Below are 125702 nucleotides of genomic sequence, written 5' to 3'. Positions count from 1 at the left end.
ACTGTGCACTGTATTATACAGGAGAAGTAGTACTGTGCACTGTATATATACAGGAGAAGTAGTACTGTGCACTGTATATATACAGGAGAAGTAGTACTGTGCACTGTATATATATACAGGAGAAGTAGTACTGTGCACTGTATATATACAGGAGAAGTATACTGTGCACTGTATATATACAGGAGAAGTAGTACTGTCCACTGTATATATACAGGAGAAGTAGTACTGTGCACTGTATATATACAGGAGAAGTAGTACTGTGCACTGTATAGATGCAGGAGAGGTAGTACTGTGCACTGTATTATATACAGGAGAAGTAGTACTGTGCACTGTATATATACAGGAGAAGTAGTACTGTGCACTGTATATATACAGGAGAAGTAGTACTGTGCACTGTATATATACAGGAGAAGTAGTACTGTGCACTGTATATATACAGGAGAAGTAGTACTGTGCACTGTATATATGCAGGAGAAGTAGTACTGTGCACTGTATATATATACAGGAGAAGTAGTACTGTGCACTGTATATATACAGGAGAAGTAGTACTGTGCACTGTATATATATACAGGAGAAGTAGTACTGTGCACTGTATAGATACCGGGAAAGGTAGTACTGTGCACTGTATATACAGGAGAAGTAGTACTGTGCACTGTATATATACAGGAGAAGTAGTACTGTGCACTGTATATATATACAGGAGAAGTAGTACTGTGCACTGTATATATACAGGAGAAGTAGTACTGTGCACTGTATATATATACAGGAGAAGTAGTACTGTGCACTGTATATATATACAGGAGAAGTAGTACTGTGCACTGTATATATATACAGGAGAAGTAGTACTGTGCACTGTATATATACAGGAGAAGTAGTACTGTGCACTGTATATATACAGGAGAAGTAGTACTGTGCACTGTATATATACAGGAGAAGTAGTACTGTGCACTGTATATATACAGGAGAAGTAGTACTGTGCACTGTATATATACAGGAGAAGTAGTACTGTGCACTGTATATATATACAGGAGAAGTAGTACTGTGCACTGTATATATATATACAGGAGAAGTAGTACTGTGCACTGTATATATATACAGGAGAAGTAGTACTGTGCACTGTATATATATACAGGAGAAGTAGTACTGTGCACTGTATATATATACAGGAGAAGTAGTACTGTGCACTGTATATATACAGGAGAAGTAGTACTGTGCACTGTATATATACAGGAGAAGTAGTACTGTGCACTGTATATATATACAGGAGAAGTAGTACTGTGCACTGTATATATATACAGGAGAAGTAGTACTGTGCACTGTATATATATACAGGAGAAGTAGTACTGTGCACTGTATATATATACAGGAGAAGTAGTACTGTGCACTGTATATATATACACAGGAGAAGTAGTACTGTGCATTGTATATATACAGGAGAAGTAGTACTGTGCACTGTATATATATATACAGGAGAAGTAGTACTGTGCACTGTATATATATACAGGAGAAGTAGTGCTGTGCACTGTATATATATACAGGAGAAGTAGTACTGTGCACTGTATATATATACAGGAGAAGTAGTACTGTGCACTGTATATATACAGGAGAAGTAGTACTGTGCACTGTATATATACACAGGAGAAGTAGTACTGTGCACTGTATATATATACAGGAGAAGTAGTACTGTGCACTGTATATATATACAGGAGAAGTAGTACTGTGCACTGTATATATATACAGGAGAAGTAGTACTGTGCACTGTATATATATACAGGAGAAGTAGTACTGTGCACTGTATATATATACAGGAGAAGTAGTACTGTGCACTGTATATATATACAGGAGAAGTAGTACTGTGCACTGTATATATATACAGGAGAAGTAGTACTGTGCACTGTATATATACAGGAGAAGTAGTACTGTGCACTGTATATATATACAGGAGAAGTAGTACTGTGCACTGTATATATATACAGGAGAAGTAGTACTGTGCACTGTATATATATACAGGAGAAGTAGTACTGTGCACTGTATATATACAGGAGAAGTAGTACTGTGCACTGTATATATATACAGGAGAAGTAGTACTGTGCACTGTATATATATACAGGAGAAGTAGTACTGTGCACTGTATATATATACAGGAGAAGTAGTACTGTGCACTGTATATATATACAGGAGAAGTAGTACTGTGCACTGTATATATATACAGGAGAAGTAGTACTGTGCACTGTTATATATATACAGGAGAAGTAGTACTGTGCACTGTATATATACAGGAGAAGTAGTACTGTGCACTGTATATATATACAGGAGAAGTAGTACTGTGCACTGTATATATATACAGGAGAAGTAGTACTGTGCACTGTATATATATACAGGAGAAGTAGTACTGTGCACTGTATATATATATACAGGAGAAGTAGTACTGTGCACTGTATATATATACAGGAGAAGTAGTACTGTGCACTGTATATATATACAGGAGAAGTAGTACTGTGCACTGTATATATATACAGGAGAAGTAGTACTGTGCACTGTATATATATACAGGAGAAGTAGTACTGTGCACTGTATATATACAGGAGAAGTAGTACTGTGCACTGTATATATACACAGGAGAAGTAGTACTGTGCACTGTATATATATACAGGAGAAGTAGTACTGTGCACTGTATATATATACAGGAGAAGTAGTACTGTGCACTGTATATATATACAGGAGAAGTAGTACTGTGCACTGTATATATACAGGAGAAGTAGTACTGTGCACTGTATATATACAGGAGAAGTAGTACTGTGCACTGTATATATACAGGAGAAGTAGTACTGTGCACTGTATATATATACAGGAGAAGTAGTACTGTGCACTGTATATATATATATACAGGAGAAGTAGTACTGTGCACTGTATATATATATACAGGAGAAGTAGTACTGTGCACTGTATATATATACAGGAGAAGTAGTACTGTGCACTGTATATATATACAGGAGAAGTAGTACTGTGCACTGTATATATATACAGGAGAAGTAGTACTGTGCACTGTATATATATATACAGGAGAAGTAGTACTGTGCACTGTATATATATACAGGAGAAGTAGTACTGTGCACTGTATATATACAGGAGAAGTAGTACTGTGCACTGTATATTATATATATATATACAGGAGAAGTAGTACTGTGCACTGTATATATATATATATAGGAGAAGTAGTACTGTGCACTGTATATATATATACAGGAGAAGTAGTACTGTGCACTGTATATATATACAGGAGAAGTAGTACTGTGCACTGTATATATATATACAGGAGAAGTAGTACTGTGCACTGTATATATATACAGGAGAAGTAGTACTGTGCACTGTATATATACAGGAGAAGTAGTACTGTGCACTGTATATATATATACACAGGAGAAGTAGTACTGTGCACTGTATATATATACAGGAGAAGTAGTACTGTGCACTGTATATATATATACAGGAGAAGTAGTACTGTGCACTGTATATATACAGGAGAAGTAGTACTGTGCACTGTATATATACAGGAGAAGTAGTACTGTGCACTGTATATATACAGGAGAAGTAGTACTGTGCACTGTATATATACAGGAGAAGTAGTACTGTGCACTGTATATATAAACAGGAGAAGTAGTACTGTGCACTGTATATATATACAGGAGAAGTAGTACTGTGCACTGTATATATACAGGAGAAGTAGTACTGTGCACTGTATATATACACAGGAGAAGTAGTACTGTGCACTGTATATATATACAGGAGAAGTAGTACTGTGCACTGTATATATATACAGGAGAAGTAGTACTGTGCACTGTATAGATGCAGGAGAGGTAGTACTGTGCACTGTATATATACAGGAGAAGTAGTACTGTGCACTGTATATATACAGGAGAAGTAGTACTGTACACTGCCCATATATACAGGAGAAGTAGTACTGTGCACTGTATAGATGCAGGAGAAGTAGTACTGTGCACTGTATATATACAGGAGAAGTAGTACTGTGCACTGTATATATACAGGAGAAGTAGTACTGTGCACTGTATATATATACAGGAGAAGTAGTACTGTGCACTGTATATATATATACAGGAGAAGTAGTACTGTGCACTGTATATATACAGGAGAAGTAGTACTGTGTACTGTATATATACAGGAGAAGTAGTACTGTGCACTGTATATATACAGGAGAAGTAGTACTGTGCACTGTATATATACAGGAGAAGTAGTACTGTGCACTGTATATATATACAGGAGAAGTAGTACTGTGCACTGTATATATATATATATATACAGGAGAAGTAGTACTGTGCACTGTATATATACAGGAGAAGTAGTACTGTGCACTGTATATATATATATATACAGGAGAAGTAGTACTGTGCACTGTATATATATACAGGAGAAGTAGTGCTGTGCACTGTATATATACAGGAGAAGTAGTACTGTGCACTGTATATACAGGAGAAGTAGTACTGTGCACTGTATATATATATACAGGAGAAGTAGTACTGTGCACTGTATATATATATACAGGAGAAGTAGTACTGTGCACTGTATATATATACAGGAGAAGTAGTACTGTGCACTGTATATATATACAGGAGAAGTAGTACTGTGCACTGTATATATATACAGGAGAAGTAGTACTGTGCACTGTATATATACAGGAGAAGTAGTACTGTGTACTGTATATATACAGGAGAAGTAGTACTGTGCACTGTATATATACAGGAGAAGTAGTACTGTGCACTGTATATATACAGGAGAAGTAGTACTGTGCACTGTATATATATACAGGAGAAGTAGTACTGTGCACTGTATATATATATATACAGGAGAAGTAGTACTGTGCACTGTATATATATATATACAGGAGAAGTAGTACTGTGCACTGTATATATACAGGAGAAGTAGTACTGTGCACTGTATATATATATATACACAGGAGAAGTAGTACTGTGCACTGTATATATATACAGGAGAAGTAGTGCTGTGCACTGTATATATATACAGGAGAAGTAGTGCTGTGCACTGTATATATATACAGGAGAAGTAGTACTGTGCACTGTATATATACAGGAGAAGTAGTACTGTGCACTGTATATATACAGGAGAAGTAGTGCTGTGCACTGTATATATATACAGGAGAAGTAGTACTGTGCACTGTATATATATATACAGGAGAAGTAGTACTGTGCACTGTATATATACAGGAGAAGTAGTACTGTGCACTGTATATATACAGGAGAAGTAGTACTGTGCACTGTATATATACACAGGAGAAGTAGTACTGTGCACTGTATATATATACAGGAGAAGTAGTACTGTGCTCTGTATATATATACAGGAGAAGTAGTACTGTGCACTGTATATATATACAGGAGAAGTAGTACTGTGCACTGTATATATATACAGGAGAAGTAGTACTGTGCACTGTATATATATACAGGAGAAGTAGTACTGTGCACTGTATATATATACAGGAGAAGTAGTACTGTGCACTGTATATATATACAGGAGAAGTAGTACTGTGCACTGTATATATACACAGGAGAAGTAGTACTGTGCAATGTATATATATACAGGAGAAGTAGTACTGTGCACTGTATATATACAGGAGAAGTAGTACTGTGCACTGTATATATATACAGGAGAAGTAGTACTGTGCATGTATATATATACAGGAGAAGTAGTACTGTGCACTGTATATATATATACAGGAGAAGTAGTACTGTGCACTGTATATATATACAGGAGAAGTAGTACTGTGCACTGTATATATACAGGAGAAGTAGTACTGTGCACTGTATATATACACAGGAGAAGTAGTACTGTGCACTGTATATATACACAGGAGAAGTAGTACTGTGCACTGTATATATATACAGGAGAAGTAGTACTGTGCTCTGTATATATATACAGGAGAAGTAGTACTGTGCACTGTATATATATACAGGAGAAGTAGTACTGTGCACTGTATATATATACAGGAGAAGTAGTACTGTGCACTGTATATATATACAGGAGAAGTAGTACTGTGCACTGTATATATATACAGGAGAAGTAGTACTGTGCACTGTATATATACAGGAGAAGTAGTACTGTGCACTGTATATATACAGGAGAAGTTGTACTGTGCACTGTATATATATACAGGAGAAGTAGTACTGTGCACTGTATATATATACAGGAGAAGTAGTACTGTGCACTGTATATATATACAGGAGAAGTAGTACTGTGCACTGTATATATACAGGAGAAGTAGTACTGTGCATATATACAGGAGAAGTAGTACTGTGCACTGTATATACACAGGAGAAGTAGTACTGTGCAATGTATATATATACAGGAGAAGTAGTACTGTGCACTGTATATATATACACAGGAGAAGTAGTACTGTGCACTGTATATATACAGGAGAAGTAGTACTGTGCACTGTATATATATACAGGAGAAGTAGTACTGTGCACTGTATATACACAGGAGAAGTAGTACTGTGCACTGTATATATACAGGAGAAGTAGTACTGTGCACTGTATATATATACAGGAGAAGTAGTACTGTGCACTGTATATATATACAGGAGAAGTAGTACTGTGCACTGTATATATATACAGGAGAAGTAGTACTGTGCACTGTATATATACACAGGAGAAGTAGTACTGTGCACTGTATATATATACAGGAGAAGTAGTACTGTGCACTGTATATATATACAGGAGAAGTAGTACTGTGCACTGTATATATACAGGAGAAGTAGTACTGTGCACTGTATATATATACAGGAGAAGTAGTACTGTGCACTGTATATATACACAGGAGAAGTAGTACTGTATACTGCCCATATATACAGGAGAAGTAGTACTGTGCACTGTATATATATACAGGAGAAGTAGTACTGTGCACTGTATATATATATATATACAGGAGAAGTAGTACTGTGCACTGTATATATATACAGGAGAAGTAGTACTGTGCACTGTATATATATACAGGAGAAGTAGTACTGTGCACTGTATATATATACAGGAGAAGTAGTACTGTGCACTGTATATATATATACAGGAGAAGTAGTACTGTGCACTGTATATATATACAGGAGAAGTAGTACTGTGCACTGTATATATACAGGAGAAGTAGTACTGTGCACTGTATATATACAGGAGAAGTAGTACTGTGCACTGTATATATATATACAGGAGAAGTAGTACTGTGCACTGTATATATACAGGAGAAGTAGTACTGTGCACTGCCCATATATACAGGAGAAGTAGTGCTGTGCACTGTATATATATACAGGAGAAGTAGTGCTGTGCACTGTATATATATACAGGAGAAGTAGTACTGTGCACTGTATATATATATACACAGGAGAAGTAGTACTGTGCATTGTATATATACAGGAGAAGTAGTACTGTGCACTGTATATATATATACAGGAGAAGTAGTACTGTGCACTGTATATATACAGGAGAAGTAGTGCTGTGCACTGTATATACATACAGGAGAAGTAGTACTGTGCACTGTATATATATACAGGAGAAGTAGTACTGTGCATATATACAGGAGAAGTAGTACTGTGCACTGTATATATACAGGAGAAGTAGTACTGTGCACTGTATATATATACAGGAGAAGTAGTACTGTGCACTGTATATATATACAGGAGAAGTAGTACTGTGCACTGTATATATACAGGAGAAGTAGTACTGTGCACTGTATATATACACAGGAGAAGTAGTACTGTGCACTGTATATATATACAGGAGAAGTAGTACTGTGCACTGTATATATATACAGGAGAAGTAGTACTGTGCACTGTATATATATACAGGAGAAGTAGTACTGTGCACTGTATATATACACAGGAGAAGTAGTACTGTGCAATGTATATATATACAGGAGAAGTAGTACTGTGCACTGTATATATATACAGGAGAAGTAGTACTGTGCACTGTATATATATACAGGAGAAGTAGTACTGTGCACTGTATATATATACAGGAGAAGTAGTACTGTGCACTGTATATATATACAGGAGAAGTAGTACTGTGCACTGTATATATACACAGGAGAAGTAGTACTGTGCAATGTATATATATACAGGAGAAGTAGTACTGTGCACTGTATATATATACAGGAGAAGTAGTACTGTGCACTGTATATATACAGGAGAAGTAGTACTGTGCACTGTATATATATACAGGAGAAGTAGTACTGTGCACTGTATATATACACAGGAGAAGTAGTACTGTGCACTGTATATATATACAGGAGAAGTAGTACTGTGCACTGTATATATATACAGGAGAAGTAGTACTGTGCACTGTATATATATACAGGAGAAGTAGTACTGTGCACTGTATATATATACAGGAGAAGTAGTACTGTGCTCTGTATATATATACAGGAGAAGTAGTACTGTGCACTGTATATATATACAGGAGAAGTAGTACTGTGCACTGTATATATATATACAGGAGAAGTAGTACTGTGCACTGTATATATACAGGAGAAGTAGTACTGTGCACTGTATATATACAGGAGAAGTAGTACTGTGCACTGTATATATATACAGGAGAAGTAGTACTGTGCACTGTATATATATACAGGAGAAGTAGTACTGTGCACTGTATATATATACAGGAGAAGTAGTACTGTGCACTGTATATATACACAGGAGAAGTAGTACTGTGCACTGTATATATACACAGGAGAAGTAGTACTGTGCAATGTATATATATACAGGAGAAGTAGTACTGTGCACTGTATATATATACAGGAGAAGTAGTACTGTGCACTGTATATATATACAGGAGTAGTAGTACTTTGCACTGTATATATACACAGGAGAAGTAGTACTGTGCACTGTATATATGCAGGAGAGGTAGTACTGTGCACTGTATATATATACAGGAGAAGTAGTACTGTGCACTGTATATATATACAGGAGAAGTAGTACTGTGCACTGTATATATATACAGGAGAAGTAGTACTGTGCACTGTATATATATACAGGAGAAGTAGTACTGTGCACTGTATATATATACAGGAGAAGTAGTACTGTGCACTGTATATATATACAGGAGAAGTAGTACTGTGCACTGTATATATATATATATACAGGAGAAGTAGTACTGTGCACTGTATATATATACAGGAGAAGTAGTACTGTGCACTGTATATATATATACAGGAGAAGTAGTACTGTGCACTGTATATATATACAGGAGAAGTAGTACTGTGCACTGTATATATATACAGGAGAAGTAGTACTGTGCACTGTATATATATACAGGAGAAGTAGTACTGTGCACTGTATATATATACAGGAGAAGTAGTACTGTGCACTGTATATATATATAAAGGAGAAGTAGTACTGTGCACTGTATATATACAGGAGAAGTAGTACTGTGCACTGTATATATACAGGAGAAGTAGTACTGTGCACTGTATATATACAGGAGAAGTAGTACTGTGCACTGTATATATATACAGGAGAAGTAGTACTGTGCACTGTATATATATACAGGAGAAGTAGTACTGTGCACTGTATATATACAGGAGAAGTAGTACTGTGCACTGTATATATACAGGAGAAGTAGTACTGTGCACTGTATATATACAGGAGAAGTAGTACTGTGCACTGTATATATATACAGGAGAAGTAGTACTGTGCACTGTATAGATGCAGGAGAGGTAGTACTGTGCACTGTATATATACAGGAGAAGTAGTACTGTGCACTGTATATATACAGGAGAAGTAGTACTGTACACTGCCCATATATACAGGAGAAGTAGTACTGTGCACTGTATATATATACAGGAGAAGTAGTACTGTGCACTGTATAGATGCAGGAGAGGTAGTACTGTGCACTGTATATATATACAGGAGAAGTAGTACTGTGCACTGTATATATATATACAGGAGAAGTTGTACTGTGCACTGTATATATATACAGGAGAAGTAGTACTGTGCACTGTATATATATACAGGAGAAGTAGTACTGTGCACTGTATATATATACAGGAGAAGTAGTACTGTGCACTGTATATATATACAGGAGAAGTAGTACTGTGCACTGTATATATACAGGAGAAGTAGTACTGTGCACTGTATATATATACAGGAGAAGTAGTACTGTGCACTGTATATATATACAGGAGAAGTAGTACTGTGCACTGTATATATATACAGGAGAAGTTGTACTGTGCACTGTATATATATACAGGAGAAGTAGTACTGTGCACTGTATATATATACAGGAGAAGTAGTACTGTGCACTGTATATATATACAGGAGAAGTAGTACTGTGCACTGTATATATACAGGAGAAGTAGTACTGTGCACTGTATATATACAGGAGAAGTAGTACTGTGCACTGTATATATATATACAGGAGAAGTAGTACTGTGCACTGTATATATACAGGAGAAGTAGTACTGTGCACTGTATATACACAGGAGAAGTAGTACTGTGCACTGTATATATATATACAGGAGAAGTAGTACTGTGCACTGTATATATATACAGGAGAAGTAGTGCTGTGCACTGTATATATATACAGGAGAAGTAGTACTGTGCACTGTATATATATACAGGAGAAGTAGTACTGTGCACTGTATATATATATACACAGGAGAAGTAGTACTGTGCATTGTATATATACAGGAGAAGTAGTACTGTGCACTGTATATATACAGGAGAAGTAGTACTGTGCACTGTATATATATACAGGAGAAGTAGTACTGTGCACTGTATATATATACAGGAGAAGTAGCACTGTGCACTGTATATATATATATACAGGAGAAGTAGCACTGTGCACTGTATATATATATACAGGAGAAGTAGCACTGTGCACTGTATATATATACAGGAGAAGTAGTACTGTGCACTGTATATATATACAGGAGAAGTAGTACTGTGCACTGTATATATATACAGGAGAAGTAGTACTGTGCACTGTATATATATATACAGGAGAAGTAGTACTGTGCACTGTATATATATATACAGGAGAAGTAGTACTGTGCACTGTATATATACAGGAGAAGTAGTACTGTGCACTGTATATACACAGGAGAAGTAGTACTGTGCACTGTATATACACAGGAGAAGTAGTACTGTGCACTGTATATATATATACAGGAGAAGTAGTACTGTGCACTGTATATATATACAGGAGAAGTAGTGCTGTGCACTGTATATATATACAGGAGAAGTAGTACTGTGCACTGTATATATATACAGGAGAAGTAGTACTGTGCACTGTATATATATATACACAGGAGAAGTAGTACTGTGCATTGTATATATACAGGAGAAGTAGTACTGTGCACTGTATATATATACAGGAGAAGTAGTGCTGTGCACTGTATATACATACAGGAGAAGTAGTACTGTGCACTGTATATATATACAGGAGAAGTAGTACTGTGCACTGTATATATACACAGGAGAAGTAGTACTGTGCACTGTATATATACACAGGAGAAGTAGTACTGTGCTCTGTATATATATACAGGAGAAGTAGTACTGTGCACTGTATATATATACAGGAGAAGTAGTACTGTGCACTGTATATATATACAGGAGAAGTAGCACTGTGCACTGTATATATATACAGGAGAAGTAGTACTGTGCACTGTATATATATACAGGAGAAGTAGTACTGTGCACTGTATATATATACAGGAGAAGTAGTACTGTGCACTGTATATATACACAGGAGAAGTAGTACTGTGCACTGTATATATATACAGGAGAAGTAGTACTGTGCACTGTATATATATACAGGAGAAGTAGTACTGTGCAATGTATATATATACAGGAGAAGTAGTACTGTGCACTGTATATATATACAGGAGAAGTAGTACTGTGCACTGTATATATATACAGGAGAAGTAGTACTGTGCACTGTATATATATACAGGAGAAGTAGTACTGTGCACTGTATATATACACAGGAGAAGTAGTACTGTGCACTGTATATATATATACAGGAGAAGTAGTACTGTGCACTGTATATATATACAGGAGAAGTAGTACTGTGCACTGTATATATATACAGGAGAAGTAGTACTGTGCACTGTATATATATACAGGAGAAGTAGTACTGTGCACTGTATATATATACAGGAGAAGTAGTACTGTGCACTGTATATATATACAGGAGAAGTAGTACTGTGCACTGTATATATATACAGGAGAAGTAGTACTGTGCACTGTATATATATACAGGAGAAGTAGTACTGTGCACTGTATATATATACAGGAGAAGTAGTACTGTGCACTGTATATATATACAGGAGAAGTAGTACTGTGCACTGTATATATATACAGGAGAAGTAGTACTGTGCACTGTATATATATACAGGAGAAGTAGTACTGTGCACTGTATATATATACAGGAGAAGTAGTACTGTGCACTGTATATATACACAGGAGAAGTAGTACTGTGCAATGTATATATATACAGGAGAAGTAGTACTGTGCACTGTATATATATACAGGAGAAGTAGTACTGTGCACTGTATATATATACAGGAGAAGTAGTACTGTGCACTGTATATATATACAGGAGAAGTAGTACTGTGCACTGTATATATATACAGGAGAAGTAGTACTGTGCACTGTATATATATACAGGAGAAGTAGTACTGTGCACTGTATATATATACAGGAGTAGTAGTACTGTGCACTGTATATATACACAGGAGAAGTAGTACTGTACACTGCCCATATATACAGGAGAAGTAGTACTGTGCACTGTATATATACACAGGAGAAGTAGTACTGTGCAATGTATATATATACAGGAGAAGTAGTACTGTGCACTGTATATATATACAGGAGAAGTAGTACTGTGCACTGTATATATATACAGGAGTAGTAGTACTGTGCACTGTATATATACACAGGAGAAGTAGTACTGTACACTGCCCATATATACAGGAGAAGTAGTACTGTGCACTGTATATATGCAGGAGAGGTAGTACTGTGCACTGTATATATATACAGGAGAAGTAGTACTGTGCACTGTATATATATACAGGAGAAGTAGTACTGTGCACTGTATATATATACAGGAGAAGTAGTACTGTGCACTGTATATATATACAGGAGAAGTAGTACTGTGCACTGTATATATACAGGAGAAGTAGTACTGTGCACTGTATATATATACAGGAGAAGTAGTACTGTGCACTGTATTATATATATATACAGGAGAAGTAGTACTGTGCACTGTATATATATATATATACAGGAGAAGTAGTACTGTGCACTGTATATATATATACAGGAGAAGTAGTACTGTGCACTGTATATATATATACAGGAGAAGTAGTACTGTGCACTGTATATATATACAGGAGAAGTAGTACTGTGCACTGTATATATATACAGGAGAAGTAGTACTGTGCACTGTATATATATATAAAGGAGAAGTAGTACTGTGCACTGTATATATACAGGAGAAGTAGTACTGTGCACTGTATATATACAGGAGAAGTAGTACTGTGCACTGTATATATACAGGAGAAGTAGTACTGTGCACTGTATATATATACAGGAGAAGTAGTACTGTGCACTGTATATATACAGGAGAAGTAGTACTGTGCACTGTATATATACAGGAGAAGTAGTACTGTGCACTGTATATATACAGGAGAAGTAGTACTGTGCACTGTATATATATACAGGAGAAGTAGTACTGTGCACTGTATAGATGCAGGAGAGGTAGTACTGTGCACTGTATATATACAGGAGAAGTAGTACTGTGCACTGCCCATATATACAGGAGAAGTAGTACTGTGCACTGTATATATATACAGGAGAAGTAGTACTGTGCACTGTATAGATGCAGGAGAGGTAGTACTGTGCACTGTATATATATACAGGAGAAGTAGTACTGTGCACTGTATATATATATACAGGAGAAGTTGTACTGTGCACTGTATATATATACAGGAGAAGTAGTACTGTGCACTGTATAGATGCAGGAGAGGTAGTACTGTGCACTGTATATATATACAGGAGAAGTAGTACTGTGCACTGTATATATACAGGAGAAGTAGTACTGTGCACTGTATATACAGGAGAAGTAGTACTGTGCACTGTATATATACAGGAGAAGTAGTACTGTGCACTGTATATATATACAGGAGAAGTAGTACTGTGCACTGTATATATATATACAGGAGAAGTAGTACTGTGCACTGTATATATATATACAGGAGAAGTAGCACTGTGCACTGTATATATATACAGGAGAAGTAGTACTGTGCACTGTATATATATACAGGAGAAGTAGTACTGTGCACTGTATATATATACAGGAGAAGTAGTACTGTGCACTGTATATATACAGGAGAAGTAGTACTGTGCACTGTATATATATACAGGAGAAGTAGTACTGTGCACTGTATATATATATACAGGAGAAGTAGTACTGTGCACTGTATATATACAGGAGAAGTAGTACTGTGCACTGTATATATATATACACAGGAGAAGTAGTACTGTGCACTGTATATATATATACAGGAGAAGTAGTACTGTGCACTGTATATATATACAGGAGAAGTAGTGCTGTGCACTGTATATATATACAGGAGAAGTAGTACTGTGCACTGTATATATACAGGAGAAGTAGTACTGTGCACTGTATATATACAGGAGAAGTAGTACTGTGCACTGTATATATATACAGGAGAAGTAGTACTGTGCACTGTATATATATATACACAGGAGAAGTAGTACTGTGCACTGTATATATATACAGGAGAAGTAGTACTGTGCACTGTATATATATACAGGAGAAGTAGTACTGTGCACTGTATATATATATACACAGGAGAAGTAGTACTGTGCATTGTATATATACAGGAGAAGTAGTACTGTGCACTGTATATATATATACAGGAGAAGTAGTACTGTGCACTGTATATATATACAGGAGAAGTAGTGCTGTGCACTGTATATACATACAGGAGAAGTAGTACTGTGCACTGTATATATATACAGGAGAAGTAGTACTGTGCACTGTATATATACAGGAGAAGTAGTACTGTGCACTGTATATATACACAGGAGAAGTAGTACTGTGCACTGTATATATATACAGGAGAAGTAGTACTGTGCTCTGTATATATATACAGGAGAAGTAGTACTGTGCACTGTATATATATACAGGAGAAGTAGTACTGTGCACTGTATATATATACAGGAGAAGTAGTACTGTGCACTGTATATATATACAGGAGAAGTAGTACTGTGCACTGTATATATATACAGGAGAAGTAGTACTGTGCACTGTATATATATACAGGAGAAGTAGTACTGTGCACTGTATATATACACAGGAGAAGTAGTACTGTGCACTGTATATATATACAGGAGAAGTAGTACTGTGCACTGTATATATATACAGGAGAAGTAGTACTGTGCACTGTATATATACAGGAGAAGTAGTACTGTGCAATGTATATATATACAGGAGAAGTAGTACTGTGCACTGTATATATATACAGGAGAAGTAGTACTGTGCACTGTATATATATACAGGAGAAGTAGTACTGTGCACTGTATATATATACAGGAGAAGTAGTACTGTGCACTGTATATATATACAGGAGAAGTAGTACTGTGCACTGTATATATATATACAGGAGAAGTAGTACTGTGCACTGTATATATACAGGAGAAGTAGTACTGTGCACTGTATATATACAGGAGAAGTAGTACTGTGCACTGTATATATATACAGGAGAAGTAGTACTGTGCACTGTATATATATACAGGAGAAGTAGTACTGTGCACTGTATATATACAGGAGAAGTAGTACTGTGCACTGTATATATACACAGGAGAAGTAGTACTGTGCACTGTATATATATACAGGAGAAGTAGTACTGTGCACTGTATATATATACAGGAGAAGTAGTACTGTGCACTGTATATATATACAGGAGAAGTAGTACTGTGCACTGTATATATACACAGGAGAAGTAGTACTGTGCAATGTATATATATACAGGAGAAGTAGTACTGTGCACTGTATATATATACAGGAGAAGTAGTACTGTGCACTGTATATATATACAGGAGAAGTAGTACTGTGCACTGTATATATATACAGGAGAAGTAGTACTGTGCACTGTATATATATACAGGAGAAGTAGTACTGTGCACTGTATATATACACAGGAGAAGTAGTACTGTGCAATGTATATATATACAGGAGAAGTAGTACTGTGCACTGTATATATATACAGGAGAAGTAGTACTGTGCACTGTATATATACAGGAGAAGTAGTACTGTGCACTGTATATATATACAGGAGAAGTAGTACTGTGCACTGTATATATATACAGGAGAAGTAGTACTGTGCACTGTATATATACAGGAGAAGTAGTACTGTGCACTGCCCATATATACAGGAGAAGTAGTACTGTGCACTGTATATACACAGGAGAAGTAGTACTGTGCACTGTATATATACAGGAGAAGTAGTACTGTGCACTGTATATATATACAGGAGAAGTAGTACTGTGCACTGTATATATACACAGGAGAAGTAGTACTGTATACTGCCCATATATACAGGAGAAGTAGTACTGTGCACTGTATATATATATACAGGAGAAGTAGTACTGTGCACTGTATATATATACAGGAGAAGTAGTACTGTGCACTGTATATATATACAGGAGAAGTAGTACTGTGCACTGTATATATATACAGGAGAAGTAGTGCTGTGCACTGTATATATATACAGGAGAAGTAGTGCTGTGCACTGTATATATATACAGGAGAAGTAGTGCTGTGCACTGTATATATATATACACAGGAGAAGTAGTACTGTGCATTGTATATATACAGGAGAAGTAGTACTGTGCACTGTATATATATATACAGGAGAAGTAGTACTGTGCACTGTATATATACAGGAGAAGTAGTGCTGTGCACTGTATATACATACAGGAGAAGTAGTACTGTGCACTGTATATATATACAGGAGAAGTAGTACTGTGCACTGTATATATATACAGGAGAAGTAGTACTGTGCACTGTATATATACAGGAGAAGTAGTACTGTGCACTGTATATATACAGGAGAAGTAGTACTGTGCACTGTATATATACACAGGAGAAGTAGTACTGTGCACTGTATATATATACAGGAGAAGTAGTACTGTGCTCTGTATATATATACAGGAGAAGTAGTACTGTGCACTGTATATATATACAGGAGAAGTAGTACTGTGCACTGTATATATATATACAGGAGAAGTAGTACTGTGCACTGTATATATACAGGAGAAGTAGTACTGTGCACTGTATATATACAGGAGAAGTAGTACTGTGCACTGTATATATATACAGGAGAAGTAGTACTGTGCACTGTATATATATACAGGAGAAGTAGTACTGTGCACTGTATATATACAGGAGAAGTAGTACTGTGCACTGTATATATACACAGGAGAAGTAGTACTGTGCACTGTATATATATACAGGAGAAGTAGTACTGTGCACTGTATATATATACAGGAGAAGTAGTACTGTGCACTGTATATATATATACAGGAGAAGTAGTACTGTGCACTGTATATATACACAGGAGAAGTAGTACTGTGCACTGTATATATATACAGGAGAAGTAGTACTGTGCACTGTATATATATACAGGAGAAGTAGTACTGTGCACTGTATATATATACAGGAGAAGTAGTACTGTGCACTGTATATATATACAGGAGAAGTAGTACTGTGCACTGTATATATATACAGGAGAAGTAGTACTGTGCACTGTATATATACACAGGAGAAGTAGTACTGTGCAATGTATATATATACAGGAGAAGTAGTACTGTGCACTGTATATATATACAGGAGAAGTAGTACTGTGCACTGTATATATATACAGGAGTAGTAGTACTGTGCACTGTATATATACACAGGAGAAGTAGTACTGTACACTGCCCATATATACAGGAGAAGTAGTACTGTGCACTGTATATATGCAGGAGAGGTAGTACTGTGCACTGTATATATATACAGGAGAAGTAGTACTGTGCACTGTATATATATACAGGAGAAGTAGTACTGTGCACTGTATATATATACAGGAGAAGTAGTACTGTGCACTGTATATATATACAGGAGAAGTAGTACTGTGCACTGTATATATATACAGGAGAAGTAGTACTGTGCACTGTATATATGCAGGAGAGGTAGTACTGTGCACTGTATATATATACAGGAGAAGTAGTACTGTGCACTGTATATATATACAGGAGAAGTAGTACTGTGCACTGTATATATATACAGGAGAAGTAGTACTGTGCACTGTATATATACAGGAGAAGTAGTACTGTGCACTGTATATATATACAGGAGAAGTAGTACTGTGCACTGTATATATATACAGGAGAAGTAGTACTGTGCACTGTATATATATATACAGGAGAAGTAGCACTGTGCACTGTATATATATACAGGAGAAGTAGCACTGTGCACTGTATATATATACAGGAGAAGTAGTACTGTGCACTGTATATATATACAGGAGAAGTAGTACTGTGCACTGTATATATATACAGGAGAAGTAGTACTGTGCACTGTATATATACAGGAGAAGTAGTACTGTGCACTGTATATATATACAGGAGAAGTAGTACTGTGCACTGTATATATATATACAGGAGAAGTAGTACTGTGCACTGTATATATACAGGAGAAGTAGTACTGTGCACTGTATATATATATACACAGGAGAAGTAGTACTGTGCACTGTATATATATATACAGGAGAAGTAGTACTGTGCACTGTATATATATACAGGAGAAGTAGTGCTGTGCACTGTATATATATACAGGAGAAGTAGTGCTGTGCACTGTATATATACAGGAGAAGTAGTACTGTGCACTGTATATATACAGGAGAAGTAGTACTGTGCACTGTATATATATACAGGAGAAGTAGTACTGTGCACTGTATATATATATACACAGTAGAAGTAGTACTGTGCACTGTATATATATACAGGAGAAGTAGTACTGTGCACTGTATATATATACAGGAGAAGTAGTACTGTGCACTGTATATATATATATACACAGGAGAAGTAGTACTGTGCATTGTATATATACAGGAGAAGTAGTACTGTGCACTGTATATATATATACAGGAGAAGTAGTACTGTGCACTGTATATATATACAGGAGAAGTAGTACTGTGCACTGTATATATACAGGAGAAGTAGTACTGTGCACTGTATATATATATACAGGAGAAGTAGTACTGTGCACTGTATATATATACAGGAGAAGTAGTACTGTGCACTGTATATATATACAGGAGAAGTAGTACTGTGCACTGTATATATATACAGGAGAAGTAGTACTGTGCACTGTATATATATACAGGAGAAGTAGTACTGTGCACTGTATATATACAGGAGAAGTAGTACTGTGCACTGTATATATACAGGAGAAATAGTACTGTGCACTGTATATATACAGGAGAAGTAGTACTGTGCACTGTATATATATATACAGGAGAAGTAGTACTGTGCACTGTATATATATATACAGGAGAAGTAGTACTGTGCACTGTATATATATATACAGGAGAAGTAGTACTGTGCACTGTATATATACAGGAGAAGTAGTACTGTGCACTGTATATATACAGGAGAAGTAGTACTGTGCACTGTATATATATATACAGGAGAAGTAGTACTGTGCACTGTATATATATACAGGAGAAGTAGTACTGTGCACTGTATATATATACAGGAGAAGTAGTACTGTGCACTGTATATATATACAGGAGAAGTAGTACTGTGCACTGTATATATATACAGGAGAAGTAGTACTGTGCACTGTATATATACATGATGACGTTGGGTATCGCTCACACATTTCTGGCATGTTACCCCGGTCTCCGTGAATCAGCCATGACACAGTGTCTGGGCAGCAGGGAGCGGTTGGCACTCCGTCTTTGTGGCAATGATTATTACAGATACCCAAAGACATTTCACATTTATACAGAAGTAACCAATCTGGTCTGATCACCTGGAGATACATGCGCTGAATACAACGGACAATCTCAAGTCATGAATGATATCAGTGAGACTGTCACTACCTTACAGGAGAAAGTGTGACTGTATAGAGTAGTGGTGGCGAACCTATGGCACGGGTGTCAGAGGTGGCACTCAGAGCCCTGTCTATGGGCACCTGCACCATCCCCCCAACACAGAGTTCTCCAGATAGGACTCAAGGTCTCCTGCAGTCCCAGGCAGCACAGAACCTTAGAGGGAAGCTACAGTGATATTCCAAACTTCTTCTCCTTATTTCTACTGTATTGCTGTCCTCAGGTGCCTATACAATTTAAAGATGTAACAGAACAGAGAGTAATAAGTTACTGCTTAAATTTTCGAATCTGCACTTTGCAAAAAATATGTGTTTTTTTTTTGTAGTTTAGGCACTCGGCATCTAAAAGGTTCGCCATCCCTGGTATAGAGCATGTAATACTATATAATACTGCCCCCTATGTACAGGAATATAACTACTATAATACTGCCCCCTATGTACAGGAATATAACTACTATAATACTGCCCCCTATGTACAAGAATATAACTACTATAATACTGCCCCTATGTACAAGAATATAACTACTATAATACTGCCCCCTATGTACAGGAATATAACTACTATAATACTGCCCCCTATGTACAGGAATATAACTACTATAATACTGCCCCCTATGTACAAGAATATAACTACTATAATACTGCCCCCTATGTACAGGAATATAACTACTATAATACTGCCCCTATGTACAGGAATATAACTACTATAATACTGCCCCCTATGTACAGGAATATAACTACTATAATACTGCCCCCTATGTACAAGAATATAACTACTATAATACTGCCCCCTATGTACAGGAATATAACTACTATAATACTGCCCCTATGTACAAGAATATAACTACTATAATACTGCCCCCTATGTACAAGAATATAACTACTATAATACTGCCCCCTATGTACAGGAATATAACTACTATAATACTGCCCTCTATGTACAGGAATATAACTACTATAATACTGCCCCCTATGTACAGGAATATAACTACTATAATACTGCCCCCTATGTACAAGAATATAACTGCTATAATACTGCCCCCTATGTACAGGGATATAACTACTATAATACTGCCCCCTATGTACAGGAATATAACTACTATAATACTGCCCTCTATGTACAGGAATATAACTACTATAATACTGCCCCCTATGTACAAGAATATAACTACTATAATACTACCCCTATGTACAGGAATATAACTACTATAATACTGCCCCTATGTACAAGAATATAACTACTATAATACTGCCCCCTATGTACAGGAATATAACTACTATAATACTGCCCCCTATGTACAAGAATATAACTACTATAATACTGCCCTCTATGTACAGGAATATATCTACTATAATACTGCCTCCTATGTACAAGAATATAACTACTATAATACTGCCCCCTATGTACAGGAATATAACTACTATAATACTGCCTCCTATGTACAAGAATATAACTACTATAATACTGCCCCCTATGTACAGGAATATAACTACTATAATACTGCCCCCTATGTACAGGAATATAACTACTATAATACTGCCTCCTATGTACAAGAATATAACTACTATAATACTGCCCTCTATGTACAGGAATATAACTACTATAATACTGCCCCCTATGTACAGGAATATAACTGCTATAATACTGCCCCCTATGTACAAGAATATAACTGCTATAATACTGCCCCCTATGTACAGGAATATAACTACTATAATACTGCCCCCTATGTACAGGAATATAACTACTATAATACTGCCCCCTATGTACAGGAATATAACAACTATAATACTGCCCCCTATGTACAGGAATATAACTACTATAATACTGCCCCCTATGTACAAGAATATAACTACTATAATACTGCCCCCTATGTACAGGAATATAACTACTATAATACTGCCCCCTATGTACAAGAATATAACTACTATAATACTGCCCTCTATGTACAAGAATATAACTACTATAATACTGCCCCCTATGTACAAGAATATAACTACTATAATACTGCCCCCTATGTACAGGAATATAACTACTATAATACTGCCCTCTATGTACAGGAATATAACTACTATAATACTGCCCCCTATGTACAGGAATATAACTACTATAATACTGCCCCCTATGTACAAGAATATAACTGCTATAATACTGCCCCCTATGTACAGGAATATAACTACTATAATACTGCCCCCTATGTACAGGAATATAACTACTATAATACTGCCCCCTATGTACAGGAATATAACAACTATAATACTGCCCCCTATGTACAGGAATATAACTACTATAATACTGCCCCCTATGTACAAGAATATAACTACTATAATACTGCCCCCTATGTACAGGAATATAACTACTATAATACTGCCCCCTATGTACAAGAATATAACTACTATAATACTGCCCTCTATGTACAAGAATATAACTACTATAATACTGCCCCCTATGTACAAGAATATAACTACTATAATACTGCCCCCTATGTACAGGAATATAACTACTATAATACTGCCCCCTATGTACAGGAATATAACTACTATAATACTGCCCCCTATGTACAAGAATATAACTACTATAATACTGCCCCCTATGTACAAGAATATAACTACTATAATACTGCCCCCTATGTACAAGAATATAACTACTATAATACTGCCCCCTATGTACAGGAATATAACTACTATAATACTGCCCCCTATGTACAGGAATATAACTACTATAACACTGCCCCCTATGTACAAGAATATAACTACTATAATACTGCCCCCTATGTACAAGAATATAACTACTATAACACTGCCCCCTATGTACAAGAATATAACTACTATAATACTGCCCCCTATGTACAGGAATATAACTACTATAATACTGCCCCCCTATGTACAGGAATATAACTACTATAATACTGCCCCCTATGTACAGGAATATAACTACTATAATACTGCCCCCTATGTACAAGAATATAACTACTATAATACTGCCCCCTATGTACAGGAATATAACTACTATAATACTGCCCCCCTATGTACAGGAATATAACTACTATAATACTGCCCCCTATGTACAGGAATATAACTACTATAATACTGCCCCCTATGTACAAGAATATAACTACTATAATACTGCTCCCTATGTACAGGAATATAACTACTATAATACTGCCCCCTATGTACAAGAATATAACTACTATAATACTGCCCCCTATGTACAAGAATATAACTACTATAATACTGCCCCCTATGTACAGGAATATAACTACTATAATACTGCCCCCTATGTACAAGAATATAACTACTATAATACTGCCCCCTATGTACAGGAATATAACTACTATAATACTGCTCCCTATGTACAGGGATATAACTACTATAATACAGCCCCCTATGTACAAGAATATAACTACTATAATACTGCCCCCTATATACAAGAATATAACTACTATAATACTGCCCCCCATGTACAAGAATATAACTACTATAATACCGCCCCCTATGTACAGGAATATAACTACTATAATACTGCCCCCTATGTACAGGAATATAACTACTATAATACTGTCCCCTATGTACAAGAATATAACTACTATAATACTGCCCCCTATGTACAGGAATATAACTACTATAACCAACATGGGGAGAGAAAAAGAACTGGACCGCACATCCACACATCACACAATGATCTAATGCTGCTAGGCTACATTATATAACGAACTCGAGGTTCTTAGTTACATTTTGATCAAATTGTATAAGCCCACCAACCACTTCACGGTGACCTCTTTATGGTGGGTCCCTACGCTATTTTGTGCAGCATCACATGGCGTCCACCCCCGCTGCAGCAAAGCGCCGGCAGGGACCAAGACCCGGTTGCCCCCCAGTACCCATACTGGCGGGCATAGCCCCCATGGCTCCGGGCCCAGGCCCCCACCAGCACCGCACCACAGAAGCGGCGGACGCCATGCAACACCGCACCATGTGAACAGGAAAAAAGGCTCACCAAGTGTGAACAGGTGTTAACTACTCACCGTTCCATGTGGTCTCAGACACTGGCTGAGAGGAAGTAGGCGGCCCCTAAATGCAGTCTCCTGCTAATTTAAAAACACCTGGGTCGAATGGGGCGGAGTGCTGGTACCAGGAAAAACAAAACAAATGAAGGGATAGAATGTACTAAACCAACATGGGGAGAGAAAAAGAACTGGACCGCACATCCACACATCACACAATGATCTAATGCCGCTAGGCTACATTATATAACGAACTCGAGGTTCTTAGTTACATTTTGATCAAATTGTATAAGCCCACCAACCACTTCACGGTGACCTCTTTATGGTGGGTCCCTACGCTATTTTGTGCAGCATCACATGGCGTCCACCCCCGCTGCAGCAAAGCCATGTGATGCTGCACAAAATAGCGTAGGGACCCACCATAAAGAGGTCACCGTGAAGTGGTTGGTGGGCTTATACAATTTGATCAAAATGTAACTAAGAACCTCGAGTTCGTTATATAATGTAGCCTAGCGGCATTAGATCATTGTGTGATGTGTGGATGTGCGGTCCAGTTCTTTTTCTCTCCCCATGTTGGTTTAGTACATTCTATCCCTTCATTTATTTTGTTTTTCCTGGTACCAGCACTCCGCCCCATTCGACCCAGGTGTTTTTAAATTAGCAGGAGACTGCATTTAGGGGCCGCCTACTTCCTCTCAGCCAGTGTCTGAGACCACATGGAACGGTGAGTAGTTAACACCTGTTCACACTTGGTGAGCCTTTTTTCCTGTTCACATGGTGCGGTGTTGCATGGCGTCCGCCGCTTCTGTGGTGCGGTGCTGGTGGGGGCCTGGGCCCGGAGCCATGGGGGCTATGCCCGCCAGTATGGGTACTGGGGGGCAACCGGGTCTTGGTCCCTGCCGGCGCTGTGCTGCAGCGGGGGTGGACGCCATGTGATGCTGCACAAAATAGCGTAGGGACCCACCATAAAGAGGTCACCGTGAAGTGGTTGGTGGGCTTATACAATTTGATCAAAATGTAACTAAGAACCTCGAGTTCGTTATATAATGTAGCCTAGCGGCATTAGATCATTGTGTGATGTGTGGATGTGCGGTCCAGTTCTTTTTCTCTCCCCATGTTGGTATAACTACTATAATACTGCCCCCTATGTACAAGAATATAACTACTATAATACTGCCCCCTATGTACAAGAATATAACTACTATAATACTGCCCCCTATGTACAAGAATATAACTACTATAATACTGCCCCCTATGTACAGGAATATAACTACTATAATACTGCCCCCTATGTACAGGAATATAACTACTATAATACTGCCCCCTATGTACAGGATATAACTGCTATAATACTGCCCCCTATGTACAGGATATAACTGCTATAATACTATGCGGTGCTCAGTCATGCTCCTGTGTTCCCTGTGTGCAGGCTGCAGGTAATCCTGGGGGGCGCGGAGTCCGTTCCGCCATAAACATCAATCATTACGCCACTAAGAAGAGCCTGGCGGAGAGCATGCTGGATGTGGCGCTCTTCATGGCAAACGCTGCGCAGCTGAAGGCCGTCCTGGAGCAGGGGCCCGGCTTCACCTACTACGTCACCCTCATCACCCTGATCAGCCTGTCCCTGGCGCTGCAGGTGGTCATCGGGATCCTGCTGATTGTCATCGGTAAGGCTGTGTGCACTGCCCTGGCTGATAACAGCAAGCACTAGAAGTCGGCCATTATTGATGTGATGGGTGTAGTAGCAGAGGCTGGCAGCAGGGGGCGCTACAGCTATTGCTTCCAGGATTCTTATTACCTTGGATGATTATTAACCTCTCGTGTCCCTTGTATCCACAGCACGCAGGAACTTGAATGATGTATCTAAGCAGCCACGGTTGGACACGATGAACAATGTGGCCACAGCGCTGGTGTTTGTCACCGTCCTCATCAACATCTTCATCACAGCATTTGGCGTCCAGAAAACTGGTCTGTACCCCTCAAGGGGGCCACGAGAAGTGCACTGAGGTACAACCGGGTATCTAACATGTATCTAATCCCATTGTGTGTGCTACAGTCTGAGCTGTGTATCTAATCCCCTTGTTTTGGCTACAGTCCTAGCTGTGTATCTAATCCCCTCATGTGTGGGCTACAGCCTGAGCTGTGTATCTAATCCCCTCATGTGTGGGCTACAGCCTGAGCTGTGTATCTAATCCCCTCATGTGTGGGCTACAGCCTGAGCTGTGTATCTAATCCCCTCATGTGTGGGCTACAGTCTGAGCTGTGTATCTAATCCCCTCATGTGTGGGCTACAGTCTGAGCTGTGTATCTAATCCCCTCATGTGTGCTACAGTCTGAGCTGTGTATCTAATCCCCTCATGTGTGGGCTACAGTCTGAGCTGTGTATCTAATCCCCTTGTTTTGGCTACAGTCCTAGCTGTGTATCTAATCCCCTCATTTGTGCTACAGTCTGAGCTGTGTATCTAATCCTCCTGTGTGGGCTACAGTCTCAGCTGTGTATCTAATCCCCTCATGTGTGGGCTACAGCCTGAGCTGTGTATCTAATCCCCTCATGTGTGGGCTACAGTCTGAGCTGTGTATCTAATCCCCTCATGTGTGGGCTACAGTGTTAAGGAGGTCGCACTGGTTTCGGACGCCATCTTGACTTCTGTCCGCCATCTTAGATACAGCGGCCATGTTCCCTGACCATTGTCAAGTTAATGTCATGATTCAAACTTCATTTTATGTAACCTGTTTACTGGCCTGTCAGCTAATACCCTGTGACATGTAATGAGCAGCCAGTCTGTCCTGGATGCTGGATGATACTAGGATTCTGGAGCCACTTATCATCTCCTTCTCAGCATTAGTATAAACAATATCTGTGTACAAGGTCTCTGAGAACTGAGCACAATTAATTCACTTTTTTCCCAGAATGTGCTGATGTCCAATAGCTTTGCTGTATACTATTCACACCCCTTTGATGACTCTTCTGTCTGATATATATTATGCATTTTGATTATTAAAGGGGAAGATCTTGACTAAGAGAATTGACATGTCTTGGTCTCTATGTTCAATCATGAAAGGGTTAATTAGGACTCACCTTACAAAAGTCAAGAGGGCTGTTGGGGCCCTGCATAAAAATCCCTAACAACAGTCTGAGCCGTGTATCTAATCCCCTCATGTGTGGGCTACAGTCTGAGCGGTGTATCTAATCCCCTCATGTGTGGGCTACAGTCTGAGCTGTGTATCTAATCCCTTCATGTGTGGGCTACAGTCTGAGCTGTGTATCTAATCACCTCATGTGTGGGCTACAGTCTGAGCTGTGTATCTAATCCCCTCATGTGTGGGCTACAGTCTGAGCTGTGTATCTAATCACCTCATGTGTGGGCTACAGTCTGAGCTGTGTATCTAATCCCCTCATGTGTGGGCTACAGTCTGAGCGGTGTATCTAATCCCCTCATGTGTGGGCTACAGTCTGAGCGGTGTATCTAATCCCCTCATGTGTGGGCTACAGTCTGAGCTGTGTATCTAATCCCCTCATGTGTGGGCTACAGTCTGAGCGGTGTATCTAATCCCCTCATGTGTGGGCTACAGTCTGAGCGGTGTATCTAATCCCCTCATGTGTGGGCTACAGTCTGAGCGGTGTATCTAATCCCCTCATGTGTGGGCTACAGTCTGAGCGGTGTATCTAATCCCCTCATGTGTGGGCTACAGTCTGAGCTGTGTATCTAATCCCCTCATGTGTGGGCTACAGTCTGAGCGGTGTATCTAATCCCCTCATGTGTGGGCTACAGTCTGAGACGTGTATCTAATCCCCTCATGTGTGGGCTACAGTATGAGCTGTGTATCTAGTCCCCTCATGTGTGGGCTACAGTCTGAGCTGTGTATCTAATCCCCTCATGTGTGGGCTACAGTCTGAGCCGTGTATCTAATCCCCTCATGTGTGGGCTACAGTATGAGCCGTGTATCTAATCACCTCATGTGTGGGCTACAGTCTGAGCTGTGTATCTAATCCCCTCATGTGTGGGCTACAGTCTGAGCGGTGTATCTAATCCCCTCATGTGTGGGCTACAGTCTGAGCCGTGTATCTAGTCCCCTCATGTGTGGGCTACAGTCTGAGCGGTGTATCTAATCCCCTGTGTGCTACTGTCGGTGTATCTAATCCTGTTCCCTCTTGTATTACAGGTGTACCGCGGTGAGGACGTCTCTATCTTGTGTCTCTGGATTACACCAGCGCTAGGCCTCATAGATGCAGGAACCAATCACAGCACAGCTTTCATTTCTTCCACTGCCCTCGCTGTATGAGAGCTGCTGTGTGATTGGTTGTCAGGGATCAGTGAGGCCTATCTATTATATATACATTTTCCTGAATATTAATCATCTCATCAGTCATTAGAGTCCAGTTTTTGCTTCTTTTTACATTATTTGCACATTATTATAATTTATTTCCTTCTCCTCTAATGTCTGGTCGCCCTTATTTGACATGTAAATACAAATCCTCATTATTACTTGTCCCATGGGGTTTTTTTCAGGGCCGAGTTAATAACAATATGGACACAACACAACTAACACTTACTCATGGCCAGACCACACTAGATAATGTACAGAGCCGCACAGGCGGAGTAACATGTATAGACCAGTCTCTACGGCTCAGACTATAGATACGGTGAGTGATATATCTCCACACCCCGGCAGAGGATCACCACATCACGTCTATAATCCTCCACATGTGACATTATAAACACCTCCACCCCACACACATAAACCCGCTATAATGCACTGGTGCGGGGGAGGGGAATCTGTGCAATAATTTTACATATAGTAAAAACATTTTATTATAAAACTTGTACAATCTTTATCTGACCCTCTGAATCCAATGGAAAGTTATTTTTCGGCATAAAAACCACAAACAACATGGCGGTGGCCGTCCAATAACCCAACCTGACTACTGGTCATATGGGCTGAGGTATATAATCCACGTCTACCCTCCTCTATGTAATATAATTTATTCATATATAATCTTTACACTACGAAGTGAGAAAAACATGGCTGCCCTCCTTTAGAAACAGCGCCCCCCCTTGTCTCTAGGTCACCTCTTGTATTGCAGCTCCTCAGTATTTGAGTGAATGGGATAGATCTACAATACTAGACGCCTATGGACAAGTCTCTTTTCATACAACCCCTTTAAATATCCCACCTGCTGCATCTTCTGTGACATTATTGCTATTTTCCGTCACAGCTTCAGATGCCTGCGTCTAGTCCGGCTCAGTTCACATTACAAACTAGATAAATAAAAGAAAATAAGGAACCACTGCTAACCAGTAGGGGGAGCTAGTTGTTATGTCACTGTAATAGCTGCATTTTTCTACATAATCTGCTATGGTGGGTGGAGTAAGTAACCGATATACAACACACATGAGCTCCTGCTGTTCTATTACCAAACAGAAGGGGGCGCTATTCTAAGGTCAGGGTGAAATAATCCTTGTAAAACTCCATGAATCCGCTAAGGCACTTAATCGGACTCGACAAACCCGTGTGCCGACCTGCTCCACCATATTGTTCTGATCATAGCCCTGTCATCTAGAAGGTTCTTACACCATAAGGTGTATCTGACTGTTACCCCCTAAGGGCAAATGTATGAACAGGTGGGATCCTGCCACCACCATGTTGGGTGCCCGGGTATCCTCCATATTTGCTCTCAGTCACGTTCTGATGTCCTGCGGTGCGTTTGCGGCTGTCCGGCGGTTCCACATGCCGCGCTTGGAGTGAAAATAATGATAAAAGTTTCTAACTGCTAATCGTTCCACCTCCAGGCCGGCATGGAGAATCCTAAAGGAATATAATAAAATTGTCTTGTTATCTGATATAATCTGTAAAGTGAAGAAACATAAGCAAATCTGAGCAATTTCCATTGGTGAGTGAATTGTTTCATTGGGAAAGTTGATTCTTTATCTCTGTGATGCTCCTCTGGGGCGTTAACTTCTTAGTATACGCCCCCCCCCTGGCCCCACCTCTGCCTATCATAATTTAAAGTTCTGATTAACACTCACCTGTCCAGTAATTCCCAGTCTTCTCCTCCCCATCTTTCTCCAAATTCTTCCGTATTCATTCCTCCGATACGATCCAGGTCTGACTTGTAAATTCCCAGCAGGCCGAATCCGTTCACTTCCCAATAACCTGCAGAACATCATCTCTGGATTAGTTTCCCCTTCCATCCTGAATAGAACAGTCCATAGGCGGGGTGACGGACAGAACATGATAAAGCAAGATCTCACCGTCCGGCCAGCGAGGAGACGCTCCACAGTTCAGCCTCATTACTATGGGGGCGAACACCATCTTACCCTCCACCGTGTGGGTCCGCACCGAGTCGATGACTGACGGAGGAAAGTGCATGTGGAGGTCACAGAGGAAGAGGATACTATGAGGGTTCTGGAGAGGACAGTATGGGGTTAATAATGTAGAATAAAGTCCTGATGACATAATTAACAAGGACCATGACTGACCAAGACTTACCTTCACCAGATCTATCCCGGCCTGGAGACCTGCCGAACGCTCAAAGTTTCCTTCCAGTTGAGCAAAATGGTATCTACAGATAGAAAATTCAGTATACAGAAGAGCGCCCCCTTATGGCTACAACCCCATCACATACTTTTATGGCAGTGTTAAAGGTGATGTTACCTGGGTAACCGTGACCGTTTTAGTGCCTCCCGCACATCCAGGTCAGTGCTGCTGAAGTCCACAATGATGACGGTGAAATTGGGGTCTTCTGTGGCCTGGTGCAAGGACTCCATGTCCCAGATGAACTTCTGCACCCAGCGAGCTTGGTTTTTCACTATGAACAGAATTGGAAATGTTCTATCTGATGTCTTGTCCCACTCTTGCCTCTGATACTTCCCACCACTTACCTGGTACGATGAAGTAGACCATAGCCCGGGGGTTCCAAACCACGCCAGTAGGCCAGCACAGATCCACCTGCTTCTCATCCCCCATCAGCCTCCGACGTGGACCCCACATCTTCCTCCTCATGTCCCTCTCCTGATCCCGCACTTCCTCATTCAGTCCAGTCCAACTGGGGGCGAAGACGTAATGTGCAAATCTCACAAGACGGTTGAACTTGTCCCGAAGCTCCAAGTCCAGGAAGTACCGACTCCCCCGCACGTAGTCCAGGTGCTTCTCAATATTAACAATCCTCTGGAGCTTGAACATCCTGCGATTAAGAACAAGGTGTCCGTATAAGGAAGACAAACCTCTCTCCTGAAATACTCTGTTCTGCCGAGAACCTATCTTCCAATAAGAAACTAGTTCCCATTGTCTAAGCCCACGTAGACTAGATGTAAAGATCTCTCCTCATGGCTATAATCGAGGTTCTCATGTTCTAGATATAGAGTTGGTGCGTGTTGGTCAAAGTTCTCATCAGTATACACTGTGCTGGCTTTGGTTCTCATGTTCTAGATCTATAGATTCTGAAAGCTTTACTGGCTAAAGTTTAGCTTCTTCTATTCTAGATTGCTTGTTATGGTCTTCATGATCTGATTCCCATGACCATGGCTCTTGGTTCCCAAGTTCTACATATCTAGATGAGTTCCTGTGATCATGCGTCTCATCTTCTAGATATAATGATGGGTACTTCTGGTTCTCATGGTCTAGATATACGGTTCAGAGCTTGAGATCATGTCGATATACTGCCTCGAATTGACCCTACGTGTCTACTGTCTTGGTTCTTGTATTACGGAAATATAGATGGGTTCATACGATCATGATGTTGGTTCTTCGGATCTAGATGTACAGATTGGTACCCATGACCATATCTAGATTAGTTCCTGTGTCTCATGTTCTAGATTAAAATAGTGATACTTATGGGATTAGTTTTCATGTTCTCAATCTTCAGATCTTTAGATTTGTTCTTTTGGTCTTGTTTCTCAAGGTCCTACATGTTTATGTTGAAGAACCAACTGACCTCCTTTCCTATGACTACATCCTGGCCACATGCTACGATTTCTACCCTCCTGATAAAATAGCCCTATATTGCAGAGTTTTCATTGGTGACTTGCCCCATGTTCTTACCCTCGATGCCATTGGTTGAGCTTCTTCATGAAGGATCCAACTATACTCAAGGCTTCACTTTCCTTAAGCCGGAGATTCCCAGACGTATTGCACTGTAGATCAATGTAGTCTGACCGAAGAATGTGGAAATCTGTTTCACTAACATGGAAAGTCCGATTCCAAAACACAGGTTCCTCAAAAACAAAGGGGTATTCCATTTCCTCTTCTTCCTCATCCACTTCCTCCTCTTCCCTGTAAGGCCGACCTTCCTCCTCCTGACCATCTCTGATATCATTGTCTGGATTGTCCTCTATGTACTTGTCACTGTTGGGTTGTGGGACTTCGTTATCCTCCACTGCAGCATCTTTGTTGTCTTCTTCCATTTTGGGCGGAGCTTGTTGTTGGGTTGGTTCTATGTCTTGGTTTCTCAGATAAAGTTCATTGTTTTCCGCCGTTGTCATATGACCATATTTACGTCTTTGAAGAACATCTGGACTTACTACATGTTGTTCTGTTCTTCTCTCAATTTGTTCAAGGTCTTGGCTTTTTTCTAGATTTTCTTCTAGACCCATCTTCTGACCTTCAGGTTTTCTTTCCTTGTGATCTCCATCTCCTTGATTCTTCGTTCTTTGAAGACCTGATCTGGTCCACCCAACGTCTGGACCCTCTAGACTTACATTTTTCTCAAGTTGAGGTCTCCAAAGTGTTGCGTTTTCACCAGGTCTATGACGTACTTGAGATTCTGGAGGTACTGATTGATTTTGTCCTGGCTTTGGTTCCATCCAGGAGTTATCACCCACGACATTGTTCTTCACCCTACTTCCATGTTGTCCCAAGTTCTGATTTATCTGAGAATCTGGTGTAGTGTAGTTTTCTGGTCTCGCAGTCCCTTCATGTATCTTCAGAGAAGCTCTGTTTTCCTCAACCCTCTTAGGTCTCTGTATTCTGTCTTGGACTGTCCTTCCTTCATAACGACCTTGCCCAAGTGTACCTTCTGCTCTACGTCTAGGCTTTAACTTTCCCCCATGTAGAGGCTCTTTAGTGTTGATCTCATCAGGTTCTTGATCCTTCCCCTCAAAGTCCCCCTTCCTGTGATCGACCTTCTCCGGATCCCGCATCTCAAGTAGGTTTGGGTCTTGTGGAACATTCTTCTGTCTACGTTGAACCTTTGAATTTTTGCTCTTTCTTTGCCGACCTTGGATTCGTCTTTCTCTGTTTCTCGAGAGTCTTGTCCCACCTTTCTCCACTTCAGTTTGAATCTGGCCATGGGTCACCAAGGCCGTATGTGGGAGGTAGGTTCTCTTCTTCTTTCGAGGCCTAGAGGCAAAGTGTGTTTTGTGGGTCTCCTGTTCAGGTTTGGATGTCTGGCTGATATAGTAAGTGATTCTTTTTGGGTCCGAGTCTTTTTTGACAATTTTCATGTCAATGTTTCCCTGCCCTCTCCTCCGGTGGAAAGTCCTCGTGGGACCTGGTGGTTGGTCTTCAAGTTCTACCAAGAACAGTTTCCTCTGCCTGATCATTTCATCTTCATTTGGTTCTTCCTCTTCTTCGTCAACAAACTCATCCTCGTTGTCTTCATACTGGATATCGGAAGGGTTGTAGTCCTCCGGCCACCCTGTCACATGAAGAGAAGAGGTGACATGGACATTTCATGATACGATGGAGGCTGGGACATCTACTGACTTCAATTTCACACCTTAATACGGTCCCTTAAGGGGCATCTACCACCAGGATGAAGGACTGTATGCAAATGAGCCAAAGGGGCTCCAGGCTCCATATGTGTTCATGGAGCCTGGAGCCCCTCAGGCTCATTTGCATACAGTCTTTCATCCTGGTAGAGCAATATTATATAAAATGGATCTGAATTCTGAAATCAAAGCAGCGCAGAGTATTACCGGGGTGGTCCGCAGGTCCAGGCTGTGTCCGGTCCACCTTCATATATTTATTATACTTCAGCCTATGGGAGAAGACATAAATCATCAGCACTGATTTGACAATTTAGGAGTCCAGAGGGTGTGGTCAGCTCCAGAAGCCCCTCCCCCTGCCCTGTGTGGATACCTGTCTCTGTAGTGCCGGGTCTCCTGGTACATGCACTCATTGTCCTTCTCCATGTGAGTGAGACGCGTGTAGTCGTTGGGGTACATGTATGTGAGGCGGACCTGGGGGAAGGGGAGCGCGTTATACTCACATTGATAGATGGGATACCTGCCCCCTCCCCCTTCATGCCACCCCCTACTTACAAACTGCAGGCCCTGGTATCGCTGCAGGGGGTATCCCTCCACCAGGTAGCTGGGCTTATAGCTGCAGCTGGGCAGAGCTGCCTGCACCCGGTTCAGAGGCAGAAGATGGACTGCAACATAGCAAGATTCACAGGATGAGATAGTGCTCACACTGCTGTGCTCTTAGCTCTGTGCTCAGAGCCATAGCCCCTACTATGGGCTCTGAGTAGAAACTGTACAGTAGTGGTCAAACAGAAGGCAACAGGTTTAACTAAGAGCAGAGAGTCGTGACTGTGGAGCAGCGCTAAGGGTACAGCAGTGTGAGCACACAATCACTAACACACTATCATACAAATCCATCACAGTCCTGCTGCTACTAACAACATACACACAAGTCTGATTACACATCTCTGCAGGGACAATACATAACACTGGCTGCAGAGAGCACAGAGCACAGCAGGGTGAGGTCTGATTATACATCTCTCCAGGGACTATACATAACACTGGCTGCAGAGAGCACAGAGCACAGCAGTGTGAGGTCTGATTACACATCTCTCCAGGGACAGTACATAATACTGGCTGCAGAGAGCACAGAGCCCAGCAGTGTGAGGTCTGATTACACATCTCTCCAGGGACAATACATAACACTGGCTGCAGAGAGCACAGAGCACAGCAGTGTGAGGTCTGATTACACATCTCTCCAGGGACAGTACATAACACTGGCTGCAGAGAGCACAGAGCACAGCAGTGTGAGGTCTGATTACACATCTCTCCAGGGACAATACATAACACTGGCAGCAGAGAGCACAGAGCACAGCAGTGTGAGGTCTGATTACACATCTCTCCAGGGACAATACATAACACTGGCTGCAGAGAGCACAGAGCACAGCAGTGTGAGGTCTGATTACACATCTCTCCAGGGACAATACCTAACACTGGCTGCAGAGAGCACAGAGCACAGCAGTATGAGGTCTGATTACACATCTCTCCAGGGACAATGCATAACACTGGCAGCAGAGAGCACAGAGCACAGCAGTGTGAGGTCTGATTACACATCTCTCCAGGGACAATACATAACACAGGCTGCAGAGAGCACAGAGCACAGCAGTGTGAGGTATGATTACACATCTCTCCAGGGACAATACATAAAACTGGCTGCACAGAGCACAGCAGTGTGAGGTCTGATTACACATCTCTCCAGGGACAATACATAAAACTGGCTGCACAGAGCACAGCAGTGTGAGGACCCCTCCCAGGTAAATCCTAGAATATAAATACATATATCACAGTCCTGCTGCTACTAATAACATACACAAAGGTCTAATGGAGTGTGTATGGTCGCACCTGCTGATGGTTTCCCAGTCTATGAGATGAGTATTGGGTGGTCGAGTCTGATACACTGTAACAAACTATCAGCATCGGGCCAACATTTGTAATGTTGATGTATTCAGCTCATAGGGGATTCTCTAGATTGGAAACAATTGTAACAGACCCTCAGCTGTGAGATATAATAGGATTAGCATTATTATGTGGCACCTCTATAGCCGCTGTCCCTGGGGTCGTCCCTCAGCATGTCCGCCGGGTGTAGCTTGTGCCCCTCCTGGTGGTGACTGGCTGCACTCAGGGGTATCAGCGACGTATTCCCCAGGGGAAGGGCTCCATCATCTGCACATAAAAAGGAACACAGGGTGTGGCCAGGGGTGCAGGGGCGGGGCTTGTGTACAGGGGGTGTGGCATCACATATAGCATTACACAGTACACAGGAAAACCTACCTGAGAACAGAGACAGGAACTGCGAGTCTATCAGTGTGAACTGAGCTCCAACCATAGCCTGACGCCACTGCCGGGAGAGGGCAAGATCAATCACCATATAGCATCATATACCCAGGTTATACCAGCTGTACATGTATCACTATATACAGGAGATCCCCAGGTTATACCAACTCTACGTGTATCACTATATACAGGAGATGCCCAGGTTATACCGGCTGTACATATATCATTATATACAGGAGATCCCCAGGTTATACCGGCTGTACATATATCATTATATACAGGAGATCCCCAGGTTATACCGGCTGTACATATATCATTATATACAGGAGATCCCCAGGTTATACCGGCTGTACATATATCATTATATACAGGGGATCCCCAGGTTATACCGGCTGTACATATATCATTATATACAGGAGATCCCCAGGTTATACCGGCTGTACATATATCATTATATACAGGAGATCCCCAGGTTATACCGGCTGTACATATATCATTATATACAGGAGATCCCCAGGTTATACCGGCTGTACATATATCATTATATACAGGAGATCCCCAGGTTATACCAGCTGTACATATATCATTATATACAGGAGATCCCCGGGTTATACCAGCTGTACATATATCATTATACACAGGAGATCCCCGGGTTATACCGGCTGTACATATATCATTATATACAGGAGATCCCCAGGTTATACCGGCTGTACATATATCATTATATACAGGAGATCCCAGGTTATAGCAGCTATACATATATCATTATATACAGGAGATCCCCAGGTTATACCGGCTGTACATATATCATTATATACAGGAGATCCCCAGGTTATACCAGCTGTACATATATCATTATATACAGGAGATCCCCAGGTTATACCGGCTGTACATATATCATTATATACAGGAGATCCCCAGGTTATACCGGCTGTACATATATCATTATATACAGGAGATCCCCAGGTTATACCGGCTGTACATATATCATTATATACAGGAGACCCCCAGGTTATACCGGCTGTACATATATCATTATATACAGGAGATCCCCAGGTTATACCGGCTGTACATATATCATTATATACAGGAGGTCCCCAGGTTATACCGGCTGTACATGTATCACTATATACAGGAGATCCCCAGGTTATACCGGCTGTACATATATCACTATATACAGGAGATCCCCAGGTTATACCGGCTGTACATATATCATTATATACAGGAGATTCCCAGGTTATAGCAGCTGTACATATATCATTATATACAGGAGATCCCCAGGTTATACCGGCTGTACATATATCACTATATACAGGAGATCCCCAGGTTATAGCGGCTGTACATATATCATTATATACAGGAGATCCCCAGGTTATACCGGCTGTACATGTATCATTATATAATAATAATTCTTTATTTATATAGCGCACACAGATTACGCAGCGCTGCACAAGCATGTCAAATTGGTCCCTGTCCCCAAGGGGCTCACAATCTAAACAACCTAACAGTATGTTTTGAAGTGTGGGAGGAAACCGGAGTACCCGGAGGAAACCCACGCAAACACGGAGAGAACATACAAACTCTTTGCAGATGTTGACCTGGGTGGGATTCGAACCCAGGACCCCAGTGCTGCAAGGCAGATGTGCTACTCACTCAGCCACCGTGCCGCCCTACTATACAGGAGATCCCCAGGTTATACCAGCTCTACGTGTATCACTATATACAGGAGATGCCCAGGTTATACCGGCTGTACATATATCATTATATACAGGAGATCCCCAGGTTATACCGGCTGTACATATATCATTATATACAGGAGATCCCCAGGTTATACCGGCTGTACATATATCACTATATACAGGAGATCCCCAGGTTATACCGGCTGTACATATATCATTATATACAGGAGATCCCCAGGTTATACCGGCTGTACATATATCATTATATACAGGAGATCCCCAGGTTATACCAGCTGTACATATATCATTATATACAGGAGATCCCCAGGTTATACCAGCTGTACATATATCATTATATACAGGAGATCCCCAGGTTATACCGGCTGTACATATATCATTATATACAGGAGATCCCCAGGTTATACCGGCTGTACATATATCATTATATACAGGAGATCCCCAGGTTATACCGGCTGTACATATATCATTATATACAGGAGATCCCCAGGTTATACCGGCTGTACATATATCATTATATACAGGAGATCCCCTGGTTATACCGGCTGTACATATATCACTATATACAGGAGATCCCCAGGTTATACCGGCTGTACATATATCATTATATACAGGAGATACCCAGGTTATACCAGCTGTACATATATCATCATATACAGGAGATCCCCAGGTTATACCAGCCGTACAGATATCATTATATACAGGAGATCCCCAGGTTATACCAGCTGTACATATATCATTATATACAGGGGATCCCCAGGTTATACCGGCTGTACATATATCATTATATACAGGACATCCCCAGGTTATACCGGCTGTACATATATCATTATATACAGGAGATCCCCAGGTTATACCAGCTGTACATATATCATTATATACAGGAGATCCCCAGGTTATACCAGCTGTACATATATCATTATATACAGGAGATCCCCAGGTTATACCGGCTGTGCATATATCATTATATAAAGGAGATCCCCAGGTTATACCGGCTGTACATATATCATTATATACAGGAGATCCCCAGGTTATACCGGCTGTACATATATCATTATATACAGGAGATCCCCAGGTTATACCGGCTGTACATCTATCATTATATACAGGAGATCCCCAGGTTATACCGGCTGTACATATATCATTATATACAGGGGATCCCCAGGTTATACCAGCTGTACATATATCATTATATACAGGGGATCCCCAGGTTATACCAGCTGTACATATATCATTATATACAGGAGATCCCCAGGTTATACCGGCTGTACATATATCATTATATACAGGAGATCCCCAGGTTATACCGGCTGTACATATATCATTATATACAGGGAGATCCCCAGGTTATACCGGCTGTACATATATCATTATATACAGGAGATCCCCAGGTTATACCGGCTGTACATAAATCACTATATACAGGGAGATCCCCAGGTTATACCGGCTGTACATATATCATTATATACAGGAGATCCCCAGGTTATACCGGCTGTACATATATCATTATATATAGGAGATCCCCAGGTTATACAGGCTGTACATATATCATTATATACAGGAGATCCCCAGGTTATACCGGCTGTACATATATCATTATATACAGGAGATCCCCAGGTTATACCGGCTGTACATATATCATTATATACAGGAGATCCCCAGGTTATACCGGCTGTACATATATCATTATATACAGGAGATCCCCAGGTTATACCGGCTGTACATATATCATTATATACAGGAGATCCCCAGGTTATACCGGCTGTACATATATCATTATATACAGGAGATCCACAGGTTATACCGGCTGTACATATATCATTATATACAGGAGATCCCCAGGTTATACCGGCTGTACATATATCATTATATACAGGGGATCCCCAGGTTATACCGGATGTACATATATCATTATATACAGGAGATCCCCAGGTTATACCGGCTGTACATATATCACTATATACAGGAGATCCCCAGGTTATACCAGCTGTACATGTATCACTATATACAGGAGATCCCCAGGTACTACCAGCTGTACATATATCATTATATACAGGAGATCCCCAGGTTATACCGGCTGTACATATATCATTATATACAGGAGATCCCCAGGTTATACCAGCTGTACATATATCATTATATACAGGGGATCCCCAGGTTATACCGGCTGTACATATATCATTATATACAGGAGATCCCCAGGTTATACCGGCTGTACATATATCATTATATACAGGAGATCCCCAGGTTATACCAGCTGTACATATATCATTATATACAGGAGATCCCCAGGTTATAGCGGCTGTACATATATCATTATATACAGGAGATCCCCAGGTTATACCAGCTGTACATATATCATTATATAAAGGGGATCCCCAGGTTATACCGGCTGTACATATATCATTATATACAGGAGATCCCCAGGTTATACCGGCTGTACATATATCACTATATACAGGAGATCCCCAGGTTATACCGGCTGTACATATATCATTATATACAGGAGATCCCCAGGTTATACCAGCTGTACATATATCATTATATACAGGAGATCCCCAGGTTATACCAGCTGTACATATATCATTATATACAGGAGATCCCCAGGTTATACCAGCTGTACATATATCATTATATACAGGAGATCCCCAGGTTATACCGGCTGTACATATATCATTATATACAGGAGATCCCCAGGTTATACCGGCTGTACATATATCATTATATACAGGAGATCCCCTGGTTATACCGGCTGTACATATATCACTATATACAGGAGATCCCCAGGTTATACCGGCTGTACATATATCATTATATACAGGAGATACCCAGGTTATACCAGCTGTACATATATCATCATATACAGGAGATCCCCAGGTTATTCCAGCCGTACAGATATCATTATATACAGGAGATCCCCAGGTTATACCAGCTGTACATATATCATTATATACAGGGGATCCCCAGGTTATACCAGCTGTACATTTATCATTATATACAGGAGATCCCCAGGTTATACCGGCTGTACATATATCATTATATACAGGACATCCCCAGGTTATACCGGCTGTACATATATCATTATATACAGGAGATCCCCAGGTTATACCAGCTGTACATATATCATTATATACAGGAGATCCCCAGGTTATACCAGTTGTACATATATCATTATATACAGGAGATCCCCAGGTTATACCGGCTGTGCATATATCATTATATACAGGAGATCCCCAGGTTATACCGGCTGTACATATATCATTATATACAGGAGATCCCCAGGTTATACCGGCTGTACATATATCATTATATACAGGAGATCCCCAGGTTATACCGGCTGTACATCTATCATTATATACAGGAGATCCCCAGGTTATACCGGCTGTACATATATCATTATATACAGGGGATCCCCAGGTTATACCAGCTGTACATATATCATTATATACAGGAGATCCCCAGGTTATACCGGCTGTACATATATCATTATATACAGGAGATCCCCAGGTTATACCGGCTGTACATAAATCACTATATACAGGGAGATCCCCAGGTTATACCGGCTGTACATATATCATTATATACAGGAGATCCCCAGGTTATACCGGCTGTACATATATCATTATATACAGGAGATCCCCAGGTTATACAGGCTGTACATATATCATTATATACAGGAGATCCCCAGGTTATACCAGCTGTACATATATCATTATATACAGGAGATCCCCAGGTTATACCGGCTGTACATATATCATTATATACAGGAGATCCACAGGTTATACCGGCTGTACATATATCATTATATACAGGGGATCCCCAGGTTATACCGGATGTACATATATCATTATATACAGGAGATCCCCAGGTTATACCGGCTGTACATATATCATTATATACAGGAGATCTCCAGGTTATACCGGCTGTACATATATCATTATATACAGGAGATCCCCAGGTTATACCGGCTGTACATATATCATTATATACAGGAGATCCCCAGGTTATACCGGCTGTACATATATCATTATATACAGGAGATCCCCAGGTTATACCGGCTGTACATATATCATTATATACAGGAGATCCCCAGGTTATACCGGCTGTACATATATCATTATATACAGGAGATCCCCAGGTTATACCGGCTGTACATATATCATTATATACAGGAGATCCCCAGGTTATACCGGCTGTACATATATCACTATATACAGGAGATCCCCAGGTTATACCGGCTGTACATATATCATTATATACAGGAGATCCCCAGGTTATACCGGCTGTACATATATCATTATATACAGGAGATCCCCAGGTTATACCGGCTGTACATATATCATTATATACAGGAGATCCCCAGGTTATACCAGCTGTACATATATCATTATATACAGGAGATCCCCAGGTTATACCGGCTGTACATATATCATTATATACAGGAGATCCCCAGGTTATACCGGCTGTACATATATCATTATATACAGGAGATCCCCAGGTTATACCGGCTGTACATATATCATTATATACAGGAGATACCCAGGTTATACCAACTGTACATATATCATTATATACAGGAGATCCCCAGGTTATACCGGCTGTACATATATCATTATATACAGGAGATCCCCAGGTTATACCGGCTGTACATATATCATTATATACAGGAGATCCCCAGGTTATACCGGCTGTACATATATCATTATATACAGGAGATCCCCAGGTTATACCAGCTGTACATATATCACTATATAAAGGAGATCCCCAGGTTATACCAGCTGTACATTTATCATTATATACAGGAGATCCCCAGGTTATACCGGCTGTACATATATCATTATATACAGGAGATCCCCAGGTTATACCGGCTGTACATATATCATTATATACAGGAGATCCCCAGGTTATACCGGCTGTACATATATCATTATATACAGGAGATCCCCAGGTTATACCGGCTGTACATATATCATTATATACAGGAGATCCCCAGGTTATAGCGGCTGTACATATATCATTATATACAGGAGATCCCCAGGTTATACCAGCTGTACATATATCATTATATACAGGAGATCCCCAGGTTATACCGGCTGTACATATATCATTATATACAGGAGATCCCCAGGTTATACCAGCTATACATATATCATTATATACAGGAGATCCCCAGGTTATACCGGCTGTACATATATCATTATATACAGGAGATCCCCAGGTTATAGCGGCTGTACATATATCATTATATACAGGAGATCCCCAGGTTATACCAGCTGTACATATATCATTATATACAGGAGATCCCCAGGTTATACCGGCTGTACATATATCATTATATACAGGAGATCCCCAGGTTATACCAGCTATACATATATCATGATATACAGGAGATCCCCAGGTTATACCGGCTGTACATATATCATTATATACAGGAGATCCCCAGGTTATACCGGCTGTACATATATCATTGTATACCGGAGATCCCCAGGTTATACCGGCTGTACATATATCATTATATACAGGAGATCCCCAGGTTATACCGGCTGTACATATATCATTGTATACAGGAGATCCCCGGGTTATACCAGCTGTACATATATCATTATATACAGGAGACCCCAGGTTATACCGGCTGTACATATATCATTGTATACAGGGAGATGTATATGTTACTGTACTTACCGCCAGCTCCACGTGGTCTGTCCCTGTATCATCCTGTTTGTGTAAAAGTTCAAAGTAATATCTCTTGGAGGCCGACAACCTGCAGCACAAGGAGACAGACGTGTGAGGTGCTGCAGATATCCTCCATGACACTGCTATGTAGCTCTTCCTACCAGATGCACAGTACCGCGTGGGCGGGGTCAGTGCTCATGATCGTTAGGTGGGGGCGGGGACTGTTTTCTCCACACCTATGCGGAGCTCCTATAGTAGAAGGATGGAGATATTTGAAGTCCAGAGCCCAAGAAGGGAGATGTTATCAACCAAATCTCTTAAGGGGCTCATCTGCCACATGATAAGGGTCGGCATGAGGTAGGTGGGAGCAGTTACCTGGTCTGTTCTTGTGTGTTACCTGACTGCTGTAGAGATCTGATCTTGAAATTTCCCATACTCCCCCGGGGCAGTCCATTGCTTCCCTGCCTACAGAACAGAAGAGTTTATACATTCCCCTTTAAGTGTCCCCTTTATTAGATACAACCTCTATATTACACGGCTACATACCGGCCCTACTCTACACAGGAGACGCAGCTTTGCCACCGATTGGTCGTCACTCAGCCAGAACTCAGAGTTGTCATCGGAGGACACCGCAAACTCGAAATCACCTGAGGAGAAGTACAGGTTAGTGACTCCAGGGGGCGCTCATGCATCATAACTGATCACTCTAGGGGTGCACTTACCATCTGTAGGTGGGTGGAGGTACCCGAAGAGGCGGAGCCCATAGTTGGTCCACTGTGGAGTGATTGCCAGCTTACTGACTGTTGTGCGAATCTGCGGAAAACGGCAAAAATTGCAAAAATTTCGAGTAATCTCAATCAAGCACCGATACTATGAACACATAGGACTGAAGCGCGTCGGTCCAATCATCAGCGTGTATTGTAGATATTACTAACACATTTCACCTCAATATTTACTCATCACCGTGTGAATAATTTTCCATAAACGTGACTGATGCATTTCGGGTCAAAAAATTGCTAAAACTGTTTAAAGGGATCCCTTAAACAATACTGTGCTGACGCGTTTCGGTTCAAAAATTTGTACCCCTAGTTTCTACTTATTAAAGATATACCTAAAAACAGAGAGGGCATATTTCCGGTTTCTTCCATAAGCATCGCTCACGCGTTTCAGGTCCTAAGTGAAAAATTATTTTTGTCACTTAGGACCTGAAACGCGTGAGCTGCGCTTATGGAAGAAACCTGAAATATGCCCCCCTCTGTTTTTAGGTATATCTTTAATTTCTCTTTACGAAATTCCTACACATGAAACATATTTTGTAAAAAACTGAAAAAGCCCCTAAAAAACATAAGCGTGACTGACGCATTTCACGCAGGATTTTCTATCATCCGCTTTCAAACAGATCCGTAATTCACAAGTATTCTGACGCATTTCACCTCTAGGTTTTCTTCGCCATAACTCCTGTTAAACAGACATACTGACGCGTTTCAGGTTCAAAGGTTCTTCCTTTATACTGATGTCATTGGATCCCTAAAATCACAGTTCAGGTTTGCTACTTGCAGTAAAGTAGCATTTCTAACGCGTTTTAGGTGGAAGAACTGGAAATGTTCTATGTAAGAAACTTGCGATTCTACAGAAAAGTTTCCTGACGCGTTTTAACAATACTGAAATATCTCTACATACACAAGCCAGGCTCACGCGTTTCAGGTCAAAGATTCTTCTGCTTCAGTGAATCCCTGATAACACTGAGGTTTAAGTTTCTTACACGTGAAGCTCAGGCATGACGGACGCGCTTCATGTCAAATCATTGGTAACTTTTTGAGTCATAACAAATGATAATTTTTACAATTGATTTTCAAATGCAGATTCCTGACGCATTTCACACTTAATTCTCTTACCTAGAATCGTACAAAGTGTAAAATAGTGACTCATTTAGGTCAAGGATTCTCATGCCTAGTAAAGTGGATCCCAACACACCGCTACTGATGCATTTCAGATTTGAATAATCTTCTATGCAATTTACAATCATAACTGACGCGCTTTAGGTCAAGATGTGGGTAAATGTTTATTACAAATTGAAACAATATTTAGTGTAATATTCAGGGGTTAAATTTAATGCAATGTTAATCCTTTTGCATATCCCACAATTCTTGGAATGAATCCCTAAATACAGAAGCATGCCGACGCATTTCACAGCATCGACGCGTTTTAGGTCAAATCAAATGTCCAAAATTTTACTGCAAAACTGAGAATTCCTCCATTGGATTCCTGAATGTAGAGACATGGCTGACGCATTTCACAGCAAAAGATGTTTAACCAATAATCGTAACCATTTGTTAACTGTAGATTGAAAGCTGAGCCGACGCGTTTTAAGCTGAAGATTATTACAAATAAGGAACAAATACGCCCAAAACTCTAAATGTGGCAGAGATTTTCAGCCTCGGAAATCCAGGGATTCCATTCATATCACTTGTATCAACATAACAGAATAGGAACAATGTTCTCCAGGACTTCCATAGACGAAAAAGTAAAATCTTAGCTCCTTGTCCTGATCGTAGCAGCTCGAAACGCGTGGATCTGTCCTAATGGATGTGCATCACGTAATTGAACAAGCTTCAATAAGAACCAAGATTTTACTTTTGGTCTAAACAATTTCTGGAGAACATTGTTCCTGTTTTGTATCCATCCCCTCCTCTCTGTACATCCTTTATGGAGTCCAAGATCACATATAGATATGGTGACACAACAATCATATATCATATCTACATAATACACATCACAATAATAAGTCACCCCCAGCAATAAGGGAGTAACTCAATGTCAGGATTGACAGCCATTGTACCTGCACAGGGGAAGTCACCTGCATCATAATTACCCATTGTCCTCATTGTACAGGGAAAGGCATGAAAGTGATTTGTTACATCGTATCCGGCAACTGTAACCCCTTCCTGCCCAGTTCAGAGGAGGCAAACCAGACTGACCAGCAGTATTATAGTAGCTATATTCCTGTACATAGGGGGCAGTATTATAGTAGTTATATTCCTGTACATAGGGGGAGTATTATAGTAGTTATATTCCTGTACATAGGGGGCAGTATTATAGTAGTTATATTCTTGTACATAGGGGGCAGTATTATAGTAGTTATATTCCTGTACATAGGGGGCAGTATTATAGTAGTTATATTCCTGTACCTAGGGGGCAGTATTATAGTAGTTATATTCCTGTACATAGGGGGCAGTATTATAGTAGCTATATTCCTGTACACAGGGGGCAGTATTATAGTAGTTATATTCCTGTACATAGGGGGCAGTATTATAGTAGTTATATTCCTGTACATAGGGGGCAGTATTATAGTAGTTATATTCCTGTACATAGGGGGCAGTATTATAGTAGTTATATTCTTGTACATAGGAGGCAGTATTATAGTAGTTATATTCCTGTACATAGGGGGCAGTATTATAGTAGTTATATTCCTGTACATAGGGGGCAGTATTATAGTAGTTATATTCTTGTACATAGGGGGCAGTATTATAGTAGTTATATTCCTGTACATAGGGGGCAGTATTATAATAGTTATATTCCTGTACATAGGGGGCAGTATTATAGTAGTTATATTCCTGTACATAGGGGCAGTATTATAGTAGTTATATTCCTGTACATAGGGGGTAGTATTATAGTAGTTATATTCCTGTACATAGGGGGCAGTATTATAGTAGTTATATTCTTGTACATAGGGGTAGTATTATAGTAATTATATTCCTGTACATAGGGGCAGTATTATAGTAGTTATATTCCTGTACATAGGGGCAGTATTATAGTAGTTATATTCTAGTACATAGGAGGCAGTATTATAGTAGTTATATTCCTGTACATAGGGGGCAGTATTATAGTAGTTATATTCTTGTACATAGGGGGTAGTATTATAGTAGTTATATTCTTGTACATAGGGGGCAGTATTATAGTAGTTATATTCTTGTACATAGGGGGTAGTATTATAGTAGTTATATTCTTGTACATAGGGGGTAGTATTATAGTAGTTATATTCTTGTACATAGGGGGCAGTATTATAGTAGTTATATTCTTGTACATAGGGGGTAGTATTATAGTAGTTATATTCTTGTACATAGGGGGCAGTATTATAGTAGTTATATTCCTGTACATAGGGGGCAGTATTATAGTAGTTATATTCTTGTACATAGGGGGCAGTATTATAGTAGTTATATTCCTGTACATAGGGGGCAGTATTATAGTAGTTATATTCTTGTACATAGGGGGCAGTATTATAGTTGTTATATTCTTGTACATAGGGGGTAGTATTATAGTAGTTATATTCCTGTACATAGGGGGCAGTATTATAGTAGTTATATTCTTGTACATAGGGGTAGTATTATAGTAATTATATTCCTGTACATAGGGGGCAGTATTATAGTAGTTATATTCCTGTACATAGGGGGCAGTATTATAGTAGTTATATTCTTGTACATAGGGGGCAGTATTATAGTAGTTATATTGCTGTACATAGGGGGCAGTATTATAGTAGTTATATTCCTGTACATAGGAGGCAGTATTATAGTAGTTGTATTCCTGTACATAGGGGGCAGTATTATAGTAGTTATATTCCTGTACATAGGGGGCAGTATTATAGTAGTTATATTCCTGTACATAGGGGGCAGTATTATAGTAGTTATATTCCTGTACATAGGGAGCAGTATTATAGTAGTTATATTCTTGTACATAGGGGGCAGTATTATAGTAGTTATATTCCTGTACATAGGGGGCAGTATTATAGTAGTTATATTCCTGTACATAGGGGGCAGTATTTTAGTAGTTATTTTCCTGTACATAGAGGGCAGTATTATAGTAGTTATATTCCTGTACATAGGGGGCAGTATTATAGTAGTTATATTCTTGTACATAGGGGGCAGTATTATAGTAGTTATATTCCTGTACATAGGGGGCAGTATTATAGTAGTTATATTCCTGTACATAGGAGGCAGTATTATAGTAGTTGTATTCCTGTACATAGGGGGCAGTATTATAGTAGTTATATTCTTGTACATAGGGGGCAGTATTATAGTCGTTATATTCTTGTACATAGGGGGCAGTATTATAGTAGTTATATTCTTGTACATAGGGGGCAGTATTATAGTAGTTATATTCCTGTACATAGGGGGCAGTATTATTGTAGTTATATTCCTGTACATAGGGGGCAGTATTATAGTAGTTATATTCTTGTACATAGGGAGCAGTATTGTAGTAGTTATATTCCTGTACATAGGGGGCAGTATTATAGTAGTTATATTCTTGTACATAGGGGGCAGTATTATAGTAGTTATATTCTTGTACATAGGGGGCAGTATTATAGTAGTTATATTCTTGTACATAGGAGGCAGTATTATAGTAGTTATATTCCTGTACATAGGGGGCAGTATTATAGTAGTTATATTCCTGTACATAGGGGGCAGTATTATAGTAGATATATTCCTGTACATAGGGGCAGTATTATAGTAGTTATATTCCTGTACATAGGGGACAGTATTATAGTAGTTATATTCTTGTACATAGGGGGCAGTATTATAGTAGTTATATTCCTGTACATAGGGGGCAGTATGATAGTAGTTATATTCCTGTACATAGGGGGTAATATTATAGTAGTTATATCCCTGTACATAGGGGGCAGTATTATAGTAGTTATATTCCTGTACATAGGGGGCAGTATTATAGTAGTTATATTCCTGTACATAGGGGGCAGTATTATAGTAGTTATATTCCTGTACATAGGGGGCAGTATTATAGTAGTTATATTCCTGTACATAGGGGCAGTATTATAGTAGTTATATTCCTGTACATAGGGGGCAGTATTATAGTAGTTATATTCCTGTACATAGGGGGCAGTATTATAGTAGTTATATTCTTGTACATAGGGGGCAGTATTATAGTAGTTATATTCTTGTACATAGGGGGCAGTATTATAGTAGTTATATTCCTGTACATAGGGGGCAGTATTATAGTAGTTATATTCCTGTACATAGGGGCAGTATTATAGTAGTTATATTCCTGTACATAGGGGGCAGTATTATAGTAGTTATATTCCTGTACATAGGGGGCAGTATTATAGTAGTTATATTCTTGAACATAGGGGGAATTATTATAGTAGTTATATCCCTGTACATAGGGGGCAGTATTATAGTAGTTATATTCCTGTACATAGGGGGCAGTATTATAGTAGTTATATTCCTGTACATAGGGGACAGTATTATAGTAGTTATATTCCTGTACATAGGGGGCAGTATTATAGTAGTTATAGTCTTGTACATAGGGGGCAGTATTATAGTAGTTATATTCCTGTACATAGGGGGCAGTATTATAGTAGTTATATTCCTGTACATAGGGGGCAGTATTATAGTAGTTATATTCTTGTACATAGAGGGCAGTATTATAGTAGTTATATTCCTGTACATAGGGGGCAGTATTATAGTAGTTATATTCTTGTACATAGGGGGCAGTATTATAGTAGTTATATTCTTGTACCTAGGGGGCAGTATTATAGTAGTTATATTCTAGTACATAGGGGGCAGTATTATAGTAGTTATATTCTTGTACATAGGGGGCAGTATTATAGTAGTTATATTCTTGTACCTAGGGGGCAGTATTATAGTAGTTATATTCTTGTACCTAGGGGGCAGTATTATAGTAGTTATATTCCTGTACATAGGGGGCAGTATTATAGTAGTTATATTCCTGTACATAGGGGGCAGTATTATAGTAGTTATATTCCTGTACATAGGGGGCAGTATTATAGTAGTTATATTCCTGTACATAGGGGGCAGTATTATAGTAGTTATATTCCTGTACATAGGGGGCAGTATTATAGTAGTTATATTCTTGTACATAGGGGGTAGTATTATAGTAGTTATATTCTTGTACATAGGGGGCAGTATTATAGTAGTTATATTCTTGTACATAGGGGGCAGTATTATAGTAGTTATATTCCTGTACATAGGGGGCAGTATTATAGTAGTTATATTCCTGTACATAGGGGGCAGTATTATAGTAGATATATTCCTGTACATAGGGGCAGTATTATAGTAGTTATATTCCTGTACATAGGGGACAGTATTATAGTAGTTATATTCTTGTACATAGGGGGCAGTATTATAGTAGTTATATTCCTGTACATAGGGGGCAGTATTATAGTAGTTATTTCCTGATCGTCTCAGGGGCAGCACACACAAACGGGTTTTAGTCCTCTAGAACCAATCAGATAGAGACAGGTTACCAAGCAGTACACATGTATTCAATTAACTAGTTAAGGAGCCCTATAAGAGGGAGGAGGAACTAGGAGACAGTGTATTTTTTCTTTCTCTAGGTCAAAGATACAGACAGGACCTATGCTGCTGCTGTTCTTGTGTCCGCGCTGCACACAGTGGGGTGTCCCATGTTGCTCAGACGCGATGGTGTACTGAGACGGCCACTGTTTCAGCAGCCTAAACATGGGCAGTGTTGAGCCTCGGTACACGCCTGCCCTCACAGGGTTTCGATACCCGAAAGGCTGTAATGGCCTCCAGAGGAGATGAAAGCCGCCTACGTCACACTACTGCAAGCCCCGCCTACCTCCATGGCGGGAGCCGGACCGGAAGTGCCTCAGCCCGAGGAGTCCGGATGTGACACTTCAGGTGAGGGCAGGCCGGGCCTGTGTGATGCCATGATTACAGCACCGGATGTGGTGTTCCCTTTCTGGCGCCAGGGAGTTTTGGCTGAGGACCGGAGGTGACGCAATCGGTGTCTGGAGTTTGAAGTTCCGGCGCCACAATATGCAGATTGCTCTCTGCCAGCAACGCGGCCCTCTGCTTACTGAGGTAAGAAATGGCTCCTGTTATGCTCATGCTCCCTGGTGTGTATTCACACTGCGCTGATTACTGCTGTCCAGGCCCTGCACTCCCTGCTACACAGTGCTGCTGCTCCTATATGGGTTTGTATACCTCTGCAGGATATATATAGGAGGGCTGTGTCCTAATGCAATGTTATAGGCACTCACTGCTTTATAGTGCTGCAGCGTGAGTATCAAATGTATAAGGTTATATGTACAACTCGCTGTTACATCATGCCTCAGGCTACTATATTACTCATATAGAATGCTATGCTAGCTGCTATATTATACATATAGGATGCTATGTTGTGTTATGATACATTTGCTGGTTGCCTCTTGCTGCTATATTATACATATAGGATGCTATGTTATGCACTCGCTGGTTACCCCTAGCTACTATATTACATATATAGGATGCTATGGTATATTACACTCCAGATCCTTTCTAACCTGTATGTGCTTTCTCTCGTCAGATCACTGCTGCTAAGCAGCTCCAGGCCTGGCAGGTGCCGGAATGGGAGACTGGCGGGGGATCCCAGCTTCCTTTGATAAGGCCTCAGCTCCTGTATTGGATTTATATGATGCATAAAAATCTATGATGTAATGCACTTCTGTTACATAGGGTCTCATCCCCCATATTACATGTATAGCATGGTGTTATTATTATGCACTCCCTGTGTCATAGTGCATCAGCTGCTATTAGATGTGTAAGATATATGATCTATGCACATAGTGCCGCAGCCCCTATGTTGAATGTTATTATACACTATGGATTAGTGCATCTGCTGTTATTAGATGTATAAATGCTATATATAGGCACTTCTGTCTCACAGTACCTCCGCTCCTGGGTCGGATGTATAGCAGGGTGCTGTTATCATGCACCTCCGGTCACACAGTCTCCTGTGTGGATACGTAATGGCGATATTATGTGCACTCTCTGCTTGCATTAGTGCTAGAAATGCCTGGTCAGAACGGGTGATTAACCCTTGTTTTGTTCTGTTTTATAGCAGATGTCGCCTCACAGGAGCTCAGCAAGAAACCTTCTCTAAGCTAAGCATAGTCTCTGCACCTCCTGATAATGCAAACTAACAGCTTATTAGTCCTGATTCACACATCTAACAGAGGACATTTATAGTGGATCTATATCATGGTGCAAGGAGCAGCGGCCTCTGAAGTCACCATAGAGCTCTGAAGAGGGGTCTTGTTCTGGGGAATCTGATAATGATGAATATTATGTTACACAAGGATAAAGTTCAGTCTTTATGAGGACGTTAAAAAATCCTAGTAGGGACACCCCATCCTAGAGGAGTGGATTATAAATATAACCTGAGCCTACATTCAAAGATGTACATTGAAAAGTCAAATCTCTTATAATTAAGGATCCTCCTGTTACTAAGGCACCTCACAAAGCGATGTTCCCGCTGAAGAATCGGCGTTCCCTAGTCCATAAAGCAGTCTCTGTACTGAAGAAGTCCTCTACCTCCTCTGCTGCTGTGTAAAGTCTCCCTGCCCTCTGCCCCAAGTGGCTCGGGCTGAGTGAATTGTTCTGGTGTATTAGATGAATACTGAAAAGATTGCATCTCATCAAGTGCTACAGATTATCTCTGATACTCACCTGGATACGGCGAGGCTCTCCTGTAAGTCATTTACCCTCGCCAGTACGGCTAAAAGAGCCTTATGAGTCAGGTAATAGGATGGAAATGGTGTTTTTAAGAACAACTTCTGAAGCCTGTTCCAGCCAGAATCCATGTCCATGATCCTGGAAAGCTGAAGTGAAGGTCAGGGAGTGAAGCTCCACAGTCCATAGCGGAGTCTTTAGGAGGCAGCAGAAGTCTCTGGCTAAGCAAGAAGACGCTTTCTCTTCCAAGAGAAGATTACCTATTACCAGTCCTACTGTCATGTGACGCCGAGCTCCACATACATGAGGTGGGGAGGAAGACCTCAGAAGTATTACTCTCAGTAGTCAAGAACTACCATCAGACAACTGGGGACATCAGTCATCACAGGAGGCTGCACCTCAGTGTCCAGAGAACTCTACCAGCTGACGTCATATTTTTTGTATAGACCCTCATTTTTTTCTCTCAGCATTCAAAAAAAAAAAAAAGGGGTCAAATTCAGGATTAAAGCGATCCAGTCTGCAGGGGCTCTTCTAATTAAAGAGGACTATCTAGTCACACTGTAGCCTCAATGTTCCCTGTCTACTCACAGGGGATAGTTGTGTAGCGATTCAAACCAGATCCAAAAGATTGCATCTCCAGTTTTTTCTTTATTGGCAGTGGTTTTTTCATGGCAGGGTATCACAATGGTGGAGTATCCAGACAGCCGGCTGATAAGAGCTTCCTCAGAACCTCTACTCCAATCCCATGTTTTAGAAGTTTCTCCAATTGTGTCAGATTCTGAGATTTGTGTTTAATGCAAAGAAATCTTACTTTGTGTCCCGTCAGTCACCGAGGTTTGAGCTTCTTAAATAAACACCTCAATTGGTGAATGTAACCCCAGAATAAGTGGGGGCCATCCAGAGATTGATCTTCAGACAAAGTGGAACAAGGGACATGACATTCCTCTCAAGCCTATAAAGGGCTCTTCAAACACCAGAAAAGTCGGTAGGAATCTCAAACTCAATCATCCAAAATACTCTGGCCTCCTATCTCCGATAGGGACTTGCATCAGATGCCTCCTCTGATGGTTGGGGTGCCCATGTTAGTCATCTATGGACTAAGAAGAAGTGGAGCAAACAAGATGATGAATCTCAAAATCCTAAAAGAACTTTAGGGCAGTAAAGCCCTTTTCTCCACTTTCAGTACCTTCTCCACTGTCATCACCCAGTCCAGTTAGACAACGGACTGACCATATTCTCTGAGCAAGCGGTAGGCTTGAAAAGCTATCACTTAGCCCGCTAATGTAAGGATGATGGCACAGACAGAAGATCTTCTGCACAGTACATCTGCAGGTCACATTAAAGGATTATAGAACACCACTGCGGATATTCTGGGCTGTGAGCCATGCCACCCGAAAGAATGGAGTCTCAACTCATCAGTTATAATGGTGTAATGGTCAAATGAGGTTTTCCCTATCCAGATGCCATAGCGTCATGCGGAAATTCAAAACTACCAAAAATGTAAGTCATTTCAGCCATACATTGGCAATTGACGGACTTCCTTTTTAAGTGGAACCAGGCTCTGGTGTACATGTTGCTTTCCTACTCCCTTGGTCCAAATGTTCTGAACAGTTTCAGATGAGGTAAGGACAAAGACTATGTCTTCCCGCCTCGTTGGCTCCACAGGGCCTGCCACGGTCGCTGTCAAAAGGGAGGTACTGTAAGTTGCCAGCAACAGGGGACCTGCTCTCCAAAAAGAGCGTACACCATACTCATCCACACACTCGACAGCTAATTGCCTGGAGGCTGACGCAGTGATCATGTCACAACTGCGATCATATCCAGAGGTCATAATTACCCTACAGACTGCCCATAGACCTACCAGGTTGAAAGACTAACGGAGTATGAAAGAGGCTCAAATCTTCATCAACTTTGATCCAGATATCTTAAAAAAAAAAAATCTCGACTAAATCTCAATCAAATTCTCAACAATGGCATCTACTGCATATCTTCTTCAAATTAATAATAATAATTCTTCAAAACCTTAAGTTCTGCTGTCCTTCCTGTAAGGCGCTATCGGTTGTCTTCTCAGCCCTATATAGGGTCCTATCAGAACTGTTACATAAAGGTCCCTCACCTTTAAAGTATTCTTCAGACCGCCATCATCGCAGCAGGCGGGTTATTGAACTACAGGATCCATTAATCTAAGATCCATACTTCAAAAATTGAGATGACTTCCTCATCTTGGTATCAATGCCAGATTTTTTTCCAAAAAAAAAAAAAAAGTATGCTTCCTTTTATCTACAAACCTCTTGTTAGGATTAATGAAGTCTCCACACTCAAGATTTAAGAATAGCAGTTCTTGATGTCTTCCCTTAAAAAATGATCTTCCGTTATTTTTTTGTGCCTACTATTCCAGTGCTCCCAATAACTGGGCAAAGGGCAAGTTGTCACTATAACCAGGTGGTCTAAGGCCACCATAGAAGAACACTACAGTATACATGCTATCTCAGAGATAAGGATTCCTTCTATACAGCCTACAGCTACCTCTTCAACAGAGTTATGTCATGGACAAAGTGGACAAGGCCACAACATGGTCGTCATCTTTAACCTTTGTCAAATATTATTAGGCTAGACTATCTCTTAAGCAGAAGGCACTCTGTGGCAGTGCAGTGCTTAAGTTACAAACATGTGGCCCACCCATAGAATTTTTCGGTACTGCTTTACAAATCCCATTTGTGTGTGCTGCCCCTGAGACGATCAGGAAAACAAAAATTTACTTACCCCGAAATTTTCTTTTCCTGGAGTCCAGGGGCAGCACATGCTTCCCTCCCTTATTTATATTGCTTTATAATAATACACTGTCTCCTAGTTCCTCCTCCCTCTTATAGGGCTCCTTAACTAGTTAATTGAATACATGTGTACTGCTTGGTAACCTGTCTCTATCTGATTGGTTCTAGAGGACTAAAACCCATTTGTGTGTGCTGCCCCTGGACTCCAGGAAAAGAAAATTTCGGGGTAAGTAAATTTTTGTTATTCCTGTACATAGGGGGTAATATTATAGTAGTTATATCCCTGTACATAGGGGGCAGTATTATAGTAGTTATATTCTTGTACATAGGGGGTAATATTATAGTAGTTATATCCCTGTACATAGGGGGCAGTATTATAGTAGTTATATTCCTGTACATATGGGGCAGTATTATAGTAGTTATATTCTTGTACATAGGGGGCAGTATTATAGTAGTTATATTCTTGTACATAGGAGGCAGTATTATAGTAGTTATATTCTTGTACATAGGGGGCAGTATTATAGTAGTTATAATCCTGTACATAGGGGGCAGTATTATAGTAGTTATATTCCTGTACATAGGGGGCAATATTATAGTAGTTATATTCTTGTACATAGGGGGCAGTATTATAGTAGTTATATTCTTGTACATAGGGGGCAGTATTATAGTAGTTATATTCTTGTACATAGGAGGCAGTATTATAGTAGTTATATTCCTGTACATAGGGGGCAGTATTATAGTAGTTATATTCTTGTACATAGGGGGCAGTATTATATTCCTGTACATAGGGGGCAGTATTATAGTAGTTATATTCCTGTACATAGGGGGCAGTATTATAGTAGTTATATTCTTGTACATAGGAGGCAGTATTATAGTAGTTATATTCCTGTACATGGGGGGCAGTATTATAGTAGTTATATTCCTGTACATAGGGGGCAGTATTATAGTAGTTATATTCCTGTACATAGGAGGCAGTATTATAGTAGTTATATTCCTGTACATAGGGGGCAGTATTATAGTAGTTATATACCTGTACATAGGGGGCAGTATTATAGTAGTTATATTCCTGTACATAGGGGGCAGTATTATAGTAGTTATATTCTTGTACATAGGGGGCAGTATTATAGTAGTTATATTCCTGTACATAGGGGGCAGTATTATAGTAGTTATATTCCTGTACATAGGGGGCAGTATTATAGTAGTTATATTCTTGTACATAGGGGGCAGTATTATAGTAGTTATATTCCTGTACATAGGGGGCAGTATTATAGTAGTTATATTCCTGTACATAGGGGGCAGTATTATAGTAGTTATATTCCTGTACATAGGGGGCAGTATTATAGTAGTTATATTCCTGTACATAGGGGGCAGTATTATAGTAGTTATATTCCTGTACATAGGGGCAGTATTATAGTAGTTATATTCCTGTACATAGGGGGCAGTATTATAGTAGTTATATTCCTGTACATAGGGGGCAGTATTATAGTAGTTATATTCTTGTACATAGGGGGCAGTATTATAGTAGTTATATTCTTGTACATAGGGGGCAGTATTATAGTAGTTATATTCCTGTACATAGGGGGCAGTATTATAGTAGTTATATTCCTGTACATAGGGGCAGTATTATAGTAGTTATATTCCTGTACATAGGGGCAGTATTATAGTAGTTATATTCCTGTACATAGGGGGCAGTATTATAGTAGTTATATTCCTGTACATAGGGGGTAATATTATAGTAGTTATATCCCTGTACATAGGGGGCAGTATTATAGTAGTTATATTCCTGTACATAGGGGGCAGTATTATAGTAGTTATATTCCTGTACATAGGGGACAGTATTATAGTAGTTATATTCCTGTACATAGGGGGCAGTATTATAGTAGTTATATTCCTGTACATAGGGGGCAGTATTATAGTAGTTATAGTCTTGTACATAGGGGGCAGTATTATAGTAGTTATATTCCTGTACATAGGGGGCAGTATTATAGTAGTTATATTCCTGTACATAGGGGGCAGTATTATAGTAGTTATATTCTTGTACATAGAGGGCAGTATTATAGTAGTTATATTCCTGTACATAGGGGGCAGTATTATAGTAGTTATATTCTTGTACATAGGGGGCAGTATTATAGTAGTTATATTCTTGTACATAGGGGGCAGTATTATAGTAGTTATATTCTTGTACATAGGGGGCAGTATTATAGTAGTTATATTCTTGTACATAGGGGGCAGTATTATAGTAGTTATATTCTTGTACCTAGGGGGCAGTATTATAGTAGTTATATTCTTGTACCTAGGGGGCAGTATTATAGTAGTTATATTCCTGTACATAGGGGGCAGTATTATAGTAGTTATATTCCTGTACATAGGGGGCAGTATTATAGTAGTTATATTCCTGTACATAGGGGGCAGTATTATAGTAGTTATATTCCTGTACATAGGGGGCAGTATTATAGTAGTTATATTCTTGTACATAGGGGGCAGTATTATAGTAGTTATATTCTTGTACATAGGGGGTAGTATTATAGTAGTTATATTCTTGTACATAGGGGGCAGTATTATAGTAGTTATATTCTTGTACATAGGGGGCAGTATTATAGTAGTTATATTCTTGTACATAGGAGGAAGTATTATAGTAGTTATATTCTTGTACATAGGGGGCAGTATTATAGTAGTTATATTCTTGTACATAGGGGGCAGTATTATAGTAGTTATATTCTTGTACATAGAGGGCAGTATTATAGTAGTTATATTCTTGTACATAGGGGGCAGTATTACAGTAGTTATATTCCTGTACATAGGGGGCAGTATTACAGTAGTTATATTCCTGTACATAGGGGGCAGTATTATAGTAGTTATATTCTTGTACATAGGGGGCAGTATTATAGTAGTTATATTCTTGTACATAGGGGGCAGTGTTATAGTAGTTATATTCCTGTACATAGGGGGCAGTGTTATAGTAGTTATATCCCTGTACATAGGGGGCAGTATTATAGTAGTTATATTCCTGTACATAGGGGGCAGTATTATAGTAGTTATATTCCTGTACATAGGAGGCAGTATTATAGTAGTTATATTCCTGTACATAGGGAGCAGTATTATAGTAGTTATATTCTTGTACATAGGGGGCAGTATTACAGTAGTTATATTCCTGTACATAGGGGGCAGTATTATAGTAGTTATATTCTTGTACATAGGGGGCAGTATTACAGTAGTTATATTCCTGTACATAGGGGGCAGTATTATAGTAGTTATATTCTTGTACATAGGGGGCAGTATTATAGTAGTTATATTCCTGTACATAGGGGGCAGTATTATAGTAGTTATATTCCTGTACATAGGGGGCAGTATTATAGTAGTTATATTCTTGTACATAGGGGGCAGTATTATAGTAGTTATATTCTTGTACATAGGGGGCAGTATTATAGTAGTTATATTCTTGTACATAGGGGGCAGTATTACAGTAGTTATATTCCTGTACATAGGGGGCAGTATTATAGTAGTTATATTCTTGTACATAGGGGACAGTATTATAGTAGTTATATTCCTGTACATAGGGGGCAGTATTATAGTATATGTGATGAGGTACTGTAGTGATCATATAAGTGAAATGTACCCACATGAGGAAAGAGAGGAAAGTGTATATTCCGGCGGAGTTGCTGGATGCTGCTTCCACACCAGTCTTCATATATGTGGAGATTGACTCGTCCAGTGAACTAAATGAAAAATAAATACATGTCACAGTTATAGTATGTATAGTATGTATAGTATGTATAGTATGTATAGTATGTATAGTATGTATCTATATTCCTGTCTGTCTCTATCGTTCTCTGGATTTCTCACCTCTGGCTTCCAGGTCACGGACAGATTCCAGGCAGTGGATTCTTGGAGCTGCAGACATTGGAATAAGTGATGATGGATTAGTGTGATGCTGTGATCCCCTATTTCTATAGATATATTTAGTGGAATCCCCTCCTTGATCCTAGATCCCCCTCCACTATCTGTCTCAGTCTCCTCTGTTTATAATTTTTATTGTTTTTGTCCTCTGACAAAAAATTTTTTTTTGTATTTTATGTATTCATTTTGGATGTTATCTCTGTTTTTAATGTTGTGTCTTCTCTATGTACTAAATATTCTCCCTGTCCTGTGACATCACTGTGTGTATTATCCCTGTACTGTGACATCACTGTGTGTATTATCTCTGTACTGTGACATCACTGTGTGTATTCTCCCTGTCCTGTGACATCACTGTGTGTATTATCTCTGTACTGTGACATCACTGTGTGTATTATCTCTGTACTGTGACATCACTGTGTGTATTATCCCTGTACTGTGACATCACTGTGTGTATTATCCCTGTACTGTGACATCGCTGTGTGTATTATCCCTGTACTGTGACATCACTGTGTGTATTATCTCTGTACTGTGACATCACTGTGTGTATTATCTCTGTACTGTGACATCACTGTGTGTAGTATCCCCTGTACTGTGACATCACTGTGTGTATTATCCCTGTACTGTGACATCGCTGTGTGTATTATCCCTGTACTGTGACATCGCTGTGTGTATTATCCCTGTACTGTGACATCGCTGTGTGTATTATCCCTGTACTGTGACATCACTGTGTGTATTATCCCTGTACTGTGACATCGCTGTGTGTATTATCCCTGTACTGTGACATCGCTGTGTGTATTATCCCTGTCCTGTGACATCGCTGTGTGTATTATCCCTGTCCTGTGACATCGCTGTGTGTATTATCCCTGTACTGTGACATCACTGTGTGTATTATCCCTGTACTGTGACATCACTGTGTGTGTTATCCCTGTACTGTGACATCACTGTGTGTGTTATCCCTGTACTGTGACATCACTGTGTGTATTATCACCTCCTGCGGTCTCTCTGGGTGGTAGAACTTCAGGTTCGGGTCCACGGCTGGGATGTCTTTGAGGGCCAGGGCTTTGCCCAGTTCGCTCCAGCTGCTGTATCCTAATAAAGAGAGCAGATGTTGTGGTAAGAAGGGTCTTATACACAGTATATACAGTATATATATTATATGTGGAGAGCTGGTGGTGACAGATATGGCCCCTATAACATCCTCTGTGCCAGTCAGTGCCCCCCTGATGCTTCAGGAGATCAGGGGCTGCGGGTGCAGGGGCACAGACAGATGGGCCCCCACATGAGACGGTGGGTGGGAGCTTTCATCTGTGTAGGGCGGACCCCCACCCTCACTCCTGTCACCTTATACCGCTGGCACAACTACAAGAGGTTATACAGGGCGAGGGGGCGACAGCTCCCACCCTGCGAGAGTCATAATTGTAATTATATTCATGTTCCATTAGACCCAAAGAACTGCTCATCCTGCTCCTCCTGGTTCATGAATACAATGCTAGGACCTCAGTAAGGACTGACACTGATACAAGCAGCGGGAGAGGTCAGTGATACCATCTCTCCGTGTGGGCACCCGCTATCTGATCCTCACGTAGGAGAAAATTACTGGGTCTCACATTCCAGGGACATTGTTATATATAAGGAGAAAGGAAAGAGCGGAGTAGTACTGTGCGCCGTCTCTCTATATACCAGCGGAGTAGTACTGTGCGCCGTCTCTCTATATACCAGCGGAGTAGTACTGTGCGCCGTCTCTCTATATACCAGCGGAGTAGTACTGTGCGCCGTCTCTCTATATACCAGCGGAGTAGTACTGTGCGCCGTCTCTCTATATACCAGCGGAGTAGTACTGTGCGCCGTCTCTCTATATACCCCGGCCGGCGGAGTAGTACTGTACGCCGTCTCTCTATATACCAGCGGAGTAGTACTGTGCGCCGTCTCTCTATATACCAGCAGAGTAGTACTGTGCGCCGTCTCTCTATACACCGGCGGGCGGAGTAGTACTGTGCGCCGTCTCTCTATACACCGGCGGGCGGAGTAGTACTGTGCGCCGTCTCTCTATACACCGGCGGGCGGAGTAGTACTGTGCGCCGTCTCTCTATACACCGGCCGGCGGAGTAGTACTGTGCGCTGTCTCTCTATATACCAGCGGAGTAGTACTGTGCGCCGTCTCTCTATATACCAGCGGAGTAGTACTGTGCGCCGTCTCTCTATATACCAGCGGAGTAGTACTGTGCGCCGTCTCTCTATATACCAGCGGAGTAGTACTGTGCGCCGTCTCTCTATATACCCCGGCCGGCGGAGTAGTACTGTACGCCGTCTCTCTATATACCAGCGGAGTAGTACTGTGCGCCGTCTCTCTATATACCAGCAGAGTAGTACTGTGCGCCGTCTCTCTATACACCGGCGGGCGGAGTAGTACTGTGCGCCGTCTCTCTATACACCGGCGGGCGGAGTAGTACTGTGCGCCGTCTCTCTATACACCGGCGGGCGGAGTAGTACTGTGCGCCGTCTCTCTATACACCGGCCGGCGGAGTAGTACTGTGCGCTGTCTCTCTATATACCAGCGGAGTAGTACTGTGCGCCGTCTCTCTATAGTCCAGCGGAGTAGTACTGTGCGCCGTCTCTCTATATACCAGCGGAGTAGTACTGTGCGCCGTCTCTCTATACACCGGCGGGCGGAGTAGTACTGTGCGCCGTCTCTCTATACACCGGAGGGCGGAGTAGTACTGAGCCGTCTCTCTATACACCGTCGGGCGGAATAGTACTGTTCGCCGTCTCTCTATACACCGGCGGGCGGAGTAGTACTGTGCGCCGTCTCTCTATACACCGGCCGGCGGAGTAGTACTGTGCGCCGTCTCTCTATACACCGGCCGGCGGAGTAGTACTGTGCGCCGTCTCTCTATACACCGGCCGGCGGAGTAGTACTGTGCGCCGTCTCTCTATATACCAGCGGAGTAGTACTGTGCACCGTCTCTCTATATACCAGCGGAGTAGTACTGTGCGCCGTCTCTCTATATACCAGCGGAGTAGTACTGTGCGCCGTCTCTCTATACACCGGCGGGCGGAGTAGTACTGTGCGCCGTCTCTCTATACACCGGCGGGCGGAGTAGTACTGTGCACCGTCTCTCTATACACCGGCGGGCGGAGTAGTACTGTGCGCCGTCTCTCTATACACCGGCGGGCGGAGTAGTACTGTGCGCCGTTTCTCTATACACCGGCGGGCGGAGTAGTACTGTGCGCCGTCTCTCTATACACCGGCCGGCGGAGTAGTACTGTGCGCTGTCTCTCTATATACCAGCGGAGTAGTACTGTGCGCCGTCTCTCTATAGTCCAGCGGAGTAGTACTGTGCGCCGTCTCTCTATATACAAGCGGATTAGTACTGTGCGCCGTCTCTCTATATACCAGCGGAGTAGTACTGTGCGCCGTCTCTCTATACACCGTCGGGCGGAGTAGTACTGTGCGCCGTCTCTCTATACACCGGCGGGCGGAGTAGTACTGTGCGCCGTCTCTCTATACACCGGCGGGCGGAGTAGTACTGTGCGCCGTCTCTCTATACACCGGCGGGCGGAGTAGTACTGTGCGCCGTCTCTCTATACACCGGAGGGCGGAGTAGTACTGTGCGCCGTCTCTCTATACACCGGCCGGCGGAGTAGTACTGTGCGCCGTCTCTCTATATACCAGCGAAGTAGTACTGTGCGCCGTCTCTCTATAGTCCAGCGGAGTAGTACTGTGCGCCGTCTCTCTATATACCAGCGGAGTAGTACTGTGCACCGTCTCTATATATACCAGCGGAGTAGTACTGTGCGCCGTCTCTCTATATACCAGCGGAGTAGTACTGTGCGCCGTCTCTCCATATACCAGCGGAGTAGTACTGTGCGCCCTCTCTCCATATACCAGCGGAGTAGTACTGTGCGCCGTCTCTATATACCAGCGGAGTAGTACTGTGCGCCCTCTCTCCATATACCAGCGGAGTAGTACTGTGCGCCCTCTCTCCATATACCAGCGGAGTAGTACTGTGCGCCCTCTCTCCATATACCAGCGGAGTAGTACTGTGCGCTGTCTCTCTATATACCAGCGGAGTAGTACTGTGCGCCCTCTCTCCATATACCAGCGGAGTTGTACTGTGCGCTGTCTATCTATATACCAGCGGAGTAGTACTGTGCGCCCTCTCTCCATATACCAGCGGAGTAGTACTGTGCACCCTCTCTCCATATACCAGCGGAGTAGTACTGTGCGCTGTCTCTTCCTAGATGTCTGTATGTCTCAGTGTAGTAAGATGAATTCCTTCCCTTTCGGGGTCTCGGGTTTCTGTAAGACGAGGCCCCATTATCGTGTAGTGTAACGGTTCCTGGGATCATGGCGGCAGGAGACGCTATCATGTGACTGGCGCTTTTGATGTGCAGCGGTTAATAGGTGCTCCTGCTCCTATCTGATGTACAGATTCACACACGGGTCCCCGGGGCCCTCAGAGAAGATATAAGATGACAATACAAGTTCTGTGTGCGGCAGACAAGCAGTAACCGGAATACCCAACCGATCGGCGAGACGTGGCCAAATAAGTATCGGGAGCCACGAAGGTCAACACTAATGATATAGAGACCCAGGCCCCAAAAATACATTCATGGCCGCCACTAAAGAGCCCATTGTTCACAGATCGGCCATAGATAAGAGGAGAAGAATTCCCCACAGAGGTTTTCTAGGTTTTCTGAGAAATTAGGTTGGACTGAAGAATAGGAATAACATCTGCTACAGGGGTCCGATATCTAAAGGGGTCTTTTACCTCTTAGACACAACACACAGACAGTAACTGAAGATTTACTATGGAGTCACTAAGTTACAACTGCTTTATAACTGTACTGTGACATCACTGTGTGTATTATCCCTGTACTATGACATCACTGTGTTTATTACCTCTGTACTGTGACATCGCTGTGTGTATTACCTCTGTACTGTGACATCACTGTGTATTATCCCTGTACTGTGACATCGCTGTGCGTATTATCTCTATACTGTGACATCACTGTGTGTATTATCTCTGTACTGTGACATCGCTGTGAGTATTATCCCTGTACTGTGACATCGCTGGGAGTATTATCCCTGTACTGTGACATCACTGTGTGTATTGTCTCTGTTCTGTGACATCGCTGTGTGTATTATCCCTGTACTGTGACATCGCTGTGTGTATTCTCCCTGTACTGTGACATCGCTGTGTGTATTCTCCCTGTACTGTGACATCGCTGTGTGTATTCTCCCTGTACTGTGACATCGCTGTGTGTATTCTCCCTGTACTGTGACATCGCTGTGTGTATTATCCCTGTACTGTGACATCGCTGTGTGTATTATCCCTGTACTGTGACATCGCTGTGTGTATTATCCCTGTACTGTGACATCGCTCTGTGTATTATCCCTGTACTGTGACATCGCTGTGTGTATTATCCCTGTACTGTGACATCACAGTTTGTATTATCCCTGTACTGTGACATCGCTGTGTGTATTATCCCTGTACTGTGACATCACTCTGTGTATTATCCCTGTACTGTGACATCGCTGTGTGTATTATCCCTGTACTGTGACATCACTGTGTGTATTATCCCTGTACTGTGACATCACTGTGTGTATTATCTCTGCATTGTGACATCACTGTGAGTATTATCCCTGTACTGTGACATCACTGTGTGTATTATCCCTGTACTGTGACATCACTGTGTGTGACATGTTGCTGTATAGTGGTTGTGTTTGTTGCGGTCATTAGTGTCTAGTCTATTTGTACAGTGAGAAGTATTGTCATTGTTCTGGGCAGATAATACTCCCGAGTGATGCCAAGTGTTGGCGGCCAAACCAAACATGTAAGAGAAGAGATGAGCAAACACCAGCAACAGTTACACGATGGCACATAATTATCCCGGTTAAGATGTTCTGGTTATGACAAAGAAGTTACTTGATGCAGAAAGTGGCACAATATTCCTGGAAATGGCAGCATATGCTCCAGGCTGGTAATAAGGGCCATAAAAAGTTACAATCCAAACTAGGCCTCAAACCTGTGTTGCCCATAGTAACCAATCAGAGTTCAGCTGTCATTCCCAAAGCAGCTCTGGAGAAATGAAAGTTGAGCTGTGATTGGTTGCTCATGGTAAACAAGACAGTTTTCATGGATAGGTGTCATAATGGAGGCCTAAATTTCTCTGTTTTTCACGAAACAGTTGTTATATGACCCAGGCCCATAACATACTGCTCTGCTATATGCCCCAGGCCCATAACATACTGCTCTCCTATATGACCCAGACCCATACCATACTGCTCTCCTATATGACCCAGGCCCATAACATACTGCTCCCCTATATGACCCAGCCAGAACCATAACATACTGCTCTCCTATATGACCCAGACCCATACCATACTGCTCTCCTACATGACCCAGTCCCATAACATACTGCCCTCCTATATGACCCAGTCCCATAACATACTGCTCTCCTATATGACCCAGGCCCATAACATACTGCTCTCCTATATGACCCAGTCCCATAACATACTGCTCTCCTATATGACCCAGGCCCATAACATACTGCCCTCCTATATGACCCAGTCCCATAACATACTGCTCTCCTATATGACCCAGGCCCATAACATACTGCTCTCCTATATGACCCAGGCCCATAACATACTGCTCTCCTATATGACCCAGCCAGAACCATAACATACTGCTCTCCTATATGACCCAGACCCATACCATACTGCTCTCCTATATGCCCCAGGCCCATAACATACTGGTCTCCTATATGACCAAGGCCCATAACATACTGGTCTCCTATATGACCCAGAACCATAACATACTGCTCTCCTATATGACCCAGAACCATAACATACTGCTCTCCTATATGACCCAGAACCATAACATACTGCTCTCCTATATGACCCAGAACCATAACATACTGCTCTCCTTTATGACCAAGAACCATAACATACTGCTCTCCTATATGCCCCAGGCCCATAACATACTGGTCTCCTATATGCCCCAGGCCCATAACATACTGCTTTCCTGTATGACCCAGACCCATAACATACTGCTCTCCTTTATGACCAAGAACCATAACATACTGCTCTCCTATATGCCCCAGGCCCATAACATACTGGTCTCCTATATGCCCCAGGCCCATGACATACTGCTTTCCTGTATGACCCAGACCCATAACATACTGTTCTCCTATATGCCCCAGACCCATAACATACTGCACTCCTATATGCCCCAGGCCCATAACATACTGCACTCCTATATGACCCAGGCCCATACCATACAGCTCTCCCACATGGACCACACTTGGATGACAGGATATTGTCTCACAAACACATGCCGGGTGTTCATGATTGTGCCCAGCAATGATTGGCGCTGACACGTGTTGTCCTGCCATCAGGTACATAGAGCTCTGTATAAAGACACACAAAGCCCAAAGGGAACAATTATATGGAGCAGATGGTACACACAGCGCACAGGCAGGATATTACACTCCCCATGTTATACCGGGCACAGCTGCTGCCAGACCCACCCCGACCCCAGGTCCTGCTGGCACACCCTGGTAAACAACCAGCCATCCGCTAGAAGCCACCAACCATGTGCAAGAGAGGGAGAACATCTTCTATATAGTGATATGGAGCAAACTGGTATAATGATATATGTACAGCCGGTATAACCTGGGGATCTCCTGTATATAATGATATATGTACAGCCGGTATAACCTGGAGATCTCCTGTATATAATGATATATGTACAGGCGGTATAACCTGGGGATCTCCTGTATATAATGATATATGTACAGCCGGTATAACCTGGGGATCTCCTGTATATAATGATATATGTACAGGCGGTATAACCTGGGGATCTCCTGTATATAATGATATATGTACAGCCGGTATAACCTGGGGATCTCCTGTATATAATGATATATGTACAGCCGGTATAACCTGGGGATCTCCTGTATATAATGATATATGTACAGCCGGTATAACCTGGGGATCTCCTGTATATAATGATATATGTACAGCCGGTATAACCTGGGGATCTCCTGTATATAGTGATATATGTACAGCCGGTATAACCTGGGGATCTCCTGTATATAATGATATATGTACAGCCGGTATAACCTGGGGATCTCCTGTATATAATGATATATGTACAGCCGGTATAACCTGGGGATCTCCTGTATATAATGATATATGTACAGCCGGTATAACCTGGAGATCTCCTGTATATAATGATATATGTACAGCCGGTATAACCTGGGGGTCTCCTGTATATAATGATATATGTACAGCCGGTATAACCTGGGGATCTCCTGTATATAATGATATATGTACAGCCGGTATAACCTGGGGATCTCCTGTATATAATTATATATGTACAGCCGGTATAACCTGGGGATCTCCTGTATATGATGATATATGTACAGCCGGTATAACCTGGGGATCTCCTGTATATGATGATATATGTACAGCCGGTATAACCTGGGGATCTCCTGTATATGATGATATATGTACAGCCGGTATAACCTGGGGATCTCCTGTATATGATGATATATGTACAGCCGGTATAACCTGGGGATCTCCTGTATATGATGATATATGTACAGCCGGTATAATCTGGGGATCTCCTGTATATAGTGATATATGTACAGCCGGTATAACCTGGGGATCTCCTGTATATAGTGATATATGTACAGCCGGTATAACTTGGGGATCTCCTGTATATAGTGATATATGTACAGCCGGTATAACCTGGGGATCTCCTGTATATAATGATATATGTACAGATGCTATAACCTGGGGATCTCCTGTATATAATGATATATGTACAGCCGGTATAACCTGGGGATCTCCTGTATATGATGATATATGTACAGCCGGTATAATCTGGGGATCTCCTGTATATAGTGATATATGTACAGCCGGTATAACCTGGGGATCTCCTGTATATAGTGATATATGTACAGCCGGTATAACTTGGGGATCTCCTGTATATAGTGATATATGTACAGCCGGTATAACCTGGGGATCTCCTGTATATAATGATATATGTACAGCCGGTATAACCTGGGGATCTCCTGTATATAATGATATATGTACAGCCGGTATAACCTGGGGATCTCCTGTATATAATGATATATGTACAGATGCTATAACCTGGGGATCTCCTGTATATAATGATATATGTACAGCCGGTATAACCTGACAATCTCCTGTATAGAATATGTACAGTTGTGTTATCTATATACTGTGACACCGCTGTGTGCATTGTCTATATACTGTGACACCGCTGGGTGCATTGTCTATATACTGTAGATGCTGAACGTGGATACAATATGTGACTGGGTCCGTACACATAGCTAAGTTATTTACAAAAAAAGGTCCCTAGGGACCTCACTGAGACCCATTGGTCTAAAACGTAACTTTTAATATATTTAAAGCTCTTAAAAAGTTTTAGGATTGTTGAGACCTATTTCGAGACATAAACATTAAAATTCTACAAATCTATGGTGTACAGTGTATTAATTGTGTACAAGTACCAAATGAGAGGAGTTTGATGTGGTGTCAGTATGCTACAGAAGAGAGAGCTCCAGAGTTCATTCGTGAGTAAATACTGGCTGTACGTTCAATCAGTGATATTATTGTTAATTCTGCAACATAGTTGCTTTAATTAGTCTGGCAAAGTGCTCTCACTGGCTGACTTCCAGATCGCGGTGTGCTAGTCTATAGGAATACTGGAGTTCTACCTATCTATAATTGATGCCACTTCTCACTCTCTAACAATTATTGGATATCGGTACTTGTCCATATGCACCATATCAATGCTATCTAAAATTTGACTGATAGCCCCCCCGACATGCTATAGCTTGGCGAAACATGTCGGGGGGGCTATCAGTCAAATTTTAGATAGCATTGATATGGTGCATATGGACAAGTACCGATATCCAATAATTGTTAGAGAGTGAGAAGTGGCATCAATTATAGATAGGTAGAACTCCAGTATTCCTATAGACTAGCACACCGCGATCTGGAAGTCAGCCAGTGAGAGCACTTTGCCAGACTAATTAAAGCAACTATGTTGCAGAATTAACAATAATATCACTGATTGAACGTACAGCCAGTATTTACTCACGAATGAACTCTGGAGCTCTCTCTTCTGTAGCATACTGACACCACATCAAACTCCTCTCATTTGGTACTTGTACACAATTAATACACTGTACACCATAGATTTGTAGAATTTTAATGTTTATGTCTCGAAATAGGTCTCAACAATCCTAAAACTTTTTAAGAGCTTTAAATATATTAAAAGTTACGTTTTAGACCAATGGGTCTCAGTGAGGTCCCTAGGGACCTTTTTTTGTCTATATACTGTGACACCGCTGTGTGCATTATCTATATACTGTGACACCGCTGGGTGCATTGTCTATATACTGTGACACCGCTGTGTGCATTGTCTATATACTGTGACATCGCTGTGTGCATTATCTATATACTGTGACATCGCTGTGTGCATTATCTATATACTGTGACATCGCTGTGTGCATTATCTATATACTGTGACATCGCTGTGTGCATTATCTATATACTGTGACACCGCTGTGTGCATTGTCTATATACTGTGACACCGCTGTGTGCATTGTCTATATACTGTGACACCGCTGTGTGCATTGTCTATATACTGTGACACCGCTGGGTGCATTGTCTATATACTGTGACACCGCTGGGTGCATTGTCTATATACTGTGACACCGCTGGGTGCATTGTCTATATACTGTGACACCGCTGGGTGCATTGTCTATATACTGTGACACCGCTGGGTGCATTGTCTATATACTGTGACACCGCTGGGTGCATTGTCTATATACTGTGACACCGCTGGGTGCATTGTCTATATACTGTGACACCGCTGGGTGCATTGTCTATATACTGTGACACCGCTGGGTGCATTGTCTATATACTGTGACACCGCTGGGTGCATTGTCTATATACTGTGACACCGCTGGGTGCATTGTCTATATACTGTGACACCGCTGGGTGCATTGTCTATATACTGTGACACCGCTGGGTGCATTGTCTATATACTGTGACACCGCTGGGTGCATTGTCTATATACTGTGACACCGCTGGGTGCATTGTCTATATACTGTGACACCGCTGGGTGCATTGTCTATATACTGTGACACCGCTGGGTGCATTGTCTATATACTGTGACACCGCTGGGTGCATTGTCTATATACTGTGACACCGCTGGGTGCATTGTCTATATACTGTGACACCGCTGGGTGCATTGTCTATATACTGTGACACCGCTGGGTGCATTGTCTATATACTGTGACACCGCTGGGTGCATTGTCTATATACTGTGACACCGCTGGGTGCATTGTCTATATACTGGGACACCGCTGGGTGCATTGTCTATATACTGGGACACCGCTGGGTGCATTGTCTATATACTGGGACACCGCTGGGTGCATTGTCTATATACTGTGACACCGCTGGGTGCATTGTCTATATACTGTGACACCGCTGGGTGCATTGTCTATATACTGTGACACCGCTGGGTGCATTGTCTATATACTGTGACACCGCTGGGTGCATTGTCTATATACTGTGACACCGCTGGGTGCATTGTCTATATACTGTGACACCGCTGGGTGCATTGTCTATATACTGTGACACCGCTGGGTGCATTGTCTATATACTGTGACACCGCTGGGTGCATTGTCTATATACTGTGACACCGCTGGGTGCATTGTCTATATACTGTGACACCGCTGGGTGCATTGTCTATATACTGTGACACCGCTGGGTGCATTGTCTATATACTGTGACACCGCTGGGTGCATTATCTATATACTGTGACACCGCTGGGTGCATTGTCTATATACTGTGACACCGCTGGGTGCATTGTCTATATACTGTGACACCGCTGTGTGCATTATCTATATACTGGGACACCGCTGTGTGCATTGTCTATATACTGGGACACCGCTGGGTGCATTGTCTATATACTGGGACATGGCTGTGTGCATTGTCTATATACTGGGACATGGCTGTGTGCATTGTCTATATACTGTGACATCGCTGTGTGCATTGTCTATATACTGTGACATCGCTGTGTGCATTGTCTATATACTGTGACATCGCTGTGTGCATTGTCTATATACTGTGACATCGCTGTGTGCATTGTCTATATACTGTGACATCGCTGTGTGCATTGTCTATATACTGTGACATCGCTGTGTGCATTGTCTATATACTGTGACATCGCTGTGTGCATTGTCTATATACTGGGACACCGCTGTGTGCATTGTCTATATACTGGGACACCGCTGTGTGCATTGTCTATATACTGGGACACCGCTGTGTGCATTGTCTATATACTGTGACACCGCTGTGTGCATTATCTATATACTGTGACATCGCTGTGTGCATTGTCTATATACTGTGACATCACTGTGTGCATTATCTATATACTGTGACATCGCTGTGTGCATTGTCTATATACTGTGACATCACTGTGTGCATTATCTATATACTGTGACATCGCAGTGTGCATTATCTATATACTGTGACACCGCTGTGTGCATTATCTATATACTGTGACACCGCTGTGTGCATTGTCTATATACTGTGACACCGCTGTGTGCATTGTCTATATACTGTGACACCGCTGTGTGCATTATCTATATACTGTGACACCGCTGTGTGCATTGTCTATATACTGTGACACCGCTGTGTGCATTGTCTCCCCCGTACTGTGACATCACCATATAGAAAGCTCTCGTGCTGGGGATTCTGTATCCTGCAGGTGTGAATACTCGTCCCTCTATTGTTATGTTACACACATGATTAGGCAGATTGTGTGACACACATTATACATCGGGTGATCACAGTGGTTACTGCCTGTATCTGGGACCAGGTCATGCTGGGGGTTGTAGTCCGCTCTCATCACCCAGTGTTCCATGTACATCACTGTGTCAGTCCTTACTGTGATCTCGCGTTCTATTCTAGGAGATGCAGAATCTACGGGATGAGTTATGTCCGTTTTCTTATCTATTGTGGCGGATTGTATAATCCATGTAATAATTCTGTGCCCCCCCACCCCCAGCTTCCCTGTAAATGAATAGAATGCGATCCCTGCAGTGAAGACTGACACAGAGTGACGTTCCCGATTACTCACTGCGATTGATGGGATTCCCGCTGGAATACGTCTCCATCTGCAGATAAACCGTCCAGACCCCCAGGAGGAGGATTGCGAATAACAGCAGCAGCCAGAAGTTCTTCTGCAACTTCTTCAGGGGCAGCGGGCGGCCCCTCATTGTGGCTGCCCGCTGGCGGTACGCCCGTTTCTGCAGCATGGTGCCGGTGATTCCTGGTGGCATCGGAGCTCATTCCTGATTTCCCTCCTCCATGGATGCCCTGCAGGACTGGCAGGAGGGCGCCCCCGCTAGGTGCAGGCTTTCATGACGAGCGGCGCTGCTGCTCCCTCTGATCCCGCTTCCTGATCTCACCTGTGTCTCACCTGCCCAGCCCTGCCCCCTCCCTCTCCCCTCGTTACCTTGGTGGCAGTCGCCTCTGTAGGGACCTGCACACCTCACCATGGGCGGAGCTACACCCCAGCCCCTCCCCTCAGTCATTCATACCTGGGGACACCTGTATTAGCAGCCAGAGGTCACCGCACCTGTCTGCACTCGTTCCCCAGGTTCCTCCACATTTCACCGTCTGCTTTCTGTCAGTGAATGCACATCTGCATGGGGGGGGAGGAAGTGGGGGTGCAGGATCTCGCCCCGACAGCGGGGTGCAGGATCTCGCCCCGACAGCGGGGTGCAGTTATGGGGGGATAGGATCTCGCTCTGACACCGGGGTGCAGTTATGGGGGCACGGGATCTCGCTCTGACACCGGGGTGCAGTTATGGGGGGGATAGGATCTAGCTCTGACACCGGGGTGCAGTTATGGGGGCACGGGATCTCGCTCTGACACCGGGGTGCAGTTATGGGGGCACGGGATCTCGCTCTGACACCGGGGTGCAGTTATGGGGGGATAGGATCTCGCTCTGACACCGGGGTGCAGTTATGGGGGCACGGGATCTCGCTCTGACACCGGGGTGCAGTTATGGGGGGATAGGATCTCGCTCTGACACCGGGGTGCAGTTATGGGGGCACGGGATCTAGCTCTGACACCGGGGTGCAGTTATGGGGGCACGGGATCTAGCTCTGACACCGGGGTGCAGTTATGGGGGCACGGGATCTAGCTCTGACACCGGGGTGCAGTTATGGGGGCACGGGATCTAGTTCTGACACCGGGGTGCAGTTATGGGGGGATAGGATCTCACTCCATTACTGGGGTGCAGTTATGGGGGCACGGGATCTAGCTCTGACACCGGGGTGCAGTTATGGGGGTATAGGATCTAGTTCTTTCACTCGGGTGCAGTTATGGGGGTATAGGATCTCGCTCCATTACTGGGGTGCAGTTATGGGGGTATAGGATCTCGCTCCATTACTGGGGTGCAGTTATGGGGGTATAGGATCTCGCTCCATTACTGGGGTGCAGTTATGGGGGTATAGGATCTCGCTCCATTACTGGGGTGCAGTTATGGGGGTATAGGATCTCGCTCCATTACTGGGGTGCAGTTATGGGGGTATAGGATCTCGCTCCATTACTGGGGTGCAGTTATGGGGGTATAGGATCTCGCTCCATTACTGGGGTGCAGTTATGGGGGTATAGGATCTCGCTCCATTACTGGGGTGCAGTTATGGGGGTATAGGATCTCGCTCCATTACTGGGGTGCAGTTATGGGGGTACAGGATCTCGCTCCATCACTGTGGTGCAGTTAAGGGGGTATAGGATCTCGCTCCGACACCGGGGTGCAGTTATGGGAGTACAGGATCTTGCTCCAACACCAGGGTGCAGTTATGGGGGTACAGGATCTCGCTCCAACACCAGGGTGCAGTTATGGGGGTACAGGATCTCGCTCCCGCACTGGGGTGCAGTTATCGGGGGATAGGGTCTAGTTTTGTCACCGGGTGCAGTTATGGGGGTACAGGATCTCGCTCCCACACCGGGGTGCAGCAGTGGGAATACAGTAGCCAGCTCAGTTATCGGGGTACAGTTATAGGGTTAGAGGAGCCGACACAATTATGGGGGCACAGTAGCTCGCTTAGTTATTGGGCTCCATTACAGGGGTACAAGCAGCTTGTTCTGTTATTGGGGTACTATTATAGGCGCACAGTAGCTTGCTCCATTATTAAAGGTACTGTTACGGGGATAAAGGAGCAAGCTCAGTTACTGGGGTACAGTTATTTGGGGTAGAGTCTATACGAGTCTGGTCCATTTTTGAGTATCAGGTTATCCCATAACCACGTACAGTGCAGGCAACACATGGAGTTGGACTCCTGTACCCCGAAACTTCCCATTTGTCATATATAGAGTTGTGTGAGCGCCCCCTGGAGATCAGACTCTGCAATACACTGCAGTGTAAATGAGGAGCAGCACCCCACATCAAGGCCATCGCTCAGTCTGGGTCCATTTTCATGCCATGTTTTGGATAAGAAAGAAATAAGTGGATAAGAGCATGCTGGGGGTTGTAGTGCCCATAAAGATACTGTACCAGATCTTCAGCGGGTGCAGATGTAGAGACACACTCTGAACATTAACATTGGCCATTGGAGCAAAATAAATAATAAAAAGCTTTTTAATAAAAATTTGCAACCAATCAATAAACTCCACCCACTTACAGGGAACCAATCAGGATTGTGAGTGATAATATAAATAGGAGGTACAGCAGGGGGCGCTCACCCCACCCGCAGCTCGTTCTCCAGGCCGTAGATTTTGGCTTTCAGGTTCCGTAATTCTCCTTGGATCTTGTGGGTCCGCTTGTTCCCCTGCCGTACGGCGCCGAGGATGGCGAGATCCTGGTCTGGTCCGATATTGAGGGTGACCTGCAGAGGGGGAGGTGAAGCCCAGGTGCTCAGCTGTACCAGAACATATATAGGGACCAGGTACAATCAGTACCGGCACCACTCACCTTGAAGAGCTGCTTCTCCACGTCCCGCAGCTTCTGCCGCAGCAGCTTGATGTCCGTCTTGAAGCCTTCCACCTCCATGTTGCGGCGCTTCTCCAGAGCCTCGTATCGTTGCGTCATGAGCTGCAGGCGCTTGGCCACTTTATCGGAGCGTTCCTGAAACAACAGTGCGAGATTAGCCATCAGAGGGGTCCCAGGACCCTCAAAGTGGCGGGGGAGCCCTTCTTGGACCCTCAAGGGGGATGAGGAGGGGGAATCCTTCCAGGACCGTCAAAGGGATTCTTCTGGGTCCATTTACTATTGAGAGGAGTTCACCATGGTCCTGGACAGCACCACACCATCGAGGGTCCGGAAATCCCACTTCTGAAGTGCTAGGCCCATGTGCACCGATATTAGGCCCAACCCATGACAAGTGTGAGAGACTACTATATAGAGAAGAGGTTGGAGAAGCCATTATTTCCACTATTTGTAGAAGGTGTGTACTTTAGGGTCAGAGATAAAGCCTCAGAACAAGAAGTGACAGTGATTTACTCCAGAGGTAAATATTAGCCCGGTCACAGATGTCCCCCAGCTTCCCCACCCCAGACCCAGAGCCGCCGGTACACAGACCATGCAGGAGGGGGGGGGGATACAGCAGCCCGAGGGTCTCACCTTGAAGATTTCTCTCCCCACGTCTCCCTCCTCGCGGATCTTCCCCAGCTCGTCCTCCAGGGCCACACACTGCTCCCGGTACATGTCCGACAGCCGGTGCGCCTGGGCCAGCTGTTCTGTCAGGTTCTGGATTTGTAATCAGGAAGATTTACAATATGTACGACATAAAAAAGATAAGTTATAGAGAAGCGGAAGAAGTCATCACCTTCACCTCCTCGCTGCGTGATGTGCGCGCCGTCCTCTCAGCGTGTGACAGCCTCAGGAGCTCCATCTCCTGCTCCCTCTCCCGCTCCGGATCATGACTTTTTGCAAGTTGTTCCCGACACCGATCCAACTCCTGTAATAACCGATCCTTCTCCGCCATCCAGGACTTCTCATTAGCCCGACCCTCAAACTTCAGCTGTAAGAAATCTCTGGTGCTCTCATACAGGAGCTTCTGAGTCTTATTCAGCCTAGAGAAGATAATCAGCTATTAACTATAATACTGCCCCCTATGTACAGGGGTATAACTACTATAATACTGCCTCCTATGTACAAGAATATAACTACTATAATACTGCCCCCTATGTACAGGAATATAACTACTATAATACCGCCCCCTATGTACAGGAATATAACTACTATAATACTGCCTCCTATGTACAAGAATATAACTACTATAATACTGCTCCCTATGTACAGGAATATAACTACTATAATACTGCCCCCTATGTACAGGAATATAACTACTATAATACTGTCCCCTATGTACAGGAATATAACTACTATAATACTGCCCCCTATGTACAAGAATATAACTACTATAATACTGCCCCCTATGTACAAGAATATAACTACTATAATACTGCCCCCTATGTACAAGAATATAACTACTATAATACTGCCCCCTATGTACAAGAATATAACTACTATAATACTGCCCCCTATGTACAGGAATATAACTACTATAATACTGCCCCCTATGTACAGGAATATAACTACTATAATACTGCCCCCTATGTACAGGAATATAACTACTATAATACTGCCTCCTATGTACAAGAATATAACTACTATAATACTGCCCTCTATGTACAAGAATATAACTACTATAATACTGCCCCCTATGTACAGGAATATAACTACTATAATACTGCCCCCTATGTACAAGAATATAACTACTATAATACTGCCCCCCTATGTACAGGAATATAACTACTATAATACTGCCCCCTATGTACAGGAATATAACTACTATAATACTGCCTCCTATGTACAAGAATATAACTACTATAATACTGCCCCCTATGTACAGGAATATAACTACTATAATACTGCCCCCTATGTACAGGAATATAACTACTATAATACTGCCCCCTATGTACACGAATATAACTACTATAATACTGCCCCCTATGTACAGGAATATAACTACTATAATACTGCCCCCTATGTACAAGAATATAACTACTATAATACTGCCCCCTATGTACAGGAATATAACTACTATAATACTGCCCCCTATGTACAGGAATATAACTGCTATAATACTGCCTCCTATGTACAGGAATATAACTACTATAATACTGCCCTCTATGTACAAGAATATAACTACTATAATACTGCCCCCTATGTACAGGAATATAACTACTATAATACTGCCCCCTATGTACAGGAATATAACTACTATAATACTGCCCCCTATGTACAGGAATATAACTACTATAATACTGCCTCCTATGTACAAGAATATAACTACTATAATACTGCCCCCTATGTACAAGAATATAACTACTATAATACTGCCCCCTATGTACAAGAATATAACTACTATAATACTGCCCCCTGTGTACAGGAATATAACTACTATAATACTGCCCCCTATGTACAGGAATATAACTACTATAATACTGCCCCCCATGTACAAGAATACAACTACTATAATACTGCCCCTATGTACAGGAATATAACTACTATAATACTGCCCCCCTATGTACAGGAATATAACTACTATAATACTGCCCTCTATGTACAAGAATATAACTACTATAATACTGCCCCCTATGTACAGGAATATAACTACTATAATACTGCCCCCTATGTACAGGAATATAACTACTATAATACTGCCCCCTATGTACAGGAATATAACTACTATAATACTGCCCCCTATGTACAGGAATATAACTACTATAATACTGCCCCCTATGTACAGGAATATAACTACTATAATACTGCCCCCTATGTACAAGAATATAACTACTATAATACTGCCTCCTATGTACAAGAATATAACTACTATAATACTGCCCCCTATGTACAAGAATATAACTACTATAATACTGCCCCCTATGTACAGGAATATAACTACTATAATAATGCCCCCTATGTACAGGAATATAGCTACTATAATACTGCCCCCTATGTACAGGAATATAACTACTATAATACTGCCCCCTATGTACAGGAATATAACTACTATAATACTGCCCCCTATGTACAAGAATATAACTACTATAATACTGCCCCCTATGTACAAGAATATAACTACTATAATACTGCCCCCTATGTACAGGAATATAACTACTATAATACCTCCCCCTATGTACAAGAATATAACTACTATAATACTACCCCCTATGTACAGGAATATAACTACTATAATACAGCCCCCTATGTACAGGAATATAACTACTATAATACTGCCCCCTATGTACAGGAATATAACTACTATAATACTGCCCCCTATGTACACGAATATAACTACTATAATACTGCCCCCTATGTACAAGAATATAACTACTATAATACTACCCCCTATGTACACGAATATAACTACTATAATACGGCCCCCTATGTACAAGAATATAACTACTATAATACTACCCCCTATGTACAGGAATATAACTACTATAATACAGCCCCCTATGTACAAGAATATAACTACTATAATACTGCCCCCTATGTACAAGAATATAACTACTATAATACTGCCCCCTATGTACAAGAATATAACTACTATAATACTGCCCCCTATGTACAGGAATATAACTGCTATAATACTGCCCCCTATGTACAAGAATATAACTACTATAATACTGCCCCCTATGTACACGAATATAACTACTATAATACTGCCCCCTATGTACAAGAATATAACTACTATAATACTGCCCCTATGTACAGGAATATAACTACTATAATACTGCCCCCTATGTACAAGAATATAACTACTATAATACTGCCCCCTATGTACACGAATATAACTACTATAATACTGCCCCCTATGTACAAGAATATAACTACTATAATACTGCCCCTATGTACAGGAATATAACTACTATAATACTGCCCCCTATGTACAAGAATATAACTACTATAATACTGCCCCCTATGTACAAGAATATAACTACTATAATACTGCCCCCTATGTACAAGAATATAACTACTATAATACTGCCCCCTATGTCCAGGAATATAACTACTATAATACGGCCCCCTATGTACAGGAATATAACTACTATAATACTGCCCCCTATGTACAAGAATATAACTACTATAATACTGCCCCCTATGTACAAGAATATAACTACTATAATACTGCCCCCTATGTACAAGAATATAACTACTATAATACTGCCCCCTATGTCCAGGAATATAACTACTATAATACTGCCCCCTATGTCCAGGAATATAACTACTATAATACTGCCCCCTATGTCCAGGAATATAACTACTATAATACTGCCCCCTATGTCCAGGAATATAACTACTATAATACTGCTCCCTATGTACAAGGATATAACTACTATAATACTGCCCCCTATGTACAGGAATATAACTACTATAATACTGCCCCCTATGTACAGGGATATAACTACTATAATACTGCCTCCTATGTACAAGAATATAACTACTATAATACTGCCCCCTATGTACAGGAATATAACTACTATAATACTGCCCCCTATGTACAGGAATATAACTACTATAATACTGCCCCTATGTACAAGAATATAACTACTATAATACTGCTCCCTATGTACAAGAATATAACTACTATAATACTGCTCCCTATGTACAAGAATATAACTACTATAATACTGCCCCTATGTACAAGAATATAACTACTATAATACTGCCCCTATGAACAAGAATATAACTACTATAATACTGCCCCTATGAACAAGAATATAACTACTATAATACTGCCCCCTATGTACAGGAATATAACTACTATAATACTGCTCCCTATGTACAAGAATATAACTACTATAATACTGCCCCCTATGTACAAGAATATAACTACTATAATACTGCCCCTATGTACAAGAATATAACTACTATAATACTGCCCCCTATGTACAGGAATATAACTACTATAATACTGCCCCCTATGTACAGGAATATAACTACTATAATACTGCCCCCTATGTACAAGAATATAACTACTATAATACTGCCCCTATGTACAGGAATATAACTACTATAATACTGCCCCCTATGTACAGGAATATAACTACTATAATACTGCCCCCTATGTACAAGAATATAACTACTATAATACTGCCCCCTATGTACGGGGATATAACCGTTACACTACACGCACTTATCAGTCATGTCCTTGATCTTGGCCTGGTCTCGCTGGTGCTGGACCTGGGCCTCCTCCATGCGGATCCTGCGGTCATCCAGTAGCGCCTCGGCCTGCTCCTTGGAGAGCCGGGTTTGCTCCTCTAGTTGGGCTTGCAGCGCCTCCACCTGCAGAGAACATGAGCTGTAGATGATATTGGAGCTTAGTGTCTCCGCACCCCTGCCTGGTCTCTCCTGGGGTCTCACCTGGAGCAGGAGGGTCTGGTCATCGGGTTTGTCTTGAGTTGGGGCTCGGTGGTTCTTCCCAGACGTTCGGCTTTTCTTCCCAGCTTTAGAGAGAGAAGGGATAACATTGGGTCACGTGGGGTCATGACTCCAGGACGCAGCCCTGTAACGCAGGGTCATCATCTCACCTGTTCCAGCCTGGGCCGGGTGCTGCTCCTTCCGGTCATTGGGGTCTCTGGTCTGCAGGGGGCGCTGCGCTATGGTGACCTGTAGAACCAGAGAAGAGACACCGACAGGTTACACATTACTATCTAGGATCATGTGCCAATAAATCCATGATTAACCCCTTCATTCCCACCTTGTTTGGCGGCTCCTTATGGAAGTAAGTGATCTCCCCGCCGCCTGTTCCCACCAGGGCAAGAAGTCGCTGGATTTTCTTCCTGTCCTCCAGTTCTCTAGGGTAAAATACAAGGTATAGAAGGACTAATGGACAGAAGTAGACGGCACCAGCCAATACATAGTGGCAGCTCATCGGTACTGCAGCTCACATGTATGGGAAGTGAGCAGCCACTATACAGTGGACGGAGCCTTGTGCTTCTGTATGGATCCAGCTGTAGTGTCACGACTGCTCTTTGTTCCATGAACAGCTCCACCACAGCCCATGAGGTAGTGTTCGGTATTGCATCTCACTCCATGAGCGAGTCTGCAGTGCAATACCAAACTCACCCTATGGACAGGGGCGGCGCTGTTCCTGGAAGAGAGCGCTGATGTTTGTCTAATCTTTGACAACCCCTTTAAAATGCAACCATTACTAGTCATCCAAAACAGGTGAACCAAAGGAATGGAAGCCGTCATGTTGTCTAGAAGCTGCCATGTAAAGAAGTGGACCCCACAGTCTCACCGGATCTTCAGGCGGTCGTTCTCCGAGTACAGCCGCAGGACATGCTCGCGCTCCTGGAAGAGGTAAACCTGCATGTCGCTCAGCGCCTTCTGCAGCTCCGCAATCTCCTCCTCCCGCTGCCGCATCTCCCACTGGAGCTTGTGCTGCCGAAGACAAGAGGATGATGTCAGGTCACTACAGGCAGCTAGACCCTCCCCACATAGACGTAGGGGACCCCTCCCCTGATGAGGCCCCCCCCAGTAGTCGTAGGGGGATCCCTTCCTGACAAGCCCTGCAATAGACCCCCAACGAGCTCCCCAATAGACGTAGGGGGATCCCTCCCCACATAGACGTAGGGGGATCCCAACCTCAACAAGCCCCCCATAAAAGTAGGGGATCCCCCCACCCAAGGAGCTCCCCTGTAGACGTTGGCAACACCTTTCCTGATGAGGCCCCCCACTAGACGTAGGGTGACCTCTCCCTGACAAGCACCGCCATAGACTTATGGGAATCCTCCCCCAACAAGCACCCTAATAGACGTAGAGGGACCCCTGATGATCCCCCCCCCATAGACGTAGGGGAACCCCCCCGAAGAGCCCCCCCGGCCCATTAGACATCAGGGGACCTTTCCCGAAGAGCCCCCCCATTTGACATGGAGGAACCCTCCCTCGAACAGCCCCCCATTAGATGTAGGGGAACCCTACCCCAATGAGCCCCCCCATAGAAGTAGGGTGATCCCTCCCCTGATGAGGAGCCCCCTTCCCAATAGAAGTAGGGTGATCCCTCCCCTCATGAGGAGCCCCCCTCCCAATAGAAGTAGGGTGATCCCTCCCCTGATGAGGAGCCCCCCTCCCAATAGAAGTAGGGTGATCCCTCCCCTGATGAGGAGCCCCCCTCCCAATAGAAGTAGGGTGATCCCTCCCCCATAGACACAGATGAAAGCCTCCCCCGACGAGTCCCCCACTACTTCACCTGCTCCTCGTACGTGGCTTTGTACTGCTCCAGCCTCTTCACCAGGTCTTCATGTTCCTCGTCAAACTCTGCGATCTTCCTGCGGTAATACTCCAGCAGCTCGCGGGACGGGCGCAGGTACGCCAGGCGCTCATTAATCGGAGGCAACGGGGTGGAGTCCGCCGGCCGGGGGCTGCAGTCATAGGACACTGACAAGTCTGGAGTGTGGGGGGTCCGATACCTGAGAAAGAGCGGGGGAGATTATCAACCGGACACAACCGGAGCTCCATTTACTGATGGTTTTCGGCTGACGCACATCTCAGGGGAATGAGCCCTCTAGGGGTGTGTTCACACTTTACCACCTTGTTCCGTTATGCGAGTAACCCCGTGGATCGTACCAAGTTTACACATTTGCCCCCCCCCCCCCCATTCACAGGAGAACGAATGGTGGGGGTCCGAGTACTGATCACGAGGACGGGACCCTCTGCGACACGGAGGAGGGGGGTCCTATTCTCACCATGGATCTTTAGACAATGATTGGCAGCGCTGTATAGAATCTGGAATGGTGGACACTGCCAGAGTATTGAATATTCTCCGGATTACGGGGGGTCCCAGGAGTCAGACCACCACCAATCAGCGTATCCCCCCCTTATTCTGTGCATAGGGGGGAACTGCAGAACTTGGTACAAACCCTTTAAAGGGGAACCTTAGAAATTGTGTACCAATAATCACTAGGACGCTCCCCTGTGTCATAACAAGAGGGGTAAATCCCCCCGTTACGTGCCCCCCTGGGTCTCACCTGCCGCCCCGGTGGTCTCTGGGTGGTGACAGCGCCATATCCACAAAATACACAAAACCTGAAAGAAGGGAAGAGAAAACAACATCAGTAAAGTCACAGATGATTCAATCACTGGGGTATCCCCAATTCTTATCCCAGCAGGGACCCCCAGAGATCCCAGTACAGCAGCGCCCCCTGGCTACCTGATGTGCAGGAAGCTTAAAGGGGTTGTCACAGAGGGTTTTATCATTAGGGGTCCCCCACTTATGTGCATACGACCAGGGGTTCAGACTGCATCCTGTGACAACCCCTTTAAATCAGACATAAGTTATACCGCAATTCACACTATGTAGGATGCGTTTTTTTTTTTTAAAGCGCATGGAATAAGAGGGTTCAGCAGGAACACCCCTCCCTATATACCGGTATACAGCAGGACAGTGAGTAATAGAAGGTCACATATCACCGGCTCTCACCCGCTCCCTCCGCCGCCTCAGCCTCACTGCTCAACTGAAAAGAACCAAACAAGCCGCCGGTCGCGTCACAGCCAATCACAGCGCCGCTTCGTTCTCCGGCCAATCAGGAGCAGCGTCATTGCTGTCACGGCGCGCGGTGCTCACCGGTAAATGTAGTTCTATGTTCTACGCCCTGGACTGTACATTATTATTATTATTATTATTATTGTAGCCGTAGTATCACATTACAGAATAAAAGTTATAATATTATTATTAGTGACACACTACTGCGCGGCTTCTGATATTCTGACTGAAATCTGCGCGGTTACTAAGGACAACAGCATTGTTTACCATACATTCCATGAGGCGCTGTTCACATTTGCGGATATGACAGGAAGAATAGAACTTGAAGGATTAACTTCCCATGAATATAACCCTCTATATTATGTCCCCTTAGTGTCCTGACCCTCAATATTATGTCCCCTTAGTGTCCTGACCCTCTATATTATGTCCCCTTAGTGTCCTGACCCTCTATATTATGTCCCCTTAGTGTCCTGACCCTCTATATTATGTCCCCTTAGTGTTCTGACCCTCTATATTATGTCCCCTTAGTACCCTGGCCCTCTATATTATGTCCCCTTAGTGTCCTGACCCTCTATATTATGTCCCTTAGTGCCCTGACCCTCTATATTATGTCCCCTTAGTGTCCTGACCCTCTATATTATGTCCCTTAGTGCCCTGACCCTCTATATTATGTCCCCTTAGTACCCTGGCCCTCTATATTATGTCCCCTTAGTGTCCTGACCCTCTATATTATGTCCCTTAGTGCCCTGACCCTCTATATTATGTCCCTTAGTGTCCTGACCCTCTATATTATGTCCCCTTACTGCCCTGACCCTCTATATTATGTCCCCTTAGTGCCCTGACCCTCTATATTATGTCCCCTTAGTGTCCTGACCCTCAATATTATGTCCCCTTAGTGTCCTGACCCTCTATATTATGTCCCCTTAGTGTCCTGACCCTCTATATTATGTCCCCTTAGTGCCCTGACCCTCTATATTATGTCCCCTTAGTACCCTGGCCCTCTATATTATGTCCCCTTAGTGTCCTGACCCTCTATATTATGTCCCTTAGTGCCCTGACCCTCTATATTATGTCCCTTAGTGTCCTGACCCTCTATATTATGTCCCCTTACTGCCCTGACCCTCTATATTATGTCCCCTTAGTGCCCTGACCCTCTATATTATGTCCCCTTAGTGTCCTGACCCTCAATATTATGTCCCCTTAGTGTCCTGACCCTCTATATTATGTCCCCTTAGTGTCCTGACCCTCTATATTATGTCCCCTTAGTGTCCTGACCCTCTATATTATGTCCCCTTAGTGTCCTGACCCTCTATATTATGTCCCCTTAGTGTCCGGACCCTCTATATTATGTCCCCTTAGTGCCCTGACCCTCTATATTATGTCCCCTTAGTGTCCTGACCCTCTATATTATGTCCCTTAGTGCCCTGACCCTCTATATTATGTCCCCTTAGTGTCCTGACCCTCTATATTATGTCCCCTTAGTGTCCTGACCCTCTATATTATGTCCCCTTAGTGTCCTGACCCTCTGTATTATGTCCCCTTAGTGTCCTGACCCTCTATATTATGTCCCCTTAGTGTCCCTGACCCTCTATATTATGTCCCCTTAGTGTCCTGACCCTCTATATTATGTCCCTTAGTGTCCTGACCCTCTATATTATGTCTCCTTAGTGTCACTGACCCTCTATATTATGTCCCCTTAGTGCCCTGACCCTCTATATTATGTCCCCTTAGTGCCCTGACCCTCTATATTATGTCCCCTTAGTGTCCTGACCCTCTATATTATGTCCCCTTAGTGTCCTGACCCTCTATATTATGTCCCCTTAGTGTCCTGACCCTCTATATTATGTCCTCGTGTCCTGACCCTCTATATTATGTCCCCTTAGTGCCCTGACCCTCTATATTATGTCTCCTTAGTGTCCTGACCCTCTATATTATGTCCCTTAGTGCCCTGACCCTCTATATTATGTCCCTTAGTGTCCTGACCCTCTATATTATGTCCCCTTAGTGCCCTGACCCTCTATATTATGTCCCCTTAGTGCCCTGACCCTCTATATTATGTCCCCTTAGTGTCCTGACCCTCAATATTATGTCCCCTTAGTGTCCTGACCCTCTATATTATGTCCCCTTAGTGTCCTGACCCTCTATATTATGTCCCCTTAGTGTCCTGACCCTCTATATTATGTCCCCTTAGTGTCCTGACCCTCTATATTATGTCCCCTTAGTGTCCGGACCCTCTATATTATGTCCCCTTAGTGCCCTGACCCTCTATATTATGTCCCCTTAGTGTCTCTGACCCTCTATATTATGTCCCCTTAGTGTCCTGACCCTCTATATTATGTCCCCTTAGTGTCCTGACCCTCTGTATTATGTCCCCTTAGTGTCCTGACCCTCTGTATTATGTCCCCTTAGTGTCCTGACCCTCTATATTATGTCCCCTTAGTGTCCCTGACCCTCTATATTATGTCCCCTTAGTGTCCTGACCCTCTATATTATGTCCCCTTAGTGTCCTGACCCTCTATATTATGTCCCCTTAGTGTCTCTGACCCTCTATATTATGTCCCCTTAGTGTCCTGACCCTCTATATTATGTCCCCTTAGTACCCTGGCCCTCTATATTATGTCCCCTTAGTGTCCTGACCCTCTATATTATGTCTCCTAAGTGTCCTGACCCTCTATATTATGTCCCCTTAGTGCCCTGACCCTCTATATTATGTCCCCTTAGTGTCCTGACCCTCTATATTATGTCTCCTAAGTGTCCTGACCCTCTATATTATGTCCCCTTAGTGCCCTGACCCTCTATATTATGTCCCCTTAGTGTCCTCACCCTCTATATTATGTCCCCTTAGTGTCCTGACCCTCTATATTATGTCCCCTTAGTGTCCTGACCCTCTATATTATGTCTCCTTAGTGTCCTGACCCTCTATATTATGTCCCTTAGTGTCCTGACCCTCTATATTATGTCTCCTTAGTGTCACTGACCCTCTATATTATGTCCCCTTAGTGCCCTGACCCTCTATATTATGTCCCCTTAGTGCCCTGACCCTCTATATTATGTCCCCTTAGTGTCCTGACCCTCTATATTATGTCCCCTTAGTATCCTGACCCTCCATATTATGTCTCCTTAGTGTCCTGACCCTCTATATTATGTCCCTTAGTGTCCTGACCCTCTATATTATGTCTCCTTAGTGTCACTGACCCTCTATATTATGTCCCCTTAGTGCCCTGACCCTCTATATTATGTCCCCTTAGTGCCCTGACCCTCTATATTATGTCCCCTTAGTGTCCTGACCCTCTATATTATGTCCCCTTAGTATCCTGACCCTCCATATTATGTCCCCTTAGTGTCCTGACCCTCTATATTATGTCCCTTAGTGCCCTGACCCTCTATATTATGTCCCTTAGTGTCCTGACCCTCTATATTATGTCCCCTTAGTGCCCTGACCCTCTATATTATGTCCCCTTAGTGCCCTGACCCTCTATATTATGTCCCCTTAGTGTCCTGACCCTCTATATCAGGGGTCAGGAACCTTTTTGGCTGAGAGAGCCATGAATGCCACATATTTTAAAATGTTATTCCGTAAGAGCCGTACAATATGCACATGTCCCCCAGTAGATAGGTACTCCCAGTGTCACAGGTGCCCCTGCGATCTAGGTCTCGGATCGCAGGCACACCCGTGCCCCTCTCCAAGGTGGCGCCCCTTTCTGAGGTCACTCAACTCACCACTTTCCGTCTCCCGGCTGGCAAGTGTGCGTGCACCGCACTCGCAGATTTGAAGGGCTAGTGTGCCGCTGCCCACTTCCCAGGTTCCTATAAAGACCGGCGGCTCCCAGCATTCCCCATCTGATCTTAGTGCTTCATGCCTATGTGGAAGCTTTCTACAGTGTTTCCTTCCCAAGTGTTGACCTCCCATTGTGACCCCGGAGTTGTTCCTAATTCTGCTCCTTCGCTGCCAGCCCTGATCTCTTGCTCCGTCCCCGACCTTGCATCATTGCCGCCTACCTTGACCGTCTGCCTGTTCCTGACCACGAGACTGCCTAGTGATTCTGTACCTTGACCTTGGCTGCCACCGTGGACAAGTCGCGCCTGTGGAACGATCTGGTTGTACAACGCTGTAGAAAGACCATCCTGCTTTGCGGCGGGCTCTAGTGAAGACCAGGTGCCACTTAGACTCCGGTCCCAGGTGTCTGCTTACATCATTGTCCGCGGTGGACCAGGGGGTTCACCATTCCAAATCCTGACACCCACCACATGCCTCCCAGTAGATAGGTAGTGATAGCACATACTTCCAGTAAATGGGAACCCACAGCACATGCCCCCAAGTAAATAGGTAGCTACAGCACATACCCCCAGCCACAGCACATGCTTCGCAGGAGATAGGTAGTCACAGCACATGCCTCTGAGTACATAGGTAGTCACAGCACATGCCTCCGAGTACATAGGTAGTCACAGCACATGCCTCCGAGTACATAGGTAGTCACAGCACATGCCTCCGAGTACATAGGTAGCCACAGCACATTTTCCCAGTAGATAGGTAGCCACAGCACATGCCTCCCAGTATATAGGTAGCCACAGCACATGCCCCCAGTATATAGGTAGCCACAGCACATACTCCCAAGTAAATAGGTAGCCACAGCACATGCCCCCAAGTAGATAGGTAGCCACAGCACATGCCCCCAGTATATAGATAGCCACAGCACATGCTTCACAGGAGATAGGTAGTCACAGCACATGCCTCCAAATACATAGGTAGCCCCAGCACATACTCCCAGTAAATGGGTAGCCACAGCACATACTCCCAGTAGATAGGTAGCCACAGCACATACTCCCAGTAGATAGGTAGCCCCAGCACATACTCCCAGTAGATAGGTAGCCACAGCACATACTCCCAGTAGATAGGTAGCCACAGCACATACTCCCAGTAGATAGGTAGCCACAGCACATTTTCCAAGTAGATAGGTAGCCACAGCACATGCCTCCCAGTATATAGGTAGCCACAGCACATACTCCCAGTATATAGGTAGCCACAGCACATACTCCCAGTATATAGGTAGCCACAGCACATACCCCCAGTATATAGGTAGCCACAGCACATGCCCCCAAGTAGATAGGTAGCCACACCACATGCCTCCCAGTAGATGGGTAGTCACAGCAAAAAAAAAAATATTCATTTACCAGCGTTACTTGCAGACAGCTCCTTATCACTCCCAACCTCTTCTCTTTGACCCAGGCTTAGACGATGGCCGTCTGGGTCATACAAAGGACGTAAGCAGCGGTAACATCGCTGCCTGTGTCCAGTGATCAGTCCAAGAGACACACAGCAGCCATCACTACTTATTACAGATCTGTCTGAGAGCCAGATGCAGCCAACAAAAGAGCCATATCTGGCTCCCGAGCCATAGGTTCCCTACCCCTGCTCTATATTATGTCCCCTTAGTGTCCTGACCCTCTATATTATGTCCCCTTAGTGTCCTGACCCTCTATATTATGTCCCCTTAGTGTCCTGACCCTCTATATTATGTCCCTTAGTGTCCTGACCCTCTATATTATGTCTCCTTAGTGTCCTGACCCTCTATATTATGTCCCTTAGTGTCCTGACCCTCTATATTATGTCCCCTTAGTGCCCTGACCCTCTATATTATGTCCCCTTAGTGTCCTGACCCTCTATATTATGTCCACTTAGTGTCCTGACCCTCTATATTATGTCCACTTAGTGTCCGGACCCTCTATATTATGTCCCCTTAGTGTCCTGACCCTCTATATTATGTCCCCTTAGTGTCCTGACCCTCTATATTATGTCCCCTTAGTGTCCTCACCCTCTATATTATGTCCCCTTAGTGCCCTGACCCTCTATATTATGTCCCCTTAGTGCCCTGACCCTCTATATTATGTCCCCTTAGTGCCCTGACCCTCTATATTATGTCCCTTAGTGTCCTGACCCTCTATATTATGTCCCCTTAGTGTCCTGACCCTCTATATTATGTCCTCGTGTCCTGACCCTCTATATTATGTCCCCTTAGTGTCCTGACCCTCTATATTATGTCCCCTTAGTGTCCCTGACCCTCTATATTATGTCCCCTTAGTGTCCTGACCCTCTACATTATGTCCCCTTAGTGTCCTGACCCTCTATATTATGTCCCCTTAGTGTCCTGACCCTCTATATTATGTCCCCTTAGTGTCCTGACCCTCTATATTATGTCCCCTTAGTGTCCTCACCCTCTATATTATGTCCCCTTAGTGTCCTGACCCTCTATATTATGTCCCCTTAGTGTCCTGACCCTCTATATTATGTCCCCTTAGTGTCCTGACCCTCTATATTATGTCCACTTAGTGTCCGGACCCTCTATATTATGTCCCCTTAGTGTCCTGACCCTCTATATTATGTCCCCTTAGTGTCCTGACCCTCTATATTATGTCCTCGTGTCCTGACCCTCTATATTATGTCCCTTAGTGTCCTGACCCTCTATATTATGTCTCCTTAGTGTCCTGACCCTCTATATTATGTCCCTTAGTGTCCTGACCCTCTATATTATGTCCCCTTAGTGTCCTGACCCTCTATATTATGTCCACTTAGTGTCCTGACCCTCTATATTATGTCCCCTTAGTGTCCTGACCCTCTATATTATGTCCACTTAGTGTCCGGACCCTCTATATTATGTCCCCTTAGTGTCCTGACCCTCTATATTATGTCCCCTTAGTGTCCTGACCCTCTATATTATGTCCTCGTGTCCTGACCCTCTATATTATGTCCCCTTAGTGTCCTGACCCTCTATATTATGTCCCCTTAGTGTCCCTGACCCTCTATATTATGTCCCCTTAGTGTCCTGACCCTCTACATTATGTCCCCTTAGTGTCCTTACCCTCTATATTATGTCACCTTAGTGTCCTGACCCTCTATATTATGTCCCCTTAGTGTCCTGACCCTCTATATTATGTCCTCGTGTCCTGACCCTCTATATTATGTCCCCTTAGTGTCCTGACCCTCTATATTATGTCCCCTTAGTGTCCTCACCCTCTATATTATGTCCCCTTAGTGCCCTGACCCTCTACATTATGTCCCCTTAGTGTCCTTACCCTCTATATTATGTCACCTTAGTGTCCTGACCCTCTATATTATGTCCCCTTAGTGCCCTGACCCTCTATATTATGTCCCCTTAGTGTCCTGACCCTCTATATTATGTCACCTTAGTGTCCTGACCCTCTATATTATGTCCCCTTAGTGCCCTGACCCTCTATATTATGTCCCCTTAGTGTCCTGACCCTCTATATTATGTCCCCTTAGTGTCCTGACCCTCTATATTATGTCCCCTTAGTGTCCTGACCCTCTATATTATGTCCCCTTAGTGTCCTGACTCTCTATATTATGTCCCCTTAGTGTCCTGACCCTCTATATTATGTCCCTTTAGTGTCCTGACCCTCTATATTATGTCCCCTTAGTGTCCTGACCCTCTATATTATGTCCCCTTAGTGTCCTGACCCTCTATATTATGTCCCCTTAGTGTCCTGACCCTCTATATTATGTCCTCGTGTCCTGACCCTCTATATTATGTCCCCTTAGTGTCCTGACCCTCTATATTATGTCCCCTTAGTGTCCCTGACCCTCTATATTATGTCCCCTTAGTGCCCTGACCCTCTATATTATGTCTCCTTAGTGCCCTGACCCTCTATATTATGTCCCCTTAGTGTCTCTGACCCTCTATATTATGTCCCCTTAGTGTCCTTACCCTCTATATTATGTCCCCTTAGTGTCCTGACCCTCTATATTATGTCTCCTAAGTGTCCTGACCCTCTATATTATGTCCCCTTAGTGTCCTGACCCTCTATATTATGTCCCCTTAGTGCCCTGATCCTCTATATTATGTCCCCTTAGTGTCCTGACCCTCAATATTATGTCCCCTTAGTGTCCTGACCCTCTATATTATGTCCCCTTAGTGCCCTGACCCTCTATATTATGTCTCCTTAGTGCCCTGACCCTATATATTATGTCCCCTTAGTGCCCTGACCCTCTATATTATGTCTCCTTAGTGTCCTGACCCTCTATATTATGTCCCCTTAGTGTCCCTGACCCTCTATATTATGTCCCCTTAGTGTCCTGACCCTCTATATTATGTCCCCTTAGTGTCCTGACCCTCTATATTATGTCCCCTTAGTGTCCTGACCCTCTATATTATGTCCCCTTAGTGTCCTGACCCTCTATATTATGCCCCCTTAGTGTCCTGACCCTCTATATTATGTCCCCTTAGTGCCCTGACCCTCTATATTATGTCCCCTTAGTGTCCTGACCCTCTATATTATGTACCCTTAGTGTCCTGACCCTCTATATTATGTCCCCTTAGTGCCCTGACCCTCTATATTATGTCCCCTTAGTGCCCTGACCCTCTATATTATGTCCCTTAGTGTCCCTGACCCTCTATATTATGTCCCCTTAGTGTCCTGACCCTCTATATTATGTCCCCTTAGTGCCCTGACCCTCTATATTATGTCCCCTTAGTGTCCTGACCCTCTATATTATGTCCCCTTAGTGTCCTGACCCTCTATATTATGCCCCCTTAGTGTCCTGACCCTCTATATTATGTCCCCTTAGTGCCCTGACCCTCTATATTATGTCCCCTTAGTGCCCTGACCCTCTATATTATGTCCCCTTAGTGTCCTGACCCTCTATATTATGTCCCCTTAGTGTCCTCACCCTCTATATTATGTCCCCTTAGTGTCCTGACCCTCTATATTATGTCCTCTTAGTGTCCTGACCCTCTATATTATGTCCCCTTAGTCTCCTGACCCTCTATATTATGTCCCCTTAGTGTCCTGACCCTCTATATTATGTCCCCTTAGTGCCCTGACCCTCTATATTATGTCCCCTTAGTGTCCTGACCCTCTATATTATGTCCCCTTAGTGCCCTGACCCTCTATATTATGTCTCCTTAGTGCCCTGACCCTCTGTATTATGTCTCCTTAGTGTCCTGACCCTCTATATTATGTCCCCTTAGTGTCCTGACCCTCTATATTATGTCCCCTTAGTGTCCCTGACCCTCTATATTATGTCCCCTTAGTGTCCCTGACCCTCTATATTATGTCCCCTTAGTGTCCTGACCCTCTATATTATGCCCCCTTAGTGTCCTGACCCTCTATATTATGTCCCCTTAGTGCCCTGACCCTCTATATTATGTCCCCTTAGTGTCCTCACCCTCTATATTATGTCCCCTTAGTGCCCTGACCCTCTATATTATGTCCCCTTAGTGTCCTGACCCTCTATATTATGTCCCCTTAGTGCCCTGACCCTCTATATTATGTCCCCTTAGTGCCCTGACCCTCTATATTATGTCCCCTTAGTGTCCTGACCCTCTATATTATGTCCCCTTAGTGTCCTCACCCTCTATATTATGTCCCCTTAGTGTCCTGACCCTCTATATTATGTCCTCTTAGTGTCCTGACCCTCTATATTATGTCCCCTTAGTCTCCTGACCCTCTATATTATGTCCCCTTAGTGTCCTGACCCTCTATATTATGTCCCCTTAGTGCCCTGACCCTCTATATTATGTCCCCTTAGTGTCCTGACCCTCTATATTATGTCCCCTTAGTGTCCTCACCCTCTATATTATGTCCCCTTAGTGTCCTGACCCTCTATATTATGTCCTCTTAGTGTCCTGACCCTCTATATTATGTCCCCTTAGTCTCCTGACCCTCTATATTATGTCCCCTTAGTGTCCTGACCCTCTATATTATGTCCCCTTAGTGTCCTGACCCTCTATATTATGTCCCCTTAGTGTCCTGACCCTCTATATTATGTCCCCTTAGTGTCCTGACCCTCTATATTATGTCCCATTAGTGTCCTGACCCTCTATATTATGTCCCCTTAGTGTCCTGACCCTCTATATTATGTCCCATTAGTGTCCTGACCCTCTATATTATGTCCCCTTAGTGTCCTGACCCTCTATATTATGTCCCCTAAGTGTCCTGACCCTCTATATTATGTCTCCTTAGTGTCCTGACCCTCTATATTATGTCCCCTTAGTCTCCTGACCCTCTATATTATGTCCCCTTAGTGTCCCTGACCCTCTATATTATGTCCCCTTAGTGCCCTGACCCTCTATATTATGTCCCCTTAGTGCCCTGACCCTCTATATTATGTCCCCTTAGTGCCCTGACCCTCTATATTATGTCCCCTTAGTGTCCTGACCCTCTATATTATGTCTCCTTAGTGTCCTGACCCTCTATATTATGTCTCCTTAGTGTCCTGACCCTCTATATTATGTCCCCTTAGTGTCCCTGACCCTCTATATTATGTCCCCTTAGTGTCCCTGACCCTCTATATTATGTCCCCTTAGTGTCCTGATCCTCTATATTATGTCCCCTTAGTGCCCTGACCCTCTATATTATGTCTCCTTAGTGCCCTGACCCTCTATATTATGTCCCCTTAGTGTCTCTGACCCTCTATATTATGTCCCCTTAGTGCCCTGACCCTCTATATTATGTCCCCTTAGTGCCCTGACCCTCTATATTATGTCCCCTTAGTGTCTCTGACCCTCTATATTATGTCCCCTTAGTGCCCTGACCCTCTATATTATGTCCCCTTAGTGTCTCTGACCCTCTATATTATGTCCCCTTAGTGTCCTGACCCTCTATATTATGTCCCTTAGTGTCCTGACCCTCTATATTATGCCCCCTTAGTGTCCTGACCCTCCATATTATGTCCCCTTAGTGCCCTGACCCTCTATATTATGTCCCCTTAGTGTCTCTGACCCTCTATATTATGTCCCCTTAGTGCCCTGACCCTCTATATTATGTCCCCTTAGTGTCTCTGACCCTCTATATTATGTCCCCTTAGTGTCCTGACCCTCTATATTATGTCCCCTTAGTGTCCTGACCCTCTATATTATGTCCCTTAGTGTCCTGACCCTCTATATTATGCCCCCTTAGTGTCCTGACCCTCCATATTATGTCCCCTTAGTGCCCTGACCCTCTATATTATGTCCCCTTAGTGTCTCTGACCCTCTATATTATGTCCCCTTAGTGTCCTGACCCTCTATATCAGTGATTTTCAACCTGTGTGCCGCGACACAAGGTTGAGTGTGCCGCGGGGGAAAGTTGCCCGAACTAGGCTGCCCCGGTGTCGAGCTGCCGCCGCACCCCCGTATTTCTGCCCCATACTTACCTCCAAGTCCCACGGCGGCGATCCGCCCGTCTTCTGTAGCTCCTGTACCGCGCGGCCCATGTCACGTGACTGACGCGACCTGACGTCAGGTCGCGTAAGTCACGTGACCAGAGGCGCGCGGTGCAGGAGCTACAGAAGGTGAGCGGATCGCCATTAGGAGTGAAGGTACGCGGAAGAAGACATCAAGGGTAAGTATATAGGGTTATTATTTGTATAAGGAAGGTAGCTAGGGTTTTTTTTTTTTATTAGTAAAGGTAGGCTGGGGCTTTTTATTTGTTAAGGGGGGCCTCTAGGGCCTTTTAATTAGTAAAGGGGGGCCTCTAGGTCCTTTTAATTAGTAAAGGGGGGCCTCTAGGGCCTTTTAATTAGTAAAGGGGGGGCTCTAGGGCCTTTTAATTAGTAAAGGGGGGCCTCTAGGGCCTTTTAATTAGTAAAGGGGGGCCGCTGGGTCTTTTAATTAGTAAAGGGGGGCCGCTGGGTCTTTTAATTAGTAAAGGGGGGCCTCTAGGGCCTTTTAATTAGTAAAGGGGGGCCTCTAGGGCCTTTTAATTAGTAAAGGGGGGCCTCTAGGGCCTTTTAATTAGTAAAGGGGGGGCTCTAGGGCCTTTTAATTAGTAAAGGGGGGCTCTAGGGCCTTTTAAATAGTAAAGGGAGGCCGCTACGGGCTCTTAATTTGTAATGGGAGACAGCTAGGGCCTTTTTATTAGTAAAGGGAGGCCTCTAGGGGCTTTTTATTAGTAAAGGGAGGCAGCTAGGGGCTTTTTATTAGTAAAGGGAGGCCTCTAGGGGCTTTTTATTAGTAAAGGGAGGCCGCCAGGGGCTTTTTATTAGTAAAGGGAGGCATCTAGGGGCTTTTTATTAGTAAAGGGAGGCCGCCAGGGGCTTTTTATTAGTAAAGGGAGGCAGCTAGGGGCTTTTTATTAGTAAAGGGAGGCATCTAGGGGCTTTTTATTAGTAAAGGGAGGCAGCTAGGGCCTTTTTATTAGTAAAGGGAGGCATCTAGGGGCTTTTTATTAGTAAAGGGAGGCAGCTAGGGCCTTTTTATTAGTAAAGGGAGGCATCTAGGGCCTTTTTATTAGTAAAGGGAGGCAGCTAGGGCCTTTTTATTAGTAAAGGGAGGCAGCTAGGGGCTTTTTATTAGTAAAGGGAGGCATCTAGGGGCTTTTTATTAGTAAAGGGAGGCATCTAGGGGCTTTTTATTAGTAAAGGGAGGCTGCTAGGGCCTTTTTATTAGTAAAGGGAGGCAGCTAGGGGCTTTTTATTAGTAAAGGGAGGCAGCTAGGGGCTTTTTATTAGTAAAGGGAGGCAGCTAGGGGCTTTTTATTAGTAAAGGGAGGCCGCCAGGGGCTTTTTATTAGTAAAGGGAGGCCGCCAGGGGCTTTTTATTAGTAAAGGGAGGCAGCTAGGGGCTTTTTATTAGTAAAGGGAGGCAGCTAGGGGCTTTTTATTAGTAAAGGGAGGCCGCCAGGGGCTTTTTATTAGTAAAGGGAGGCCGCCAGGGGCTTTTTATTAGTAAAGGGAGGCAGCTAGGGGCATTTTATTAGTAAAGGGAGGCAGCCAGGGGCTTTTTATTAGTAAAGGGAGGCAGCTAGGTGCATTTTATTAGTAAAGGGAGGCCGCCAGGGGCTTTTTATTAGTAAAGGGGGGCCGCTAGGGGCATTTTATTAGTAAAGGGAGGCAGCTAGGGGCATTTTATTAGTAAAGGGAGGCAGCTAGGGGCATTTTATTAGTAAAGGGAGGCAGCTAGGTGCATTTTATTAGTAAAGGGAGGCCGCCAGGGGCTTTTTATTAGTAAAGGGGGGCCGCCAGGGGCTCTTGATTAGTAAAGGGGGGCAGCTAGGGGCTTTTTATTAGTAAAGGGAGGCAGCTAGGGGCTTTTTATTAGTAAAGGGAGGCCGCCAGGGGCTTTTTATTAGTAAAGGGAGGCCGCCAGGGGCTTTTTATTAGTAAAGGGAGGCAGCTAGGGGCATTTTATTAGTAAAGGGAGGCAGCCAGGGGCTTTTTATTAGTAAAGGGAGGCAGCTAGGTGCATTTTATTAGTAAAGGGAGGCCGCCAGGGGCTTTTTATTAGTAAAGGGGGGCCGCTAGGGGCATTTTATTAGTAAAGGGAGGCAGCTAGGGGCATTTTATTAGTAAAGGGAGGCAGCTAGGGGCATTTTATTAGTAAAGGGAGGCCGCCAGGGGCTTTTTATTAGTAAAGGGAGGCAGCTAGGGGCATTTTATTAGTAAAGGGAGGCAGCCAGGGGCTTTTTATTAGTAAAGGGAGGCAGCTAGGGGCATTTTATTAGTAAAGGGAGGCCGCCAGGGGCTTTTTATTAGTAAAGGGAGGCCGCCAGGGGCTTTTTATTAGTAAAGGGAGGCAGCTAGGGCCTTTTTATTAGTAAAGGGAGGCCGCAAGGGGCTTTTTATTAGTAAAGGGAGGCAGCTAGGGGCTTTTTATTAGTAAAGGGAGGCATCTAGGGGCTTTTTATTAGTAAAGGGAGGCCGCAAGGGGCTTTTTATTAGTAAAGGGAGGCCGCCAGGGGCTTTTTATTAGTAAAGGGAGGCAGCTAGGGCCTTTTTATTAGTAAAGGGAGGCCGCAAGGGGCTTTTTATTAGTAAAGGGAGGCCTCTAGGGGCTTTTTATTAGTAAAGGGAGGCAGCTAGGGGCTTTTTATTAGTAAAGGGAGGCCGCCAGGGGCTTTTTATTAGTAAAGGGAGGCAGCTAGGGGCTTTTTATTAGTAAAGGGAGGCAGCTAGGGGCTTTTTATTAGTAAAGGGAGGCATCTAGGGGCTTTTTATTAGTAAAGGGAGGCAGCTAGGGGCTTTTTATTAGTAAAGGGAGGCAGCTAGGGGCTTTTTATTAGTAAAGGGAGGCCGCAAGGGGCTTTTTATTAGTAAAGGGAGGCCGCCAGGGCCTTTTTATTAGTAAAGGGAGGCATCTAGGGGCTTTTTATTAGTAAAGGGAGGCAGCTAGGGCCTTTTTATTAGTAAAGGGAGGCATCTAGGGGCTTTTTATTAGTAAAGGGAGGCATCTAGGGGCTTTTTATTAGTAAAGGGAGGCAGCTAGGGCCTTTTTATTAGTAAAGGGAGGCATCTAGGGGCTTTTTATTAGTAAAGGGAGGCCGCTAGGGCCTTTTTATTAGTAAAGGGAGGCATCTAGGGGCTTTTTATTAGTAAAGGGAGGCAGCTAGGGCCTTTTTATTAGTAAAGGGAGGCATCTAGGGGCTTTTTATTAGTAAAGGGAGGCCGCCAGGGGCTTTTTATTAGTAAAGGGAGGCCGCCAGGGGCTTTTTATTAGTAAAGGGAGGCAGCCAGGGGCTTTTTATTAGTAAAGGGAGGCCGCTAGAGGTTTTTATTAGTAAAGGGAGGCCTTTTATGACTGTTTTAGTGTCATTTTGTGCTATTTTGGTTGGTGGTGTGCCCCAGGATTTTCTAAGTATAAAAAGTGTGCCGCGGCTCAAAAAAGGTTGAAAATCACTGCTCTATATTATGTCCCCTTAGTGTCCTGACCCTCTATATTATGTCCCCTTAGTGTCCTCACCCTCTATATTATCTCCCCTTAGTGTCCTGACCCTCTATATTATGTCCTCTTAGTGTCCTGACCCTCTATATTATGTCCCCTTACTGCCCTGACCCTCTATATTATGTCCCCTTAGTGCCCTGACCCTCTATATTATGTCCCCTTAGTGCCCTGACCCTCTATATTATGTCCCCTTAGTGTCCTCACCCTCTATATTATGTCCCCTTAGTGTCCTCACCCTCTATATTATGTCCCCTTAGTGTCCTGACCCTCTATATTATGTCCCCTTAGTGTCCTGACCCTCTATATTATGCCCCCTTAGTGTCCTGACCCTCTATATTATCTCCCCTTAGTGTCCTGACCCTCTATATTATGTCCTCTTAGTGTCCTGACCCTCTATATTATGTCCCCTTAGTGTCCCTGACCCTCTATATTATGTCCCCTTAGTGCCCTGACCCTCTATATTATGTCCCCTTAGTATCCTGACCCTCTATATTATGTCCCCTTAGTGTCCTGACCCTCTATATTATGTCCCCTTAGTGCCCTGACCCTCTATATTATGTCCCCTTAGTGTCCGGACCCTCTATATTATGTCCCCTTAGTATCCTGACCCTCTATATTATGTCCCCTTAGTGTCCTGACCCTCTATATTATGTCTCCTTAGTGTCCTGACCCTCTATATTATGTCCCCTTAGTGTCCCTGACCCTCTATATTATGTCCCCTTAGTGCCCTGACCCTCTATATTATGTCCCCTTAGTATCCTGACCCTCTATATTATGTCACCTTAGTGTCCTGACCCTCTATATTATGTCCCCTTAGTGCCCTGACCCTCTATATTATGTCCCCTTAGTATCCTGACCCTCTATATTATGTCCCCTTAGTGTCCTGACCCTCTATATTATGTCCCCTTAGTGTCCTGACCCTCTATATTATGTCCCCTTAGTGCCCTGACCCTCTGTATTATGTCCCCTTAGTGTCCTGACCCTCTATATTATGTCCCCTTAGTGTCCTGACCCTCTATATTATGTCCCCTTAGTGTCCTGACCCTCTATATTATGTCCCCTTAGTGTCCTGACCCTCTATATTATGTCCCCTTAGTGTCCTGACCCTCTATATTATGTCCCCTTAGTGCCCTGACCCTCTATATTATGTCCCCTTAGTGCCCTGACCCTCTATATTATGTCCCCTTAGTGTCCTGACCCTCTATATTATGTCTCCTTAGTGCCCTGACCCTCTATATTATGTCCCCTTAGTGTCCTGACCCTCTATATTATGTCCCCTTAGTGTCCTGACCCTCTATATTATATCCCCTTAGTGTCCTGACCCTCTATATTATGTCTCCTTAGTGCCCTGACCCTTTATATTATGTCTCCTTAGTGTCCTGACCCTCTATATTATGTCTCCTTAGTGTCCTGACCCTCTATATTATGTCCCCTTAGTGCCCTGACCCTCTATATTATGTCCCCTTAGTGTCCTGACCCTCTATATTATGTCCCCTTAGTGTCCTGACCCTCTATATTATGTCCCCTTAGTGTTTTTTTACATTGCAGTTGATGGGAGAGTGGAACCCCCATCCTCCTTCCTAATATTGTAGCTGTACAGCACTGACCCCACACAGGGTCTCATGTCCCCTCTGAGAGGAGCAGCACTTTCTCCATTCTCCTATAGGGGACGCTGTGTGGGTGTTAGGTGTCTTATCTAGTGACAATGTGATCACATTTGTCTGGAGTCGTGTCATCTGCGCCCCTCTAGCACCCGGGTGTCACCTGCACCCCTTTCCCCCCCCCTTGGTTGTCACCTGCACCCCCCCCCCTTGGGTGTCACCTGCACCCCCCTGGGTGTCACAAGCACCCCTCCCCCCCTTGGGTGTCACTTGCACCCCTCCCCCCGGGTGTCACCTGCGCCCCCCCAGCATCGGGCACTCACTGAGCGTCACACAACATGTAATCACAGGATTTTATTCACACTCCGGAATTAGAACAGTTTGGGGGGATTTTTGCTCCTGAGCCACAAGTGGTCCGGGGGTCCGGCCATAAGGACTGGTCCCATCAACCGCTGCTCCAAACTACAGCCCAAAAGTTACACAACTACAACTCCCATCACTCCCTGTGACTTGATGGTAGAGGGGTTTTCTGCAGGACATGATGGAGGTTGTAGTCTGCATGTCACCATGCACCAGTCAGTATGTACATCATGGGGTACAGTCAGTATATGTGGGGATACACTCAGTTTGTATATATTGGGGTACAGTCAGAACATGTAGGGGGCACTGTATAAATTGGGTTACAGACAGTCTGTATATATTGGGGTACAGTGAGTATATATTGGGGTACAGCCTGTACATGGGGGGGGGGGGCGATCAGTCTGTATATATTGGGGTATTGTGACTCTGTATCTATTGGGGTACAGTCAGCCTGTATATTTTGAGGTAAAGTCAGTCTGTATATATGAGGGTACAGTCTGTATATATTGGGGTGGTACAGTCTGAATATATATGGGGTACAGTCCATATATGTTGGGGTGCAGTCTGTATATAATGGGATACAGTCTGTATATATGGGGGTACAGTGAGTCTGTATATATTAGGGTACAGTCTGTATATATATTGGGGTACAGTCTGTATATATTGGGGAACAGTCTGTATATATGAGGGTACAGTCTGTATATATTGGGGTGGTACAGTCTGAATATATATGGGATACAGTCCATATATGTTGGGGTGCAGTCTGTATATAATGGGATACAGTCTGTATATATGGGGGTACAGTGAGTCTGTATATATTAGGGTACAGTCTGTATATTTTTGGGTATAGTGAGTCTGTATCTATGGGGATACAGTCTATCTATTGGGGTACAGTCTGTATATATGGGGGTACAGTCTGTATATATTGGGGTGGTACAGTCAGTATATATGAGGGTACAGTCTATATATATTGGGGTGGTACAGTCAGTATATATGAGGGTACAGTCTATATATATTGGGGTGGTACAGTCTGTATATATTTTTGGGTACAGTCAGTCTGTATATATGGGGGGTACAGTCTATATATATATGGGGGGTACAGTCTATATATATGGGGGGTACAGTCTATATATATATGGGGGGTACAGTCTATATATATGGGGGGTACAGTCTATATATATGGGGGGTACAGTCTGTATCTGTATATATTGGGGTGGTACAGTCTGTATATATATTGGGGTACAGTCTGTATATATTGGGGTACAGTCTGTATATATTGGGGTGGTACAGTCTGTATATATATTGGGGTACAGTCAGTCTGTATATATGGGGGTACAGTCTGTATATATTGGGGTGGTACAGTCTGTATATATATTGGGGTACAGTCAGTCTGTATATATGGGGGTACAGTCTGTATATATTGGGGTGGTACAGTCTGTATATATTGGGGAACAGTCTGTATATATGGGGGGTACAGTCTGTATATATGGGGGTACAGTCTGTATATATTGGGGTGGTACAGTCTGTATATATATTGGGGTACAGTCTGTCTGTATATATGGGGGTACAGTCTGTATATATTGGGGGGGTTACAGTCAGTCTGTATATATTGGGGGGTTACAGTCAGTCTGTATATATTGGGGTACAGTCTGTCTGTATATATGGGGGTACAGTCTGTATATATTGGGGGGTTACAGTCAGTCTGTATATATTGGGGGGTTACAGTCAGTCTGTATATATTGGGGTACAGCCTCTCTGGGTCTCCTCCTCCGCTCTTTATCCCTATCATTTGGCTGCTGCTGCTGCGCCCCTGGCGGCCGGCTCCCGTAGTGCAGCGCAGGAGGACGCGGAGTGATACCTCCCAGCACCGCTCGCCAGATCCCTCCGCCCGGTGAGGCATCACTGCGGGCCTGTAGTCCCCGCCACGTCCCCGGTCTCCGTCTTCTCCCCGCTCGGGTCTCCTCTCCGGCCCCGTCACCCCGCAGGGCACTACCTCCCGGCTGGCGGAGGGGGACAGTTCCGGTTTCCGGTGACCCCCCACTTCCGGCCTCGAACTGAGAGGAAAACAAACCGGTATCTGCTGCCCGGTGACGGAGAGCCGGGGCCCGGGAGTCAGGACGCGGGTATCTCCGCCATAACACCGGGAGACGCTGACTACCGGACTGGGCCGGAGGTAGTCGGACTGTACCACCTGAGCAGGAGGGGGTCCCGGGCCCTGCCATTCACTACCCCGGGGGGGAGCCCACCTCAGCCCTGCCCTGTGGGGGTCTCTGTGCCCCCGCCCTGGTTATCGGGGGGATCGGCCTCGTCTGTGTTGTCCGGGGCTTTATCTTTTATGCTTAGTAGTCGGGTCGGGTGTTCCTGGCATCCTTGCTCTCCGGGGCTGGTTGTCGGGTAAGTTTAGGGTTATTTTATGTTTACAGGGGGGGAGGTGTTAGTGTCAGGGTTGTCAGGACACTATTCTAGTCCTCTGGGTGTCAGGATATGATCTGGTCGCCTGGTTGTCAGGGATCAGTGCTGATTGGTTGTCAGGGGTAGGTCCTGGTGGTCAGAGGTGGTGATTGGGGGGTGTAGAAGCTAGATGGGGCAGTAGGATTTTGGGGTCCCCCTTCTCCAGGCCATGAGGAGGTGCAGTTAGTGTCAGGGCACAGAGCGGGCACCCAGCGTCTCCCCAGTATCAGTGTCAGCTCGCCGGCGCCCCCTACAATGGCTTCCTACAGCGAGTTTGTGCCCCCTCCGGAGTGCCCGGTGTTTGAGCCCAGCTGGGAGGAGTTCTCCGACCCCCTGAACTTCATCGGACGCATCCGACCCATCGCCGAGAGGTCGGGAATATGCAAAATCCGACCCCCTAAGGTAAGACGGCAGCGGCGCAGCGAACCCCCCATGAAACATTTGCATCAGGCTCAAGTTACCAGGATATAAATCCAACATCCTCCCCCAAAACAGCCCCCGTCTTATACGTGACGTCATGTGCTAATGAGTCTGAAGGGCCCATGTGAAGCTCCAACTTGTTGTAGCTTCACAGGCTGTTACACTGTCTCTTCTATGATTTAATCTTACATGGTGGATGGGGGCAGTTCTGCACAGTGTAACAGCCTGTGAAGCTTAAGCGCAGAGGGGCTCTGGTAATGCCCCCAGAGCCCTCCAGAAGCATTAGCATAATTATAAAAGTAGATTTTTTAGAAGAAAATAAGTCATGGACGACAAATGTAAGAAGATGCCACAGTCCCGGTGCCCGGAGTACGGTGATGTCCCTGGTTTATCAGGGTGGATTTTCATGGCAGATCCCCAAAAGACGAGACAAAAAAACTTAAAATGTTAACTTTTTTTTTTTTCTCTATTTTAAAAAAATCTAATCTGATCTAATATTTTGTTAATCAACCAGATACATGTAATTTTTTTTTTATAAATTTTTTTTTCTCAGATGTTTTGGGTTTTTTTTTTTTTTGGGGCGTGAAAATTTGGTAACATTTTGGGGCACAGTTTTAAAAATTTTTTAAAATTTTTTTATCTTTTAAAAGGGTTTTTTTTTTTTCCGGCCAAGCTGTAGTGACTTGATTTGGCCACTAAATGGAAAGTGGCGCTGTCTGCTTCTTCTCCCAGTCTCTGTATCATCCGTAGGGGGCGCTAGGTGTTAGACCTCTGACCTCCCACGGTGAATACTACTCAGCCAATCACTAGTTGGGAGTCCTGACCTCGGCCTCTTATTGGCTGATCGTTCTCCCTTAGTGTTTTGCGGGAGACACGCAGGAAGTGGAGCGGGGTGGGAGGAGTCAGTTTGGTTTAAGTACCGCCCCCTTGTAATAAGGGCACCACTATCAATTCATGCTACAGCCCACTATTGTTCTCTGTTATCACCCACTAGCGGGGCTTAGTCATGTTAGTCATGGCCTGCATTGTGACTATAGCAGAGACATCTCCCTCTGTGTATCAGCCGCTCCGGTTCCGTCACTTTGGGGGCTGCGTCCCCCCCCCTCCTGGGGTTGTATAATTGGCGCATTGTGTGGGCTGACACATGACGGAGCGCGGCCCTCGCCCGCTGATCATTACACAATTGTTCTGCTGAGTCTCGTCCCGTCATATAATAACGAGCCATTAGTCACGGCCACTAAATACACGGGAGTCGGGACCATGATGCTTTGCTGCTGCTTATGATGTCGCCTTACGTTACTGAAGGGATCTGACGCTTTCATCTTCTCTCCCCCCAGGACTGGCAGCCGCCCTTCGCCTGCGACGTGAAGAGCTTCTCCTTCACCCCCCGGGTGCAGCGGCTCAACGAGCTGGAGGTGACTACAACCTAAGGGGGGGTCCTAATATGCAGGAAGTGTTGTCATAGGGGCGCGGGATGAGCTGCTCTTAGTGGCAGCCTGGGATAGTCAGTGTCTGATCATGAGAGCAGGAGTCCACACCTGATAGGTAGGTGCCATCATGAATGTCACTACCCCTTTAAGTCACGTTCTAGATCTTGCGTCTCCTTTAAGGGTCAGTGATGGCGGCAGATTAGGAGGCGTTACCCAGCGGCTGCTAGAAGGTGACACGTACTAGTCAGGGCAATCAAGGGGTCATACAACACCTTCACTGACTTAAAGGGGAACTCCATATAGTAAGAAGTTATAACCCACCCCCACCCAGTATCATACAACAGTAGCTTCCTATATACTCATACACCAGTCTTAAAGGGGCGTTATCCTCCGTCTTTTCGGTAACGCTCTTGGCTTGCTCCTTAGGCGATGACCCGGGTGAAGCTGGACTTTCTGGATCAGCTAGCGAAGTTCTGGGAGCTGCAGGGGTCGACGCTCAGGATCCCGGTGGTGGACCGCAGGCTGCTGGATCTCTATGCACTGAGTAAGGTGAGTCAGATCGAGGGGGTTTCACCCCCTGCACCCCAAACAGTGAGTACCAGATTGTTTCCCCCATACAGAACCCTGCATTTGCTAGTGGCTGTCACTGGTATTGCAGCTCTGTGTCATTCGCTCAGACCTGCAGTACCAGCCATGGCCACTATGATACTGGTGTCACTGTGCCTGGTAAACAAACCAGTTCCCCAACTCCTTCACTCAGATCTATTCTGACAACGGGACATCGATATTAAGTGCTATAACAAAAACTTACAGTTAAAGGGATGTTCCAACCTTGGACATGCGCAATTAGTGGTCCTCTAACTCCCTGGTATAGCATTGGAATTATTAATTACCATTATTATTCTCTTAATCTGAGGTCTTGTATGGGATGGAATGTAAATTTTTTTTTAATAGCGCAATTTTGGGTTCCGCATGTCCTATTGGTGGACGTTAATTAACCCCTTCCGCGCAGTATAAGGTAATACAAATGTTCCGTGTTTATTGTGGAACTTAAATAACACACTGTGGGTTAGCACGCACACAGCAATACCAAATTCATAGGGTTTTTGGATCCTAAATGAACTTCATTTGCATAATGAAGGGCAGAGCAATTATACTGTCAGTTTTCTATTAGGCCATTGGATACTACAGGCAGTACAAGGACCCTTCTGGGGACCCCCAGCTTCCTGCAACGTCCTAGGCACCCCACAATTGCAGTGGTGGAGGGAGCCCAATCCCCTGCACCCACTTAGACACCATGGTCCATGTTTGACTGCGGTGTCTAAGGGGTTAAACACTCAGTAGGACCCAATTTCCTGAAAACTTCTGATGCGGTTCTGAAGAACGGGGCTGTATCAGAACAAGTGTCTTCAGTATTCACCTCGCCGGATGGGATGAAGATTTGGGGGCCGCCACTCAGACGGGTCAGGGGTGTCCCTGGTAGCAGGACCCATTTATGTCACATGACTTGGAAATATCCAGTGTTCAGCCTCTTCTTAGAAGAATAAGCCCCATTCTCTGCTCTGCCCCCTGCAGGTCGTCTCCAGTGAAGGCGGCTTCGACATCATCAGCAAGGAGAAGAAATGGTCGAAAGTGGGGAGCCGCCTGGGTTATGTTTCCGGGAAGGGCACGGGGTCCCTGCTGAAGACCCACTACGAGCGCATCCTCTACCCCTACGAGCTCTTCCAGTCCGGGATCAGCCTCATGGTGAGTTACACAACCTTAAAGGGGTTGTACAGTCAACCACGGATCAGCAAGTTAGGCGCTATCCACTAAGGCACTGTCACGTGACCTACCACAGTTTGCTGTCTCCTCCTCACAGGGCATCCAGAAACCAAACCTGAAAGACGAGGAGAAGGTGGAAGTGGCGGAGCCCTGCGAGGACACCAAAGACACCGCCAGGACCGAGAAGATGAACATTCCCTTGAAGAGATCCCGGCGCATCAAATCTGAGGTGCGGTTTAGGATTGTGAGAGGGAGAAAGTTTCCGTACATTGGCAAGCAGAGGTAGTGACCATGATGATGATGTATTGCAGGAGTCGGTGGAGATCAGTAAAAGCCCCGAGGTGAAGAAGCTGCACGCCTTCGGAGCTGCGCCAAGGGTGATCGGGGTCGGTGACAGCGTTAAAGACAGAGCCGGTAGGACACCTGGACTCTTCAGTGAAGGGGCTATGATATAAATATCACATCAGCGGGGGGGGGGGGGTCCGACACCCTCCACTGATCATCCACTGACAGGAGCGAATGGGACTGAGCTGCAGTACTAATCACAACCACTGCACTATGTGTGGCGCTATGATTTGTAAGCAGTGGTGTGTCGGACCCCATAGATCTGATATAGAGGGGCAATGTAATGGTGCTCTGGTGGGAGGGCACATGGTGTAGTAAGAGGTGGTGACCACCAGGGGGAAGCACTTGGGCTATCACAATCACCAGTAACATTTTGGGACAATTTTCAGTAAGTTCCCTCCTCCTTTGTGTTTCAGACGAGCTCCTGAAGAAGAGGAAGAGCTCGCAGCTGGACGCCTTCGGGATGCAGATGAGGCAGAGGAAGGGAGCTCTGTCGGTCAATTTCGTAAGTGTCCGTCTATTAACCCCTTGAGCGCCTGGAACGCGCTGGGGCGTGGGCCTGATCTCTGTGATTGGGGTCCCTGCAGGTGGACCTGTACATCTGCCTGTTCTGCGGCCGGGGCGACTGCGAGGAGAAGTTACTGCTGTGCGACGGCTGTGACGATAGTTATCACACCTTCTGTCTGATCCCTCCGCTCCCGGAGGTGCCCAAAGGAGACTGGCGCTGCCCCAAATGCATCGCCGAGGTATGTGCCCCCATGTGTAAGGCCTGAGATCTCCCCCCGCTGTGTCGCTGCTATGTGGATAACCTCCCGCTACTCCCATCCCTCCGCAGGAGTGCAGTAAGCCCCGGGAAGCCTTCGGGTTTGAGCAGGCGGTGAGGGAATACACGCTGCAAAGCTTCGGAGAGATGGCCGACAACTTCAAGTCCGACTACTTCAATATGCCGGTGCATGTGAGTGTGTACAGGGCTCTAGTCATACCTGCAGGGAGGGGGTGGAGGTCCAGGCTCATACACTATACCTGTCCCCCCCCAGATGGTGCCCACAGAACTGGTGGAGAAGGAGTTCTGGCGCCTCGTCAGCTCCATAGAAGAGGATGTCATCGTGGAGTACGGAGCCGATATCTCTTCCAGGGATTTTGGGAGCGGATTCCCCACACTTGATGGACGGAGGAAACTGACACCTGATGAAGAGGTGAGAGACAGAATCTTTTATCATAATATATAATATAAAACATAACAATAACACAAAACATAAACCAAACATAATATACAATGTATACAAAATACCAACCCAATTCACACCTAGCACAGACCATACACCTAAATAATTAAATAGCACCAAATACCTACTAAACAAATAAAAACTAAACACAAGTAGCACCCACACCCTCTAATAACAGACCACCCCCACACCCAAATATATATATATTTAATTCACAATCAAAGAATACACAATACACTAAACTAAATCCCACACCCTCCCCTTCCCCTCAGAGACTGGTCTAATGTCCAGCATTCTGTATTATACCACAGAGCTGCACTCACTATTCTGCTGCTGGTGCAGTCACTGTGTACATACATGACATTACTTATCCTGTACTGATCCTGAGTTACATCCTGTATTATACCCCAGAGCTGCACTCACTATTCTGCTGCTGGTGCAGTCACTGTGTACATACATGACATTACTTATCCTGTACTGATCCCGAGTTACATCCTGTATTATACCCCAGAGCTGCACTCACTATTCTGCTGTGTACATACATGACATTACTTATCCTGTACTGATCCTGAGTTACATCCTGTATTATACCCCAGAGCTGCACTCACTATTCTGCTGCTGGTGCAGTCACTGTGTACATGCATGACATTACTTATCCTGTACTGATCCTGAGTTACATCCTGTATTATACCCCAGAGCTGCACTCACTATTCTGCTGTGTACATACATGACATTACTTATCCTGTACTGATCCTGAGTTACATCCTGTATTATACTCCAGAGCTGCACTCACTATTCTGCTGCTGGTGCAGTCACTGTGTACATACATGACATTACTTATCCTGTACTGATCCTGAGTTACATCCTGTATTATACCTCAGAGCTGCACTCACTATCCTGCTGCTGGTGCAGTCACTGTGTACATACATGACATTACTTATCCTGTACTGATCCTGAGTTACATCCTGTATTATACTCCAGAGCTGCACTCACTATTCTGCTGCTGGTGCAGTCACTGTGTACATACATGACATTACTTATCCTGTACTGATTCTGAGTTACATCCTGTATTATACTCCAGAGCTGCACTCACTATTCTGCTGCTGGTGCAGTCACTGTGTACATACATGACATTACTTATCCTGTACTGACCCTGAGTTACATCCTGTATTATACCCCAGAGCTGCACTCACTATTCTGCTGTGTACATACATGACATTACTTATCCTGTACTGATCCTGAGTTACATCCTGTATTATACCCCAGAGCTGCACTCTCTATTCTGCTGCTGGTGCAGTCACTGTGTACATACATGACATTACTTATCCTGTACTGATCTTGAGTTACATCCTGTATTATACTCCAGAGCTGCACTCACTATCCTGCTGCTGGTGCAGTCACTGTGTACATACATGACATTACTTATCCTGTACTGATCCTGAGTTACATCCTGTATTATACTCCAGAGCTGCACTCACTATTCTGCTGCTGGTGCAGTCACTGTGTACATACATGACATTACTTATCCTGTACTGATTCTGAGTTACATCCTGTATTATACTCCAGAGCTGCACTCACTATTCTGCTGCTGGTGCAGTCACTGTGTACATACATGACATTACTTATCCTGTACTGACCCTGAGTTACATCCTGTATTATACCCCAGAGCTGCACTCACTATTCTGCTGTGTACATACATGACATTACTTATCCTGTACTGATCCTGAGTTACATCCTGTATTATACCCCAGAGCTGCACTCTCTATTCTGCTGCTGGTGCAGTCACTGTGTACATACATGACATTACTTATCCTGTACTGATCTTGAGTTACATCCTGTATTATACCCCAGAGCTGCACTCACTATTCTGCTGCTAGTGCAGTCACTGTGTACATACATGACATTACTTATCCTGTACTGATTCTGAGTTACATCCTGTATTATACTCCAGAGCTGCACTCACTATTCTGCTGCTGGTGCAGTCACTGTGTACATACATGACATTACTTATCCTGTACTGATTCTGAGTTACATCCTGTATTATACTCCAGAGCTGCACTCACTATTCTGCTGCTGGTGCAGTCACTGTGTACATACATGACATTACTTATCCTGTACTGACCCTGAGTTACATCCTGTATTATGCTCCAGAGCTGCACTCACTATTCTGCTGCTGGTGCAGTCACTGTGTACATACATGACATTACTTATCCTGTACTGATCCTGAGTTACATCCTGTATTACACCCCAGAGCTGCACTCACTATTCTGCTGCTGGTGCAGTCACTGTGTACATACATGACATTACTTATCCTGTACTGATCCTGAGTTACATCCTGTATTATACCCCAGAGCTGCACTCACTATTCTGCTGCTGGTGCAGTCACTGTGTACATACATGACATTACTTATCCTGTACTGATCCTGAGTTACATCCTGTATTATACCTCAGAGCTGCACTCACTATTCTGCTGCTGGTGCAGTCACTGTGTACATACATGACATTACTTATCCTGTACTGATCCTGAGTTACATCCTGTATTATATCCCAGAGCTGCACTCACTATTCTGCTGCTGGTGCAGTCACTGTGTACATACATGACATTACTTATCCTGTACTGATCCTGAGTTACATCCTGTATTATACTCCAGAGCTGCACTCACTATTCTGCTGCTGGTGCAGTCACTGTGTACATACATGACATTACTTATCCTGTACTGATCCTGAGTTACATCCTGTATTATACCCCAGAGCTGCACTCACTATTCTGCTGCTGGTGCAGTCACTGTGTACATACATGACATTACTTATCCTGTACTGATCCTGAGTTACATCCTGTATTATACTCCAGAGCTGCACTCACTATTCTGCTGCTGGTGCAGTCACTGTGTACATACATGACATTACTTATCCTGTACTGATCCTGAGTTACATCCTGTATTATACCCCAGAGCTGCACTCACTATTCTGCTGCTGGTGCAGTCACTGTGTACATACATGACATTACTTATCCTGTACTGATCCTGAGTTACATCCTGTATTATACCCCAGAGCTGCACTCACTATTCTGCTGCTGGTGCAGTCACTGTGTACATACATGACATTACTTATCCTGTACTGATCCTGAGTTACATCCTGTATTATACCCCAGAGCTGCACTCACTATTTTGCTTCTCTCACAGGATTACGCTCAGTGTGGTTGGAACCTGAACAATATGCCGGTGCTGGAGCAGTCTGTTCTCACTCACATCAATGTGGACATCTCTGGGATGAAGGTGCCCTGGCTGTACGTGGGGATGTGCTTCTCCTCGTTCTGTTGGCACATTGAGGATCACTGGAGTTACTCCATCAATTACCTGCACTGGTAAGTAGAGGAGTGAGGAGCTGCGCCCCCTCTGGACACCCAGATACTTACCTTCTATCTTTGCAGGGGGGAGCCCAAGACGTGGTACGGGGTCCCCTCTCACGCGGCCGAGCAGCTGGAGGACGTCATGAGAGAACTGGCTCCAGAACTTTTTGAGACCCAGCCGGATCTCCTGCACCAGCTGGTCACCATCATGAACCCCAACATCCTGATGGAGCACGGCGTCCCTGTGAGTATCACGTGTAACAAATCCTCAGCACAGAAGGTCCATCCTGGTCCTGTGCAATGCCCCCCTATACTTGGTATGGTCCAGTCCATCCAGGCATAGTGACCATGATGTGTCCCCCCCCCCCCCCCAGGTGTACAGGACCAACCAATGTGCGGGGGAGTTTGTGGTCACCTTCCCTCGCGCCTATCACTCCGGCTTTAACCAAGGATACAACTTTGCGGAGGCCGTAAACTTCTGCACGGCTGATTGGGTGAGTGCGGACCCGGGGGACGTCTCTTATGATGTGTCCGGTTTTCTGATCTAACCGTTCTGTTCTCCGGCAGCTTCCCATTGGGCGTCAGTGCGTCAATCATTACCGGAGGCTGAGGCGGCACTGCGTGTTTTCTCATGAAGAACTCATCTTCAAGATGGCGGCCGACCCGGAGTGCCTGGACGTGGGGCTGGCGGCCGCCGTGTGCAAGGAGATGACCGTGATGATCGAGGAGGAGAGCAAGATACGGGACAGCGCTGTACAGATGGTGAGGATAGCGGGCACATGCCCATCATGTACATACTGTGTGTGGTACCAGAGGCTCAGACCTGTCCGTGTGTCTCCAGGGGATCCAGCAGTCCGAGGAGGAGGTGTTTGAGCTGGTTCCGGATGATGAGCGGCAGTGCGCCACCTGCAGGACAACCTGCTTCCTCTCCGCTCTCACCTGCAGCTGCAGCTCTGATCGACTCGTCTGCCTGCATCACGTGGAGGACCTGTGTGCCTGCCCCCTGCAGGACAAGTGTCTCAGGTAAGGATCCACTGCAAATACATCCATCACTAGAGAGCAGCGTTGCCATCGCTGAGAGTACAGCCTATCCATCACTAGAGAGCAGCGGTGTCATCACTGAGAATACAGCCTATCCATCACTAGAGAGCAGCGGTGCCATCACTGAGAATACAGCCTATCCATCACTAGAGAGCAGCGGTGCCATCACTGAGAATACAGCCTATCCATCACTAGAGAGCAGCGGCGCCATCACTGAGAATACAGCCTATCCATCACTAGAGAGCAGCGGTGCCATCACTGAGAATACAGCCTATCCATCACTAGAGAGCAGCGGTGCCATCACTGAGAATACAGCCTATCCATCGCTAGAGAGCAGCGGTGCCATCACTGAGAATACAGCCTATCCATCACTAGAGAGCAGCGGCGCCATCACTGAGAATACAGCCTATCCATCACTAGAGAGCAGCGGCGCCATCACTGAGAATACAGCCTATCCATCACTAGAGAGCAGCGGTGCCATCACTGAGAATACAGCCTATCCATCACTAGAGAGCAGCGGCGCCATCACTGAGAATACAGCCTATCACTAGAGAGCAGCGGTGCCATCACTGAGAATACAGCCTATCCATCACTAGAGAGCAGCGGTGCCATCACTGAGAATACAGCCTATCCATCACTAGAGAGCAGCGGCGCCATCACTGAGAATACAGCCTATCCATCACTAGAGAGCAGAGGTGCCATCACTGAGAATACAGCCTATCCATCACTAGAGAGCAGCAGTGCCATCACTGAGAATACAGCCTATCCATCACTAGAGAGCAGCGGCGCCATCACTGAGAATACAGCCTATCCATCGCTAGAGAGCAGCGGTGCCATCACTGAGAATACAGCCTATCCATCGCTAGAGAGCAGTGGCGCCATCACTGAGAATACAGCCTATCCATCGCTAGAGAGCAGCGGTGCCATCACTGAGAATACAGCCTATCCATCGCTAGAGAGCAGCGGTGCCATCACTGAGAATACAGCCTATCCATCACTAGAGAGCAGCGGTGCCATCACTGAGAATACAGCCTATCCATCACTAGAGAGCAGCGGCGCCATCACTGAGAATACAGCCTATCCATCACTATAGAGCAGTGGTGCCATCACTGAGAATACAGCCTATCCCTCACTATAGAGCAGTGGTGCCATCACTGAGAATACAGCCTATCCCTCACTAGAGAGCAGCAGTGCCATCACTGAGAATACAGCCTATCCATCACTAGAGAGCAGCGGTGTCATCACTGAGAATACAGCCTATCCATCACTAGAGAGCAGCGGCGCCATCACTGAGAATACAGCCTATCCATAGATTTATTTTTCCTGTTCCGGGTCCTGTAGGTACCGCTATTCGGTGGAGGATTTCTCTACTCTTCTGTACGGAGTGAAGTTACGCGCTCAGTCCTATGATACTTGGGTCGGTCGGGTGACAGAGGCGCTGACTGCCAGCCTCAATCACAAGAAGGGTGAGTCCATGCCTGGTTCTGGTTCTGTACTGTCTGCTGTTATTGCTGTTGTGATGTGACCTCTACCTGTGACCCGGTGCAGACATCATAGAGCTGAAGGTGATGCTGGAGGATGCAGAGGACCGCAAGTTTCCTGAGAACGAGCTCTACCGGAGGCTCCGAGACGCCGTCAAAGAGGCCGAGACCTGCGCCTCCGTCGCTCAGCTGCTCCTCACCAAAAAGCAGAAGCACAGGTGAGGTGTCCTCCAATCAGAAGCCTCCATGCCGAACAGTCATCAGCATGCTGGGGGTTGTAGTCTTATCTCCATCCTGTGGCTCCTCTGCATGCTGGAAGTTGTAGTGGTATTTCTATCCTGTGGCTCCTCTGCATGCTGGGAGTTGTAGTCTTATATCCATGCTGTAGCTCCTCACCTTAATGGGAGCTGCAGTTTTATTTCCATCCTGTGGCTCCTCGGGATGCTGGGAGCTGTAGTCTTTTCTCCATGCTGGGAGTTGTAGTCTCTTCTCCATCCTCCATGCTGGGAGCTGTAGTTTTATTTCCATCCTGTGGCTCCTCGGGATGCTGGGAGCTGTAGTCTTTTCTCCATGCTGGGAGTTGTAGTCTCTTCTCCATCCTCCATGCTGGGAGTTGTAGTTTTGCAGTAGTCTGATCTTGTGATTTTCTTGTCTGTTGGCAGTAAGCTGAGCCCAGACTCGGGGAAGACTCGCACTAAGCTGACGATGGAGGAGCTGAAGGCCTTTGTCCTGCAGCTCTTCAGCCTCCCCTGCCTCATCACACAGGCCCGGCAGGTCAAGGTAAGGACCAGCTACAGGCCCCACACCCAAGGCTGTCTCCTAGGACCTGTATCCATGTGGCTTAGGCTTTGGGTCCTGGTTTGTCCAGTCTGTCAGTGCTGCAGCCTCAGACTTGGTCATTTTGCAAGTTTTTCCTTTAACAATTTGTCGCTCTTCCTCCAGAACCTTCTGGACGATGTGGAGGAGTTCCACGAGCGAGCGCAGGAGGCCATGTCCGACGAGATCCCAGACTCCAGCAAGCTCCAGGTCCTCATCGATATGGGATCCAACCTGTACGTGGAGCTCCCGGAGCTGCCTCGTCTGAAGCAGGAGCTGCTGCAGGCCCGCTGGCTGGACGAGGTGCGTCTGACCCTCTCCGACCCCCATAAGGTCACCCTGGATGTGATGAAGAAGATGATTGATTCTGGGGTGGGCCTGGCGCCTCATCACGCGGTGGAGAAAGCCATGGCTGAGCTTCAGGAGCTGCTGACGGTGTCCGAGAGGTGGGAGGAGAAGGCCAAGACCTGTCTGCAGGCCAGGTAAGTGCTGCCGGTGATGGGGTAATCATGGTGGGGGGCAAATGAGACTTTCACCTCTGACCTCTCCCCCCTCAGGCCGCAGCACAGCGTATCCAGCCTGGAGAGCATTCTAGCCGAGGCCCGAAACATCCACGCCTATCTACCCAATGTCCTGGCGCTGAAGGAAGCTCTGCACAGAGCCAAGGACTGGACCTCCAGAGTAGAAGCCATTCAGGTAAGGTCAGCACAGTGTACTGGTACCAGGCCCGGCCGTGCTGTATACATCATAGGCTCCTATACATGTTACAGAACGGCAGTCACTATGCCTACCTGGAGCACCTGGAGTGCCTGCTCAGCAAGGGGCGCCCCATCCCCGTGCGCCTGGACGCCCTCCCCCAGCTGGAGTCCCAGGTGTCCGCAGCTCGAGCCTGGAGGGAGCGCACTGGCAGGACCTTCCTAAAGAAGAACTCCAGCTACACCTTACTACAGGTGAGAGTCCACCAGAACCGTCCACTATGAACTAAGACTTCATATGGTGGAGGAGCAGAGGTGGTATCACACGTCTATGGCACCATACTCACACGTTACTACAGGTGAGAGTCCACCAGAACCGTCCACTATAACACACACAGTGTAGTAAGACTTCATATGGTGGAGGAGCAGAGGTGGTATCACACGTCTATGGCACCATACTCACACGTTACTACAGGTGAGAGTCCACCAGAACCGTCCACTATGAACTAAGACTTCATATGGTGGAGGAGCCGGGGTGGTATCACATGTCTATGGCACCATACTTACACCTTACTACAGGTAAGAGTCCACCAGAACCGTCCACTATGAACTAAGACTTCATATGGTGGAGGAGCAGGGGTGGTATCACACGTCTATGGCACCATACTTACACCTTACTACAGGTAAGAGTCCAACAGAACCGTCCACTATAACACACACGGGCTAGTAAGACTTCATATGGTGGAGGAGCCGGGGTGGTATCACACATCTATGGCACCATACTCACACGTTACTACAGGTGAGAGTCCAACAGAACCGTCCACTATAACACACACGGGCTAGTAAGACTTCATATGGTGGAGGAGCCGGGGTGGTATCACACGTCTATGGCACCATACTCACACGTTACTACAGGTGAGAGTCCGACAGAACCGTCCACTATAACACACACAGTGTAGTAAGACTTCATATGGTGGAGGAGCCGGGGTGGTATCACACGTCTATGGCGCCATACTCACATATTACTACAGGTGAGAGTCCGACAGAACCGTCCACACACAATCTAGTAAGACTTCATATGGTGGAGGAGCAGGGGTGGCACCACATGGCTATGCAACTGGTGCACCTTATGGCATCATACTCACACATTACTACAGATGAGTCTACCAGAACCATCTATTATAACACACACTGAACCTGCACTAGATCCTACAGAGCCGCAAATATGGCAGTGGTGGCATCGCATGGCTGTGCACCTTATGGCGCCATACTCGTTACTACAGAGTCCACCAGAACCGTCCATTATAACACACACTGAACCTGCACTAGATCCTGCAGAGCCGCCATATGGTAGAGGTCTTGACTTATTGACTGTCACTGCGAATTTCCATATGGTGGAGGTGCAGGGGTGGCATCACACGGAGCACCTTACGGCGCCATACTCACACGTTGCACGTCTCGCCCCCTGCAGGTGCTCAGCCCCCGCAGCGATATCGGAGTATACGGGAGCGGCCGCAACAAGAGGAAGAAAGTGAAGGAGCTGCTGGAGGAGAAGGACTTGGATCTGGATTCTCTGAGCGAATTAGAGGAGTCTCAGGAGGAGCCGCGAGACACGGCCTCAGTGGTAATGGGACACAATCGCCCTTTATGTGTCCTGTGGGATCACCATAGCTGTACATGACCCGTCCCTTACTTATCCTCCCCTACAGGTGGCGCTATTTAAGGACTTAGAGCAGAAGGAGGTGGACTCTATGCGCTCGCTACGGGCGGCTAATCTTGCCAAGATGGCCATGGTGGACCGCATCGAGGAGGTCCGGTTCTGCATCTGCCGCAAGGCTGCCAGCGGCTTCATGTTACAGTGCGAGCTGTGCAAGGACTGGTTCCACAGCACGTGCGTGCCCCTGCCCAAGAGCAGCTCGCAGAAGAAGGGCAGCAGCTGGCAGTCCAAGGACGTCAAGTTCCTGTGCACGCAGTGCATGCGCTCGCGCCGGCCGCGCCTGGAGACCATCCTCTCGCTGCTGGTGTCGCTGCAGAAGCTGCCGGTGCGGTTGCCCGAGGGCGAGGCTTTGCAATGCCTGACGGAGCGTGCCATGAGCTGGCAGGACCGGGCACGCCAGGCGCTGGCCACGGAGGAGCTGTCCTGTGCTCTGGCCAAGCTCTCGGTGCTGAGCCAGCGCATGGTGGAGCAAGCCGCCCGCGAGAAGACGGAGAAGATCATCAGCGCCGAACTACAGAAAGCCGCTGCCAACCCGGACCTGCAGGTGGGCACCACAGAGCGGCCACAGGGGGCGCAGGTGCCCTAATCCTATCACCTCTCTCACTGTCCCCTTACTCCTGCAGGGTCACCTGCCCATATTCCAGGGGGGCTCCTTCAGTCGCGGGATGTCCAGCGTGGCGTCTTCTCCACAGCCCCCGCTGGACTACGACGACGAGGAGACGGACTCCGACGAGGACATCAGAGAGACTTACGGCTACGATGTGAAGGTAGGTAGACACGGCGGCCGCTCTACTCCGCTCACACCCAGAGCTGCGGCCAGCAGAGTCATCACCGCAGCTCTGGGTGTGATCGCAGCATCAGATCCCCAGCATTGTCCGCATATAGACGGGTATTTATATACCGGCCCCTCCGCATGCCGCACATGTGTCACTACATTTTATGTTTCTGCAATGAAACCCAACACCGGCCCCTCCAGGACATGACCCCCGAAGAGCTGATGCAATGTGTGTATCCCTGTCTGTACCCACAGCTATGGGTGTGTCCGGCTTGACTCCATAGACTAGACCCTGTATATAGGGTATTATATTGGGGGAGTGATGTAAGGATCCCCCTCCACCTGTTCTCCAGGACATGACCCCCGAAGAGCTGATGCAATGTGTATATCAGTGTCTATACCTACAGCTATGGCTGTGTCCTGCCAGACCCTGTATATAGGGTATTATATGGGGGGAACAGGAATAAGCGATGTAAGGATCCCCTTTCTCCAGGACATAACCCCCGAAGAGCTCATGCAATGTGTATATCAATGTCTACACCCACAGCTATGGCTGTGTCCTGCCCGACCCTGTATATAGGGTATTATATGGGGGGAACAGGAATAAGCGATGTAAGGATCCCCTTTCTCCTCTTCTCCAGGACCTAACCCCCGAAGAGCTCATGCAATGTGTATATCTGTCTCTGTATCCACAGCAATGAGTATATCCTGCCCCAATCCTGTATTTAGGGCATTATTAGGGCTGGTATCATACACACAAGTGATGCAAGGATCCCCCTCTTGTTCTCCAGGATACTGGGAGCGTCAAGTCCTGCAGCAGCTTAGAACCCAACCTCTTCTGCGACGAGGAGATCCCCATCAAGTCTGAGGAGGTTGTCAGCCACATGTGGACCACGCCGTCCTTCTGCGCAGAGCACGCCTACTCCAGCGCCTCCAAGAGCTGCGTGCAGCGTAAGTGCACAGCCCCAAACTCTCATCTTGCTGTCAGTGAATGGAGCCGCGTTTTTACATTCTTTCTCTATTGTGTCTTTTAAAGCTTCAGGAACCCCCAGAAAGCAGCCACGGAAGACCCCTCTAGTGCCGCGGAGCCTGGAGCCCCCCGTCCTGGAGTTGTCCCCCGGGGCTAAGTGTCAGCTGGAGGAGCTGATGATGTTGGGGGATCTGCTGGAGGTGTCGCTGGATGAGACGCAGCACATCTGGAGGATCCTACAGGCCACACATCCCCCCTCCGAGGAGAGGTTCCTGCATGTCATGGAGGTAAGGACCCACCCCCTGGACTCCTACCCCACGTGGCCCCGCCCTCCTGACCCATATGTCTCCGCAGGATGATAGTCTGGATGAGAAACCCCTCAAACTGAAGAGCAGGGACTCTGAGAAGAAGCGCAAGAGGAAGCTGGAGCGAGCCGAGCATCTCCTGGCCGAGGGCAAGCAGAGGTCCAAGGAGCTGAAGAAGCTGGACAAGACCAAGAAGAAGAAGCTCAAGCTGGGCCACGACAAGGCCAAGGAGCTCAGCAAGCTGGCCAAGAGGCTGGCCAAGGAGGAGGAGCGCAAGAGGAAGAAGGCCATGGCCAAGGCGGAGCTCAGCAAGGAGCTGATCGAGAAGAAGAGGGAGAAGAAGGTGCTGGACATCCCCTCCAAGTACGACTGGTCCGGAGCCGAGGAGTCCGACGACGAGAACGCCATCTGTGCTGCCCAGAACTGCCAGCGCCCCTGCAAGGACAAGGTGAGGGGGGCCCCTCATACAGGCTGCAGCCAGCACACTGCTGTGCTCTGTGCTCTCTGCAGCCAGTGTTATCAGACCGCACACTGCTGTGCTCTCTGCAGCCAGTGTTATGTATTGTCCCTGGAGAGATGTGTAATCAGACCTCACACTGCTGTGCTCTGTGCTCTCTGCAGCCAGTGTTATATATTGTCCCTGGAGAGATGTGTAATCAGACCTCACACTGCTGTGCTCTGTGCTCTCTGCAGCCAGTGTTATGTATTGTCCCTGGAGAGATGTGTAATCAGACCTCACACTGCTGTGCTCTGTGCTCTCTGCAGCCAGTGTTATGTATTGTCCCTGGAGAGATGTGTAATCAGACCTCACACTGCTGTGCTCTGTGTTATGTGTTGTCCCTGGAGGGATGTGTAATTATACCTGACACTGCTGTGCTCTGTACTCTCTGCAGCCAGTGTTATGTATTGTCCCTGGAGAGATGTGTAATCAGACCTCACACTGCTGTGCTCTGTGCTCTCTGCAGCCAGTGTTATGTACTGTCCCTGGAGAGAGGTGTAATCATACCTCACACTGCTGTGCTCTGTGCTCTCTGCAGCCAGTGTTATGTATTGTCCCTGGAGAGATGTGTAATCAGACCTCACACTGCTGTGCTCTGTGCTCTCTGCAGCCAGTGTTATGTATTGTCCCTGGAGAGATGTGTAATCAGACCTCACACTGCTGTGCTCTGTCCTCTCTGCAGCCAGTGTTATGTATTGTCCCTGGAGAGATGTGTAATCAGACCTCACACTGCTGTGCTCTGTGCTCTCTGCAGCCAGTGTTATGTATTGTTCCTGGAGAGATGTGTAATTATACCTGACACTGCTGTGCTCTGTACTCTCTGCAGCCAGTGTTATGTATTGTCCCTGGAGAGATGTGTAATCAGACCTCACACTGCTGTGCTCTGTGCTCTCTGCATCCAGTGTTATGTATTGTCCCTGGAGAGATGTGTAATCAGACCTCACACTGCTGTGCTCTGTGCTCTCTGCAGCCAGTGTTATGTATTGTCCCTGGAGAGATGTGTAATCAGACCTCACACTGCTGTGCTCTGTGCTCTCTGCAGCCAGTGTTATGTATTGTCCCTGGAGAGATGTGTAATCAGACCTCACACTGCTGTGCTCTGTGCTCTCTGCAGCCAGTGTTATGTATTGTCCCTGGAGAGATGTGTAATCATACCTCACACTGCTGTGATCTGTGCTCTCTGCAGCCAGTGTTATGTATTGTCCCTGGAGAGATGTGTAATCAGACCTCACACTGCTGTGCTCTGTGCTCTCTGCAGCCAGTGTTATGTATTGTCCCTGGAGAGATGTGTAATCAGACCTCACACTGCTGTGCTCTGTGCTCTCTGCAGACAGTGTTATGTATTGTCCCTGGTCTAATTACACGTCTCTCCAGGGACAGTACATAACACTGGCTGCAGAGAGCACAGAGCACAGCAGTGTGAGGTCTGATTACACGTCTCTCCAGGGACAATACATAACACTGGCTGCAGAGAGCACAGAGCACAGCAGTGTGAGGTCTGATTACACATCTCTCCAGGGACAATACATAACACTGGCTGCAGAGAGCACAGAGCACAGCAGTGTGAGGTCTGATTACACATCTCTCCAGGGACAATACATAACACTGGCTGCAGAGAGAACAGAGCACAGCAGTGTGAGGTCTGATTACACCTCTCTCCAGGGACAGTACATAACACTGGCTGCAGAGAGCACAGGGCACAGCAGTGTGAGGTCTGATTACACATCTCTCCAGGGACAATGCATAACACTGGCTGCAGAGAGCACAGAGCACAGCAGTGTGAGGAATGATTACACATCTCTCCAGGGACAATACATAACACTGGCTGCAGAGAGCACAGAGAAGAGCAGTGTGAGGAAGCTTGGAGCTACAATCCTGGAAAATAAATCCATATTTAATATAATAATATATAATTATAGAAGATAATCACACGTGTGTGTAGCAGCAGGACTGTGAAATATGGGTTTATATTTCAGGATTGTACTGGGGGTGTGTCCTAACACTTCAGTTCTTCTCTCCTCCATATGTAGCGATACTCTGCTGGGAGTTGTAGTCCTTCCTATTTTGCTCTGCTGGGAGTTGTAGTCTTCCCTATGTAGCGATGCGCTGCTGGGAGTTGTAGGCCTCACTATGTAGCGATGCTCTGCTGGGAGTTGTAGTCCTCTCCTCCTTATGTTGCAATGCACTGCTGGGAGTTGTAGGCCTCACTATGTTGCTCTGCTGGGAGTTGTAGGCCTCACTATGTTGCTCTGCTGGGAGTTGTAGGCCTCACTATGTTGCTCTGCTGGGAGTTGTAGGCCTCTCTATGTAGCGATGCTCTGCTGGGAGTTGTAGTCCTCACCATGTTGTTGTTCCTGCAGGTGGACTGGGTGCAGTGTGACGGGGGATGTGACGAGTGGTTCCACCAGGTTTGTGTTGGAGTCTCCTCTGAAATGGCGGAGAACGAGGATTATATCTGCACGAACTGCACCAGGAAGCGGGTGCCGGGCCCCCCCTGCCCCCCGTGCCCCCCTACATTGACTTTCACCCCCGGATTCCCCTTGCCTACCCTGGAGGTGAAGCAGGAGGTCAGCTAGCACCCTGGATTATACTATTTTTTTGGTTCCCCTCTTCCTGGCCCTCTGCCAGGGTGGACCCTCTTGTTAGGTAGCGCCCCCCGACCACCAGGGCCGGCATTGCTCGGTCTGGGGGGGGGGGGATAAACTGTGTCGTCCTTCTTCAGTATCTCCAAGCAGTGACTTTTTATACTGGGATCCTGTGAGGTGGGGGGGCAGCGGAGGACCCTCAGGATTGGCGCCCGGGTCCTCTGGGTTTTTAGAGATTCTGGTTCTTCCCTCTCTTCTTCCTGTGACTACTGACTGTTGTATAAATAGTTTTCTCTCCTACCTCCCGTCTCTACCAGTCTTTTCCAGCCGTCCCGGGAAAGTTGGGTGAGTGAGTGAAGCATCGCCCAGACATGCAGGATTCACTCAGCTTTCCCAGAAACCAACAAGGATCCGGATCCATTCTCTGCCCCTATGACAGGACTGCAGGGAGTGTTGTCATAGGGACACTTAGAACAGCGCCAAACATTGTATAGTGGTTGTGATTGGTATTGCAGCTTAGCCCCATTCACTTGAATGGGTCTGAGCTACAAGCAGGTCACATGATGAATGACAGAGCATGGTTATTGGTGGGTTACTGAGCGTTGGAGAGGAGGGTCCGACTGTACTTGGAGATACCCCAGCCCGTTCAGTATAAGGGGGAGTGATGCTCTGCAGGAGGGAAGAGCTGCAGCAGGTTGCACAGGGTATTAGTGTGAAAGGTAAGTGCACAGGAACCTGCATACCCAAACATTGGCGCCACGTAACGCATCGCTCTGCACGGGAGCTGCGTACATGACGCTCAGGCTCGCCGTTTGGGTCGGCCACGGCATGTGGTTCTGTGAGCTCGTGCTCCTCTGGATTGACCCTTCTACTACTGGTTACGGGGGTGGTGACCCCTGGAACGTCCATTGTGATTGCCATGACAACCAGGTTTATGACAACAATGCAAGTTTCGTTACAATGTAAACATTTTTTTTATTATTATTATTTTAAAGGGGCAGTGACCCCAAAATGTATCAGTCACACGTCTGTGCCGGGAGGTAAGTGACAGCGGCTGTCTCTACAGAGCACTGGACGTTACAGCCCGAAGTGGCTGATAACAGGGAGCAGTAGCAGACAGAGCGCAGCATGGATTTCCCCTTTAAGATGTGTACAGTGAGGTGACGGCCGCGCTCTGCCCCTCTGTCAAAGATTCACTTTTACAAGCCAAAAGAAATGTACAGGAGGAGGCGCGAGGTGCGCAGACGCCTCAACACCTTCCGGAATTATAAGCAACGACCGACCGGGTCAGATCCAAAGTGTCAGAACTGAGGAGGTTCTGCCCCAGGGGAAACAGAGAACTCACAGATTATACATAATAACTGGTGAGGAAATACGCATAGACCATATATACCCCTATATACTGTATACATAATGCGGGGGGGGGGGGGGGGCGGCACATGAGGAAACATTTACTATATCTATATAGTGGTGGTGTATAATGTGTATGTAGTGATCTCCCCCTAGTGGTGGTGTATAATGTGTATGTAGTGATCTCCCCCTAGTGGTGGTGTATAATCTGTATGTAGTGATCTCCTCCTAGTGGTGGTGTATAATCTGTATGTAGTGATCTCCCCCTAGTGGTGGTGTATAATGTGTATGTAGTGATCTCCCCCTAGTGGTGGTGTATAATGTGTATGTAGTGAGCTCCCCCTAGTGGTGGTGTATAATGTGTATGTAGTGATCTCCTCCTAGTGGTGGTGTATAATGTGTATGTAGTGATCTCCCCCTAGTGGTGGTGTATAATGTGTATGTAGTGATCTCCCCCTAGTGGTGGTGTATAATGTGTATGTAGTGATCTCCCCCTAGTGGTGGTGTATAATGTGTATGTAGTGATCTCCCCCTAGTGGTGCTGTATAATGTGTATGTAGTGATCTCCTCCTAGTGGTGGTGTATAATGTGTATGTAGTGATCTCCCCCTAGTGGTGGTGTATAATCTGTATGTAGTGATCTCCTCCTAGTGGTGGTGTATAATGTGTATGTAGTGATCTCCCCCTAGTGGTGGTGTATAATCTGTATGTAGTGATCTCCTCCTAGTGGTGGTGTATAATGTGTATGTAGTGATCTCCCCCTAGTGGTGGTGTATAATCTGTATGTAGTGAGCTCCCCCTAGTGGTGGTGTATAATGTGTATGTAGTGATCTCCCCCTAGTGGTGGTGTATAATCTGTATGTAGTGATCTCCTCCTAGTGGTGGTGTATAATCTGTATGTAGTGATCTCCCCCTAGTGGTGGTGTATAATCTGTATGTAGTGATCTCCTCCTAGTGGTGGTGTATAATGTGTATGTAGTGATCTCCTCCTAGTGGTGGTGTATAATCTGTATGTAGTGATCTCCTCCTAGTGGTGGTGTATAATCTGTATGTAGTGATCTCCCCCTAGTGGTGGTGTATAATCTGTATGTAGTGATCTCCCCCTAGTGGTGGTGTATAATGTGTATGTAGTGAGCTCCTCCTAGTGGTGATGTATAATCTGTATGTAGTGATCTCCTCCTAGTGGTGGTGTATAATCTGTATGTAGTGATCTCCCCCTAGTGGTGGTGTATAATCTGTATGTAGTGATCTCCCCCTAGTGGTGGTGTATAATGTGTATGTAGTGAGCTCCCCCTAGTGGTGGTGTATAATCTGTATGTAGTGATCTCCCCCTAGTGGTGGTGTATAATGTGTATGTAGTGAGCTCCCCCTAGTGGTGGTGTATAATCTGTATGTAGTGATCTCCTCCTAGTGGTGGTGTATAATGTGTATGTAGTGAGCTCCCCCCTAGTGGTGGTGTATAATCTGTATGTAGTGATCTCCTCCTAGTGGTGGTGTATAATCTGTAT

General features: G+C 44.3%; 4 protein-coding genes across 9 annotated transcripts; 2 read left to right on the top strand and 2 right to left on the bottom strand.

Moving 5' to 3' along the window:
• Positions 1 to 24896: 24896 nt before the first annotated feature.
• Positions 24897 to 29038, top strand: NINJ2 (ninjurin 2). Its single transcript, XM_072144970.1, has 4 exons — positions 24897 to 24920; positions 25626 to 25863; positions 26036 to 26203; positions 28361 to 29038. Exons 2-3 carry the CDS (start codon positions 25710 to 25712, stop codon positions 26200 to 26202), a joined length of 321 nt encoding a protein of 106 aa, XP_072001071.1. The 5' UTR covers positions 24897 to 24920; positions 25626 to 25709; the 3' UTR covers position 26203; positions 28361 to 29038.
• On the bottom strand, positions 29007 to 73253 carry B4GALNT3 (beta-1,4-N-acetyl-galactosaminyltransferase 3). 2 transcript variants are annotated; one of them, XM_072144968.1, is made up of 20 exons: positions 72930 to 73253; positions 60725 to 60825; positions 59683 to 59730; positions 59460 to 59555; positions 44306 to 44396; positions 44130 to 44230; positions 43981 to 44048; positions 43593 to 43671; positions 36211 to 36277; positions 35974 to 36102; positions 34459 to 34568; positions 34277 to 34377; positions 34114 to 34175; positions 32240 to 33833; positions 31081 to 31382; positions 30854 to 31007; positions 30689 to 30761; positions 30451 to 30604; positions 30226 to 30352; positions 29007 to 30004 (listed from the first exon to the last, which is right to left on the bottom strand). In XM_072144968.1, exons 1-20 carry the CDS (start codon positions 73129 to 73131, stop codon positions 29878 to 29880), a joined length of 3786 nt encoding a protein of 1261 aa, XP_072001069.1. In that variant the 5' UTR covers positions 73132 to 73253; the 3' UTR covers positions 29007 to 29877. The 2 variants fall into 2 exon arrangements, with proteins under 2 accessions (XP_072001069.1, XP_072001070.1); XM_072144969.1 differs by lacking the exons at positions 44306 to 44396; positions 59460 to 59555; positions 59683 to 59730; positions 60725 to 60825; positions 72930 to 73253 and adding an exon at positions 43745 to 43832.
• A 2170-nt stretch (positions 73254 to 75423) lies between these two features.
• Positions 75424 to 103198, bottom strand: CCDC77 (coiled-coil domain containing 77). 3 transcript variants are annotated; one of them, XM_072144965.1, is made up of 12 exons: positions 102835 to 103198; positions 83847 to 83904; positions 83069 to 83288; positions 82118 to 82260; positions 81575 to 81671; positions 81405 to 81483; positions 81238 to 81320; positions 81011 to 81159; positions 76628 to 76874; positions 76423 to 76548; positions 75775 to 75927; positions 75424 to 75688 (listed from the first exon to the last, which is right to left on the bottom strand). In XM_072144965.1, the coding sequence occupies exons 1-12, from the start codon at positions 103196 to 103198 to the stop codon at positions 75542 to 75544; spliced, it is 1866 nt and encodes a 621-aa protein (XP_072001066.1). In that variant the 3' UTR covers positions 75424 to 75541. The 3 variants fall into 3 exon arrangements, with proteins under 3 accessions (XP_072001066.1, XP_072001067.1, XP_072001068.1); XM_072144966.1 differs by lacking the exon at positions 102835 to 103198 and adding an exon at positions 84299 to 84400; XM_072144967.1 differs by lacking the exon at positions 102835 to 103198 and adding an exon at positions 84246 to 84339.
• Positions 103199 to 103262: 64 nt separating this feature from the next.
• KDM5A (lysine demethylase 5A) lies at positions 103263 to 123145 on the top strand. 3 transcript variants are annotated; one of them, XM_072144963.1, is made up of 28 exons: positions 103263 to 103829; positions 105185 to 105262; positions 105704 to 105826; positions 106853 to 107023; positions 107139 to 107270; positions 107353 to 107455; positions 107803 to 107891; positions 107974 to 108132; positions 108222 to 108341; positions 108424 to 108582; positions 111795 to 111976; positions 112043 to 112205; positions 112336 to 112455; positions 112529 to 112723; positions 112803 to 112984; positions 114344 to 114468; positions 114551 to 114701; positions 115146 to 115263; positions 115426 to 115781; positions 115857 to 115995; positions 116070 to 116249; positions 117466 to 117618; positions 117704 to 118255; positions 118335 to 118478; positions 119278 to 119437; positions 119523 to 119743; positions 119811 to 120209; positions 122621 to 123145. In XM_072144963.1, exons 1-28 carry the CDS (start codon positions 103683 to 103685, stop codon positions 122834 to 122836), a joined length of 5037 nt encoding a protein of 1678 aa, XP_072001064.1. In that variant the 5' UTR covers positions 103263 to 103682; the 3' UTR covers positions 122837 to 123145. The 3 variants fall into 3 exon arrangements, with proteins under 3 accessions (XP_072001064.1, XP_072001063.1, XP_072001065.1); XM_072144962.1 differs by having other exon boundaries at positions 107118 to 107270; XM_072144964.1 differs by lacking the exon at positions 112336 to 112455 and having other exon boundaries at positions 107118 to 107270.
• The last annotated feature ends 2557 nt before the right edge of the window (positions 123146 to 125702 follow it).

Source organism: Engystomops pustulosus, chromosome 4 (genome assembly GCF_040894005.1).
Source record: "Engystomops pustulosus chromosome 4, aEngPut4.maternal, whole genome shotgun sequence".
NCBI classification, from domain to species: Eukaryota; Metazoa; Chordata; class Amphibia; order Anura; family Leptodactylidae; genus Engystomops; species Engystomops pustulosus.
Note: the sequence above shows the minus strand (reverse complement) of the source record. Positions and strands in the feature narration are given on the sequence as shown.

Bases quoted from the DNA above. Each gene is read 5' to 3' on its own strand.
- CCDC77 (XM_072144965.1), bottom strand. From the start codon at position 103,198: ATGGCAGGGCCCGGGACCCCCTCCTGCTCAGGTGGTACAGTCCGACTA. The intron at 82,261-83,068 runs GTGAAGTAGTGG...TGTCTTCGGCAG, and splicing joins AAGCCACGTACGAGGAGCAG to CACAAGCTCCAGTGGGAGAT. The intron at 75,689-75,774 runs GTGAGTGGTGCC...CCCCCTCTGCAG, and splicing joins TGGAGAAGCAGCTCTTCAAG to GTCACCCTCAATATCGGACC.
- B4GALNT3 (XM_072144968.1), bottom strand. From the start codon at position 73,131: ATGCCACCAGGAATCACCGGCACCATGCTGCAGAAACGGGCGTACCGC. The intron at 31,383-32,239 runs GTAAGAACATGG...TCTTAATCGCAG, and splicing joins CTCAACCAATGGCATCGAGG to GATGTTCAAGCTCCAGAGGA. The intron at 30,762-30,853 runs GTAACATCACCT...TTCTATCTGTAG, and splicing joins AAACGGTCACGGTTACCCAG to ATACCATTTTGCTCAACTGG.
- KDM5A (XM_072144962.1), top strand. From the start codon at position 103,683: ATGGCTTCCTACAGCGAGTTTGTGCCCCCTCCGGAGTGCCCGGTGTTT. The intron at 116,250-117,465 runs GTGAGAGTCCAC...CGCCCCCTGCAG, and splicing joins CCAGCTACACCTTACTACAG to GTGCTCAGCCCCCGCAGCGA. The intron at 119,744-119,810 runs GTAAGGACCCAC...ATGTCTCCGCAG, and splicing joins GGTTCCTGCATGTCATGGAG to GATGATAGTCTGGATGAGAA.
- NINJ2 (XM_072144970.1), top strand. From the start codon at position 25,710: ATGCTGGATGTGGCGCTCTTCATGGCAAACGCTGCGCAGCTGAAGGCC. The intron at 25,864-26,035 runs GTAAGGCTGTGT...TTGTATCCACAG, and splicing joins GATCCTGCTGATTGTCATCG to CACGCAGGAACTTGAATGAT.